Below are 143,598 nucleotides of genomic sequence, written 5' to 3'. Positions count from 1 at the left end.
GATATCCAGTGACTGGAACAGACACTTATAGTACATTGCACTCAACGGCAATGGCACCCAACTCCAGTACTCTTGCCTGGAAAATCCCATGGGTGGAAGAACCTGGTAGGCTGCAGTCCATGGGGCTAAGAGTCAGACACAACTGAGCGACTTCACTTTCATGCATTGGAGAAGGAAATGGAAACCCACTCCAGTGTTCTTGCCTGGAGAATCCCAGGGACAGGGGAGCCTGGTCGGCTGCCGTCTATGGGGTCGCACAGAGTCGGACACGACTGAAGCGACTTAGCAGCAGCAGCAGCACTCAACGGCAGCAAAGTTTTCCTCCTCAAGTATTCATAGAGCATTTCCCAGGATAGATTAAATGTTATACCACAAAAGAAATCTTCAAAAATCTAAGAAGATGGAAATCGTGTCAAGCATCATTTCCTACCCCAACAGTTCGAAGCTGAAACTCAAGAAGAATAATTTAAAAATTCAAGAACACTTAGCAGTTTGAACAACAAGCTCCCGAATAGCTACTGCACACGAGAATAATTAAATAGGGGACATCCCTGGTGGTCCAGTGGCTCCAACTCTGTGCTCCCAACGCAGGGGGCCTGGGCTAGATCCCACACACTGCAACCAAAAATCCTGCATGCTGCAACCAAGACTTCGTACAGTCAGATAAATAAATAATAAATGTTTAAAAAGAAGAAAGCAATAGAGAAAAAATACATATCTTAAAGCAGATAAAATTGGAAACACAAGTATCTAAGCTTGTGGTGCAAAGGTAAAACAATTCAAAGAGTTATGTTTACAGTGTTAAGTGCATTTTTTTTTTTAAAAAAAGCTCTTGAGAGGTGATCAAGAAGATAAGAGTAGGAATATACTGAGCTCACCTCCTCCCACAGATACATCAAAATCACAATTTACCCAGAAATTCTCTGAAATGACCTGAAGACTAGCAGAGAAATTTTCCACAACTGCCAAGTATAAGGAAGGAGAAACCACAGGTGGACAGCAGGGTTGGAATCACAGTCTTAACGGTACCCACACCTCCAGCACAGTGACTCGCGACTGGAAGGTGTCACAACTGTGCAAGGGGGCCAGGGTCTGGGGTATCCAGCAGGCTGCTCAGCCCAGGGTTCCTCCCCCGGGCGGGTGAGGAGAACACAGCACAGCAGGTTTGGCTCTGAGAACCTGCCGGGCTCACGTTCAGGAGAGCTGGAGGCTAAGGGAAACTGAGACTCTGCTCTGAGGACCAACACAAACCCTCCCCTTAGTCCCCGCTCAGAGCCAGCAGTTTCAAAGACACCTGGGTCAGACCTACTTGCTCAACTCAAGAGAGCTTCTTGGGAAGGTGAGAGGCAGCTGGGACTCCCACTAGGGACTGAGACGTTGGCAGGCAACATTTCAGCCTTCCCTCGACCTGGGGTGTATCCTGGCATGCCCCAGCTGCCAGCATGCCTACAGCACTTCTGCACCACAAGGCCTCACACCCAGATGCACTGGGGGCCTAGCCGATCCCCTCTGCACCTGGAGCGCCACACACCACTGCCCATAATGGGGGCACTGCCTTGCCTGCCAGGACACCCATGGTGATCACAAAATGCAGGACCTCCTGTCTGTTTAGGCCAGGGTCCAACGCCTCCTACCAGCCGGTCCACAATAGCTGGCCCCGCCACGCAGCCCACAGAGGGGTGCTGGCCAGGGAATGTGCTGCTGGGCCCTCTAGGCCATCTCCTGGGTAAGGCCACTTCTCCAAAACTGGGGAAATGGAATGAACCGAATTTAATGAAGAGAAACGCACAGAGAATTAGGACAGGTAAGTTGAAATGCACTGGGTTGAGGACCAGAACAGGGATTTGATGAACCAGCTTTGTTCTTATATACATAACCAAATTTTCAGGCTTGTTGCTAGTTAACTCCAAAATTCTCACACAGTTGGGAAAGTTCTATAAAGCAGCTTGCTTTGAAGAGTGGCCTAGGAGAGTGGCAAGCTGAATTCCATCGTTAGCCCACTGGTAACATTATGTGGAATTGTCTTAAAAAACCAACAAATGAGTCCATTTTTAAACACCCACCTCCTTTTTTTTTTCTCGGTTTCTTTTTTTTTTCGGTTTCTTTTTTTTTTTTCCTTTTAGAAAAAAAATTTTTTTTTTTTTATTGGAGGCTAATTACAATATTATATTGGTTGGTTTTGCCATACATTGACATGAATCTGCCCCGGGTGTACATGTGTTCCCCATCTTGAACCCCCCTCCCACCTCCCTCCCCATCCCATCCCTCTGGTTCATCCCAGTGCACCAGCCCCAAGCATCCTGTATCATGCGTCGAGCCTGGACTGGTGATTCGTTTCACATATGATAATATATATGTTTCATCCCAAATCACCCCACCCTCACCTTCTCCCACAGAGTCCCAAAGACTGTTCTATACACCTGTGTCTCTTTTGCTGTCTCCAGTACTCTTGCCTAGAAAATCCCATGGGTGGAGGAGCCTGGTAGGCTGCAGTCCGTGGTGTCACTAAGGGTCGGACACGACTGAGCGACTTCACTTTCACTTTTCACTTATTGGAGAAGGAAATGGCAACCCACTCCAGTGTTCTTGCCTGGAGAATCCTGGGGACGGGGGAGCCTGGTGGGCTTCCGTCTATGGGGTCACACAGAGTCGGACATGACTGAAGTGACAGCAGCAGCAGCATACAGGGTTAAGGTTACCATCTTTCTAAATTCCATATATATGCGTTAGTATACTGTATTGGTGTTTTTCTTTCTGGCGTACTTCACTCTGTATAATAGGCTCCAGTTTCATCCACCTCATTAGAACTGATTCAAATGTATTCTTTTTAATGGCTGAATAATACTCCATTGTGTATATGTACCAAAGCTTTCTTATCCATTCGTCTGCAGATGGACATTTAGGTTGCTTCCATGTCCTTGCTATTATAAACAGCGCTGCAATGAACATTGCAGTACATGTAAACACCTGCCTCCTTAAAAAAAAATAAATAAATTCCAGGGCATTGTAGTATGGTAGTTCAGAGAAAGAATTGTGATCAGCATCAACAAAATGCCATCAGTAAGCTCATAAGGGATTTAAACCTGACTTAAGCTGATCACCTTTGGAGAAGGAAATGGCAACCCACCCCACTATTCTTGCCTGGAGAATCCCATGGGCAGAGGAACCTTGCGGGTTACAGTCCATGGGGTCGCAAGAGTCGGACATGACTGAGTGACTTTCACTACTACTTCACTAAGGAAACAGAGGGATTTGTTACGAATGTGGTAACAAGATACAACATCAGAAAAAGAACTAGATAAAACAGAGATAAGCGTTCTATCAAAAAAAAAAAAAGTGTTCAAGGTAATGATTATAGAGATGCTCATCCAAGTCAGGAGAAGAATAGATGGCCAGAGTGAGAACTTCAGAGAGTAATAAAATATAATAAAGAACCAAACAGCTGGAAAATACGATAACTGAGACAAACACACACACACGCACACACACGAGGGAAGCAACATTAGATGATGTGATACAGAAGAACAAATCAGTGATCTGGACGACAGAGAAGTGAAAATCACCCAAGCTCAATAGCAAGAAGAAAAAAGAAGAAATTTGTATTTGAACAAATCCAAAGTGGGACCTCTGAGACAACATCAGGAAATATCAACATGAGCATTATAGGGATCCCAGAAAGAAGAGAAGAGAGAAAGGGGCAGAGACCTTATCAGAGGGTATAATAACTGATGACTCTCCCAATCTGGGGAAGGAAGCAGACATGCAGGTCCAGGAAACACAGAGTCCCCAACAAGATGAAGACAGACAGGTCCACACCAAGACACGTTAAAGGGTCAAAAATTAAAGATAAAGAGGGACCATGGATGTGGTGAAATAAAAGCAACTAGTTATGTGCAAGGTATTCCCCTAAGACGGTCAATTGACTCATCAGTGGACTTCGCGGACCAGGAGGGAACGATAGGATATATTCGATGTTCTAAAAAGAAAAAGCGGACAATAAGAACACTCTACCAGCAAGATTATGATTCACAATTGAAGGGGAGATCAGGAGTTTCCAGACTAGCAGGAGCCAAATGAGTTCATCACTCATAAAGCAGCCTTATAAGAAAGACACTTCTTCGGCTTAAAAGAAGTGTCAGTTGGTAACAATTATTTAGTGTCAATTAGTAACAATTAATTAGTAACAAAAAAACACACAAAAGTAAAAAATCTCCCTGGAAAAGGTATATATATAGTAAGGGTAGTAGGTTAAACACTTATTAAGCTTCTGTAAAGAATAAAAGACAAAAATATATTTTTTTTAAAAGGGTCCAAGTAAATTAGAAATGAAAGAGATGAAGTTATAAGACAGCATAGAAATACGAAATACCAGAAGAGATTACTACAAACGGTTATATATCAACAAATTGGACAACCCAGAAGGAGTGGATAAATTCCTGGACACATAAATCTTCTAAGATTGAATCAGGAATAAATAAAAATAGAAACAGAGCACTTACTAGAAATGAAATTGAATGAGTAATCAAAAAATTCCCAATAAACTAAAGCCCAGGACTGGGTGACGTCACTGATAAATTTCTATCAAACATTTAAAGGAAAGTTAACATCTATCCTTTTCAAACTATTCCCCCCAAGCTGAGGAGTGTTTTCAAACTTGTTTTCTGAGGGCAGTATCACCCATAGATGAAAACCAGAGAAGGATACTACCAAAAAAAAGTAAATTACAGGTCAATATGAGTCATGAACATAGATGCAAAAACCCTTAACAAAATAGAAGTTAACTGAATTCAACAATACATTAAAAGAACTATATACCACGATCAAATGGGATTTAGCTCACCAATGCAGGAATGATTCAATATATGCAAATCAACAAGTGACACACTAGATTAGCAGAACAAAGGATAAAAGTCATATGATCTTCCTTCAGCAAAAGTATTTGGCAAACTTTTGTATCAACAAAATTCAAAATATGATTTATGATAAAAACTCTTGGTGTGGGTACAAAGGCAACACAGCTTTTATACAAAAGGGCATGTATTACAAATCAGAGCTACTATCATGCTCAGTGGTGAAAAGCTGAAGGAAAGTCCTCTAAGAACAGGAGCAAGACAAGGATGCCTACTCTCAGCACTTTTATTCAACACAGTATTAACAGTGCTAGTCACAGCGAAAAAATAAAAACTTGGATCTAATTTCTAAAGGAGGTAAAACCGTCACCGTTTGCAGATGACATGATAATATGGACAGAAAACCCTGAAGATTTCACCAGCAAATAATTAGCATAAATACATTCAGTAAGTTTGAAATATACACAATGAATACACAGAAATAAGTTGTTTTTCTCTGTACTAATAACAAACTATCAGAAAACTTAAGAAAAAAAAATGTGATTGTATCAAAAATAATAAAATACTTTGGAATAAATTTAACCACAGATGTGAAAGATTTATACACTACAAGTATAAGACATTGATAAAGGAAATTTAAGGTGACATAAATAAATGAAAAGATATCATATCCTATGCTCTTGGATTGGAAAAATTAGTCTTTTTAAAATAGCCTTATTACTCAAAGCAATGTACAGATTTAAAGCAATCCCAATTAAAATACCCATGACATTTTTCACAGAACTAGGACAAATGATCCTAAAATAAATACAGAACCACAAAATACCCACATTGCCAAAGCAATCCTGAGGAAAAAGACCCAAGCTGGGGACAGCATGCTCCCAACTGTGTGAATGTAGCCAAGCAGGCCTCTTGCTTTCTTGCCCCATCCAGCGTGCTGAATTATGAGTTAGTTTCATGACTGTGGGCTGGGAAGAAGATGCATAGGATTCTCCTAAGACACTAATGTGGCCAGATGCTACTATCAGGAAGCCCATCCACGAGTCAACAGGGATGCTTCACTCATACAGCCCCCAAACTGGACAGAGGGCACCCTCGGTGTTCCGCACAGCTCACCACCACCAATCTTCACAGTTTTGTGGTCAGTTCACCGTGTGCGTGCCCCACTAAGGCCCTGAGAGCAAGCTTTGGGCAACAGCTTGAGAACACACACAGAAAGCTGGGTCACATCTGCAGGCAGAGACAGACCACAAATTCCTGCAGTAGCACCATCCTTAGGAGAAGGAAAGAGGGGCTGTCAGCACCCAGCCTGTTGTGCTGCAAGATCAGAAGATGGTTTGTAAGCGCAGGAGTTCTGCCAAAAGATGTAAGAAGAACTGTGGAACAGGCTTATCCATAAAGGCCTGAGAAAGCCGAGAAAGCCTCTCTAATGCTAGAGGCTGACAGAGGGCCGTTTCTTTCCTGAAGACAATTAGTAAACCCTGGAGCAGGGGGCTGCTACTTGGCAAGTGAATATAGTAGCACAACCCCCCCAGGAACATTAAAAATAAAATAGTAATCTAACAATACTAAATGATTTCACAAGTCTTCCAGTTATCAACCCCAAAGACTTAGAAATCTTCAATCTACCTAATTAATAACTTTAAAAAGCTGTTATAAGAAATCTCAGTAAGCTACAAGGAAAGACAGAGAGTTCAATGAAATCAGAAAAAAAAAAAAAAAGGAAGAAAAGAGCAGAAAAACATAACAAAGACTGTAAAAAAGAACCAGAAAACATTCTGGAACTAAAATGAATGAAATGAAAAATGCCAGAGAAAAGTGGGTACTTATGATAGCATTTTAACAAATAAGCAGGTAAAATGAAGTATGTTGTGAAATAGAAAACATAAAAGGAGAAGAATAAAAGAATGGAACACTTTCAGGCATGCAAAGATAAGTTTCTGTCGGCATAAAATGGACTGTTTTAACTATGGGATGTTTTCTGTATGCCCTACAGTAGCCACAAAGCAAAGCTCTTTAGTAGAATCATAAACAGTAAAAATAAAAAAGCAAGCATAGCATACCAACTTGGTAAACCCCTGATTTACAGAGACAGATAGGCACAGAGGGGGAAAAGAGACAATGGAGTAACAAAACAGAAAGCAATTAATAACATGTCAGTCATGAGTCCTTACAGGTCAAAAATCACTCTAAATGTAAACAGATTGAATTCACAAATCAAAGCGATAGAGTGGCTGGCTGGATAAAAAAAAAATAAGGCCTAATTATAGTCTGCATGTAAGACACTCATTTCAGCTCTAAGAACACAAATAGGCTCAAAGTAAAAGGATGGATGACTATATTTCATGCGAGTGGAAGCCAAATAATGTGGAGGTAGCCATACTTAAATCAGATAAAACAGACTTTAAGTCAAAACCAACAGTAAGACACAAAGAAGCTACTTTTATAATGATACAAGGATTAATACATTGAGAAGATATAAATGAAAAGTCAGCCCTCAGGATGGGAGAGAATATTTGCAAATGAAGCAACTGACAAGGGATTAATCTCCAAAATACACAAACAGCTCATGCAGCTCAATTAAAAAAAAATCCAATCAAAAATTGGGTGGAAGATCTAAATAGACATTTCTCCAAAGACATATGGATAGCTAAAAAGCACGTGAAAAGATGCTCAACATTATTAATTATTAAATAAATACTAGTCAAAACTATTCAGTACAATGAGGTATCACTTCATACCAGTCAGAATGCCCAGCATCAAAAAATCTACAAACAGTAAATGCTGGGTAGGGTGTGGAGAAAAGGGAGCCCTCCTACACTGTTGGTGGGAATGTAAACTGGTACAGCCACTTCTGAGAACAGTATGGAGGTTCCTTAAAAAATGAAAAATGAAGCTACTATCAGTTCAGTTGCTTGGTCATGTCTGACTCTTTGTGACCCCATGGACGGCAGCATGCCAGGCCTCCCTGTCCATTACCAACTCCCGGAGTTTACCCAAATTCATGTCCATTGAGTCGGTGATGCCATCCAACCATCTCATCTTCTGTCACCCCCTTCTCCTCCCGCTTTCTATCTTTCCTAGCATCAGAGCTACCATATAATCCAGCAATTCCACTCCTGGGTATTTATCCAGGGAAAATCATAACTTAAAGAGATACATGCACCCCAACGTTCATAGCAGCACTATTTCCAATAGCTGGCACATGGAGGCAACCTAAATGTCCATCAGTAGGGTAATGGATAAAGAAGATTTGGTACATACTGTGGAGTCCCATATTGAGGTCACAGGTATGAGGCCTTGAACAAAGGCCCCAGATGCGGAGCCCAGCACTGTTATCTCTGGAACTGACTGAACTCTATAGCAACCACTGCTAAGCACTCCCCCCATCATACTTACTGACCAGTTCCCCGACCCCATATCAGGTAAAAATACCCACCCCGGTACTCACCCAAAAGTGCCCTAACCAATCACCTCATGCCACCCTTTCAGCAAGAATTTTCTGTTTCGAGGCTATAATACTTGGCTGCTGCTGCTGCTGCTCAGTCACTTCAGTAGTGTCCGACTCTGTGTGACCCCATAGACGGAAGCCCACCAGGCTCCCCCGTCCCTGGGATTCTCTAGGCAAGAACACTGGAGTGGGTTGCCATTTCCTTGGCCCACAAAAGGGCTTCCCTGGTGGCTCAGATGGTAAAGAATCTGCCTGCAATGTGGAAGACCAAGGTTCAATCCCTAGGTTGGGAAGATCCCCTGGAGAAGGGAATGGCAATCCACTCCAGTATTCTTGCCTGGAGAATTCCACGGACAGAGGATCCTGGCGGGCTATAGTCCATGGGGTTGAAAAGAATCAGACACAACTGAGTGTCTTTCACCCAAGTTTAAGCCCACGACAGCGTCGGCTCGTCTTTGAGCCTGCCGACTTTTCTAATCCCTTCTCCCTCTCTTTTCTCCCTTCAGTTGGCGCTCCCTGATCTGGCAGGAAGTCGGCCTGACTGTGCTTGCAGTGCCCACATTTCTCTGCTATTTGTTCTTAATAAACACACTCCTTTCTGAAATACTCCATGTCTGGAGATTCTTTTCCAACCCTCGCGCAGACCACAACAACATAAATACAATGGAAGATTACTTAGCCATAAAAAAGAATGAAATAATGCCATTTGTAGCAAAGTGGATAAAACTAGAGACTATCATTCTGAGTGAAGTCAGAGAAAGGCAGATATCATATTACATTGCTTATGTGTGGAATCTAAAAAAAACGGTATAAACGAACCTATCTACAAAACAGAAATAGAATTACAGATGTAGAAATCAAACATCGTTACTGGGATTAGGGTGGGGGAGGGATAAATCAGGAAATTGGGAATGACCTATACACACTACTAATAGATGACTAATAGTATCTATTATACGCACACTAAATATAGTAATAATAATATTATACACACTAAATAGTATCTAATATACACACTAAAATAGATGACTAATAAGGACCAACTGCAGAGCATGGGGAAATATATTCAGTAGTCTGTAATGGCCTAGAAGAGAAAGAATCCAAAAAAGAACGGATACATGCAGATGTATAATTGATTACTGTACACCTGAAACGAATACAACATTGTAAATCAACTAGATTAGAAAAAAATATATACGATCAAACTATATGCTGCCTATCAGAGACTGACTTCAGTGTTAAAAACACAAATTAGGCTCAAAGTGAAGCTTTAGAACAAGACATGCCATCCAAGTAGAAACTAAAAGAAAGCAGCGGAAGCAAGAGTTATCCCAGACAAAACAGACTAAGCCAAAAGCTGCAACAAGAAAAAAAAATTAAGGTCATATGATAGAAGGGCAAGACAGCAGAGCCGAAGGATGTGCGTTCATCTCCTGCAAGAACTCCAAAATTACAACTCGCTGCTGAACAACCATCGACAGGAGCATGCTGGATCCCACCAAAAAGAGATACCCCACATCCAAGGGCAAAGGAGAAGCCCCAGCAAGAAGGTAGGAGGGGCAAAATTGCATTTAGACTCAAACCCCATACCCACCAGAGATGCTCAGAGGGCTCAGACAAAATCTTGTCTGCACCAGCATCCAGAGACCCCACAGAGACTAAGCCAGACCTGTATTTGAGTCTACTACCGTGGGGAAGAATCCCTTAGAAGAAATGGAGTAAACGCAGTACTTGGATGCAATCTCAAAAATGACAGAATGATCTCTGTTCGTTTCCCAGGCAAACCATTCAATATCACAGGAATGCAAGCCTGTGCTCCAACCACTTATGCCAAAGAAGCTGAATGGTTCAATGAAGACATAGAAGACCTTCTAGAAGTAATACCCAAAAAAGATGTTCTTTTCATCATAGGGGACTGGAATGCAAAAGTAGGCAGTCAAGAGGTACCTGGAGTAGCAGGCAAATTCGGCCTTGGAGTACAGAATGAAGAAGGCTAAGGCTAAGAGTTCTGCCAAGAGAACGGACTGGTCATAGCAAATACCCTCCTCCAACAACACAAGATAAGACTCTACACATGGACATCACCAGATGGTCAATGCTGAAATCAGATTGATTATATTCTTTGCAGTCAAAGATGGAGAAGTTCTATACAGTCAGCAAAAACAAGACCAGCAGCTGAATATGGCTCAGATCATTAACTCCTTATTGCCAGATTCAGACTTAAATTGAAGAAAGTAGGGAAAACCACTAGACCATTCAGGTATGACCTAAATCAAATCCCCTATGATTATACAGTGAAAGTAACACCTAGATTCAAGGGATTACATCTGACAGAGTGCCTGAAGAACTATGGATGGAGGTTCGTGACATTGTACAGGAAGCAGTGATCAAGACCATCCCCAAAGAAAAGAAATGCAAAAAGGCAAAATGGTTGTCTGAGGAGCCCTCACAAATAGCTGAGAAGAGAAGTGAAAGGCAAAGGAGAAAAGGAAAGATATACCCATCTGAATGCAGAGTTCCAAAGAAAAGCAAGGAGAGATAAGAAAGCCTTCCTCAGCGATCAATGCAAAGAAATAGAGGAAAACAACAGAATGGGAAAGACTAGAGATCACTTCAAGAAACTTAGAGATATCAAGGGAACATTTCATGCAAAGATGGGCACAATGAAGGACAGAAATGGTGTGGACCTAACAGAAGTAGAAGATATTAAGAAGAGGTGGCAAGAATACACAGAAGAACTGTACAAAAAAGATCTTCATGACCCAGGTAACCACGAGGGTGTGATCACTCACCTAGAGAAAGACATCCTGGAATGCAAAGTGAAGTGGACCTTAGGAAGCATCATTATAAACAAAGCTAGTGGAGGTGATGGAATTTCAGTTAAGCTATTTCAAATCCTAAAAGATAATGCTGTGAAAGTGCTGTACTCAATATGCCAGCAAATTTGAAAAACTCAGCAGTGGCCACAGGACTGGAAAAGGTCAGTTTTCATTCCAAACCCAAAGAAGGGCAATGCCAAAGAATGTTCAAACAACCGCACAGTTGGACTCATCTCACATGCTAGCAAAGTAATGCTCAAAATTCTCCAAGCCAGGCTTCAACAGTATGTTGACCGTGAACTTCCAGATGTTCAAGCTGGTTTTAGAAAAGGCAGAGGAACCAGAGATCAAATTGCCAACATCCTCTGGATCATTGTAAAATTATGAGAATACCAGAAAAACATCTACTTCTGCTTTATTGATTATGCCAAAGCCTTTGACTGTGTAGCTCACAACAAACTGGAAAATTCATTTTAAGAGATGGGGATACCAGACCACTTGACTTGCCTCCTGAGAAATCTCTATGCAGGTCAAGAAGCAACAGTTAGAACCGGTCATGGAACAACAGGCTGGTTCCGCATTGGGAAAGGAGTACGTTAAGGCTGTGTATTGTCACCCTGCTTATTTACCTTATATGCAGAGTACATCATGCGAAATGCCAGGCTGGATGAAACACAAGCTAGAATCAAGATTGCCAGGAGAAATATCAATAACCTCAGATATGCAGATGACACCACCCTTATGGCAGAAAGTGAAGAGGAACTCAAAGGCCTCTTGATGAAAGTGAAAGAGGAGAGTGAAAAGGTTGGCTTAAAACTCAACATTCAGAAAACTAAGATCATGGCATCTGGTCCCATCACTTCATGGCAAATAGATGGGGTAACAATGGAAACAGTGACAGACTTTATTTTCTTGGGCTCCAAAATCACTGCAGATGGTGACTGCAGCCATGAAATTAAAACACTTGTTCCTTGGAAGGAAAGCTATGACAAACCAAGACAGCATATTAAAAAGCAGAGACATTACTTTGCTGACAAAGGTCTGTTTAGTCAAAGCCATGGTTTTTCCAGTGGTCATGTATGGTTGTGAGAGTTGGACCATAAAGAAAGCTGAACGTTGAAGAATTGATGCTTTTGGACTGTGGTGTTGGAGAAGACTCTTGAGAATCCTTTGGACTGCAAGGAGATCAAACCAGTCCATCCTAAAGGAAATCAGTCCTGGGTGTTCATTGGAAGGACTGATGCTGAATGAAGTTTGGCCACCTGATGCGAAGAGCTGACTCACTAGAAAAGACCCTGATGCTGGGAAAGATCGAAGGCAGGAGGAGAAGGGGACGACAGAGGATGAGATGGCTGGATGGCATCACCGACTCAATGGACATGAGTTTGAGCAAGCTCCAGGAGTTGGTGATGGACAGGGAAGCCTGGCGTGCTGCAGTCCATGGGGTCGCAGAGAGCCAGAAGTGACTAATAATGTTGTCAATTCATCAAGATGACAAACAAATAAATATGCACTCACCAGTGTTACTGTGTTAAGCAAATACTAACAGATTTGAAGAGAGACATAGAGAATAGAAAAAAAGTGTTCGGATCTTAATACCCAACTTTCCACAGTGAACAGATCATTCAGAAAGTACGTCAGCAAGGAAGTACTAAACTTGAACTATACATTAGACCAAATGGACTCAACAGGCAAAAATATAGCAGTTCATCCAATAGCAGTAAAATTCTTCTCAACTGCTCATTGAACATTCTCCAGGACAGATCAAGTAATGGTTCACTAAACAAATCTTCAGTTCAGTTCAGTCGCTCAGTCGTGTCCGACTCTCCACGACCCCATGAATCACAGAACGCCAGGCCTCCCTGTCCATCACCAACTCCCGGAGTTCACTCAAACTCATGTCCATCGAGTCGGTGATGCCATCCAGCCATCTCATTCTCCATCGTCCCCGTCTCCTCCCACCCCCAATACTTCCCAGCATCAGACTCTTCTCCAGTGAGTCAACTCGTCGCATGAGGTGGCCAAAGTATTGCAGTTTCAGCTTTAGCATCAGTCCTTCCAATGAACACCCAGGATTGATCTCCTTTAGAATGGACTGGTTGGATCTCCTTGCAGTACAAGGGACTCTCAAGAGTCTTCTCCAGCACCACAGTTCAAAAGCATCAATTCTTTGGCGATCAGCTTTCTTCACAGTCCAACTCTCACATCCATACATGACCACGGGAAAAACCATAGCCTTGACTAGACGGACCTTCATTGGCAAAGTAATGTCTCTGCTTTTTAATATGCTCTCTAGGTTGGTCATAACTTTCCTTCCAAGGAGTAAGCGTCTTTTAATTTCATGGCTGCAATCAGCATCTGCAGTGATTTTGGAGCCCAAAAAAATAAAGTCTGACACTGTTTCCACTGTTTTTCCATCTATTTCCCATGAAGTGATGGGACTAGATGCCATGATCTTCGTTTTCTGAATGTTGAGCTTCAAGCCAACCTTTTCACTCTCCTCTTTCATCAAGAGGCTTTTGAGTTCCTCTTCACTTTCTGCCATAAGGGTGGTGTCATCTGCATTTCTGAGGTTATTGATATTTCTCCCGGCAATCTTGATTTCAGCTTGTGCTTCTTCCAGCCCAGCGTTCCTCATGATGTACTCTGCATAGAAGTTAAATAAGCAGGGTGACAATATACAACCTTGACGTACTCCTTTTCCTATTTGGAACCAGTCTGTTGTTCCATGTCAAGTTCTAACTGTTGCTTCCTGACCTGCATACAGGTTTCTCAAGAGGCAGGTCAGGTGGTCTGGTATTCCCATCTCTTTCAGAATGTTCCACAATTTATTGTGATCCACACAGTCAAAGACTTTGGCATAGTCAATGAAGCAGAAATAAATGTTTTTCTGGAACTCTCTTGCTTTCTCCATGATCCAGTGGATGTTGGCAATTTGATCTCTGGTTCCTCTGCTTTTTCTAAAACCTGCTTGAACATCTGGAAGTTCACGGTTCACATATTGCTGAAGCCTGGCTTGGAGAATTTTGAGCATGACTTTACATCTTACTAATTATTAGTGAGTCTGTTTTATACACACACACACACACACACACACATTTTTTCCATTGTGGTTTATCACAGGATATTGAATATAATTCTCTGTACTGTACAGTACAACCTTGCTGTTTATCCATTCCATACATAAAAGCTTACATTTGCTAACCCCAGCCTCCCGCTCCATCCTGCCCTGAACCCCTCCTCCTTGGCAACCACCAGTCAGTTCTTCTCGTCCAGGATTCTGTTTCTGGTTCATACATAGGTTCATTTGTGTCGTATTTTTAGACCTCACATGTAAGTGATATCATATAGTGTTTGCCTTCCTCTTTCTGACCTGCTAACCACAATGGTAAGAAACCAGAAATGAACAACAGGGCAGAGACCAGAAAGTTTACAGAGATGCAAAAATTAAACAACATGATCCTAAAAAATCTATAGGCCAAATAAAAAATTAGAAAATAAAAAGATTGAATCATGAAGGAAAACAATCTGAACAGATCAAATTACTATTACGGCCACTGAAACAGTGCTCAAAAATCTCCCAGCAAATAATCCCAGGGCTATATGGCTTCACTGGTGATTTCTACCAAGCTTTTCCCCCTCTATCAAACGTTTACAGAAGAATTCACACTAATTATTGTCACCTGGGTGAATCTTGTCACTGCGGATGATACACTTCCCATTTTACAAATACACTAGGGGACACATATGCACAATATCAAAAATGTTAGAGCCTTGGTTCTGAATCTTTGAGGTCTTTGAACATATTTATCAGTTGAGTTGAAACGTATTTCAGAAATTTAACATGACTGAGCATACATTAAAAACATGATTCTGGTAAACTGTTTAGAAGTACAAAGAAGTAATAAGGAAGAACATCACTGTCTGTTACGAGAGTGTGGAGAGTAATGGAAACCTACAAGAACAAGCCTGGACTGATTGTCACCTCCACTTGAAAAGCCGGTATCCTTAATAAACAGAGTGACGGTTCATCTTGTTTGCAGTGAAGTTGTTTGCTTTGCAGTTTTGGTTGAAAATAAACCGATGGCAACAATGGAGGGTGGATTAGCATTTTGTGCTGGGAAGGGACAGAAGCCTTTAAAAATGATGTCATGAATACATATTGATGATTCACAAAGGAAACTGTGATCTATGTCAATAAAGCATATTATAACTGAATCAGTAGATCAGCATTTTTTGTTTATTGAGTGTCTATGTGTGTGTTATGAATTGTGGTGCAACTTACATATTTATATTTTCACAAGTCTCTGAAGTACACAGATTAAGAGAAAAATTAGACAAAAGCATATCTACTTTTTCAAGTATTCTTTGAGAATACAGAATCTTTAAACACTTTTTTATTTTTAAAAATTAAAAAAATGTAATACAATTTTAAAGGTTACTTCCCATAAACGGTTATAAAATATTGCTATTTGCCCCATGTTGTATACTATGCCCTTGAGCCTATCTCTTTTTTTTTGGCTGTGCCAGGGGTTAGTTGCAGCATGTGGGATCTAGTTTCCTACCAGGGATCACACTTAGGCTTCCTGAATTGGAAGCAGGGGAGTCTTAGCCACGGAATAACCGGGCAAGTCCCCCTTGAGCCTGTCTTACAGCCAACAGTGTGTGCCTCCCACTCCGCAACCCCTATGCTGCCCCTCCCACCTCCCTACTGATCACCACTGCTTTCTTCTCTGTATCTGTGAGTTTGCTAGAATTTTTTCTAGCTATAGTCACTCATTTGTTATATTTTTTAAGCAGTATTTGCCTTTCTCTGACTTACTTCACTTAGCACAATGCCCTCCAAGGCCATCCATGTTGCTGCAAATGGCAAAATTTCATTTTTTTCACTGTTAGGTAGTATTGCATTGTGTGTGTGTGTGTGTGAATACACATCTTCTTTATCCAGTCATCTGTTGATGGACACTTAGTTTGCTTATCAGTTCAGTTCAGTTCAGTTCAGTCGCTCAGTCGTGTCCGACTCTCCGCGACCCCATGAATCACAGCACGCCAGGCCTCCCTGTCCATCACCAACTCCCCGAGTACACTCAAACTCATGTCCACAGAGTCGGTGATGCCATCCAGCCATCTCATTCTCCGTCGTCCCCTTCTCCTCCCGCCCCCAACCTTTCCCAGCATCAGAGTCTTTTCCAGTGAGTCAACTCGTCTCATGAGGTGGCCAAAGTATTGGAGTTTCAGCTTTAGCATCAGTCCCTCCAATGAACATCCAGGATTGATCTCCTTTAGAATGGACTGGTTGGATCTCCTTGCAGTATAAGGGACTCTCAAGAGTCTTCTCCAACACCACAGTTCAAAAGCATCGATTCTTCGGCGATCAGCTTTCTTCACAGTCCAACTCTCACATCCATACATGACCACGGGAAAAACCATTGCCTTGACTAGACGGACCTTGGTTGGCAAAGTAATGTCTCTGCTTTTTAATATACTATCAAGGTTGGTCATAACTTTCCTTCCAAGGAGCAAGCGTCTTTTAATTTCATGGCTGCAATCAGCATCTGCAGTGATTTTGGATCCCAAAAAAACAAGGTCTGACACTGTTTCCACTGTTTTTCCATCTATTTCCCATGAAGTGATGGGACCAGATGCCATGATCTTTGTTTTCTGAATGTTGAGCTTCAAGCCAACCTTTTCACTCTCCTCTTTCACTTTCATCAAGAGGCTTTTGAGTTCCTCTTCACTTTCTGCCATAAGGGTAGTGTCATCTGCATATCTGAGGTTATTGATATTTCTCCCAGCAATCTTAGTTTGCTTATATATCTTGGCAATTGTAAATACTGCTACTATAAACATTGGGGTACATATATCTTTTTGAAATAGTGTTTTGGCTTTTTCTTCAATATATATTCAGGAGTGGAATCACTAGGTCATACAGTAGTTCTATTTTTAACTTTTTTGAAACTTTAGTATATTCCAATAAGTCTCTCATACTCCACATGCCAGCATATTTAAATTTTTAAGTGATTTTTAAAACAGCCTTTTAAAAAAATGCGTTTTGGCTGCTTGGGTTGCAGGACCTTAATACCCCGCCAGGGACTGAACCTGGTTCCAGGCAGTGAAAGCGCTGAGTCCTAATCACTGGACAGCCAGGAAATTCCCAGACCAATTAGACTTTAAGGACTTTTAAAAGAGACAAAGGAGGACACTACATAATGATCAAAGGATCAATCCAAGAAGAAAATACCACAATTTTAAGTATTTATGCACCCAAGACAGGAGCACCAAAATACATAAAGCAAGTATTAACTAACATAAGGGAGAAATTGACAGTAACAATAAAAGTAGGGACCTTTGACACCTTGACCTTTGACACATTGGACAGGTCATCCAGACAGAAAATCAATGAGGAAACACCGGCCTTAAATGGCACATTACACCAGATGGATATACACTCTGTCTATCTATATAGACACAGATACGCATACATCAGTCGCTCAGTTGAGTCCAATTCTTTGCAACCCCATGGACCATAGCCCACCAGGCTCCTCTGTCCATGGAATTTCCCAGCAAGAATACTAGAGTGGGTTGCCATTTTCCTCCTCCGGGGGATTTTCCCTACCCAGCAATTGAACCTGTGTCTCCTGCATTGCAGGCAGATTCTTTACCTGCTAAGCCATCAGAGAATACCATATATAGATGAGCTATTTAAAAAGGCTTCCAAAAAATGAAAGTTCAGGAGCAGATGGCTTCACAAGTGAATTCTGCCAAATATTTAGAAAAGAGTTAACATCTATTCTTCTCAAACCATTCCCCAAAATTGCAGAGGAAATCGCAGAGTCAGGAATTATAGGGTATAATGCCCCATAGGAATTATGGGGGAAATGGCGCAGGACACTTGGTAACTGAAGACTGGAACATCTGAGGGCATCAGACACACAAGACATGAGAAATGGGCTGAAGTGCCTAGAATGACCGGAGGGCAAAGGAGGAGGAGGAAGCAAAGGATAAAAGGCTTGGGAGAGCAGACGGGGAGGAGGGCTGGGCTGCGAGTTTGGGATCAGGGGGTAGAGGTTTCACGGAGAGGAAGGTCTGAAATGAGTAAAGAGGCCGAGAAGGGGAAGCGTTAGTTCTAGAGATATCTAAAGGTCACAGGCAGAAAGAGGGAGGTCTCAGTGAGGAGCAGAGAATGGAGGAGAAGAGGATGGAGGTGGGTGATGGCAGTTGCAGCGGGTAGACTGGGGGTCACTAAGTTTTTCTATTCACTACTCCCCTGACTTGTGTTTAAATCATAACCTAAGTGTGAATAGTTTCTAATTTTAGATCTTGAGGTGATAACCTTACTGACATAAAATACTTGTGATGATCCTTTCAACTGAATACACTGTAAAAGATCAGAGAAAAAATGAGTCCACAATGACACAGTTTCTTCTCTCCTTCAGGGCCATCAGGTGCAAGGTGTGATCATGGAGGGGTGATAGACACCACCAAAAGGAAATGGACTCTGCTTGGCACCTGAATGGTCCTGAAGTGGATTCTCGCTTGTAAGTTGCAGACAAGAGCCTGTGCCTCATGAGCCCCGCCTCACTGACCTTCTAAGACCTTAAACAGAAAGCCCAGCCAGGACTGCTAGATTTCTAACTTATGAACTGTGGAATTTTCTCTAAACTGCAAAATGTGCGGTCATATATTAAGGCAGTGATAGAAAATGACTACACAGGGGAACAGATTTAATTGTAACGTAATACACATTACGAACCTATATATGCAGAGTACATCATGAGGAATGCTGGGCTGGAAGAAGCACAAGCTGGAATCAAGATTGCCGGGAGAAATATCAATAACCTCAGATATGCAGATGACACTACCCTTATGGCAGAAAGTGAAGAGGAACTCAAAAGCCTCTTGATGAAAGTGAAAGAGGAGAGTGAAAAGGTTGGCTTGAAGCTCAACATTCAGAAAACAAAGATCATGGCATCTGGTCCCATCACTTCTTGGGAAATAGATGGAAAAACAGTGGAAACAGTGTCAGACTTTATTTTTTTGGGCTCCAAAATCACTGCAGATGCTGATTGCAGCCATGAAATTAAAAGACGCTTACTCTTTGGAAGGAAAGTTATGACCAACCTAGAGAGCATATTAAAAAGCAGAGACATTACTTTGCCAACCAAGGTCCGTCTAGTCAAGGCTATGGTTTTTCCCGTGGTCATGTATGGATGTGAGAGTTGGACTGTGAAGAAAGCTGATCGCCGAAGAATTGATGCTTTTGAACTGTGGTGTTGGAGAAGACTCTTGAGAGTCCCTTATACTGCAAGGAGATCCAACCAGTCCATTCTAAAGGAGATCAGTCCTGGATGTTCATTGGAGGGACTGATGCTAAAGCTGAAACTGCAATACTTTGGCCACCTCATGCGACGAGTTGACTCACTGGAAAAGACTCTGATGCTGGGAAATGTTGGGGGCGGGAGGAGAAGGGGACGACGGAGAATGAGATGGCTGGATGGCATCACCGACTCTGTGGACATGAGTTTGAGTGAACTCCGGGAGTTGGTGATGGACAGGGAGGCCTGGTGTGCTGTGATTCATGGGGTCGCGGAGAGTCGGACATGACTGAGCGACTGAACTGAACTGAACACATTACGAAATATTTAATAAAATCAAGTAAAAATGTCCATGAATTAACCCCCCCCAGAAATAGTAAAATGTTATCTCCAGATGTTCTAGTCACTTCTAAGTGTATCCTCCTCGCTATGCAATTTCCGTGTGTCACAAACTCCTTCTGAATTTGTATGGTACACATCCACACATACACCACCGCTAAAATAATGTTACATGGTTCACCACTGACGCATATATTGTCAAATCAAACTTTCTGTCAATGAAACTGCTTCCCTTTACCAATGATACTTGAAGGTGATACTTTCACACCAGTAGAAATGGATCTTCTGCATTCCCAAACACAGTGTCTTATTCCATGGTAAGTATGAATAAAATGACTTAACCAAAACACTCCGTAGTTACGCATTTACATAGTTGCACATGTTCTTTTTCCTGCTGTCACAGACGTGGATCTTTGGTTTCTACACATGTGGCTTATCTGGTGAAACTGTTGCACCAACATGCCTGTGCATTTCTGCTAAATTGCCTTGCAAATGGATGAGAAGTGTAATATTCTGCCTACCGAGTTTCCACTGTTGAGCGTGACTAAACAAGGAGGCCACTAGGCTGAGGTCACTCTCGCGCTTTGGTAGCCTATTTAAGCACACAAAACTTAACATCGAGTCAAGGGAGCAAATAAATTAAGAACAGCCAATCACACCCAGCCAAGGAGGCTTTCCAAGACCAAGGTAACTGGGTAAGATACAATCAAATAATATCCTTGCTTTCATTTAGCATCTTCTCTAGAAAAACCAGACTTCCCTGGTGGCTCAGATGGTAAAGCGTCCGCCTACATTGCGGGAGACCAGGGTTCATTCCCTGGGTCAGGAAGCTCTCCTGGAGAAGGCAATGGCAACCCACTCCAATATTCTTGCCTAGAAAATCCCATGGCCAGAGGAGCCTGGTAGGTTACAGTCCATGGGGTCGCAAAGAGTTGGACATAACTGAGCGACTTCACTTTCCACTTTCCTTTCCTAGAAAAACCTGTCCCCTAGTTCCTGCAGATAAAGTGCTCCTAACCACCTTTGATTTGAGGCTGCTGGAACCGAAAAGAGGTAGGTTCAGATTAACTCTTGAAAACCTGAAATGGGCAGAAATTAATATTCTCACACAGTGACGCATTTCACATGGGGCACACTGCTCTTCTAGTCCCTGAACACCTCGCTCAGGTACACGGGGGCTGAGGACTCTCAGAGCAGTCTCCTCCCACTCCCCTCACTCATGCCAACCTCTCCCCAGCACCTCTGTGCCCTACTATCAAAGACTGCGCCCTTGATACCAACATCACTCCGCCTGCCTTATCCATCTCCCACCACACACTGAACAGCGCACGAAGGACTCCTGGCACACGCCAGCCCCTCCCAGGGCCACGAAATCCAGCCCTTGGCACAAGACCACCAGTCCTGAATCCCATTTTAATGAAGCCCACACACCTCAGCCTGCAGGTCAGGCGAGCTGGTATTGCAGTGTGTAGCACAGACCACTTCCTCTGATCCGTGGTTACCCCACCTAGGGTTTTCGACAGCCTTTCCCTTTTTGCCTTTTCTTTATCTTAGACCTCCACACAGGCACACACAGGGAATCCAGGTGAAACTCATGGTGACTTGAATCTAGTGACTCTAACAATGCATCTGACCCAAGAGCAGACTGGAATCAGGGGTGCTGGTCACCCAGGATCAGTCCCACCTCGTGAGTAGCCCATCTGATGCCCCAGATTCCTGTTTCTCATTTGAGGCTTAACATTGCAGGCACAGCTCTGCTGCCAAGAATATAGTCCCTCTTCCAAAATCAGACTTGCAGTGCCTAATAGGAAATGTCAGTTCAGATTCTGTTTAAAATGATTACTTACACAACCAAAAAAGGAAAAAATGTCCTGCCATGGCTCCACCCCCATTCCTTGGTCACCGTTCTCAGAGAAGCTCAGAGACCAGAACTCCTGGCAACTCTGCCACTTTTGTGAATGGATCTGGAATTTCCAGTTTTTGATGCTCAGATTCAGACAGGTTAAGGAGAGCAAACGACTTGAAATTTGGTGGGTGGGTTTTATCTTTATTATCCATGATATGGAAAGAGAAGAAACAAAGATAATCTCTACTCCCACGAAGGCAAGCCTGACATCTAAATCCTCCTGGTAAAGGTGAACACAGAACACCGAGTTCCCAACACTGAATACTCCATCCCCAGCACTGAAGACCCCATCCCCAACACTGAAGCCTCCATCCCCAGAAGAGTACAACAATCAACTCTCATAATGTGTGCATCTTAGCACAGTGTCTTTAACACACACATGTGAGCACACAGTAGATCCTCACGAAACATTCCTTTCTGAATGAATACATGTTGTTCCCCCGCTGTTCAGACTCCACTGCTTTCTCCAGTCCCTACTCACTTAGCAAGTGGTGAGCAGAGAATGTCATCTCTTCAGACAGTGGTGGTCTTCACTGGGAGCAGCAGTATTTGTGTTCAGACAGGGTGGTTGTGCAGAGAAGGCAATGGCAAGCCACTCCAGTACTCTTGCCTAGAAAATCCCATGGATGGAGGAGCCTGGTTGGCTATAGTCTGTGGGGTCGCTAAGGGTCGGACACGACTGAGCGACTTCACTTTCACTTTTCACTTTCACACATTGGAGAAGGAAATGGCAACCCACTCCAGTGTTCTTGCCTGGAGAATCCCAGGGATGAGGGAGCCTGGTGGGTTTCCGTCTATGGGGTCATGCAGAGTCGGAGACGACTGAAGTGACTTAGCAGCAGCAGGGTGGTTGTGTGTAAGGCACGCAGGCACTGTTCTTGATTTCTCTAGATTAATGCTGCTGGGAATGAGGTCTGGGGGAGGTAATTTCATTGATTGCTCAAATTGCAAATTAATGACCCAGACTTGGAGAGTTATAACCTGAGTGTTAGGCCCCCAGTATCTGTTATCATGGGATCCAAAAGTGATTCACATAGACGGGAAATTCTGATGAGCAACATTCACCAAAGTTGTTTTCAACTTTGACTCTCCATTGGGATCATTTCTGTTATTTTTTAGAACTCTACCATCCTCGGTGTTGCCCCCCAGAGCTTCTGTCAATTAGTCTTAGGCAGGGCCCAGGATCAATGATATCTAATGAAGCGGCCCAGGTTACTCTGTTTTGACGCTGGGTAGACACTGGGAGGCTCCCAGGTTCATTTCTGAGGACCCAGTGGAGGGTCTGGGCCCCGGGGAAGCCTGCTCCGCACAGACGTGAATGGGGGACCGTCAGTCTGCCTCACGTTCCCCGTGTCGTAGAGGGATGTGCAGGTGTCCCTAGGAGACTAGTGAGGAGAAACTCACACAAACTCCATAAAGGAATCCGGTAAAAGCACAGATTGTCCCAGGTCCCAAAAAGCAATGGAAGAAGAGTTAGAACATACCTCGCTGGGTGTGGGGAAGCCTTTGATTCTCACTCCGATTGCCATAGAAGATCACTAGAGCAAAAGGAAAACCCTTAGAGGATTTAGGAACATGATACGGGTGGAGCAGGAGAGGTACCTCTGTGACGGCAGGACACAGAAACCTGGACTTCTCAAAGTAATTCCCATTGAAGCAGAGTTTCCCAAGCAACATTTTAAGGCCTTGCTTCCTCCTTCGCCTTTGGACATCACCTCTTGCGATCTGCTTTATTCATCCCCACCTACCTGGGTGCATGACTGTTGTCTCCTTTTCTTCACATCCCAGGGCTCTTTGCTCAAAAAAGGTGACCAGGTTCAACTTAGAGACAGCAAGACCTGCTTATTTAAAAAAAAAAAGAAGGAACATATTACTCATCCTGGGGTTTCTACAATTTCCAACGCAGTAGTGTTCAGTAGCGGAGAAGGCAATGGAGACCCACTCCATTACTCTTGCCTGGGAAATCCCATGGATGGAGGAGCCTGGTAGGCTGCAGTCCATGGGGTCGTTAGGAGTCGGACACGACTGAGCGACTTCACTTTCACTTTTCACTTTCACACATTGGAGAAGGAAATGGCAACCCACTCCAGTCTTCTTGCCTGGAGAGTCCCAGGGATGGGGGAGCCTGGTGGGCTGCCATCTATGGGGTCGCACAGAGTTGGACATGACTGAAGCGACTTAGCAGCAGCAGAAGAGTTCAGTAGAGATGACACTGTGTAACCAGCAAGAGTTAATTTTAAACTTACACTGGATCTGCTTCAGTGACTTTAACCCCTTTTTTATTATAAAGGTAAATAGGCTTGCTTCAGGGAGATAACCTGAGCTGCCCACCCGTGAAGGACTGTAAGGAAACTAACATTCCCCTGCCTGAGGCTTGCCATTCTAGGAGACACTGGCAAGGATTTAATAGTCTTTTTACTTGGTTTCCTCACCTCCCCCCATCTCCAATCTGTAAATAACCTGGCAACCAGGCCCTGAGAAGATGGTTATTACAAGGCACTAGCCTGCCATCTTCTCCGTCAGCCAGCTCCAGAATGAAGTCCCTTCTTGATCGCAACACCTCTGAGCAGAGTGAGCTTGGACTCTGGTAACAGCTATAAGTTATACAAAATGACTTCACCAAACTGTGTTTCCTGACAGCCTCTTTAAAACACTTAGGAAGCATTTCTCATTTGCAGAGCCTTAACTCTACTTCCAAGTACTACTCAATCAAAAGTAAGGAATCGTTATCCAACTTTAAGATGTGGGCAACAGTATCTTATTCTCTTTTAAAGATCTAGAATGACCACTCATCTAGATTGAAAGATGCAGATGGACTCAAGACATGAGGACAAGATGAAACATCATGAAGATTTTATTCCATCAATAAATCATTATTTTCTTGAAAGGATTTCATTTTTCATTTGTGCTGATTATATTGCAGCATTTTAAGATACTTGAATATACACTACAGAATTCTTTTTTTTTTTTCCTGGAGAAACAAAAAGTAAGAAACAAGAAAATAACTGTGGAATGATAATGGAATTGAAGGAAATTTACAGGGACTTCCCTGGTGGTCCAGGGGCAGAGATCCTGCTCTCCCAATACAGGGGATGCACGTACAATCCCTGGTCAGGCAACTAGATTCCATATGTAATTCAGTGTTCGCCACAACTAAAGATTCCGCGTGGTGCAAGGAAGATCCAGCACAGCCCAAATAAAAAAACACATAAATGTATAAATAAATACAAATTTTTAAATTAGGAAAAGGAAATTTACAGAATACTAACAAAAGCCTGAACAAAGATGAGCGGCTTCATTTTCCAAAGAAATCTCCAGGCAAGGGAAATGAAGTAGACAAGGACAATTCACATGAAACGTGATGGTTCATGCACAGTTCTCAGTAGACCACTCCAAGACCCTATTAATGATAATTGGAAAATTATCATCTTTTCAGTCGAGGAATCTGGCCAACTGCCCCTGATTCAAGTGAACAAAATTAACATCAGCTGTGCTGGGACAAATTGCTATCAGCTGCCTGCACACAGGACTCATCGCCATTGTTGGGACAGTTTTGCAAAAAAAATAAAGTGAGTGAAAACATTAACCCCTGAAATATTAATCTGATTATGAGAACAGGGTTAAGCACAGCTCATTTAAAATCACATATAACTCTCATGTCCTGTACTGTTGTGTATTTTGAATAGAAAGTCTTTCCTTGAGGCAACTGAGAGCTTTCTTCTTTAGACGTCTGTGTTATTTCTAGGTCATATAGCAATCAGCTTTGTTGGAGCATTTTCGTTATCCTTGTCTATATAGACCAGGAGTCCCCAACCTCCAGGATCTGATGCCTAATTATTTGAGGTGGAACTGATAGAACAATAGTAGAAATAAAGTGCACAATAAACGTAATGCACTCGAATCATCCGGAAACCATCCCCTGTCCCCAGTCCATGGAACAATGGTCTTCCATGAAATCAGTTCCTGGTGCCAAAAAAAAAAAGGTTGGGAACCAATGACATAGACTGCTGAATCCAAACAGGACCTAGATATTACACATTCTCCTTCTTCACTGATATCCCACGGCCTTATGTTCAGCAGGCATCTTCCGTATCAATGCATCCCCAAGTTAATAAGAAAACAGGGAACATTTTCAACATTTGCACATCAGTAACTCATGGCAGGAATCCATCATGCTCTAAAGGGAGCCTGGATGGAGAAAATGGAGAGAAGGCAGTAGGATATCCTAGAGACCTAACCTTGGCTATCATTAGGAGGGAAAAAAGTATTAAAAATAAATTGGTTAGGCAGGACCACCAGAGATACAGAAGTAAATGTTTACAAGGTCTGAATACATGGGACTTCAGCAAGAAAAGAGGACACGCTGCTGACCTGAATCACAAATTTTACCTGAGAACCTACCATTTCTGCCTCTTTTGCCTCCATTTCCAAGTTTCTTTCTCAGACGCCATCATATAGAGAAATCACACCTGTACATCTTTGAAGGCATTATTAGCACAGCATTTTCACCTGCTACCTATACACTCAGGAGGCCCGTGAAATGCAAAGGACCACACTGCCCTGTCCTTTGCCACGTGGCATATTCAGGAAGACATGGAATTCTATATGGAGACCACAGCGTACTATTCTCCTCCCCATTTTCATATGCCCTCCGTCTCAGTCAGCCGCTAATCCCGCCACAGCAATGGGGAGGGCGGGGCGCGCTGACCTGACGCACCCACACAGACTCTGCTGCCCTGAATCAAAGGTTGCTAATCAAAGGTTACTCGAGTCTCACACCACAAAAATACGACAGCCCTCTTGCATAATCCTGGTTTCATCCAGGAATTGCCTGGAAGACATAATTAAATTTGTATTCCATATAAATTATGTTGGTCACCTAAAACTGTGTTATACAATACTGTGAATCAAATACAATATTGAACGTCAACTATGTGTGTTAGTCATATAAATTGTGTCCGACTCTGTGACCCTGAGGACTGTAGCCGGCCAGGCTCCTATGTCCCTGGGGTTCTCCAGTCAAGAAGACTGGAATGGGTTGCCATTTCCTTCTCCAGGGGTTCTTCCTGACCCACATTTGAACCTGTGCCTCCTGTATGGCAGAGAGAGTCTTTACCACCGAGTCACAAGGGAAGACGAATGTCAACTGTATTTCTTAAAAAATGTACTCTCGCCCAGACCAATAGAATCTGAGAGGGGTGACAGGTGATAGTGGTAATTAAAACTCACCTAGTCACCTTTACTAGTAAGCCTAGGGTGAAAAGCACTTAGGTAAATCTTGCCTCTCAAACTTTAATATGCATACGGAGCATTCCGCATCCAAGGAAGAAACTGTGATTCCGCAGGTTTGGAGTGGGCCCATTGACTTTCATTTTTAATATCTGCATACAATAGAGACTACCTATAGGTGGCTGGAGGAAGACAGAAAGGAAGGCTATCTTAGAAGTTCAGAGAGTTGTTTTTAGAAATTTATTATTTTGTGTTTACTCTTTTCTAATAGTGAAGGAGGAAACAGAACAGGGCCGGACTGTGGACTTTGAGCTATATGCCCAGTATCTATGGAAGCAACATACCAACTGGGAAACCAGACACCCACCCCCATGGAAGAGCCCCAGGGCTTGTACCTAGACTCTCTGCCACTTAAAAGAATACCCTAAGTACCGAAGAGAATCATACATTCTATTATGCTTACTGGGGTATGACCACAGGCCTATTGATAATTGTCCACTGTTATTAATTGACCACCTAGGCTTAAGGCATACGAATCACAGGTGAACTTTGTATCTTTCTTTTCCTTTCTTCAGACTAGTTTCAGGGAATTTGGGGAGGTGGGTTTGGGCACGTACACTTTTTTTTTTTTCATAAAAACTGGTCAGGGTCCTTGGCTAAGAGACTCTGCCTTGGGCCTGCCTGTGTAATAAACTGCACTCCACTATCTGCATTGTTCTTCTGAGTGAGTTTGTTTCCCGGAACACGTGGCTACAACAATAGGGTACAAGATTTAAGTTTTTAAGTAAAAGCCAATCAGCTTTCCTGACTAGATGCGTTTTTTATACTCCCATAACTCAAAGGACATGAGTTTGAGCAAGTTCCAGGAGCTGGTGATGGAAAGGGAAGCCTGGTGTGCTTCAGTCCACGGGGACGCAAAGAGAGACACGGGACATGACTGAGCGACTGAACTGAAGCTATACAGGGTAATTTTTATTCCTTTATGTTCTCACTAAAATCTGGTGTGACCCATTTTTGTTTTATTTTTTTAATTTAGGCACCCAGAAATTTGAGGTGCCATCTTTTTATTGTGTCCCTGGTGTCTAGCATAAAGAAAATGTGACATATTTACACACACACACACACACACACACACATATATTTTACTCAGTCTTACAAAAAGAGACATCCTTCCACTTCAGACAACGTGAATGAAACGGAAAAACATTAAGTTGAAAAAGCGAACGCAGAAAGGAAAATAGTGTGTCATCTCAATGTTGTGTAGAATCGACTAAAGTCCAATTCACAGAACAGCAGGCTGTCTGGCCACTGAGGCACTTGCCAGGCTGGAAATGCCCCCAACACATGCTGTAGTCAGACCTCTGCCCACTTTGTGAGGCGTGGCAATTTGGGGCCGAGAATCAGAGCCGCCTGGTAACCAGCCATCACTACGGGCATCACCTTGTTCCACCAACCCCATCTCATTCACGCCCCATCTCAGAGCCTGCAAGTCTCACCTGGGCGCCGCAGTTGCGTTCCGCCGGTGCTCCTGCGCCCTCTTGCGGCCATCCTCTCTAACGACCACTCCCATCCCTTCCTCCGGACGGCCCAGCCCCAGGGGCTTGCTTGGCCTTGGGCACCTTCCAGCCTGATTTCGTTCCTCCTCTCCCTCTAAGTGCAATGAAGTCTCTACAAAGGGGCGTATTTCTCTCTCAGTCTCCCGGAGCACTCACTCACCTCTCCCTTCTCCACCACACTACTCCGTTCACCCTTCCGCCTCCACCGCTGGAACCCACGGGGCAGCACTTCTTAAGTTGCAGCCCCCAGCCTCCCTCCAGCCTGAATTCTTCCCGGAGCCTGGAAAGTCCTGGGACTGGAAGCCAGGCTTCCAGGTCGCTGGTTGCGGGATCATACCGAGAAGGCGAGGAAAGGATGGGGAATAGGAACTTTCACGCCCATCCACCTCCTTCCAGGGGAAGGCATCGTTTTAACAGTACTTCTCAGGGGTCAGCCTGCTCCCCCACGCTACGGCGATCAATACTCACTCGAGGCGGCAGGGACGACCTCCTAACTGTCCCCCTCGAGTCCGCCAGAAGGGTCCAGGGGCGTCTGATACAGCAGGTCCCGACCTCTTTTCTGGGCGGAGGCCAGCGCTCCAGGGGTCCCTTCAGTCCAATCCCACCTCCCGTGCCCTCGGTACTTGCATCTCGGAGAGGAAAGAGCGCAGAGAGATTTGGCTGAAACCAGGGACCTGCTAGCCTAGGGATGAATTTTAAGCCAGAACACCCTAAGACGCAATTGGAGTGAAGTGAAGTGAAAGTCGCTCAGTCGTGTCTGACTCTTTGCGACCCCATGGAGAGTCCATGGAATTCTCCAGGACAGAATACTGGAGTGGGTAGCCGTTCCCTTCTCCAGCGGATCTTCCCAACCCAAGGATCGAACCCAGGTCTCCCTACTGCAGGCTGATTTTTGACCAGCTGAGCCACAAGTGAAGCCAAGACGCAGTTAAACCTTATTAGAACCTCCTGTAAGAGGGGCAGGGGGTTCAGGAGGCTGAGGCCCGCCGCAGCGAGTCCAGCCTCGGGGGGACCCCGCACAGCCTCCCCCGACCCCCAGCTTGCCCGGCTTCAGGAGGAGGGGCGCTGCGACTTCAGCCCGGACCCCGCAGCTGCCGCTCCCCGGCCCCCGCCGCACCCCGGGAAGCCCGAGTCGGCCGGCCGGAGGGCTCCGGCGACAGGAGGGCCCGAGGTTCGCCCGCGCGGGGGCGCTGCGCGCAGCTCTTCCAGGACCGCGGCGGCTACTGCGAGCGAAGCCCGCGCCGCAGCCGGGGGCGCGCCGCAGGCCCGGACCCCTTACCCGGCGCGCGGCCCCGAGGGCAGGCGGGTTTTCGCGGGAGCGGTGAGGCTTTGGCGCGGCTCGGGGTCGGGGCGGGCTGAGACCCCGAAGCGACGAGAAGCCGAGGCGCGAACCGAGGCTGCGTGCGGACCCGGGGGCGGGCCGCGGGGCCCTCGCTCCGACGCCGGCCTCGGGTCCGGCGCCCACGCTTAACTGGCTTCGGGTGTCCCGGCTGCTGGCTGGCCGCGGGGTCCTGGGATTTAGGCATCGCTCCCTCCTGGAGGGCGCTTACGGTGCGAAAGAGTATGAGCGGCTCCGAAGCGGGTTGAGATTCCTATCACAATAGGTAGGACTGGGGGCGGGATAATAGACGGCTTGGGTTCCTTGGAAACGTCTCGTCGGCTTTAATTTTTTAGACGTTGGAAAGTCATCGGTTTTGAAAGCATCGGTGGCTTGACTTGCCGGTTTTGCCATTCCGGCAGCACTGTGCAGAGTCGTCGGTGAGGAAGCTGGAGTTTGCAGGACAGGTCTGAGGCAGGGAGGTGCCCTGAGACGCGAGTGCAGGAGTCCACGTGAGGACCCACGCGGGACTGAACCCAGGCACGTGGAGTGCGGGGCGGCCGAGGAGAGAGGAAGCATGGATTCCGTTTTGGGGTGAGGAAGAGGAGAAAATTTAGGAGGGCATCCCGATTGCACTTAGTTGATTAAATGGGAGGGAAAGCTTTTCTTTTAGACGCTTGGATTTTTTTTTTTTTAAGGTGAAGTTTTTTACATGCAAGATATTTGAGATCTTTAAGGACCAATGGAAAGGGAAATAGATGAAGAACACGGGAGAATAGTTGGTGGTGTGGAACTGTGGACAGCTCCTATTGATGTCTAAGATTGAGGATTCTGCCAATCTAAGTTGATGTACTGTGGGAAAGAAAGACTTTCTGGACAGTCCAAGAGGAGGTGTATTGGGCGGGGGGCGGGGGGGGCGCGGAATACCTAATAGATACTTAGTAAATGCTGCTTAGGTTACATGGTTACTTAACAGGATCTGTGATAAGATGGAATGACCTGAGAAACAGAGTTAGAAAAACAGAAACAATTTTAGGGTATATTCTGTCGCACTTGACTGGCTTTTTATCAGCCTGTTTGGCTCTGATGAGCAGTGATGTGTAAGTCTCCAAGGTGTTCACGGGGTACTCACACCCTCAGAGCATTCCAGGCGTTTTTGTAGGAGTGAGAAAGTGGTAAGAGAGTTAGTATTCTAAGCAGATTAATCTCTCTCCTCTGATCAACTTGCAGATTTTAGTATGTTTTGTAATATTAGAAGAAAAATGGCTGAAAGCTCCCTAGACTCACTTATTTTTCAAATACTGATTATTCTTGAGCTTTGGTAAATCCTCTTTACTCTTACCTTTGGAAAATAGGCTCTCCCAGCTTTCACTTCTACACCTTAGTGAGCAAATTACAATTTTGTGTGTGTTTTGTTTTCATAAAATTTGTATGACTAGCTTCCTGTGTAGTAGAAGCGAAACATATACAAAGTTTAAAAGGGAAAATTAACCCGTAATTAAGAGCATTTCATAAAACAGCTTTTTGTGTGTGTGTAAATATTTCTCTTAAATGTGTTTTGACCAAATGCTGTCATGGAAAGTGTGTTGTTTTTCTTAACCTGGCTATAATTTGTGTGATCTATCTGCTGAAAGGGCCTAGAAGCAGTGATATGCTATTAGCAATGAGTGTACCTTGAGATAAGATCTTGGTTTCTAAAAAAAAACATCTCCTGCTGAAAGAACCTGGCACTTGCAGAAATGGCTGATTCCAGGGCTGGTGAGGGAAAGTACATGCTGGAACATCTTGTGCCAGAAAGCAAGAAAGTGGTCAGACAAATGGCGAGGGCATGTCAAAGGGATGCAGGAATCAGGTTTATGGAGTTCTAATTTAGTTCTAGTTTACGTCTGGAACTAATGGATATCAAAATGGATTATAGGCCTCTTAAACCAGAATCCATATTTTAATATGTAAGTCAACACATGGGTATGAGGAGAAGTTTCTCTTACTGTCAACTAATAAGTTTGTTAGCATGAAAGAGAAAAGTCATTTTGTAGCCATTAATGGCAGTAAGTGTTTTAGACAGTCATCAGTTCAGTTCAGTTCAGTCGCTCAGTCATGTCTGACTCTTTGCAACCCCATGAATCACAGCACGCCAGGCCTCCCTGTCCATCACCAACTCCCGGAGTTCACTCAAACTCACATCCATAGAGTCGGTGATGCCATCCAGCCATCTCATTCTCTGTCGTCCCCGTCTCCTCCCACCCCCAATCCTTCCCAGCATCAGTCTTTTCCAGTGAGTCAACTCGTCACATGAGGTGGCCAAAGAATTGGAGTTTCAGCTTTAGCATCAGTCCTTCCAATGGATCAGGGGTAGTTAAAGCTGGAGAGGAAAGTTTTATGAGGAATAGGACATTTACATAGTCCAAAAGATTTCCTCCACAAATTACCTATTGATAACAAAGCAAGAAATTATAACGTCACAGTAGAGAAACCGCCCTTTAATAGGGTGATCAAGGTTACTATTACATGTGTGGGACTTCCTGATCAAGTATACCTCCTGGTGTGATGCATTAAAGTGAAGTGAAACTCGCTCAGTTGTGTCCAACTCTTTGTGACCCCATGGACTATACGGTCTGTAGAATTCTCCAGGCCAAAATACTGGAGTGGGTAGCCTATCCCTTCTCCAGGGGATCTTCTTGAACCCAGGAATTGAACTGGGGTCTCCTACATTGCAGGTGGATTCTTTACCAAGTGAACTATCAGGGAAGCCCATGATGCATTAAGGAGAATACAATATTATTTCTATGATATTTCTGCCCCAGATGCATCATGTTGAGTCTCATCATGCAGAAGTATTAGGCAGACCTCAACTGAGGGATATTCCATGAAATAGCTGACTTAGAGCCTTCAAAAATGTCAGTGTCCTCAGAGGCCGAGAAATCAACTGTTCCACATTAATGAAGACTTAAAAACTAAAGACTCAAATACATGAAAATAAAATGCCTTGTGTTATCTTAGGTCAGATCCTGGATCAGGAATACAAAAGTTGCTATGTAAGACTTTATTTGGACAGCTGGTAACATTTGAGGTCTATAGATAACTATATTTTATCAGTGTTAAATTTCCTGGTTTTGATCATTGTACTGTGATTATACAAGTGAATGTCTCTGCTCTTTGGAAACAGATCCTGAAAGTTATCTTACGACTTATTTTTAAAAGGTTTAGAGAGAGAGAGAAAGCAATAAAGTGGATTGGGCAAAGTATTAAGAGTTGGTGAATCTGGGTGAAGGGTATGCAGGTGTTCAGTGCCATCCGTACACATTTTAAATTTGCAATTAATTCAGAATAAAACATGTATATTTGTACCTTTCAGTGTATCTTGTCTATGCCAGAATTCTTATTACACTGGAATGTATAAAACTAACCATTAAAAAGTCTTAACCTTGCTTCTCCTGAAGAGTCGATCAGTGAATGCTATTCAGGCATGTTCAAGTAGCCTTGAAGTGAGTTTCAAAACAGACCTGTCAGCTCTTCTCTGTGTAATTCGTGTCACGACGATGAATGTGTGAGGGCGGTCAAGAAAAGCTTCCTGAGGAGTATACTTTGAGTAACAGTCCTTTTTTTATTTTAAAGCATTGTCAGTCTTTTATTTCACATTCTGAGCCTCTGAACCTATGTTGTTAGTTTTCCATATCTATATTAATTGATAGGACCTATTCATGTTCGGGCTTCCCTGGTGACTCAGTGGCAAAGAATCCACCTGCAGTGCAGGAGACACAAGAGACACAGGTTCGATCCCTGAGTCGGGAAGTTCCCCTGAGGAGGGCATGACAACGCACTCCAGTGTTCTTGCCTGGAGAATCCCATGGACAGAGGAGCCTGGCGGGCTACAGTCCATGGGGTCGGACGCGACTGAGGTGACTGAGCACACGTTCATGCTCACACTGGCAAATCTTTAATTCAACCAGTCTTTAAGTACTTGTCACATGGGAGGAATAAATGACATGCTTCAAGCTACGTTCTTGGTTCCCTTTCCCTTCTTCCCTCTATTTCACACTGTGGGAGTCATCTCTCTCTCTCTCAATTTCTTTGAATCAGCAGCTTTTTATCAATTCTTTTACTTAATAACTTGTACTCAGATTTTGCTGAAGCTCTGAACACTTGCAATATTGCTGAGGACTCCGCTACATTTCTCTGCACTTCCTGCTTTCTGGTATGATGGGATGTTCCAGACTCAACTTTTGCAAACTCTGGAATCAGCCATTTCTCTTGGCTCCTTTTAACTAGGATTGGTGTTTAGAAACCAAGATCTGGACAAGTTGATTCTTGAGTACTTGGTCTGCCGTATGGGTTGTCACGTGTGTTTAACCACATTTATTTTTAGCCTTTTATAGTGAGTGGAGAGAGCCCCCAAGAACATAGTATGTGAATTTTATTGCCTTTAGTGACTTACTGTTCAGAAGACCTTTTTTCTCCACCTTCAATATTCCTGTGCTTTTTGAGAAGGAGATTATAGACCTTGGTTGTAAAGGAAGCAGATAGCTCTGTGTGTTATGTATGAGGACATAAAGTTGAATGTTGATAGGAATATATATCTACAACGGGTATGTAGTTTTTCATCTTTCTTAGAATCATATCAGAGGGACATCAACTTTTATATGCATATTTATATTTTTCACTCACAATTTCTATTATAGCTTTTGTTAGATTTGGCAACATTTTTCAGATCAGACTTGACTTCAGGTGGAATTTTGAATTTAAAAATCTTTAGCATATCTATTAGCATGAAAGCAAAATAAAAAGCTATTTTAATAAGTTAAATTGGAAAAAAAGGTCTTAGAACTTGCCAGTTGAAGAATTTAGTTGGGTAAAAATATTATATGTATATGTACAAATATATACATGTAGAAACATAGGTGAATTTGGTTAAGGAAAACAGACGTGGGAGGCAAAGGCAGGCAAGGGGAAGAGGCAGGACGTGTGCAGAGAAACAGTGAGCCCCACAGACAGTTGGATTAGAGCACTTGTAAATGGAAGGAGGCGAGAAGAAAAGAAAAGGATAAACAATAAGGACCTACTATGTGGCACTCGGAGCTGTACCACGTGTTTTGTAATAACCATAATGTAAGATAATCTGAAAAAGAATATATATGTGTATATATAAAGCTAAATGACTTTCCATACGCCTGAAATGAATACAACATTCAAAGTCAACTATGCTTCAATAAAAAGTTGCTTTGAAAAAAGGGGGGGAAGGTTTGCACCAGATGGTAGAAACCTTGAATGCACCGCTAAAAATTCAGGTTATTTTCTAGCAATTCATAATAAAATCGTTGTGAGTAAAATCATGTCCATTAGTGATGCTGAGAAAGGGGACATGGCATCGCCAGACCCAAGGTGGGTCTGTTCCTCTCAAGGAATGAATTTGTATTTGAATCATGAATTCCTGTTTCCAAGGGGATGCATGTAATTACATGTGGCAATTCAGAGAGCCTGAGAAGTGTTTGTGTTCTGTTTTCTTAAATCCATCCATTTAGTATTTACTTCTTGTTTACAACTATGCTTTGAACCTTACTTTAGGAGAATGTGGCTAATAAAAATAAGGTATTTATTACCTTTTCTATTTAGGTAATGAAGCATATATGTGTGTACTTTGGAGGAAGTGGAGCACATGAACTGGGATTTATCGAGGACCTTGTATACCCCCCAGTACGTTTGTGGCTTTGTTCCTGCTATCCTGGTCAGTCCTCACAAACAGCTCTTACAAACAGGTAGTGATTATCTTCTTTTATAGGAAGGAAATTGAGGTTTTGAGGGGTCATGTTCAAGTGACGTTGCTAGTAATTGTCAAGGGGGAAATCTAAATGTGGGTCTTTCTCCTTGTATGAGAATTGCCCGTCATTCATAGCATTGTTCTTTAAGCTCTCATAATCTCCAGTGAAGGGATGGTTATGCTCTTCATATGTAGAAGCTTAAGGCCAGGAGATAAAACATGGTGTGGATGGAGGGCAGTTACAAGTGATAGTTGCTGGCGTGCAAGCATAAGAGCAGAAAATGGGCCAAGAGGAGGATTCCTTCTAGCCAGGCAGAAATGTCTGCTGGAATATGTAGGAAAGAACCGCAGCGTCATAGGACCAGAGTGAGCATGAGCCCGCGGGAAGATGAGAGGCAGTGATTTTATCAGAAGTGAGTCATCTGACAGCTCCAATCACAGTCACCCCCTTTATTATAGCTTAGGTCAGCCATGTGCCTGTTTCAAGGAGAGAGAGAATCCAGGCAAATGAAACATACCTGAAGATTCCAGCCCATAGATTATAATTGTCCTGGCAAGAAAGTGAGCTTCAGATTTGACGGCTCAGCAGTGGGGGTGGTGGTCCTATTACAGTGCTTACCTGTCTGTGTTTTCCTTCTACGGCATTATTTTCCAAACTTCCACTAATTCCAGGAGGGGGAGGAAAGGGATCTTGAGGCTTCAGCTGAAGAGATCAGGAATTTTTTTTTTTGAAATCTTGTGTTTTATCTTTAGGCAGTCTTCATTTCCATATCCGTTTCAATTGAAATCCATTGTTTTATTGGTTAAACATTTCCTTACCCCCATCCTAAATCACTCAGTGGAAGTGACCCTCTGGGAAAATGTGCTTGTTTCACCGGTGTGGCATCTCCCGCGCCCTGCCAGGGCGGGTGCCCAGTGTGAGAAGGACGGTCTCCCGGGGTCTGAGTGTCCGTGGCAGCCACGCCCCTGCTGACTCCCCACCCCTGTGACTCCCTCACTTCTTGTCCCTCTGGCCACTCAGGTGGGGATTCCCCATTTATCACACCGTCACTGCCTCTCTCTTTCACTTGATTGGCATGAGTTTATTTTAAGGGCTTCATCTCTTGCTGTGTCCAATCGCTTTATTTTTGGAGTGTCTTTTTTATGTCTTGCTGGAGGAACATAACCATACATAACCATACCTAACCATAACATAACCATACATAACCATACCTAACTGAGCCTTGCAGGTACCTATTTTAGCCTCAGCCTCTGTTGTTGTGGCCAGCGTCTCTGGCGCTGCATCAGCATGAAGGCCCAGCTATATTGTGTGTGGAGCTGGGGGCGAGACGGGGGAGCAAATTGTCATCTCTGTCTCTTGGGTGGGAAGAAACAAGCTCAGGCCCTCACGTACAAAACCTAATTTCAGGTCGTAAGCAAGTGCCAGCTTTCTGATTGTTATATATATTGTATTTTCTAGTCACTCCTGGTTGTTTTCCAGTTTTTGTTACAGCCTTGACAAGAGTTCAGTGCTTTTTGGTAATTTGACAGCAGCAAGGATTTCCTTTGTAAAGTATTTTTATACCTAAATATTATATAAAAAGGATTATTGCTGATTTACTGATACTAAAGACTTGGTTCATGTTAAGCCCATGGGTCCTTTGTTGAGGGCATCATTTGTGTCCAACTTGTTTTCTTCTAAAACCCTTTCATCCACCTTGAACTGGTCTCACCTTGCTTGATTCCGTGTTTTCCCACAGGAAACTGTCCCTCTGCAGAACTATCTTTTGTACCAAATGCAATTGCATTCCTGTCTTTTGAATGACATTTGCTACAAAAATAGCTCTTCACATAGGCCTTGCAGATTTCTAAATTTTTTTTTTTTAAACTAACGGGTCTTTGTGTCTTCAGAATTATTCTATGAGATGGACAATTTGGGGATTGTTATTACCCATTTTATGAATGAAAAACAAGATACTGGTGGCTGTGATTTGCAACTTAGTGCAAAGCCTCAGGTCTCTGGGGTTTCAATCTGGTGAACCATTCTGCTTCAGTACCCTAGTTTCTAGAAACATTTTCTGAAAGTCTTCCAATTTTCCTGAAAGTGGGAAGAATTTGTTATGTAGATTGAGTTATCTGCAGAGAAGAGAGCTCTAAAATATTTCAGTTTTTTTGGTAAGTTTTAAAACCAGGGAGGAAAAAGAGTTTTCTGAATTTTCAAGTAGGACTGGTTCCTACATTAGATAGATTAAAGATGTTTACTTCCTGTGATAGTGAGTGATTAAGTGTTCATTTTCTCTTTATTTCTGGGAAGAGTATTTTACCCCCGTTAACTGAAATATTGTGAGAAGGTCATGGGTGGAAGAGTCACACATTATGATTCCTGGTAGGAATTTCTATGTCCACGAGATTCCTCAAAAGCAGTATTAGAGGTCCTTTAGCTATGTTGCTGCTGCTGCTAAGTCGCTTCAGTCGTGTCTGACTCTGTGCGACCCCATAGACAGCAGCCCACTAGGCTCCTCTGTCCCTGGGATTCTTCAGGCAAGAACACTGGAGTGGGTTGCCATTTCCCTCTCCAATTTAGCTATGTTGCTGCTGCTGCTGCTGCTATGTCACTTCAGTCGTGTCCGACTCTGTGTGACCCCATAGACGGAAGCCCACCAGGCTCCCCTGTCCCTGGGATTCTCCAGGCAAGAACACTGGAGTGGGTTGCCATTTCCTTCTCCAATGTGTGAAAGTGGAAAGTGAAAAGTGAAAGTGAAGTCGCTCAGTCGTGTCCAACCCTTAGCGACCCCACGGACTGCAGCCTACCAGGCTCCTCCACCCATGGGATTTCCTAGGCAATAGTACTGGAGTGGCTTGCCATTGCCTTCTCCGTTAGCTATGTTAACAGCTTTAAAAAAACCTAATAGAAATGGTGCATTTCCATGAACTAAAGCAATGAATCTTGAGATGGCAAGCTTCTTTACTTTGGGGTGGAATTTAATGAACCTGATTAGAAGCCCTGTTTGGCAACACATGGATATGACCAGTTAATTATTTTTGAGAATTGTCATTTGTAGACGAAGAGTCCGTGAGCAGAGAAAACATTCAAGGGACTGGTCTCAAAGCTTCCAGAATAGAAGGGGGGGTCCGAGGTCTGTGCTGCAGTGACGGAGATGTCCACCAGGTGGCACCAAGGATTTGCCTAACCGTTGGCTCCCAGCTGGTTAACGCCTGGAGCACCTGAAGCCCGTTTCAACTCCCTGCTCCCCGCGCCCCCCACGCCCCCCAGTTGTGACCCGCGGCGCAGCTGCTGCCGTGCCCTCAGCTCTGGTTCCTGACTCCTCTGCACCCGCGCCCTCCGCGCAGGCGTTGATGCTCAATATTGACATCTCACCACACTCTGCCTGCAGTGAAAACTGCAGGTGTTGCCTTCTCCCCGCACAGGACGCTTCTTGAGAGCAGCGCGAGCTGTGTTTGCTTTCAGCCGTGTTCCTTTCAGTGTTTCCAGCATGCCGGGCACGGCACCCCTGAGATGCGTTCTGGAGTGAACATCTCTTGGTGATCCGTGGGCTGGTTGTGCACTCCATCGGGTTCACGTGGGTGTGTTTTTTGGTCTGTGAGGAACACGCATACATGACTTGTTGGAGGGGGTTACGTAGGTTGTGCTGTTCCGTAAACCTTACTCTAAGCTGCACCCTGACCAGCCGCTTGTACTAACTTCCAGGACAGCTGGTTGCAGAGGCCACTCCTTTGGGTGGGTCTTCTCCGCGCCCCTGCGGTGGGTCATGGTGCCGGGGCCTCCCTGCGTGTCAGACGGCAGATGGCCTCAGAGTCCGGCTGTGCCGTGTGGGTAGGAGCTGGGAAAGGCAGAAGCGAATCCCCTACAGCTCTCCTTCCTCTGTCTTATCCGGGCTCCCGGCTTCTTGTTGTGGGATTTGTCATTTTATTGGAGGCCATTAAGGAAGCAGATGTTCACGTTTTCTTCTTCAGAAAGCAGATAATGGCTCTTAGGCCAATTGGAAGGAAATTTGAACAGGTTTCATAACAGTGTTATTTCATTATTGCAGCCAGCCTACACAAGCACCCAAGTTGTCTCCAGGCCTGACCTGGGCTCTGGCTGCTTCATTGTGTAGAGAGCTTTCCAAAGTGTTAGATTTGATGACACATTCAGGAGTTGTGTGTTTGATGGCAGATGCGAGTGTGCAGAGCTCTGAGCAGACGGCGTTTACATTTACCTAATGTAATTTTAAAAATGAGCCGCAGTCTAGGTGACACTGGAGATAGCGACCCTGATGTGGTATGTCTGGCTGCTTCTTGAAAGGCTATTTGTTTAGCTCCCTAGTGAATTTGATAAACTAAGGCCATATTTTTATTTCTAGTGATGGGAGTTCCCAAGCTGGCGGTTTTGACCTTTGACTGTTTAGAGCACCAGGAGTTCTGACTGTGAGACAGAGAAGGCCCTGGCTTTTCTTGTCCATTAAAAAACCCAGGGGACTTACCTGGCGGGCCAGTGGTTAAGACTGTGCTTCCAGTGCCGGGGACACAGGTTCGACGCTTGATCATGGAACCCACATGCCTTGTAGTGTGGCAAAAACAAACCAACCCAGGGCTCCCTCCTGGCATTCCTTTGTCCTACAAACAGAGCGGAGGATGGGACCCCTTCTCTTTGGGGTGACCTTACTTTAAAGACAATAAGAATCTATATGTTAATGCCATCTTCTCTGGGAATCCGTGTTTTGGTTTCTTATTACCTTTGGCAGGTGAATTTAAATCCGTTGGGATGCATGTCTTAAAAATCTTCCCTGATATAGAGGCTTTTGGCTCAGAAAGACATACTTCCATGGGTGTCTGTGATCCTGGGGCCCGCTTGGTAAGAGGTTCTGGTTTCTTGTCTGCCATCCAGCCAAAGAGACTTGAATATCCTCTGACTTGAACTTAGTTCTTTGGGAAGAAACAGTCACAGGGGGACTTTCCTGGTGGTCCAGTGGTTAAGAATCTGCCTGCTAGTGAAGGGGACGTGGGTTCGATCCCTGGTCCAGGAGGATTCCGCAGACCTAGGAGCAACTAAGCCTGTGAGCCATAACTATTGATCTTGCGTGCTGCAGCTACTGAGCCTGTGCCCCAGAGCCCGCGCCCCACAGCAAGAGAGGCCACTGCACCGCAGCGGAGAGAAGCAGCTGCGCACCGCAGCCAGAGAGTAGCCCCCACTCGCTCCAGCTAGAGAGCCCGCACAGCAGCAGAGACCCGGTGCAGCAAAAATAAAAAAGAAATGGTCATTGAAGGTGAGAGGTCAGTGCTTTCCGGGGTTGATCAGAGTCCCTACTTGCCTTCAGCAATGTGGCTCTTCTAGTGACTGGCTGGTGCCAAATCCATGTATGTCACTTGCTTTCCAGTGGGGCCTTTTGCTGCAGAGGTTGGGGAACCTAAGAAGGGCCTGTGCCCGCAGAGTCACCAGCCCTCACCTTGTGCCTGTCTGTCTACCTGGGTGGCACAGGATGGCTGGTTGGAAAGATCCCAACACTGTTAGCTCTGAGGGAAGCAGTGGCTGTGTTTCTGAGCTAGGTCTCTAGTTTGGGTTTGCGGGGACTCCTTTCATGGGCTGTCATCAGGGTAGGAAGTGAACATACCTTCAACTAGGATGTGGGGCATAGGAGCTTGTCCGTGTCCCATCACTGCTGCCGTTCCAGGTGGTGTCACTGGGACAGTTTCCATGGTGTCTGTTTGTCGCTAACAGAAATGCCAGGGCTTGAGATAAAGGTAAGATGCTAATGACTGGCCTGATTCTGCCAGTCGTTAAAAAAGAAGGAAGTTGGTGGGATCAGAACACTGCAGCCTGATGATACCGGCCTCTCTTATTACACTGTTCCCCATTAGCTTATGCCAGTCTCTTTCTTCTCAGGGAGAAACAGCCAAAATGTCACTGTGACCAAAAAAACCCCCAAAGCACCTGTTACTTTCTCTCCTTGTTGGAGAGGGGACAGAGGGGTCTGGGTGTTTCTCCAGGAGCCCGAGGGTGGCTCAGGGGGGAGGTCTTACTGCCCATCTTCAGAGGCAAGCCCCCAGCTGCAGTCCCCTGACCTGAATTGCCAGCAAATGTGGAGTTATTCCCATACTGTTTCCACTCCTGCATCTTCACTTGGATGGTTGAGAATCTTGATTTTTAAATCAGCAAATTACAGCTGCTGTTGCTGCTGCTAAGTTGCTTCAGTCATGTCCAACTCTGTGCGACGCCATAGACGGCAGCCCACCAGGCTCCGCCGTCCCTGGGATTCTCCAGGCAAGAACACTGGAGTGGGTTGCCATTTCCTTCTCCAATGGATGAAAGTGAAAAGTGAAAGTGAAGTCGCTCAGTCATGTCTGACTCTTAGTGACCCCATGGACTGCAGCCCACCAGGTTCCTCCGCCCATGGGATTTTCCAGGCCAGAGTACCAGAGTGGGTTGCCATCACCTTCTCCAGTAAATTATAGAGTCTTTTTCAAAATTTTTTTTTTATGATGTGGACTATTTTTAGTCTTTATTGAATTTGTTAGAATATTGTTTCTGTTTTCTGTTTTAGTATTTTGGCCACGAGGCACATGGAATCTTAGCTCCTGACCAGGGATTGAACACACACTTGCTGCCTTGGAAAGCGACTTCTTAACCACTGGGCCACCAGGGAAGTTGGTAAAGGGTCTTAACATGTTTTTAGTTCCTGTAAAAATGCGACAGGTCATTGTGAAAAATGGAGATAACTACTTATAATTTAATGCGATCTCCCAATCCTCATTTTTATATGGAAAAGTTTTGTTGGTGTATGACAGGGGATGCTTGAATTTTTATCTCAGCACTTCTGTTAAGGGTCAGAGGGTGAAGAATCTGCCTGCCATGTAGGAGACCCAGGTTCAATCCCTGGGTCAGGAAGATCCCCTGGAGTAGGAAATGGCAACCCACTCCAGTATTCTTGCCTGGAGAATCCCATGGACAGAGGAGCCTGGTTAGCTCAATGGAATCCGTGGAGTCACAAAGAGTTGGACACAGCTGAGCTAACACCAAGACACACTTTCCACGTAAACACTGCATAGAGCTCAGGACTTTCCTCTGAATCAGACCACTTCTGCCTCCCTTGTGAGACATCTGAGAACTGGAGCTCAGTCGCAGCAGAGCCCTAGGCCAGGCGTATCCACCTCACCACTGCCCTGAGCCGATCACTGTCCAGCCCTCCTTGGTCCTGTGAGGGCTCCTGTATCTGGGACTCTGCCTTCTGCCCCGATACACCCAGGGAGCCCCTGGTGCTGCCAGGGGAAAAGGACCAGGCTGGGGTCTCTCCTGCTGAGAGCCCCACCGGGGGTGAGGGACTCCCTAATCTCTCTCCACTCAGAGTGACATCTTTATTTCGAGGCTTCAGGCTCTTTGGTCTGTGGATTGAGACTGTTTCTCCAGTATCGTGTGTGACAAGGGGGACCTTACACAAGTGGCCAAGGCAGGATGGGCGTGCAAGCCCCTTAAATACCTGCCAGCGCTTCTGGCCTTGGGCCTCCATCTCCAAACTGAAAACCTCCGTCCGTCCTTCAGGACTTCGACTGGAGCCCGGCAGGAGAGGCAGGCTGATCTTGAGGGAGTGGCTTCCTAGGGGCCGCGCTCAGCCTGCAGCCCTGCTCTAGGAGGGACCGTGAGCATCCCACGTGCTCCTGGCCTCATCCTCCTGAGCCCACGTCTGTCCCTGGCGTCAGCATGACGCTTCTCGAATTTCCCATCAGCAGCCTGTCCCGACCCAGGGCCTGCTGTGGTGTTGCCTGCTCACGGCCACGTCCACCTTGTCTGCCCTTCCCCTTTATGGGCCCTCGGTCTCCTCCTTGATTGGCTCTCTAGTTCATTCTGGTGGAGCTGGTGAGGGGTGGCCTCCTATCGGCTGTGGAACTCCCGCTCTTGCCTGTCTCCAGCCTCTCCATCCGGCCTGCTGGGCTGGCTGTTGTCATGGAGACGACCTATCACGGGATAGCATAGGCCCCCACCTCTAGGGACCAACCCTTAGGTCAGAGGGGTGACTGGATGCCCTGCACTCTATAATTTGGGCAGGGGAGATGGGGGAGTTGGATGGGCTTTTCTTCTGTGTCATGAACTTGACAGTTTGGCCAAGGGCCAGTCTACCCTGAGCGCACAGCACCTCCAGGGTCACTGAGGTAGTGCCACGCTGCTGGGACCCGGCCCCAGCACGGAGCTCAGTCAGCAGGCTTGGATGGGACAGGAGGCGTCCTGTTGTCCAGGGCGCCTTGTTTTTGGCTCACATCAGAGTAGCCTAGGAGGCTTAGCTTTTCCTCCCAGTTTTATTTTGAGTAATTTCAAGCCCTCAGAAAAGTTGAAAGTGCGTCGAAAGCCCTCCCTCGATATTACGTCTCGTGTGTGTTCTTCTTTTCTTGAACTACCTAAAATTAACTCACTGTCTAAAAAAACGTTAGTTGTAGACACAGCCCTTCACTTTTGTTGTTGATTTTTGTTTTTTAATTGAAGTATAGTTGATTTACAATGTTGTGTTAGTTTCTGCTGTACGGCAAAGTGATTCAGTTATACATACATATAAAATATTCCTTTCCGTCATGGTTTATCATGGGATATTGCATGGAGCTCTCTGTGCTATACAGTAGGACCTTGCTGTTTATCCACTCTCCACATAAAAGCTTGCATCTGCTACGTCTTACGTCCCACTCCACCCCTCCCCCAAAACCCTCTTCCTGGGAAACCACAGGTCTGGACTCACTCCGTGAGTCTGTTTCTGTTTCGTAGGTTCATTTGTGCCGTATTTTAGATCCCCATGGGAGTAATATCACATGCCATTTGTCTTTCCCTGACTTCGCTTAGTATGATAATCTCTAATGACATCCGTGTTGCTGCAAGTGGCATTGTTTCATTCTTTCCTGCGGCTGAATAATATTACACTGGGTATATGGACCACGTCTTCTTTATCCATTCCGCTGTCGATGGACATTTATGTTGTTTCTGTGCCTTGGTTATTGTGAATAATGCACAGCACTTCATTTTTTATACTTCAGCCTGAATTACCCAGAGGAAAAAAGCCCCTATACCCAAAATAACTGTTATCCCATCTAAGAACATTATCAAGAACTCAATATCATCTAATAACAATCTCAATGAGAGATTTTCCTGCATGTTCCCCAAATGTTTTTTATACTTTTTGAAGCATTAATTTCAATCAAGGTTCATATATTTTGTTATGTTTAGTCTCCCAATCTTGAGTAGTCCACCTGGTGAGCTTCAAAAAATATAGTAGATTCTCCAAATCCACGCTTGAAGAAGATTTTGATTCAGTATCTGATGTGAAGCTAAAGGTCTTCCCTGGTGGCTCAGTGGTAGAGAATCTGCCTGCAATGCAGGAGAGCCAGATTCGTTACCTAGGTCAGGAAGATCCCCTGGAGGAGGGCACAGGGACCCACTCCAATATTCTTGCCTGGAGAAGTCCATGGACAGAGGAGCCTGGCGGGCTGTAGTCCAGGGGGTCTCAAAGAGTCAGACACGACTGAAGCGACTTAGCACACATGCTCGCACTCTGAAGCAGGGAGGTGGCCCACTCACCTCTGGGTGTGCACAGCATAGCTGGGTCAGTGCTTTGGACACAGGGAGGCACCGTTGGCTGCCCAACCATCTTCCTGCTCACCCATCTAACATTTGACCTCCACCCGCTAAGGCCGTTGCAGTTATTTCACTCTGCTTCATAATCCAGTCATTCATCATTGACTCGCCTTAGCTCTCCAAGGCCTGCTAACTTCCTGGAGGCAGGCCGATTGTGGAGGTGGCTCTTTTCTGGGCCTCTAGAGGGTTCTGTAAATAGCACGTGCCTGGGACTTGTTGTGGGGTTACCAGCAAGTTATCCTGCTTGAGTGCCGGCGTGCTCCCTGTCCCTGGGAAGGAACCCAGGAGGGCTGGGGAATAGGACCTGGCTGGTGGGCCGATCCCCCTGCAGGGACCAGTTCAACCAGCTGACCGTGAGACCAGCCATGATGGGGGCCTCTCAGAGGGGACAACAAAGCGCGTGCATTGGCCTTTAGGCTCCAGCCAGGGCCTAGGCTGTGTGCTGGCGGGTGGGCTGCTATGTGCAGAACAGAGCAGCACCCTGTGTCTGGGATGTCTGGGTGCCCAGCATGGCTTCCGGCCGGCTGCAGTTCTCAGGGCGCTTTCCCCGCTCACTCTTCATCAGGCTCCGCCAGGTCTGGTCCTGAAGCTGCTCTCCCCAGCGGGAGTAGGGGAGCAAGGGGGTGCCAGTGGGAGTGCGCTGAGCAGGGTTTTTGTGTGTTTGGCCCAGGGAGAAGCTGAGTTAAATTTAAGTCTTCCAGCTGTGTGCAGGTGTGGAGCCCCGCCCTCTCCCCTGCCCCCAGCCAGGATCTTGGGATTATTTCCAACCTCTCCCTCGCCCGGCCTCAGTTCCTTGAAAGGCACAAGATGGACCACCCTCCTGCTGCTGATGCCAGGGCTCCTTTCTGTACAAATGTCTCCTAAGGCTGTGGGGGTAGGGACAGTGGCAGACAGGGGCCTTGAATTTGCCAGGCCTCCCCCGCACCTGCGGGACCTTAGCCCCGTCAGGGGCCCACCTTAGCCCATCAGGTGAAGTGAAAGTCACTCAGTTGTGTCCGACTCTTTGCAACCCCCAGACTTCTCTGTCCATGAGGATTCTCCAGGCGAGAAAACTGGTGTGGGTAGCCTTTCCCTTCTCCAGGGGATCTCCCCACCCAGGGATTAAACCCAGATCTCCCACATTGCAGGCGGGTTCTTTACCATCTGAGCCACCAGGGAAGGCCATCAGGTAGGACACAGGTTTTCGTTCCCACCACCTTTCCTGATGGGCCCCTGACTTCTCCCCTGGCCTCCTGATTTCTGGGCAGGGGGCCCCTCTCGCCTCTCTGAAGCCCCCAGCCCCCCATTGCCATTCAGACACAGGCTGAGACCTTGGATCTTCTGCAAGGTCATTGGAGACTAGGACAGTCCCAGGCGGAGGCTTGAACCCTCACCTACCCTGGCCCAGGGTCAGAGCTTAGCTGTGCTCCTTTGCCTGCTTGCAGTATGATTTCAGGTGAGTAAGATCTGCCTGGTCCCCTAGGTGTAACGAGGGCCAGAAACCCTCGAGGGTCACTCGGCGGCCAGTGTTCTGACTGTCCAGGTCAGGGCTCTGCTTCTCAAGGGCAGCCTGCAGAGGGGCTTGCGGGGAGGTGGGCAGGGGCCACCTGGAGGCCGCGGGGATGCGCGGCTGAGGGGCCCCAAAGGAGGTGCGAATGAGGGGGGCCGAGCAGGCCGGTGCGGACAGCTCTGTCCCAGCGCTATCTCCCGTCCGCGACACCCTCTCCACACCCGGGCGCGATAAGCGGGTGCGAGCCGCGGCCGCCATGTGACAGGCCCTTCGGTGGGGAGGGGATGGGTGTCCATCCACTGCTGAGCCTGGACGCCAGCGGCCTCCTCCTCCTCCCTTGGCCCGGGCGGGCTGGACAGGCCTGGGCAGCCCCTCCCGTGCCGGCCTGGAGACTTTGTCCTGGGCAGGGAGGCCCAGCCTGCTCAGGGTGCAGGGAGCAGACCTCCCTCCGTCCTTTCTGGCAGAGAGCCCAGGAGGACGGCCGCCCCTGCCAAGCTGCTCCTGCAGGGACCTCATCCCCTCGCCCCATCTCCTGCAGTCTGCGTGGCCACCAGCTTTCTGTCATCCCCCCGACCCCACCAGCTCTGACTTTGGGGCCACTGTTCCAAAGGGGCCTCCTTCTTTCCTCCACAGCCCCAGGCAGTGATCATCACCAGCAGGCCAAGGCCAGAAACCCATCACTTCTGGGTGGTGGGCCGGGGGTCAGGGAGGAAGAGAACCGGAGCTTGGAGCTCTCGGGATGGGAAGGGAAAGGCCAACCGTCTGGGCTAGTCTGCAGGGACCCTCTGGGAAGGGGGTCTTTCTCCCCAACGCTGAAGGCACTCCACTGGGAGCTTCCTTCTGCTTTCTCAGAGGCTTGCTGATGTGTTCAGAGCTGGAGGTTGTTTTGATTCTCAGGCTGCAGCCCACTGCATCAGGCAGCCCGTCCATGTGCATTCGGGCAGAAGAGTGTGGGTCCTCTGTGCTCCCGTCCCTGGGTTCTGTTCTCAGCCTCTGCACGGCTTGTGTGTCTTCAGGGCCCACGGTCTAAGGGCGCAAACTTGAGCCTGGCGTCACATCCCAGCTCTGCCATCCTAACTGCTCTGGTCCTGTTTCCCCATCTCCATGACAACAGGGATGATAGTACCGCATACATTGTAGGACTCTTGCAAGTATCAGATGAGTTACTACATGTAAAGTATTTGGACAGGGCCTGGCACACAGCACGCACCGTGGAGTTTTGGCCATTATTGTCATTTGTGTAAATTTTACTTTAATTTTGCTTATATCCTTTATGCAGAGTCACCAGTTATTTATGTTTTGCTCATTTATTTTATAATTCTCTCTCTATATATGTGTCTATAATATATTGTATATATGTGTATATATACAATGTATTACATATAGTATATGTATTTAATATATTTTATACAGTATATATACTACATATATAATATATTATGTATATAATATACTATAAATAGTGTATATTTATACTGTATATATTCTATATATATAGTATATATTCTATATTGTAATATACTATGCACAGTATACACATTTCTTTCTCTGAATCACTTCAGAGTAAGTTGAAGACATGATGCCTTTTTACTCCTAAATACTTGAGAGTATATTGATGAGGACAAGGATATTCTTTTACAAAACCACAACACAGTTAACAAAATTAGAAAATGTGTTATCTAATCGTTAGGCTATTGTTCAAATTTCGTTCCTTGTCTCAATGCTGTCTTCTGTTTATTTTTTTCCTTTTCCAGAGTCACCTGTTGCATTTAGCTGCCATGTCCCTTTGATCTCCTTTAATCTGGAAGAATTCCTCAGCCTTTCCTTGTATTACTTGAACTCGACATTTCTGAAGGGTTGAGGCCAGTTATTCTGTAGAATGATGCTGCTCAAATTCTGTTTGCTGTTTCCTCATGATTACTTTCAGGTTATGCATTTTTGGTAAGATTACCACATAGGGTATGATGTGTCTCTGAGAATCACATGGGGAGGCATGCAGTGTACATTTTCTCATTTGTTAGAAATGTCTTCGATCACGTGGTTTAGGAGGTGAGCACCAAATTTCCCCTCTCCACTGTTAAATTAAGAAAGTTATAAAAAGTAATTGTGGGAGGATACTTTGAGACTATGTTGCTCATCAAACTTTTACCTTAATTTTCACCCATTGATGAATTTTTACTCCCTTCCTCCTTCTAAACTTACTAACTGGCCCATCCAGACTGCCTCCTGTGTGTTTTCATGTGTATCTATCAGCCTAAGTACTCTCTTACTTTCCAGGATGGTCCAGGGCTCATCTTGTATTTTTTCTCTGCTCCAACAATGAATCAGCCGTTTCACCAAGGAATCCTGTTTCCTTTGAATGGAGAATGGTATTTATAATCTTTTAAAAAAATATTTGTTTATGTGGCTGTGCTGGGTCTTACTTGAAGCATGCGAGCTCTTAGTTGTGGCATGTGGGACCTAGTTTCCTGACCAGGGATCAAACCCAGGCCCCCTGCATTGGGAGTTCGGCGTCTTAGCCTCTGGACCACCAGGGAAGTCCCCAGAATAGTATTTGGAAAGCAAGACTCAGGTGTTCCGTGTGCTCTTTGATAGCAGTGTATTATTGTTCCTAGTTGAGCATTTTATCCTCTGTTTATTTGGATGCGGTGGTGGGAGCAACGCCGAAGAAATGGCAGCTGGAGATGGGAGGGGCAAGGGGGCTGGATAGAGCCCTCTCCCCTCTAGCTGTTGGAGTCCACCCGCCTTCTCTCCCTCTTCCTCGTGACCTCATGTCCCCTTTCTTGGTCAGAATTCCTCTGGAGATTCCAGCTGTGGGAACCTCTGAAAGCAACTCCCTGGCTTCATGTGTGATACCAGAGGCAGACAACTATGCGACCTTTGTGTGTGAACGGTCAAAGGCAAAGATAATTTACGAGAAAGTTTTTGCTTAGAACGGTCTGGTGACAGGGTGATTGGGGAAGACGCATTTGGAAGATTTCCACCTGGAAACATTCCTTTTTCCTGCATGAAAAGCACACAGCCTGTGCTGAGGTTAGGGCTAGGGGGCTGTTGGAGGTCTGCTCTCCAGATAAGCCTCCGCAAGGCTCGACGGCCCAGCAGGAATGGTTACACGCCTAGCACAGCCCGCTCGCCATGTCCACAGGGAGCAGGCACAGGTGTGGCTTCAAAAGAAAGTCGCTGGCGTCCAGCGAAGGCCACTTGGCTGGCTTTGTTAGTTATGCAAACGTCGGGTGAGTGGGTATCCCCAACTTCAGTCCCCCACTTGAAGTTAGTTAACTATTTCGAGATAAGATCCAAGGCTTCCTGTCTCTGAAATCTGAGGTATGCAAAGCTGGCTTCTGGCAGAACTGCATCAGTTCACAGAAGGACCCAGTATCCACCCGCTGCTTCCTGAGGTGGGAAGGGAAGGAGGTTGTGGTGCAGTGGAGCAGCCACAGGAAAGGCCCTGGGCCAGGGGCCTCTGAAATGAAAGGATTGGGGAAACAGAAGTCAGTGGTGGTGGCACCACTTCCCTGTGTTTCATGGGGGGAAGGCTGGCTTCAGTGTGGAGTGAGGCCACTTTTGGGAGGTGCTGAACTGGGCTTGTGCTCTTGACTGGAGACTGAGGTTATTTATCCACAGAACTGTGCCCTAGAGAAGAGTCAAAGGAGGGCTCACCCCTTCGGCTCTCCATGTCTTTGAGGACTGGTGCTGCCTTCGGGTGGGCTTCCCAGGTGGCTCAGCGGTAGAGAATCTGCCGACAATGCAGGAGACGTGGGTTACATGGGTTCAATCCCTGGGTCGGGAAGATCCCCTGGAGAAGGAAATGGCAACCCACTCCAGTATTCTTGCCTGGGAAATCCCAGGGACAGAGGAACTGGTGGGCTACAGTCTATGGGGTTGCAAAGAGCCAGACAGGACTTAGTGACTAAACAACATCAACTGCCTTTTGGTAGCCGGGACCCTGCAAGGTATCCAGTTGTCCTCAACAGTGAAATGGCAGTGTCGTCAGACCTCAGCCCCTATTTCATTTTGTAAACAATTCAAGCAGAGAGTGAAGATCCCTCAAAAAAAAAAAAAAGTAAAAAAGAGAGGAACTGGATATGTCAGTAAATTCTTGACTAGTTGATAGAAAACAGTAAGTCTGTTCTCTGAGTGAGCTGGGGGCCACTGGGGTTCTGTGTGAAGCAGCAGCCTGAGCCAACAGCATCACTTTTAATAGAGCCCACTGGCTGCTGTGTTGAGAATGGTCTGGGTCCAGGACTAAACAAGAGGCCTTTGGGAGATTCCAGGCGAGAGGCAATGGTGGCTCAGACCAGCAATGGCGGCTGTGGAGGTGCTGAGAAGTGGTCAGACTTGGGATGCATTCTGAAGGCAGAGCCAACAGGATTTCCTGCGGGATTGGATGTGGGGTGTGAGAGAGAGAGGTGGCGGGGAGGACGCCAGCTGGAACTGAGTAGCTGGATCTCCAGCTGGACACCCCCATGGAGGCTGTTGACTGGCTTTGCCTGTCCCCTGGGGGCCTGTGGCTGAAGTCAGGACAGAGACCGATGGTGGGGGTGGGTAGGGAGGGGAGTGGAGGGGCTCGGCCTGCTCCTGGCTCTGGGGCTCAGGGCTGCACATACTGTTTATTCCATTACCCTTCATTTATTGGCCTTATTGGCTTTTGTCATTTCCTGGTTGTCTCCTGTCTGGAGGGAAGACTATAAACGTGATGGATTGATACAGGATACAGGAGGCCCAGTTATCTCCATTGAGCCGGTCTCTCCTCTTGGTCAAGCCCTCTCTGCCCTCTTGTCCTTGCAGAACCTCCCTCAGCCCCGCACGCAGAAGCAGCCTGGCCCCTGGCTGTCCAGGAAGTGCAGCCCGAGAGGGTGAGTGGCAGACAGATGGTCCCCAGGAGACATGGCTCCAAGAGCAAATCCTGGAGGCAGACTCAGCCCATGGCGGCCAGGCACAGAGGTTGGTGGGGTGGGAGGATGGGATGGACCGCCACTGCTCGCCTGCATCCGGGGAAGGGGGCTCTGCTGCAACTTACATGCCTCTCTGGAACCCGAGCCGGCTCATGCCGCCACGGAGGCTGGGGTGATGGGCCTTTTCTCTCCGGCAGCAGGTGCCTGGCAGCTGACCATGGATGCCAGCCCCGTGAGCTGGCATGGGAGGAAGTGCTTGTCAGGGTGGTGATTGTACGTGCTGGGCTTGGGCTGGCCCAGCCCCCTCCCCTGCCATTTATGCTGACTTGGGACACCCACAGGAGAGACATGCCTCAGGTGGGGGCCTCTTGGGGTTCCCCCCAGACAGAGTTTGGCAGCTGCCAGGCTTTGAGTGTCATTTCTAAACCAAGTCCCTTGCCCCCCACCTCTGGTCTGTCTGCGTCCCTCTATCCCAAGGTCCGTGGTCCAGGGTGGTTGGGACAGGAAGCCTGAGGTTCAGTCTTAGGATTTCAGGCATCTCCTTGTGGGCACACCTGCCCCCTCCTCAACACAGACACCGGCTACTGTGCCTTAAATGTACTCTGTGTGTGAATCTGCCCAAGCCCCTCCATGTAGGTGACCTCCTTCCAGAAGAACAAAGAATGGAAGGGAGAAATGTGGCTGAGAAACGGGGCCAGGGGTCTCATGGGACAGAAAGGCAGGAAGGGTTCACACGGAGGAGAGGGTCCAGGTGAACGCCATGGACACTGAACAGCTGGGTTGACAGGGTGTCTCTTGTTTTAACGTTCCTGGGCTCCTATCTGTGTCGGGCACGGGCAGGGCTGGAGAGGGTGATAGGGGGTGCTGGCTTGGCCTGCCCCAGCCCTTAGGGAGCATAGACACAGGACAGTGTGCTGGAGGGGTGTACCGTCCCGTGGCACCCCCAGCCCATGAGAGGTGGCCTTTGGCGTCTCCTGGCTCTCAGCCACTGCCTGCTCCATCTCCACCTGTAGGAGTGTGAGTGCCTGACTGTCTCCCTGCCCCTCCCAGCCTCCGGGCACCAAGTCCCGTGGTCATCAGGGCTGAGGCGGAAGAGCCGCCGGCACGGGGCAGGGAGCTGCCAGGGCTGCGGCCCCAGGGTGAGAGCTGACGTCTGTCCAGGAGCATCTCTGTCCCTGCCAAGGGCTGAGATCCCGGGCCGCATGCCTTCCCTCTGACACAGGAGCCGGCGTCCATCCCTCATGGAGCCTGGACCCCTGCCTTGGCCCAGGGCGGCCGGGTGACAGCTGCGGTGGTGCGGTGACCGCAAGGCCCCTCTTCTACCCTCTGGATCAGCCTGCCACCTCCCCGGCCAGTGTCTTCTGCTGGAGGGATAGGTGATTTACAGCGTTGCGTTAGTTTATTGTTAGGTCAGGTGTACAGCAAAGTGATTCAGTTATAATGGACATACATCCATTCTTTTTCAGATTCTTTGCTTATAGGTTAATAATATAGAGTAGCGAGTGGAGTTCCCTGTGCTCTATAGCAGGTCCCTGTGGATGATCTATTTTAGATATAGCAGTGTGCTGTCCTGAGTCGCTCAGTCATGCCTGACTCTTAGTGACCCTATGGACTGTAGCCCACCAGGTTCCTCCGTCCATGGGGATTCTCCAGGCAAGGATACTGGAGTGGGTTGCCATGCCCTCCTCCAGGGGATCTTCCCAACCCAAGGATCGAACCCGGGTTCCCCACATTGCCACCTCTGAGCAATTCTTTCCCCTCTGAGCCACCAGGGAAGCCCAGCAGTGTGTATAGGTTAATCCTCAATTCTTAATTTATCCCTCCACACCCCCACCTTTCCCCTTTGGTGACTATAAGTTTGTTTTCCAAGAGAGGACTGGGCCCCCCGGGGCTGAGAAAACTCAGGTGGACCAGTGACAGGGATCTGACTGCAGCTCTGGGATCTGGGTGGAGGGTTGTGGGCCAGCTGCCCTGGTGGTGGCTGTGGAGCGCAGCGCTGCCAGGGCCAGGCTGCAGGCCAGTGTGGGTGGGGCAGGGGCACGGAGTGCTTCCTGTGGAGCAGAGGCAGCAGGCGGAGAGGGCCTGTGTGAGCCACCACAGCAGGGCTACTGGGGGAGCCCAGGGGCTTGGCAGGAAGAGGCTGAACGGACCCACGGGTACCCATGAGCAAACAAGGGGTCATGGGGCACCCGGAAGAGTGCATCCCCAGGGCTGGAGACCACCGGGAGACGGCCCCGCAAGCCTGAAGATGCCCGCGTGGTGCCTGTCCAGCCACCCCATCTCTGTCACGGGACTGGACATGCTCAGAAGGAAGCTAAGGTGGTATTTACAACCCAGGGTGGCTGAAGGCTGCTGTTTCACCAAGACTTGAGTGGGAGGCCCCAGGGCTGGCCTGGTTTTCACCTGGGGCCAAGGAAGTTTATCTCCACTGAATCAAGTTGAAGGGGACAGGGAGAGGCAGAAACCAAGGCTGGATCTGATGACACTGGGGTCATGTCTCTTCACACACCAACTTTACAGGTATCTGTTCCCCCAAATATACGTGTGTGTGCATGTGCAACGGAATCATTTTTCTGTACACCAGAAACAAACACAATAGTATCAATTTGTAAATCAACTACACGTAAAGAATGGACAGAGTCCAGGCCAGGTCATGTAAGCCATTTATTGGTTTGTTTTAAAAATATGTATCTTATTTATGCACGATGTTTGGTGAGAAGTGCTTGGGTGGTCCAGACAACGGCTGGCACTTGGTGCTTGCCCCTCCCTCCTGTGTCCTCCCCTCCTTCTCCCATCCTGCTGGTCACTGTGCAGTTCTGGAAAAAAAGCAATGAGAGACACGTTCAAAGCTAAGGAGTTGGCTTAGCTCGGCCCTGCCCTCGGCCACGGTCTGCCGTCGGTGGCTGGCCCCGGCACCTGCCTCAGGCTCCTGGGCTGTCCCCACACACAAAACCCCGGTCTCCTTCTGGTCAGCTGGGCCTGCAGCCCGGGTGGCCTCCACGCTGCCTCCCTGCCCATGCAGGGTGCCAGGTGTCGCGGAGGGCATACACCTCTCCAAGCCTTGAAAGCATAGCACAGAGAGCTACAAAAATAAGATTTCCACTCAGAGAAGTGGTGCTGGGACAGTTAAAACCACATCCCACGCCAGACTTCAAGGGAACATGAGAGAAGAGAAATCACTGGGGGCGGCGGGCGGCTGGGGCTGCCACCAAGGGAACTCAAGTGACAAGAAGGAACGTTAATACTTGACTCGCCGCTGGCGGTTCCCCCTCAGCTCCCCACGGCCAGCCCCCCGACGGCTCGGCGAGGTAGGTTAGGACAGCCAGCTTCTGGCTTCCGGGGCTGCCCCGAGAGGCGGCCTGTGAGGTGGCCGCCGGGTGGAGGGCGACTTTGCTGGAGAGTGGACTTGGGCAGCCGAGCCCCTGCCTGCACAGCCTCCACCAGCCGCCACTGTCACTCTTGGGGCGACAGTTCTCTACATTGAAAGATTTGCATATGCTCAGTAGGATTGTCAGCAGCTGAAGAGGCCCTGTGGCAGGGTGGGGGTGGGGAGGGTGGTGGTAATTGGACTAGAAAAAAGTATTTTTCCCTGAAAAGGCCTGCTCACAAGACCCATGGGCAGCCTGGACCCTGCCCCAGGAGGTCCTGTGTGCGGTGTCCCCGGGACCCTGGGCTGAGCAGGGGGTGCTAGTCCAGGGTCACTCGACTCCCTTTCCCAGGAGACCTGGGGTTCATTCCCCTCCAAGGGCCCCGGGACTGGGCTGAGCTTCCTGCAGCCCCTTCCGTGCACGGGGCCTGGGCAGCCTTCCCCACTCCCGTGCTTTTGCAGCTGGAGAGGAGCTGGGGTCCACACGGGCACCCCCTCAGCCCTGGGCAGACGTATAAAGGTCTGGAGAGAGCGCCCAGGTGATGACAACGGATTCCATTCTCCAGGCGGGCTGGGGGCACCATGCTGGGTGCTGTGGAGTGGGTTCTTCGCCCCAACCCCATGGGCTCAGCCTTCTCTTCCTGGCCTGTGGGGCAGGGCCAGCCAGGCTGGGCAGCACGGACAAGCTAGGTGGCAGATGTATGTGCCTCCCTCAGGCCCTTCCCTTAATACTCTAACAGAGGCCAAGCTCTACAGGGAGGAAAGGCAACATCAGTGCTGAGGACAAGCCCTGGGAGCTGGGCCACTCTCTTCTGGAAGCTTGCTGTATTTATAGGCCTGACTCCAGGGTGGCCTGCATAAACATACAGGGGGAAATGGGGCAGTGAGTGAGCCCCGGCTGACAAGAATCCCACCTTGGGGGGCCAGGAGGAAAGGCCGGTAACCTTGCTCGCCTAGGGGAGTCCAGGCCACATGTGGACTTTTGTCTGGCTTCTGTGAGTGTGAGAGTGTGTGCACGTGTGTACGGGAAGGGGTTCAGCCCTCCTGGCACCTCAGCCCAAGCGGCGGGGGACCCCCCTTTCTGCCCCTAGGCAGTGACAGCCTGTGGGACCCACACGGGATCTCACTTTTGCATTGACAGCAGAGCCCCAGCAGCTCCACAGACACTCTTGTTCAGAGTTAGGAAAAGGCAGTGTGAATCGCTGCCGATCCATCCATGGAAAAAAAAAGTTAGTTCTTTGCTCAAGTAAAAAAATATCAAATATAATAAATTTATGAAAGCCCATTCACAACATACACAGTCTTGGTTTCGCGTTTTGTCTCAGCAGCTGGGATGGAGGTGGTGGTCAGAGCCCCAGGGCGTTGCCGGACCAGACCCGGCCCCCAGGACTGGTAACCCCAAAGGGACAGCTCGGCCAAGTGCTTCCAGCCATCAGCGCGGTGCACAGGACTCTGCCTTGTCGGTCCATGGGGCCGAGGCTCCTCTCTCACTCCCGGAGTCCAAAGCAAAGGTCGTATGGCCCAGCCGCTGCTGGGCTGGGGCTGCCTTTGGGTTTGCCGCGATGCTCTGCGCTGGCGCCCCAATCCCCGGGCTGCGCTCACACGACTGATTCGCGGTCCCTGTCGGGGGTTGGCGGGAAGTCGGCGAGATCCTCGCTTGGGCTGTAGTCAGACGCCCGCACCTGGGGGTTGTCGCTGGTGGCCCTGGTGACGCTGTCGTAGGAGGGCGGGAAGGACGTGGAGGAGACGGAGGAGCTGGAGGGCGGGCCGAGGCGGCGGGAGAAGTTCTCGTTCATCGTGTAGGCGATGAGGCCCTCCCGCTCGGGGGCGTCCTCCTCCGAGAGGCCGCTGCTGCCCGCCTGCTGGCGGTAGAGGAAGGAGGCGTGCTTGACGGAGCGCTGCAGCAGGTGCCGGCGAAAGGCCCGCTGGATGACCGTGGCCGACACCTCCTCGTGCTTCCGCCGCAGCGTGGTGGTGATGGGCTCGTAGGAGATCTTGGACGGGTTGGCCGCCATGAACTTCTCCTCCATCTGGATCTTCAGGGCGTCCATCTCCCCAGATTCGCCCAGCACCCTCTTGGTGAAGGCAAAGAGGATGTCCATGCAGTGGATGCGGTCCCCGCTCACCATGGGCAGGTCCATGTTGATGAGGCTTATCTGGTTGGGCTTGGGGATCCGCAGCGGCTCCGACAGGGCGTCGGCGAAGTCGGACAGGGCCGAATACTCGATGAACTGGGTGGCCTCCGGGTCGAACTTCTCCCAGATCTCGTAGAACATGTCGAAGTCGTCCTCACTCAGGGGCTCCGTGCTCTCCTCCGTGGCCACGCTGAAGTTCTCCAGGATGATGGCGATGTACATGTTGACCACGATGAGGAAGGAGATGATGATGTAGGTGGTGAAGAAGAGGATGCCCACCGCGGGGCTCCCGCAGTTGCCCCGGGAGCCGTTGCTGTTGGGCAGGTTGGGGTCGCAGGAGGGGGGCCCCGTGTTGAGGATGGGGCTGAGGAGCCCGTCCCAGCCCGCCGACGTGGTGATCTGGAAGAGGCACAGCATGCTGTTGGCGAAGGTCTGGAAGTTGAACATGTCGTCAATGCCGGCCTCCCACTTGACGTAGGCGAAGTTGGCCATGCCGAAGATGGAGTAGATGAACATGACAAGGAAGAGCAGCAGCCCGATGTTGAAGAGGGCGGGCAGGGACATCATGAGGGCGAAGAGCAGCGTGCGGATGCCCTTGGCCCCGCGGATCAGCCTGAGGATGCGGCCGATGCGGGCCAGGCGGATGACGCGGAAGAGCGTGGGGGAGAAGAAGTACTTCTGGATGATGTCTGAGAGCACAGTGCCTGTGGGAAACAACGGAGACTGTGGCTGCCGGTGGCATCACTGTCCTCAGCCCAGCCTCGCTGGGGTGGGGTCTCTGCACAGCACAGAGCCTGGGAGTGGAGGCCTGGGTCACCGGGGCCTGTAAGGACCCTGCCTCCACCCACCTGAGTCTCCATTTCTGCCTTTATGGTCCAGAAAAGGACCCACAGTTCCTGCATCCTTTGCAGAGTGCCTTCTCAGCCCTCCGCTCCTCAGTCTTCTGAGCCTACCTGCACAGTAGAGCCACACGAGGCCCATTATCCAGATTATGGTTCGGGGGCCTTAGCGGATGGACTTGCTCAGCATCCCTGGTGGCCTAGCTTGGACCAGAACTCTAGAACGTTTAGCTCCTTGCTGCTCAAGTGTGTCTGAGGACCAACAGCCTTGGGTTTCCTGGGCACTTACCAGAAATGCAGACTCTCGGCTCCGCCCCAGAGCCCTTGTGTTTTAACAAGTCCGGGTGGTTTGTGTCCACACTGAAATACAGGAGGCACTGGCCGGGCAGTTGGCACACTCCTCACGGCTCACCGGTCACAGCCCAGCCTCTCCCAGGTGCTTCCTAGGCCCTTCCCGCCCCTGCTAGCTGCCAGGCCTGCCCACCCCGTCTCTACTGACTACTCTGAGTTTGGAGCTTCAAGGAGAATGGATTAAGTTATAGAAGAAAGAATGGAATATATTTGCCTCGTATTGACCCGAGTGAACTTTCCAGACTTCTCATCTATTAGGTTGGTGCAAAAGAAATTGTGGTTTTTGTATTGTTGAAATTTGCCGTTTGATATTGGAATACATTTTAAATAAATGTAGCTAGGTTCTATATCATTTTAATGTGCATTTCTCGTTTTGTGTTTTTTTTTTTTTGCTAGTGACTTATTACTTGCTGTTTATTTTATATTTATTTTAGACCATGGAGATGATGTTAGACAAAAAACAAGTTTGAGCAATTTTCTTTTTTGAGTTCAAAATGGGTTGTAAAACAGCACAGATAACTTGCAACATCAACAACACATTTGGCCCAGGAGCTGCTAACAAATGCACAGTTTTGCAAAGGACACGATAGCCTTGAAGCTGAGGAGCACAGTGGCCGGCTATCGGAAGTTGACAATGACCAATTGAGGGGATCATGGAAGCTGATCCTCTTACATGAGAAGTTGCTAAAACTCAACGTTGACCATTCTACAGTCTTTCAGCATTAGAAGCAAATTGGAAAGGTGAAAAAGCTTGATAAGTGGGTACCTCTTAAGCTGACCACAAATCAAAAAAAATCATCCTTTTGAAAAATCATTTTCTCTTATTGTATGCAACAACAACGAACCATTTCTCAATCGGACTGTGACATGTGATGAAAACTGGATTATATACCACAACCAGTGATAACTAGCTCAGTGGCTGGAAAAAGAAGAAACTCCAAAGCACTCCTCAAATCCAAACTTATACCAAAAAAGGTCATAGTCACTGTTTGGAGGTCTGCTGCCCATCTGATCCACTACAGCTTTCGGAATCCCTGTGAAACCATTACATATGAGAAGTATGCTCAGCAAATCGATGAGATACACTGAAAACTGCAACACCTACAGCCAGCATTGGTCAACAGAAAGGGCCCAGTTCTTCCCCATGATAGCACTCGACCACACGTTGAACAACCAACGCCTCAAAAGTTGAATGAACTGGGCTACGAAGGTTTGCCTCATCTGCCATATTCACCTGACCTCTCGCCAACCCACCATCACTTCTTCAAGCATCTCGACAACTTTTTGCAGGGAAAACGCTTCCACAACCAGCAGGAGGCAGAAAATGCTTTCCAAGAGTTTGTCGAATCCCAAGGCATGGATTTTTGTGCTATAGGAATAAACACTTATTTCTCATTGGCAAAAATGTTTTGATTGTAATGGCTCCTATTGTGATGAATAAAGATGTGTTTGAGCCTAGTTATAATGGTTTAGAATTCACAGTCCAAAACCACAATTACTTTTGTATCAACCTAATAATAATGTCACTCACGAATATGTGTCAAGTGTTCACTGTCAATAAAGCACTGGGCTGAGCAATTCACACATCCACTTACCCCTTCCAGTTACCCTAGGAGGTAAGCTGATACGATCATCCTCATTTTCCAGAAGAGGAAACTGAGGTAACTTATCCAAGTTGCCACCTAGTCGGTGAGAAGTGGGGATTTGACTCAGACACTCTGGCTCCGAGTTGAGCTGTTAACCATGCCTCTAAGGTACACAAGCTCTGGGACCAGTAGTTCCTGAGTAGAGTCTACACTTCCTGGAATCTTTGAGACTGTCTTTCAGGGCTCCGTTCCAGCTCCTGACACCTGCTTTAGAGAAACGCTCCTCTCTAGTCCCACCAGGCATGGTCTCACCCTCATCCCAGCTGGGACCTCCTGGAGCATTTCCTGACCCCACTTCTAGATTCTAAGCATTTGCGCATCACTGCAGCCACACCAGCCCCTCTCTTGGCCCTTGCCTTTCCCTCTGAGTCACTGAAGGGGCTGTACATGGCAGAAAGACGAGAGCCAGCCATCCCATGGCAGAGGTCTGTGGGGCTCCAGTCTGGGCTCTGAACACAAGTGACAGAAGAAAGTACTGATAAACTGGACTTAAAGTTAAAACCTCTGTGCTGGGTGACAACCAAGAAAGTGAAAAGACAACCTACAGAATGGGAGAAAACATCTGCAAATCTTGTATCTGATAAGGGACTGGCCTCTGGAATATATAAAGAATTCTTACAACTCAGTAAAAACACAAAAAATCAAGCAAAGGATTGGAACAGACATTCCTCCAAGACACTTCACCTGTTATATACCAAGACATACCAAGGAAAATGACCAATAAACACCTGAAAAGATGTTCATTATCACTAGTCATCAGGGAAATGCAAACCAAAACCTCAGTGAGATGTCACTCCATACCAATTAGCAAGGCTGTAATTAAAATATACAGACAGGAATTATAAGTGTTGGTGAGGATACGGAGTAACTGGAACCCTCCTACATTGAATTTGGGATTGTAACATGTGCTTACTCCTTGGAAAGAAAGTTATGACCAACCTTGATAGTATATAAAAAAAAAGCAGAGACATTACTTTGCCAACCAAGGTCCGTCTAGTCAAGGCTATGGTTTTTCCCGTGGTCATATATGGATGTGAGAGTTGGACTGTGAAGAAAGCTGATCGCCGAAGAATTGATGCTTTTGAACTGTGGTGTTGGAGAAGACCCTGGGACTGCAAGGAGATCCAACCAGTCCATTCTAAAGGAGATCAATCCTGAGTGTTCATTGGAAAGACTGATGCTAAAGCGGAAACTGCAATACTTTGGCCACCTCATGCGACGAGTTGACTCACTGGAAAAGACTCTGATGCTAGGAAAGGTTGGGGGCGGGAGGAGAAGGGGACGACAGAGAATGAGATGGCTGGATGGCATCACTGACTCTGTGGACATGAGTTTGAGTGAACTCCGGGAGTTGGTGATGGACAGGGAGGCCTGGCGTGCTGTGATTCATGGGGTCGCAAAGAGTCGGATACAACTGAGCGACTGAACTGAACTGAACTGAACATGCTGCAGTCACTTTGGAAAATAGTTTGGCAGTCCCTCAAAATTTTAGGTTAGTGGCTGCCAGGGGGTGGCTGGTTGTGACTGTGAAAGTTGCTCAGTCATGTCCAGCTCTTTCTGGAGTGGGTAGCCTTTCCCTTCTCCAGGGCATCTTAACAACCCAGGGATCGAACCCAGGTCTCCTGCATTGTGGGCAGATTCTTTACCAGCTGAGCCACAAGGGAAGTCCAAGAATACTGGAGTGGGTAGCCTATCCCTTCTCCAGGGGATCTACCCAACCCAGGAATCAAACCAGGGTCTCCTGAAATGCAGGCAGATTCTTTACCAATTGAGCTGCCAGAGGGTAGGGAGAGGGAAAATGGTGAGCTCAGTGGGTACAGAGTCTCTTTTGAGGGTAAGGAAAATATTCTAAAATTAGAGCATAATGATGGTTGCACAGGCATGTGAATATACTTAAAAGTACTGAATTGTACGCTTGAAAGGGTGGGTTTTGTGTTATGTAAAGTATATCTTAATAAAACTGTTCTTTAAAGAAGGAATTTGGGCTCTGAGGTCAAACAGATACTGGCGTGTGCTCTGTTCTCAATGTTTCTGCCTCCCCCTAAATTCGTATGTTGAAATTCCCCCTCTCAAAGATGATGGTATTGGGAGGTGGGGCCTGCTTAATTTCATGAGGGTGGAGCCTGAATGAATGGGCTTAGTGCCCCGATAGAAGAGGCTCAGGGAGCTCCCTAGCCCCTTCCAGTTTGTGAGGACACAGCAAGAAGGTGCGGGTTATGAACCAGGAAAAGGACCCTGAGCAGAAAACCTGATGACGCTGGTGCTTTCCTCTTGGACTTTCAGCATCCAGATCTGTGGGAAGGAGATTTCTGTTTATTTTTGTTGTATCAGCCTGAGTAGACTATGTGTGATTCCTATCTTGGCTTCTCCCTAGTTGAATGATTTCCCTGCCTTGGTGCTGATTTTAGATGGTGAATTGCATGAGGCAAGTGATGTCTGAAGAAGCCTAGCACACACCAGGGTGGCCAGGTGGCAATTCTCAACTCCAGAAGGTCCATCTCCAGGGTTAACTTCTACTTTAGAGGGCCATCTGCCTCCCAACTCTGGAGACTCTTCCTTGGGCTTGAAGGCTTTCCCTTGGGAAGGCAGGGAACCCCCACAGGCCCCATTCCCTTTCCTAGACTCACCCTTGAAGTTCTCCAAACAGAGAGCTGTGTTCCAGGGTCTCAGGGAGGGTGGGACCAGGAGGGGGTGTTGGGTCCTCTACCAAGCTGGCCCCTTGGCCTGAGTGGCCTTCCCAGATGTGTGTGTGTGATTGTTGGGGGTGGGGGTAGGAAGGACTGCAGGAAGCAAAGAATGCAGGAAGCTGGTGTACTTGGCATTGAGTACAGATCAGGGGCTGGAGGAGAGGGAGACGCCTGGCCTGGGGAGGCCTTCTCTGCCCAGCTGACTTGCATACCCACCCACGATGGAGAGGATGACAACCACGAAGTCGAAGATGTTCCAGCTGTTGGTGAAGTAATAGTGGCGCAGGGCAATCATCTTGAAGATACACTCGCCTGTGAAGATGCCTACGAACAGCAGGTTGATCTTGGCCAAGATGTTGACCTTCTCAGGGCTCTGGTCGTCTGTCTCCACCATCATGGTCACCATGTTTAAGCAGATGAGAAACATGATGGTGACGTCGAAGGCCTGCTTGGTCACAATGTCGAATATGAAGCCCTGGTACTTGTTCTGAAAGGAAGGGCAAAGGAAGGGCTCAGCAGGGGCCTCGGGCTCCTCTGCTGCCCCTCAGCCCAGACCACCCACCCTCCTACTCCACCCTCTGGGGAGGGGTGTCCAATGTTCACAGACTGTCACGGGGAGTGGAAAAAATCAGGATGCTGGACAGCCTGGCTCCCTGCTGAAAGCTCCCTAGGCTTCCAGACCCAGCCCCGGGCTCCTTGTCCCAGACACCACCTTTCATGGTGCTTCAGGAAAGGACTTCTCTTACCCCAAGTTTCCGCAGCCCATTGTTCATCAAGCTTCTCTTTTTGTTCCCACTGCCTGAAGGCTCAAGGTCAGATCTAAAGTTCAGCTCTAGAAACGGTCTCAGCCCTCAGGTTAACAAAATTTCTCCATTCTTTCTATGGAATTTGTTTTATTTATTCCACTGAAACTGTATTTATATGTGTCTTGAACTGTAAGATTATTTTGGGGAAAGTGTAAGTCGCTCAATCATGTCTGACTCTTTGCAACCTCAAGAACAGTAGCCTGCCAGGCTCCTCCGTCCATGGGATTCTCCAGGCAAGACTACTGGAGTGAGTCAGCCTAGCAGAGAACCCAGCAGCTCCCCCAGGCCCCACCCACCTGGGGACTCTACGGCTCAGGGAGTTACAAGGATGAGGTTACACAGGGGGCTGCCCAACCCTCCCTGGGGAAAGCCTGCAGAGCTGTAGGGGAGGAGGGGCCTCACTCAGAAGTTCCTGTGGGAGGGGATCATCCCTGGGCTCCCACAGCTGTCTCTTGCCTTCCCCTGTACCTCCATGAGACTGAGGCCCCTGTGTGTGATTGGAGGTCCCTCCTTCCCTGGACAGGCCAAGGGCCCCAGGTTGCACCAAAAGACGGTGAAGAGGCCCCAATAGCTGGTCTTGTGGTGTGGGGGCTTCCCAGGGCCCCCTTCAGGTAGATCTTCCCCATTCCCACCAAATTGAGAGCCTGACTCACCAGGGGCCGTGGAATGGGCTTCTGGGGCTTCTTGGAGCCCAGTTTCTTCATGGCATTGTAGTACTTCTTCTGCTCCTCTGTCATGAAGATGTCCTGGCCCCCTAAGTGCAGAGACATAGGCACCAGCCTCATTTGGGGGTTCTCAGGGATCTAGCCTCCTTGGTGAGGGTGCCAGGGTGGCCCTCCTCCTCACTGCCCCTCCTGGGGGAGAAAAGTATGCCTTATCCTACATCAGAGATTCCCCCTCAACCACCACCCCAGACCTGCTTCTCCAAGTCCCCTTTCCCCATTCACCTTAAGCTCTCTCTGACTTTGGGACTTGCAAATGCAGCCCCGACCTCCATCCTCTCCCTTGCCCAGCTCAGCCACCTTGGAAGTTCCCTCTGCCCACTTGGCTTGCCTGCCCCCCGATCGTACATTCTATGATGGAACTCTGGGAAGACCCAGGCTTCTGTGCAGTGGCTCCCCCAACTACCACCCCCATGATCCCTGATCATGGGCCAGGTGAATAGTCCCAACTCTCACCCCAGCTTCTCTCAGGAGCCTCATCTCTCAGACTAGGGCAGGCGTGAGGCCCCTGGTTACACACTGACAGGCCTAAGCAGGTCACATCATGGATACACCCCTCTCCCACCCCATCCCAATGGGAGCTTAGTCCCCAACAGGAAGGAGGAACGGGGCCAGGAGCCAGAGAGGCTGCCAGGTGCCTGACACCCAGCCCTGCCCTGCAGCCTGGCGAGCCCGTGCTCTACGTATCTTTTTCTTCTGTTGGTTGAAGTTGTCAATGATGACACCGATGAACAGGTTCAGGGTGAAGAAAGACCCAAAGATGATGAAGACGACAAAGTAGATATACATGTAGAGGTTGTATTCCCACTGGGGCTGCTCCTCATACTAGAGGGGAGGAAGCAGATAGCAGGTCAGGCGGGTGCGGGGATGGGCTGGCCGGGTGTGTCAGAGGAAGGTCAGCACTCGGGGTGTGTGTCTGCGAGCGTGTGAGGGGCGGGAGGGGATGGAGTTCAGGAGGGTGGGTGGTGGCAGGTAAGGAGGGCAGGCGCGCTGGGTTCGGAGCTGGCACTGTGTCCCTGCGTGGCTCCTGTGCCTGGGCCCCTGGGAGGTCTGATTATATGGGGGTGTCTCGCAGCCTTCAGCTGTCAGTGTGATATGGTGGCTGGTGTATGTATGTGGGGCAGGGACAGGACCACAGAGAAACTTGATTTGTATCTCTGCTGCTCCCACCCCATCCTCCAGAGGTAGGATTTTGGTTCAACTAAATTACAGTGAATGCAATTCACAAGATATCTGAGAATCTGGGGAGTCCCTGGGAGACCATACAACCATGTCCCAGGGGCAGCCAGGGGCATTCTAGACAGGCTCAACTCTGGGCTGACACAAGAGACCTGGCCCTTATGGGATGCAGACCCTGTTTCCATGGTGCTAAGCAGCTGGGAACCTTGGGTGCTTGGAACCTTGACTGATTCTAGGAGAGAGACCAGCATGACAACCTACCCCCCTGGAGTCTACAGCTGCATACATGATGTCCATCCAGCCTTTAAATGTCGCCTGGAAGGAAGAGACGAGAGTAAGGAAATTTAATTCCGGATCTATGGAGTTACTTCTGGAGAGATGGGACCAGGAAGGAACCTCCCACTAGAAGCAGGCAGCCTGTTCTTCCCTTTCAGCGATGTCCAAGTGGCTGGGCAGTCGGGGAAAGGCCTTCTTGGACAGGGCTGAGGGGGAAGGGAAGCCAGCCAAGTAGACACTCTAGGAAGGTCATTTAGTGGGGGAATAAGCATTTTGATGTTGGCCAAGAGACGACCCTTCAGGTCTGCAGTCATTTCAGATTCTAAAATGACACGGAGGCCTACAGGGGGTGTCAGGAACAGAGAGAGGGCACCAGGGTTCTCTGCTCTGGTTTAAGGTGGACCTCAGCGCTGACCTGGTCCTCTCTGTCATCAGCCTTGGGGCTTCTGCTCCACAGATTTCCAAGGACGTCCCTCAAGAATCCGAATGTTTCCTCATACTTAAGGGGGTCCTTTTGCTAGTGGTGTGTTGGCAAATGACTAACAACAAATGGCTTTCCAGAAGGAAAAATAAAAGCCCTGATTGGGCTGCTTCCCTGGTGGCTCAGTGGTGAAGAATTCACCTGCCAATGCAGGAGACATGGGTCCGATTCCTGACCCAGGAAGATCCCATATGCTGAGGAGCAACTAAGCCCATTTGCCACAGCTACTGAACCTGTGCTCTGGAGCCCAGGAGCCACAACTCCAGAGGCCCTTGAACCTGAGAGGTTGTGCTCCGCAACAGGAGAAGCCAGTGAGAAGCCCACACACGGCAACTAGAGAATAGCTACCGCTTGCTGCAACTGGAGAAAAACCCGGGCGGCAATGAAGACCCAGCACAGCCAAAAATAAATACCATAAAATTATACATAAAAAAAAAGCCCTGACTGTTGTGTTTGCCAACTTCTCTGAGTAAACATTCCCATCATGGCCAACCTCAAGTTGCCAAAGTGTCGTTACTGAACTCAGTGCTGGGAAGAGATGCACAGGACCACAGCACTGTAGTGTTTCCATGGTATGACTATAATAGGCGTGAGTAACCCCAAGAGCATAGATGATAATAAGCGGTAATGGTAAGTTTTTATTTTGTTTCAATATCGCTGAGTTAATTACAAGTTTATAAATCTCAGTTTTAATAATGGCTCACCAAATATCGGAAAATATAACAACTGGCTCTTGAGAGTCCACACTTGCTGCTTCTGGCATGGCAGGAAAGAGGAGGCCGAACAGGACAGCGTCCTGTCGCCGGTTGCATGGACGGCCCCAGTCTGGGCTGCTAGGATGATTCAGAGCTGAGGGACATGCTTGGTGGTGAGGCTGACTACCTAGCGGATCTCATTTGTGTCCTCAGCATAATCCTATCGTGTCCTGAGCCTCTTTTCAGGGTGTAAGCTGGTCTACACAGATTTCCCACATCTGAGAGTTTTATGAGTCAGGGAGGGTGGATGGGGAAACCAAAGCAGCCATAGAGAAGGCAACTGCTTCGGCTTCCTGTGCCATGGGGCCTCACCCGCACAGAGAGGCCTGGAGATGCGGTGGGACCTGCTGGGGACCACCCAAGGTTACAAGGTGCCCATGACCAAATTCTTTCTAGCCACTGTGTGGTTGTGTCTGCAACGGCAGGCAGCTCTCAGACTACAACAGGCGGCTTTCCTTCTAAGTGTTGACATTCAGAAGGGAAGGCTCTCTGGGTTGGGCTCTAATCCTGTTCCCCATGAAGTATTTCAGGGACTCTGGAGAAAGCTACTCCTGGGATTTAAGAGATGGGTGGGGTTGCTTCCCTGGTGGCTCAGCAGGAAAGAACCCACCTGCCAATGCAGAAAATGTGCAGGAGGCTAAGATTTGATCCCTGGGTTAGGAAGACCCCCTGATGAAGGAAATGGCAACCTGCTCCAGTAATCTGCCTAGGAAATCCCATGGACAGAGGAGCCTGGTGGGCTAGAGCCCCTGGGGTCACAAAGAGTCGGACACCCTGAGCGACTAAACAATGCCAACAGCAATGGAGGAGTGAGGGGACGTGCTGAGTCCCCTCTGCTCAGCACTAGAGGCAGGCGTCTGGGCTTCGCGCTGGGGCAAGAAGAAAACGCTACAGCTTTGCGTGTCACAGTTCTGTTTGCATTTCTGCTGTCAAGGCTCTCTGTGTGCTGTGGATTATGGTCACTGAAGCCATCGTCCTCACAAATCAATAGAAACTTTGGTAGGGCCGTGAGTGTTTGAACATCTTGCACATTAGAGATGAAAGTAAATATATTCTTTTAAACAATGCAGGAGGAACCACTACCTTGTATAACAGAGGGGTGGCCAGAGTCACAATTTTGCTACCAGTTCAGTCCCCGGGTGTCTATGGTCATTCATTTGCAACCTGTGCTATCGCACCGCCGAACTGCCAGTATGAGGAGTCAACCTGACTGCTGGCTGGAGGGCTGGGTAAAATGCCGCAGCACTGGAGTCCCACGCCATATTTGGGAAATGTAGTATCTTCCTTAGAAAGGAACATCTGGCGCCTTCCCAGACAGACAAGAAGTCTCTGGAGAATCCTGACCCTCCTTTGGGCGACACAACCCTATGGTGAGGATCCAGAGCGGCCCCGCTGTCCCCCTCCTGCCCACAGCACAGGGGAAGGTGCCTGTTTCTGGGCAACCAGTGAGAGGAAGGCAGTCCCCGCACCGCCCGCCACAGGACTCACCACCTGCAGAAGGGCCAGGTACCCGGCCCCCACGTTGTCAAAGTTGACTTTCACCTTGGTCCAGTACAGTTCGCCAGTCACGTTGAAAGACTCACAGTCGCTCTTGTTGTTCACGATGGTATAGTTCAAGGGCAGGTCTCCCTCAGTCTGATTGATGCACCTCCCAAACTTCCCCGCAAAGAGGTTCACACCCATGATGCTGAAGATGAGCCAGAAGATGAGGCAGACGAGGAGGACGTTCATGATGGATGGGATGGCGCCCACCAGGGCGTTGACCACAACCTCAAGTGGGCAGAGAACAGACTCAGTTTCTGGGGGTGCTCAGAATGCACACCCTTTGTAAGATGCCCCACCCAAACCTACTGAACCCTCGGGTATAGGACCCCGTGGGGGTAGGGGTGGGGAACATTTCCTGTCACCAAGGAAGGACAGCCCAGGCTGGAAGCTCTGGTGGGCAGTGAGAGAGCACACATATGCCTTCTGCTCTGCACCCCACACTCTGACACAGCTCAGCACCTCCGTTTCATCCTTCATAGCCCTGCCTGGAACCCATGACCTTCAAACTTAACTTTCAGCATGGTCTCTGCTAGATAGTACGCCAGAAATCTGATGAGGAAGAAAGGGCCTCTGGAGACACATTCCCTGAGCTGAGTTTCTGGTTTATTCTGGGGCTGCTGCTCCTGAGACGGATGGATGTTCTCCTGCAAAGTGTACCCAGGGGATCTCCGGGTGGTACGTGTGGAGGGTGCTCTGACAGCCTTCCGAAGCTGTGATGGGATCAGGGCTGGCAGGGCGGTGTGTGTGCACTTTGTGTCTCTGCCCTCTCCAGGGAGTGGCCCTCTGACCCCATGGAACCACGGCCCCATGCTCTCTTCATTTAAACTCACAGCACCCAGGAGACGCATCCTTGGCAAAAAGAACTGGGGACTCCACTCCAGGGAGGGACCTAGTCCCCAGCTGTCTGTGAGCCAGGAACATGTTTGCCATACAAACTGGAAGCAGAGCTGGCATGGGGCTGTGTGGTGGGTATGGTGCCAGGATGGGTAATGCTGACACATGCAAAGGAAGTGGGAGGGGGGTGTCCCTGGCCCAGCATGCGATGAACATGGGAACAGGGTGGGAAACCAACTCTCACACTTGCCTTTGGCTGGCTCCGTGGCCAACAGCCACAGCAGAGGCGTTCCTGGTAACCAGTGTCTCCCCCACGTCCCCATGCCCCAAGTGTTTTTCCTCCCATTGGGCATTTGGGAGCATTTAGCTTAGGTGGGATTATTCACTTGTGAATGGCTTCCCACCAGAAATAAGCAGTTTGTTTCTCCATGGACTGGGGATGTGGGCGAAGTTCAAAACCATCAACCGAATGGGGCTGCATAGTGGTTTCTTCGGGCTCAGTGAGAGACACACAGAGGTGTCTGCTACAGTCACAACAGAACCATGCACGTTTTGTAAAAACAATAAAAAACAAAGAACATACACAAACATACAGGCTTGTTTTCTTGCTATATATCATGGGTAATGCTTTTTCTTGGTGGGCTTTTAAATTTGCCTTAAATGTGCACATTCTTTGGTAAAACTTAGTGACTGGAAAAAAGGCAGAGCTCTCTGCACTTAGAAAATAGTGCCAAAGAGTTTACTAAGCAAATCAAAGTGCTCTCTGATGGTAGGACTACAACTGGCTCCTTCCTTGTCTGCTTGATCCTCACTAGCCCTGCCCTACTGCCCATCCCAGCTAGAGGGGAGGCAACCTGTGTCTGCCAGGAGGCAGGGGACAGACGGGCACATGGAGCCAGGGCACACACAGACACGAGGCCCCACGGGAGAGCCGAAACTGGAGGGCCCCCAGGCTGCAGCTGAGACCCGCGGTCTAGCCCTTGCTTCCTTTCCATTGTCCACTGCTCTCTGGCCCTCGTGGAGCCCACAGGACTGGGGCATCAGGCCTGGGGGAGGTTCTCACAGCTCTCCACCTCCGGGCACCTCTAAGCCCAGCTGTGCCTCCTGGAGCTCGCACAGATGCTTGCAGCAGGCCAGCAAATGAGTCTGGGGGTCCCCTTTACGGAGCCACTGCCCACTGCTCCCATGGGGAGAGCCACCCCTCTTACCCTCATGCCCTCAAATCGCGACAGGGCTCGCAGGGGTCGGAGTGCACGCAAGGTCCGCAGTGACTTGATGGGACCCATCTCAGCAAAGCCCAGGGCGTTGGCCACCAGGCTGATCAGCGAGACCTGTGGGAGGCAGGGGGGTGAGGCCATGAGGCCAGCTCGAGACCAGTGGCAGGGCTCTTGACCCACCGAACTCAGGCTGGGTTCGGTGAGAGAGCCAGCAGGCCTCCCCGTGTCCAGGCTTTATGATTTCCGGCTGGATCGTCTTCACCGGCTGTCCTGTGCTGGGCCAGCCTTCCCCGGGCCCAAGAGGCTGGGGACAAGGCCAGGCGTGTCCCAGTTTTCAGGCCTTCACCAAGGGCCTGCTGTGTGCACTTCACACACACGTCTGTGATAGCTCCACTCACCCCAAGCCTTGGAATGCATCTCCCCATTCTACAGATGAGAAAACGGAGTTCCAAAGCCACCTGCTAGCATGGAAGAGCAGGGCCACAAAACCTGGGTGTCTTTAGATCCTTCAAATCAGATTCTTGGGCTGGCCCCTCCCCTCCCCCAGAGTAGACTCTTTGGGGGAAGAAGGACTATCCTCAGTTGAACATGAGCAGACAGACCATCCTGGGGCAGTTCCTCAAGGCTGAACCTTGCAACATTCTATCATCTGCAGGAAGAGAGGCTCAGGTGGAGCCCCTGTGAACTGCTCTCTGCTTCCTCGGCCCTGCCCCCACCAGGACATTTCTACCCTTCAGACTTTATCCTTCTAAAGCTCCATGGGCATCCAATCCCTTCTTATGTCACTGCTGGCCAGTGATCACAGGTTGGAAGTGGCCTCCTGCCTGACCTCACCGGCTATCACCATTACTGCCACCCGGGCTCTGAGGGCAGCCTGGGGGTGGTGAGGGGCCATGGGGAGTGGGGGGTAGGTGTGACGTCCATAGCCTGCTCTCAGGCTTGGAAGCGCAGGTTGGGAGAAGGCTGGACAGAAGAGCTTGGAGGAGCTGCCTCCTCCAAGGACTCCCAGGATGGACTTCTGTGCTGACCCCGACTCACCCCTTGAGGATGCTTGGTCCCCACTCTGGAGAGGACAAGGGGCATCTCTCAGGGACCTGCTGCTGAGGCCAGGGTCCCAGGGACCAGGTCTGGCCAGGCTCCCCAGCTAGTCCCCAGCAGGCCGCCCTTGTCTGTTCCTTCCCAAGCTTGCCCCGCCTTTCCATCTGATCTCAGCTGATGGCAGCTCCATCCTTCCAGTTGCCCAGGCCACAAGCCTTGGCATCATCCCTGCCTTCTCTCTGTCTCACATACCCGACATCCAACCCATCAGGATTTCCTGTTGGCTCTGTCTTCAAAATACGTCAGAAGTCCAAATATTTCTCACCGCTTCCACTGCCGCCATCCTGGCCAGGCCACCGTCAATTCTCCCCTGGATTACTGCCATGGCCGCCCAACCTTCCCCCTGCTTCCACTTCCCCTCCCCTGGACAGGGTGATCCTTTCATAATGAGTCAGATGATGTCACTCTTCTGTCCAAAGCCCTCCAACGACTCCCATTTCATTCTAAATAAAGGCCCATGGTTTTTCAAGGGCTGCACGCGTTCTACCCATGCAGTCTGGCCTCAACTCCTGCACTTCCCGTCCCCTCTGCTCTCCTTGTGGTTCCTCAAGTGTCCCAGGCACTCTCCCACCACAGAACCTTTGCACTGCTGCTCCAACCTCTGCCTGGAATGTTCTGCAGACATCTGCCTGGCTAGCCCCAACTTCCTTCACAATCGCCACAGTAGGCCTACTTTCAGCCAGCTTGTTTAAAGTTGTAATCCTGGTCTTCCCTTCTCCCTGAGTCTGGGCCCTCCTAATCCCCTTCCCTTTCCACCTCTTTTTCTCCATGTGGGCATCACCAGTGTAATATTATATAAAGCTGCTCATGCATTATGTTTCTGGTTCCCAGTCACCATCCTCCACACAGGCAGTGACTTTGTCTATTTTGTTCCTTGAGATCCCCAGCATCTCCTATAGCACCTGCATATAGTAGATGCTCAGTAGTTTTTAAAAACTGCATGAATTGAACATGGAAACACCTTTCTCCAGATCTTGAGGCCTGAAGTCCACCATTTCCATGGGGTGTAGGGATGGGGGTGGGGGGTATGACCAGTGTCAGGAAAGCTGGATTCCAGCACCACTTCCTTCTCTTTTTTCTTGGGCCAGGCCCTTCTCTGCTGCGACCCTCAGTTTTCCTCTCTACATGCTGATTCTCTAATCTTGGGAATTTCAGGCCCTGAGGCCTGGCCTCAGCTAAGTTCTCCAAAGTGGCAGAGGGTGGGAGGGGGATGGGCTTCAACAGACATCTTTGCAGACTCTATCTGGCCTGCCCTGGGGGAGTCAGTCCCACGAAGCTGCAGGAACAGGTGGGTGAGGGGGCCATGGCAGAGCTGCCAGGCTCCCAGGGCTTCCCACAGCCCCTTAGCAGGGAGGCCTTAAGGTCCTTTCCATCATCTCAGGGAGGCTCTGAGGGCCCCAGGCTATGAGCGTACCCAGAGCCCCTCCCTGACTGCCACCCGGCATCCCTTACCCCAGCATTAGCATCTTTTCAGTCACTTGTGGTGGCTTGGAGTCACCTGTGAGGAGGCCCACCCAGGAGGCTCTGTGTCTGCACGCATGCTCTAGCTCAGGGGGCCACTCAAGCTTGACCTTCCGCTGAGGCCTGATCCTCGCCAGGTTCACTGGCCGTCGAGCCCCTCCTTTGGGCCTCTGGGGCTGCTGTAAGGACTGACCACAGGCCTAAGCTAGAACTCTAGGAAGGATAGCCCCTGCAGGTGGGCAGAGCCTGATGCCAAGCCCAGAAACCATGGGCGTCTTCTGGAAAGCTTTTCCCAGCTTGCACATCCTGACCCACGTTCTGTTGTGGGAGAAGCACCACAGCCAGATGGTGAGCCCTCACTTGGGCCCTTCGCTGTGTTCCCTCTGCCCTCAGGGAGCACAGATCCAAGGCTGCCCCGCACCCTGAGCCTCAATTCTCCCCCCATCACCCTCTGGTTACTCCCCCTCTTGACTATACCCAGGAGCCCCACAAGACCCTGAACTCACGCTGCTTGCACCCAACAAGGGTCTAGGGCCTGGGGAGCCATGGGGAAGGGGCTGCATTCCATCTGCCCACTGGGTGCCCAGAGGACATGCCAACCTCCTACCCCAGGCCCTTCTGGACACATCAGAGACTGGCATGGCCTGCCAGCTACCAGATGACCCAGGGCAACTGGATAGAACCCCTCACCCAGCCCACGGCTGGGTTCATGGCTTTCCTCTTTTTCATAGATGACTCCACCCCGACTCATCCTCCCCATTGTGGTACCTTCTACCTGAGCCACGACAATCTCCCACTTGCCCAGCACCTCTTCCCCAACCCCATGCCCTCTGGCCTTTGGTTCACCCCATCTCCTATACAGACGGCCCCCTCTTGTGTGTAGACTTGTAGGCTCTTAACTGGCCATGTGTGTAGTGGTCCTGATGGACACTTCACAAGGTGCCGTGGTGAGGGCTATAATTAATACAGGCTTGTCAGCGCCCTGCTTCTGGCGGTCCTGAGAGGGTGAGAACTCACTCCTGCCCTGGCTTACAGCCCTGCCAGGACTGTATGCACTCACCCTCATGGTGAGTCCAGTTTCTCCCAGGAGCAGGGCCTAGATTTCCCTGTGTCCCCGGCTGGAGGTTCTGATTGCCTTCCCTCCGTGACCTCAGACTCGCATCTCCTGCCCCTCCGCCTGCCTTGCAGCACAGCCAAGAGCCTCCACTTCAGCCTGCCGAACTCCTGCCACCCTGCCTTTCTGTCCTCCCATCCCTCAGCCTCAGCTCCCTCTCGCACTGGCAAAGGGCGCCCCCTCCCCTCTGTTCCCTTCAGGGGCCACACTTACGTCCACGATGAGGAAATCAAGCCAGCACCAGGCATTGGTGAAGTACTTCTTGAAGCCGTAGGCCACCCACTTGAGCAGCATCTCCAGCACGAAGATGTAGGTGAACATCTTGTCGGCGTACTCCAGGAGGACCTTGATGGTCTTCCGCTCCTCCAGGTAGATGTCCTCAAAGGCCTGCAGACCAGGGTGGACAAGGCAGACACGGTGTCCTGACCCAGCTGGTGCCAGCCCGCATGAGCCTTCATCCCTGACAGCATCCCGCCCCCGGGAGGGTGGGGCGGAGGTGTCCGCACAGTGGAGGGGCTTCCTCGGCATGCTCTTTGAGCCCTGTGGGCACCGCTGCTGGGCCAGGAAATGATGTCACGTGGTGTGTGGGCAAGGAAGAATGTGTAGTGAGACTGCTTCTGCCTTCGCTTTGAAGAGCAAGTCTCGGTTCAGTGCAAGCGCATCCATCGTTAAGATCTCTCTAACACGGCTCACAGCCTATTGTCGGAAACAGCATACATCTGTCTCCCCCCTACCCCTTCCACTGTGTTTTTACTCTTTACTTTTGGTACTTATCTACTTTTCATAGGAAACAATATTGGTTTCCAATGATGACAATCATTCAAAGTTGCCCTTTACATTTCTTTAAACAAACAAAAAACCAGTGAGTGTTTATATCTAAAGCAAAATTTCACAGAAGTGATAGTGAAGGCAGTCTATAGATATGAATATTAGGAAACACGGGACTAGCTGAAGTCAAAGCTTCTGCACTCCTCAGAATCTGGAAGTCAGTGCATCTAACAAGCTAGCTGCTGGTCTTTCTCCACCTCCTCACTCCTGCCTCAGCCCAAATCCCTGGGCCAAGAGAGACTCGGATGGCCTCCGCTGCCCTCTTGCGACTCCAGGCTTCAGATGTGTACCTGCCCCTCCCCCAGGATGTGCCCTGAGGCTCCCAGTCTAGGCAGCTGAACACGTCACTGAGGGCCCTGGGGAGAGCCTCCAACTTTCGCTCTGGGCCTCCCTGTGTGGCTGCAGGGCCTCTGTGAGCTAGTGATCCAGGGGCCCAGTGCTGTCAGCTGTGCCCACGGACGCACTGCCCAGGCAACACGGGTTAACCTGGTCTGTGTAGGTGGGACAAAAGGATAATTCAGGTCCCCAGATGGGGTTTGGGGATTCTTCAAGATAAAAAGTAGGCTTTTTTTTTCTGATTATAAAAATATATATCTTTTATAAAAAAAATGAAATAATACAGAAATTATAAAAAAGAGAATAAACAATGATAATAACAACGTCCCCCCCACAAACAACCCAATTGAAAAATGGGCAGAAGACATAAATAGACATTTCCCCAAAGAAGACATACAGATGGCTAACAAATACATGAAAAGATGCTCAACATGGCTCATCATTAGAGAAATGCAAATTAAAACTACAGTGAGGTACCACCTCACACCAGTCCGAATGGCTATCATTAAAAGTGTACCAATAACAAATGCTGGAGAGAGTATGGAGAAAAGGAAACTCTCCTACACCCTTGGTGGGACTGTAAGTTGGTGCAGCCACTGTGGAAAACAATGCAGAGGTTCCTCAGAAAACTAAAAATAGAACTGTCATATGATCCAGCAATCCCACTCCTGGGCAAATATCCAGACAAAACTCTAATTCAAAAAGATAAATGAACCCTCTATGTTTATAGCAGCACTATTTACAACAGCCAAGACATGGAAACAACCTAAATGTCCATCAACAGATGAATGGATAAAAAAGATGCGGTACATATACACAATGTAATATTAGTCAGAAAAAGGAATGGAATTGGGTCGTTTGTAGTGATGTGGATGGACCTTGAGTCTGTCATAAAGAATGAAGTAAATTAGAAAAACAAATATCATGTGTTAACGATATATATGGAATCTAGAAAAATGGTGCAGGGCAGTGCTATTTGTAGGGCAGTAACACAAATGCAGATGTAGAGAATGGACATGTGGACAAGGTGGCGGTGGGGATAAGGGAAGGGTGGAACAAATTGGGAATCATATACGTAAACAGCATATATGGGAGATATATATACATATATAGCACTGGCATATATACACTACCATGTGTAAAACAGATGGCCAAAGCAATCTTAAGAAAGAAAAACAGCTAGTGCAATCAAACTCCCTGACCTCAGGCTACATTAAAAAGCTACAGTAATCAAAACAGTATGGTACTAGCACAAAAATAGGAATGTAGGTCAATAGAACAAGATAGCCCAGAAATAAGCTCACACACCTGTGGTCAATTAATCTATGACAAAAGAGGCAATACTATACAATGGAGAAAAGATAGTCTCTTCCATAAGTGATGCGGGGAAAACCGGACAGCTACATGTCAAAGAATGAAATTTAGGACATTCTCTAACACCATACACAAAGATAAACTAAAAATGAATTAAATACCTAAATGTAAGATCAGATATGTTAAAACTCTTAGAGGAAAACATAGGCAGAACACTCTTTGACATAAATCGTGGCAATATATTTTTGGATCCACCTTTTAGAGTAATGAAAATAAAACAAAAATAAACAAATGGGACCTTATTATACACAAAAGGATTTGCACAGAAAAGGAAATCATAAACAAAGCAAAAAGGCAACCCACAGGATGGGGGAAAATATTTGCAAACAAAGTGACCAACAAGGGATTCATCTCCAAAATACACAAACAGCTCATTCAACTCAATACCCACCTAAATAGCCAAACACCCCAAAGGAAAACGGGTGGAAGACTGAACTAGACACTTCCAAACAAAGCACACAGAGGACCAAAACGCACATGAAAGGGTGCTCCACATCACTAATTATTAGAGTAATGCAAATAGAAACCACAACGAGGTATCACCTCACACTGGTTAGAATGGCCATTACCAAAAAGTTTACAAACAATGAATGCTGGAGAGGGTGTGGAAAAAAGGGAACCCTCCTACACTGTTGGTGGGAATATAAATTGGTACAACTATGTATTCAGTATTGAGGTTACTTAAAAAGTCAAAGCAGAACTACTATATAATCCAGCAATTCCACTCTCGGGCATGTAGCTGAAGAAAACTATAATTTGAAAAGATGCAAGCACCCCAACGTGCACTGAAGCACTATTTACAATAGCCAAGACATAGGAAATATCCTAAATGTTAATTGACAGAGGAATATGTATATACAATGGAATATTACTCAGCCATAAAAAAGAATAAAAATTCCATTTGCATTATGGATGGACCATGGAGATTATCACTGTAGGTTAAGGCAGAGAAGGACAAATATCATATGATATCACTTAAATGTGGAATCTAAAAAAAAAAACCCAAAATGATACAAAGGAATTATTTACAAAACAGAAACAGATTCAGACACACACAAAAAAACTTATGGTTGCCAAAGGGAAAGGTAGGGGGATGGATAAATTAGGAGTTTGGGATTAACATGTACATACTATTCTATATAAAACAGATAATCAACAAGAACCAGTTGTATAGCACAGGGAACTCTACTCAATATTCTGTAATAAGCTATATGAGAAGAGACTCTGAAAAAGAATATGGATATATGTATATTTAGAGCTGAATCACTTTGCTGTACATCTGAAACTAACACAACATTGTAAATGAACTATATTCCAATAAAAATAAAAATTTAATTTAAAAAAGACTACAAAAAGTTAAAAACAAAAATAATGAGGTACACATGTAACAGAAAGTAAAAGAAAAAAGAAAGCCCTTGCCTATTGCAAAGGCTAGAAAACAATGACCTTTCTTTTCTATTTCTTTCCTTCTTGTTTCATTGTTTTATATCGTAATTTAAATAACCTATTTTGGTAAGGAGTAAATATCTATTTTAATATTTTTTCCAGAGTGACTTGTCAAGTGTCCTAACACTTTATTAAAGAACCCACTCTAAGTCCACAGAGTAGAAGTCAACACTATAGCCTACTACCCTTCTATATCTGCTTACGACTTCTGTGTGGCTCTATTGCTCTCCTGGTCTGTTCCTGAATTAGTGTCACTCGAATTTTCCTGGTCACTTTTCATAATTTTCAAGATACATTTAAACAATGTTTCGGAGAAGGCAATGGCAAGCCACTCCAGTACTTTTGCCTAGAAAATCCCATGGATGGAGGAACCTGGTAGGCTGCAGTCCGTGGGGTCGCTCAGGGTCGGACACGACTGAGCGACTTCACTTTCCCTTTTCACTTTCACACATTGGAGAAGGAAATGGCAACCCACTCCAGTGTTCTTGCCTGGAGAATCCCAGGGACGGGGTAGCCTGGTCGGCTTCCATCTATGGGGTCACACAGAGTCGGACACGACTGAAGTGACTTGGCAGCAGCAGCAGCAAACAATGTTTAGTCAAACTCCCTTTAAGGCATTAGAAATTTATTACTGCATTGAGTTGATCAACTGTTTTAGGAACTAATAGTCTTTCTGCTCAAGGCTGGAGTATATTTGTAGTATGTTTATCTGTTTGTCTTCCTTTACACTCCAAAGGAAAGTTTAACGTTTTTTTCATGTATCTATTGTACATTTCATGTTATATTTATTCTCAGTCATTTTATGGTTACGATGCCTGGTATCTAAGGACTATTGGAGAAATGTTACTTGTGACTAAATATTTCTATCACAACAGCAACAATTATTTGTACATTTGTTTTATAATGAGCCATATAATGTTTTTAATGAGTTTTAAATGTTTCTCTAAGCAATCATTATCTACAAGTAATGATATACTTGTATTATTTTAAACTCATTTTATACTTGATTATATTAACTTCAATTCTTCTATTTTCCTATTTTTATGCTGCATGTTTAGTTTTATTGATTAACTGCATTGGCTAGTACTACAAAGTTATTATTAAATAATGAAAAACAGCCAAAAGGTTGTCAAATTATCCTTTTCTTATTCTTGACTTTAATAAAATGTTTCTGGTCCTTTACTACTAATGACGATGTAGAAGTTAACTTGAAATTAAGTTTTTCATTAAGTAAAGGAAATCTATTTTATTTCTATTCTTACCAAAGTTTTAAAAAATCAAACATTCACTGAGATAATTATATGGCTTTTCATCTTTGCCTGATTCATATAAATAGATTTCCTAACAGGGTGTCCTTCTGACTTTTTAGGATATACCTCACTGTGACTCATTTAATCTTTTAAATATTTTACTGAATCCTATTTGCATGTATTTTAATATTTTTGCATCACAACTCACAAGTATAGAGTATGAAAACTAGTGTGTTGTTTTACTTTTGGTATACTTAAGGTTTTAAAAATCAGCACTGTTAGCTTTCATAAAAATAATTTATAGATTTTCCATCTTTTTTCATACTCCAGAAGATTTTTAAATAGAATTTAAATTATTTTCTTCCTTGAAAATATGAAAGAATCCACTCTTGGAGCTGTAAGAGATTAGATTAGCTAGTGGTTTATTGATCACTTTAATTTTTCAAGGAATCAGCTTTGGAATTTTATCAATTTTACTATTTATTTTCTAATTCATTAATTTGTGTTTTTATTTTATTGATTATATCCTTTGCTTTCTTTACAATTATTTTGTTGTTATATTTCTAATATCTTGAGTTAATAAATTTATCCTTTCTATTTAACAAAGAAAATGTTTAAGTCTATGACTTTTAGTCATTACAGCTTTGGCTACATCCCACATAAAGTATTAGCAATGTTATTACTTTCTAGTTTCTTCCCCTGCCCCAAGTCAAAGTTTTTTCTCTACCTCTATTTTTCCTTTCTTATTTTTCTAGATAACAGGAGGACAAAACTGGTTGAATCGTAATCTTTGATTTATGACACACTCCCATATTTGAATAGTTTCTTTACTTGTTTACTTCTTCTTAATAATATAATGAACACCCATGAACCTTCCATGAAACTATTTTGTTTAATACAAAGTTTAAGAATACGTTTTATGTTTCTACAGGTTTATTTTTAATCTTTCTATTTTTGCTACATCTAGCAGTTTTCTTATCTGTAATATAGTACCTAACTCACAGGGCTATCATGTGAACTAAATGTATTCATGCTTGTAAAATGTTACAACAGAGCCTAGTACATCAGTCAGTTCAGTTCAGTCGCTCAGTCGTGTCCGACTCTCCGCGACCCCATGAATCACAGCACGCCAGGCCTCCCTGTCCATCACCAACTCCCGGAGTACACTCAAACTCATGTCCACAGAGTCGGTGATGCCATCCAGCCATCTCATTCTCCGTCGTCCCCTTCTCCTCCCGCCCCCAACCTTTCCCAGCATCAGAGTCTTTTCCAGTGAGTCAACTCGTCTCATGAGGTGGCCAAAGTATTGGAGTTTCAGCTTTAGCATCAGTCCCTCCAATGAACATCCAGGATTGATCTCCTTTAGAATGGACTGGTTGGATCTCCTTGCAGTATAAGGGACTCTCAAGAGTCTTCTCCAACACCACAGTTCAAAAGCATCGATTCTTCGGCGATCAGCTTTCTTCACAGTCCAACTCTCACATCCATACATGACCACGGGAAAAACCATTGCCTTGACTAGACGGACCTTGGTCGGCAAAGTAATGTCTCTGCTTTTTAATATACTATCAAGGTTGGTCATAACTTTCCTTCCAAGGAGCAAGCGTCTTTTAATTTCATGGCTGCAATCAGCATCTGCAGTGATTTTGGAGCCCAAAAAAACAAAGTCTGACACTGTTTCCACTGTTTTTCCATCTATTTCCCATGAAGTGATGGGACCAGATGCCATGATCTTTGTTTTCTGAATGTTGAGCTTCAAGCCAACCTTTTCACTCTCCTCTTTCACTTTCATCAAGAGGCTTTTGAGTTCCTCTTCACTTTCTGCCATAAGGGTAGTGTCATCTGCATATCTGAGGTTATTGATATTTCTCCCAGCAATCTTGATTCCAGCTTGTGCTTCTTCCAGCTCAGCGTTCCTCATGATGTACTCTGCATATAAGTTAAATAAGCAAGGTGACAATATACAACCTTGACGCACTCCTTTTCCTATTTGGAACCAGTCTGTTGTTCCATGACCGGTTCTAACTGTTGCTTCCTGACCTGCATACAGGTTTCTCAAGAGGCAGGTCAGGTGGTCTGGGATTCCCATCTCTTTCAGAATGTTCCACAGTTTATTGTGATCCACACAGTCAAAGGCTTTGGCATAGTCAATGAAGCAGAAATAGATGTTTTTCTGAAACTCTCTTGCTTTCTCCATGATCCAGCGGATGTTGGCAATTTGATCTCTGGTGCCTCTGCCTTTTCTAAAACCTGCTTGAACATCTGGGAGTTCACGGTTTACATACTGCTGAAGCCTGGCTTGGAGAATTTTGAGCATGACTTTACTAGCGTGTGAGATGAGTGCAATTGTGCGGTAGTTTGAGCATTCTTTGGCATTGCCTTTCTTTGGGATTGGAATGAAGACTGACCTCTTCCAGTCCTGTGGCCACTGCTGAGTTTTCCAAATCTGCTGGCATATTGAGTGCAGCACTTTCACAGCATCATCTTTCAAGACTTGAAATAGCTCAACTGGAATTCCATCACCACCACTAGCTTTGTTCGTAGTGATGCTTTCTAAGGCCCACTTAACTTCACATTCCAAGATGTCTGGCTCTAGGTCAGTGATCACATTATCGTGACTATCTTGGTCGTGAAGATCTTTTTTGTACAGTTCTTCTGTGTATTCCTGCCACCTCTTCTTAATATCTTCTGCTTCTGTTAGGTCCATACCATTTCTGTCCTTTATCGAGCCCATCTTTGCATGAAAAGTTCCCTTGGAATCTCTAATTTTCTTGAAGAGGTCTCTTGTTTTTCCTATTCTGTTGTTTTCCTCTATTTCTTTGCATTGATCACTGAGGAAGGCTTTCTTATCTCTCCTTGCTATTCTTTGGAACTCTGCATTCAGATGCTTATATCTTTCCTTTTCTCCTTTGCTTTTCGCTTCTCTTCTTTTTACAGCTATTTGTAAGGCCTCCTCAGACAGCCATTTCGCTCTTTTGCATTTCTTTTCCATGGGGATGGTCTTGGTCCCTGTCTCCTGTACAATGTCACGAACCTCCGTCCAGAGTTCATCAGGCACTCTATCAATCAGATCTAGTCCCTTAAATCTATTTCTCACTTCCACTGCATAATCATAAGGGATTTGATTGAGGTCATATCTGAATGGTCTAGTGGTTTTCCCTACTTTCTTCAATTTAAGTCTGAACTTCGCAATAAGGAGTTCATGATCTGAGCCACAGTCAGCTCCTGGTCTTGTTTTCGCTAACTGTATACAGCTTCTCCATCTTTGGTTGCAAAGAATATAATCAATCTGATTTCGGTGTTGACCATCTGGTGATGTCCATGTGTAGAGTCTTCTCTTGTGTTGTTGGAAGAGGGTGTTTGCTATGACCAGTGCATTCTCTTGACAAAACTCTATTAGCCTTTGCCCTGCTTCATTCCGTGCTCCAAGGCCAAATTTGCCAGTTACTCCAGGTGTTTCTTGACTTCCTACTTTTGCATTCCAGTCCCCTATAATGAAAAGGACATCTTTTTTGGGTGTTAGTTCTAAAAGGTCTTGTAGGTCTTCATAGAACCGATTAACTTCGGCTTCTTCAGCATTACTGGTTGGGGCATAGGCCTGGATTACTGTAATATTGAATGGTTTGCCTTGGAAACGAACAGAAATCATCCTGTCATTTTTAAGATTGCATCCAAGTACTATAGCCTGTACTATTTAAGTGTTAGCCATTATTGTTATTCAGTTCAGCTCAGTTCAGTTGCTCAGTTGTGTCCAACTCTTTGTGACCCCATGGACTGAAGCATGCTGGGCCTCCCTGTCCATATTAGGTTAGGTCAAATTTATTAACTATATCTTTTAAGATATCTCATTGTCTTGTTCTTTCTATTAATACTTGATTCAGTTCAGTTCAGTCCAGTCGCTCAGTTGTGTCCGACTCTCCACAACCCCATGAATCACAGCACGCCAGGCCTCCCTGTCCATCACCAACTCCCGGAGTTCACTCAAACTCATGTCCACAGAGTTGGTGATGCCATCCAGCCATCTCATTCTCTGTCGTCCCCTTCTCCTCCCGCCCCCAATCCCTCTCAGCATCAGAGTCTTTTCCAGTGAGTCAACTCGTCGCATGAGGTGGCCAAAGTATTGCAGTTTCAGCTTTAGCATCAGTCCTTCCAATGAACACCCAGGATTGATCTCCTTTAGAATGGACTGGTTAGATCTCCTTGCAGTCCAAGGGACTCTCAAGAGTCTTCTCCAACACCACAGTTGATTAGCCAAGTACTAAACAAATGAGGTAAAATCTCACTGTATTACTGTACTGTTGCCACTTCTTTTCTGATTTTACTTTATATAAGTACCCCAAATAAATATATTCAAAATAGTTGTGGTTTTATTATAGGTTGGACCTTCTTTTTTTATCTCAAGATTTTTACCTTGAGTTCAACCTTGTTTAACATTAACAAACAAAAGCACTCTGATTTTTGTTGTCATTGTTTACACTTTCCTGCTATATCTTATTATTTCACTTTTACTATTTCTGAGTCACAGAGTTTCAGGGTTGTACTTTGAGAACACACAGCTGTAGTTTTTTGTTTTTTTCTGATCCACTTAGAATCCTTTCCTTTTAAAACGATGAATTTTATCCAATTACATTTATTAGTAAAACACATGACTGATCTTGTCTCTGCCATATTATTTTGTTTCCTGATTTAATGCTTCCTGGTTCCTTCTTTTCTCCCTATCTTTTGCTGTAAAATTTGTGTTCTCAAAAGAAATTTTTTTCCCTTCAGCAATTTCAAAGCGATACATAGTCTGCTTTCTGTTAAACAAGTTTATAACTTTAAATAACACACTCTGACTTATTTTTCTCAATATATCATTGATGTGGTTTTTTTTTTTTTTTTGAACAGTGCTTGGCTGTCTACCCTGATGAGATTCACCATTTGCTTGCCAAAACACCTCCTCACTTATGCCAGGCTGAGCTTTTCCTCCACAGCCCAGACTAAATGGCTCTGGCTGCCCTTGTTTGTGGCTGTTTAAAAACAAAACTCGTTAACATATTGTCAAATCCTCCTTCTCTGAAGCCTACAGAGATTTGGCTCTAGCCGATGGTAAAACAGCATGTAGCCTGCAAGCGGCGGCTCCAGGCCCACTCTGGAACGGCGGCAGGATAGTACAGGGTGGGTGGGAGGCCCGGAGGTTTAGAAGTGACAGCTGCAGTGTCTCCCCATGGCCTGGCCCCATAGAAGGCAGCATGTGGACTGTGTTAGTCGCTTGGTCATGTCCGACTTTTTGCAACCTCATGGGCTGTAGCCCGCCAGGCTTCTCTGTCCATGGAATTCTCCAGGCAAGAATACTGAAGTGGGTAGCCATTCCCTTCTCCAGGGGAACTTCCCAATCCAGGGACTGAACCCTGGTCTCCTGCGTCGCAGGCAGATTCTTAGCCATTTGAGCTACAGGGAAGACTCGGAGGCAGCAGCAGCATGAGCTGGAGGCAAACAGCCTGGGATCAGAGCTGCCCTCTCTCTCTCCCGATCTAAAGTCCAAAGCACTCGTTAGCTGCTCATTCATGGGGCTCTCATCTCCCCAACAATACTGGGTTCTTGCTCCTTCTGGGCAAGTGAAGTTTCTGTTTCCTCTGCCTTCTTGATCACCCCTCTCCCTGTTCACAAGTACCTTTCACAACTCTCTCCAGGGCTGTTTCATCTCCTTCTAGAAGGGCTCCGAGAGATGCGTAGGGTGCTTGGGAACCAGTTGGGGCATCTCCAGAGGGCCTCGCTGTTCCTCCTGGTCTCACCAAACCTCCCGGTTTTCCATAGCCCAGCTCCATCTGCTTCCTCTAGGGAGTCTTCCTGATTGTTCTAGTTCCCCCTGACCTTCCATTACTCTGAGTCATCTACTCCATTCTTGTTCCCCTCTCTCTGGAGCTGATCTCTGACTCTCTCAAACCTGCTGAATCTGGTTTCCCCAACTAGACTAGGAGTCCCTGAGGCCAGAGCCGGGGTCTGTTCCTCCTATTGCCCCTCCATGCATCACAGGACCAGTAGACACAAGGAGAGCTTGGTAAAGATCTATTGAACAAATGGAAAGACAAGACAAAGGGCTTGGAATCTGATTCTCTGGGCTCAAATGCCACATCTGCTGCTTGTGAGTGGTGGGGCTTTGGGCAAGTTACTTAATGTTTCTACAAAGGGTTGCTATGGGGATTAAATGTGATAATGTGTGAACTACATAGCTTGGCCTCTAGCCCTAGAAGACATGGAATGAGTGGAGCAACCAGTGTACTATCAGCCTGCATGGTTAACTGCACTGAACCAATCTGACGGAGTGTCTGATGCTGTGTGCAGGTGGCTATGTCACCAGGGCTTAGGTATAGGTGGCTGGTGACCCGAGACCTATGCCAGCTGTGCACTGGGATCTGGGAAAATCACTTCCCTTTGTGGAACAAGGAGGCCTGGAAAGATGACCTCTGCCATAATCCCCTTCTGCCCTGACCTCCGCATGTGCTGTGGCTGTTGACCGTTTGTGAGCTGGTCCTCATCTGGGGCCCTGGGAGGGAGTTCATTTTCAGCAGAGGGCTCTGCCCCAGCTTCTATCCTGGCTTTCCAGCTGGAGATGTCCTTTCTTGGCCTACCACTTCTCCTTCATGCCTCCCTGCCCACCCTCTGCACCCAGGAGGGTACCAGCGCGCCGCTGCTGAGCAGGATCATGAAGATGATGAACGTCTCAAACCAGCTGTGCTCCACGATGCGGTAGCAGGTCTTGCGCAGCCTCCACCAGACCTTCCCAGGGGCCTGTGTGGTGTCCACGGTGCAGCAGGGACAGCGTCGGACACAGCCTGTCGGGGAGGGAGAGGGCTCAGACCCAGCCCAGCACCTGCAAATGCCCACCTCTGACAGCAGGAAGTGGGACACTTGAAAGAATGACTGAAAGTGGTTACAATGATAGATAATGAACTGGACCACGTGGTGGGCGGGGCCATGGTGGGGGGTGATGACGGTGGGAACTGCCCTCAGGAGGCTGCACGCAGCAGCTACTCCATGGAGAGGGTGGATGGACTAGGCTACCAGAAGTGGATGAAGGGCCTGGCAGGTCTGGGCCAGGGCAAGGCTGGGGTTGGGTTGGGCTCCAGCTTGTCCCATGCTCACCTGGGCAACTCACCCCCTGGGGGAATGTTCCAGAATCCCCTGGGGTGCTTGGTCCCTGGACTTCATGTCTGCAGTTTCTGAGCCTTGGGAAGGGCAGATTTCTCACTGACAGTCCCAAAGCGTGTGCCACATGGAAGGCAAACCCTCATTTTATCCCCAGCTGCCCTCCAAATATACCATGGATTCATAAAAGCTCCAGATGCTGTCACCAACATGGCCACATGTCACCTACCTTGAATGTTTACAGAGGGCCTACTACGTGCCAAGCACTGTGCTACAGCCTGAGGGATGGGGGAAGTAGACCAGTCCCTGCCGCTATGGGGGCCCCCAGTCATACTGCTGCTGCTAAGTTGCTTCAGTCGTGTCTGACTCTGTGCGACCCCATAGATGATAGCCCACCAGGCTCCCCCGTCCCTGGGATTCTCCAGGCAAGAACACTGGAGTGGGTTGCCATTTCCTTCTCCACCCAGTCATACTACCACTCCACAAATGCAGCCGACCCACAGTGGTCCAGCCAAACACATCTGAAGGCACACCTGCCACAACTCACGTCACGGGCAGGTGGGGAGGCCCCCAGGGTCTTGAGGAATGGGGAAAGGATAACAGGCATCTGGGTCAGAGCGGGATGTGACACAGGAGCTGTGGGTCCTCCTGCCCCTCTGCGCAGGGCTGAGGCTGGGCCGTAGTGCCAGCTGGGGCCGTACCTTCAGTGAAGCAGTCCTCTGGATCTTTGACATCCTCTCCAAGGTCAGGGATCTGCTCCAGGAGGTCAGCAGTGTTGGTCATATCTGCTGTGCTCCCCTCAGAGTAACTGTCTTCGGGCTGCAGGCAGGATCGTGAGGTGGGGTGGGTGAGCACGTGCGTGTGGGCTCTGTAGCAGCCTCCAGCCTGGGGCTCCCAGAGTGGAGGTGCCTAGGCCATCTCCACGGCACACCTGGGGAATCTGAGCCCAGGAGGATGGGAACCTACCACGAAGGTCACCGAGGCTGGACCTTAGGGCCCCTGAGACTGTGATTCTGGGCTGCTGGTGTCTAGGGCAGGGGTGCGGGGGTGGGACAAGGGTTCTGGGAAAACCCCAGGAATGGGGAAGGCAACCAGGTGGAAGTGAAACAGGCATGAGGTGCAATAGGGACACACACTGGGATGCGGACACACAGTGGCAGCGCAGCACACGCGGAGGAAACAGGCAGGCCACACCCAGAACAGAGTCAGTGCCAGGGTCAGAGGCACACACAGGCAGCGGGTCAGACATGCAAAGAGCAGGCCAGCGACCTCAGCCCACACTTCTCTTCAATTCATACGGGTGCTGGTGTGAGGCATACAGCCTAGAGCAAGAAGGTGCTGGAAGCTTCCCTGCCTGGTCATGCAGGTTTCTGCTGCCCTGATCCCACACAATCTGATTGTGACGGGTGTGTGCAGGTGCCCTCATGAGCATCCCTGAGTGTCATGTGTGGGCACCAGTGTATGGGTGTGCTGCAGTTCTGCCCAGTTCCCCTCTTTGGGCCAGGGCACCTGTCTCCAGCTGCTGCAAATACTGTTTAGCCAACCCCATCTCCAGAAAAATGCCTTTAGCCAGGGACCTGCCATCCTTGGAAACAGCTTGGGGGTTACAACACAAGTCCAGGGCGGCTGACACCCAGTGACTGACTGATATGGAAGAGACCCAGCTAAGGCTGGAGTCCAGCCAGCATAACATCTGGAGCTGTTTCTTTTACCTTATCCTTTTCTCACTGCCTTATGGGTCTCTCCTGAGGGCTCCCTCTCAATGAATCGTTTGCAAAGGAAGCCGGGCTCTGGCTCTGCCTCTGGGAATCCACCTTAATGACAAGTATGGCAGGGCAGAGGGTTCTGGGGAGGAGGGCGGCCTTCATTGGCTTCATATCACATCTACAACACCCAGCTCAGTTGTCCACCTCACACTGCTCAGGCTCCGCTCCACTTTGGGGAGAGCTGGTTTGAGTTCTTGAGCAGCCTTGGCTCTCAAAACTGCCTTTTCTCTTCCTTCCACAACTCAGTCCACTGCTGTCTCAAAGTCCTCTTTAACCTTGAGACTGACCATAAGGAGTGACTGGATCTTGGTGAAAATGCAGAGACTGCTCCTGGGTGCCGGGCAGTTTCTGAGGCTTGGAGGGTCACGTCCTTACTCCAGCTTCACTGTGCGGTGTTGAGCTGGGAAAGGCACAGTCAAGGGGCTTTGTGAACCTTTTCTTTCCAGACACTAGCGCTTTCACGTGGGACGACAAGTTCTCAGGATTCCCAGGCAAGTGAGATGAGGGGTCCTTCTCCTAGGAAAGTCCCAGCCCACCTGGCTGTCTCCTCATTTCCACTGTGACTTGATCTGAAGAGGTGATGAAGGTACCAGACTTGCTCAAAGGTCAGCATTTCAGTACGGGAGCCCCATTTGTCTGTGACCTCCTATTCTTCCCGTGTCTTCCTGTTCTCCCCACTTTGGTGTGTCAGACCCTCCAGGAGGACAAGTGTGACCTGCACAGTCAGGGCGATGATTCCATTAGGCCCTTGTACTCCCAAGCTGGCCATGAAAAAAAAGCTTCCCATGGGCCCATCCCATGAAAGGAACAAGACAAAGGAGAAATGTCACCTTGGAGCAAGTCACAGCTGCCAGACTGAGGCTGAGGTCAGGCTGCAGGACAAGGGCCCTGGGCACGGTCTCTGAATAACCTCCAGCTTCCTGGGTGCTTGGCAGAGCAGGGGTGGGGTGTGGCCAGTAGTGCCACAGTCCAGTTAGCTCAGGGGCTGCAAACCCAAATGCTTATGGGGCCAGGCAGGTGATGGAATGAAGGCAGGGAGGTGCAATCTGGCCAATCGCAGTGCTCTGGCTGGTCAAGGAGGTGGTTACACTCTTCAGCAGGGAGGCTCTTCTTCCAATGTTTTTTTCAAGACAAGCCAGAATGCAGACTTTTTACAGAAAAGCTTCTGGGTTTTAAATGTTGATCGTCGTTGTTTTGTTGTTCAGTAGCTCAGCTGTGTCTGACTCTGCGACCCCATGGACTGCAGCACGTCAGGCTTCCCTGTCCTTCACCATCTCCTGGAGCTTGCTCAAACTCATACCCATTGAGTCAGTGATGCCATCCAACCATCTCATCCTCTGTCTTCCCCTTCTCCTGCCTTCAGTCTTTCCCAGCATCAGGGTCTTTTCCAATGAGTCAGCTCTTCGTATCAGGTGGCCAAAGTATCGGTAATGAGCTCAAATTAAAACTCTTGTGTGTCCAAAACAAACTCCTCTGACAGGCCTTGTATTCACCGCCTCAGCTTCTGTCCAGGTGAGAAGCGGCTAGTGGCTCATGTGTTGAGAGTCTGTGCTCAGAGCTCCCCAAGTCCCCCAGGATGGGCTGACTCACAGGACAGACGTTTGCCAACAGGACCAAAGCACAGGAACCCAGTGAGGAAGGGGTGAACACGCAGGGGTTTGGGGTTAGTCCTGTGGCGTGCTTCTGGGGGGCTGCTTCCTGAATTCTCACGTGGCTCTGGGCCCCAAGCCATCCCTCCCCTGGCAGGATGGGGCCACTTCGCAAATGGGTCTCCCACCCTGGCTGTGACAGCGACTGTGGCTCCCACTGGCACAAGGAGGTTGGAGTCTGGGGGCCTCTCACAGCCTCCAGCCCCAGCGGCAGTGCCCCAGTGGCTTCGGGGACAAAGGTGTGTGTTACCTCACTGCACCCTGGGGCCGGGGCCTCTGCTCGCTGCTGCTGCCGCAAGTCTGCCTGAGCCTCACTGGCCTCAGCCCCGGAGGAGGTGGTCTCCGACACCTGGCTCCAGACCCTCGACTCCGGGAGGGCCTCTGGGCTGCCAGACGCAGGCTGGGATTCCTGCTGAAGAGACCCCCCAGCCCATGAGCTACCCAGCAGTGTTTCCAGGATCCTGGCTCTGCTTCACTACTCTGTTCGTGAGGCATCATCTCACTGAAGACCCCTCCCTCAGGCATTCTCATCCCCTTCCTTAGGCTGACGGAAGCTCCTGAGAGGACCAGGTGAAGGACCTAAAGCTCAACAAAGCCCCTGGCCTGGCTGGCGCAAATCGCCCCCTCTTCTCACTTCTTGAAGGGTGTCAGTGGGCTGTGATGTTCAGCTCCCAGGTGCTGGCAGCTCCACTTAGGAAGGACAGGCTTTCCCCAGGAGTTCCCATGGCAGCTCAGCTTGCTTGCTTGCTTACACACACACACACACACAGGTCTCAGGGCCAACAGGCTCAAGAGAAGGAAAGGAGGAGGAAAAGGAGGGGCAGCCGGAATTCCACTCCTATGCTGGAAGCGTCCTGGAGCTAATTCTAAGCCACGGTTCTGGCAACACCAACCCTTCCCCTCCCCCAGCCGACACTGTGGCTGTCCCGCTGCCTGCCTGAAAGGGCAGGAGCTGGCCCCTGGGACCACAGGAAGGCAGGAGTTTGTGGAATCAAGCCTGGAGCCACAGATCAAATTGCGTGCAGGGGAGCAGCTGCTCTTCTCAGCCAGACCCACCCAACGCAGGCCCCAAGGAGGTGGCCAGCGTGGGCCCAGTCCTCACTGTCTGACCAAGGACCCTGGGAGACGCCACCTGAGCCAGGCTCAGGCTGTAAGAACATGGAGGGAGCCAGGGTGGGGGTGGGGTGCACTGTCCCTTTTGTTCAGACTCCAGTCCTAAGTGTTAAAAATACCAGGTTGGGAGATAAGATAGTGCTGTCTCTGACACCTGCCATCTTAGGGATGCTTATTTTTAAACCTCAGAATGAGCCCTGGGCCTGGGGGGAGGGGAAGGGGTAGTGGCGAGGTCAGGAGGCCGCACTCCCCCACTCACCAAGACATTTTGCCTTGTTGGTCTTGGAGGGGATAAGGTCAGGGTTGGGTCTGGGAGCCAGGGTTCCTGGCTCTGTCCTAGACCAGTGAGGAACTCCTAGCAAGTCTGTCTCTCTTGTCGTGCCTCAGTTTCCCTCCTGAACAACTGGCTGCCCGTGACCAGCCAGGGGATGAATGATAGACAGCAGTCCCTTGAAGATGCCCTCCTGGGCTGGGCTGGGGAGAGAGGGTTGAGGGCTGGTCTCTGCATGCCTCCATGAGGCTGATGGCCTCTGTTCTCCCTCCAGGCCATCCCTACTGGGGCAACTGCTCCGAGTGAAGCTGGGTCCCTGGATAGGAGGTGGCGCTCACGCACACGAGGGGCAGGGTTTGGGGGCTCACCTGCTTGCTGGACTCTCCCTCGGTGCTCAGGCTGTTCTCCTCATCCTCCTCGGGGTCTTCCGTGTCTGACTCGGCCACGGCGATGGGCACGCACACAGGCTCGGCATCCCCGGGTGTGCCCTGACCTGGCCGCTGGCCTTCCTCAAACCGCGTCTCCTTGCGGGCTGGGGGTGCCTTCTCGGTCTCTGGTGGGGGCGGGGGGCTGGAGGTGGCGATACAGCCTGGCAGCTGGCCCTGGGAGGCGAGGGTCGCGGGCTTCTGAGGCGGCCGCTGCAAGCGCCCACAGCAGAAGTCCCAGGTGGTCCGCTTGATGAAGCGCAGGCCCCGCTGGATGCGGGCCAGGGCCAGCTGGAGGTTGTTCATCTCCCCATCCTCGTCGGGGGCTGTGAGGTTGTCCGCGCTGAAGGAGCTGAGCAGTAAAGCCAGGAAGAGGTTCAGGACCTGTAGAGACAATGCCAAGCCCTGGGCACTCAGGATGGAGAACCCCTGAGGAGGTCCAGAAGCAAAGACTGCAAAGGCTCGGACCCTGGGGCCTCATTCTAAGCACGCACTCCCTTCAAATATAAAGAGTTTGGTTCTAAAAGGAAAGACGAGTTCTCATCCTGAGGTAGGAGATACAAAGGCCCTGGACTGAGCAGCTGCAGCTGGTCTCCTGCTGATGCTTCGAGATGGGAGGCCAGCGGGAGCACTGGGTCCTGATTGGGTGTGTTCTCATGGGTTTCCCGGCCCAACACATGTGCAGAGAAGGCCCTCAATCTAAGGGAAGGACAAAAGGAGTGAGAATAGGCCAGCTAGAATCCATCTTGGCTGAGAGATGCGTGTCCACACTAGGAGCACATATGAAGATGACTGACTAGAAAAAAATACAATGGAAATCTGCCCAATTGAAGCAACCTAAGCTGCTCCCTCCTAACTTGCCTGTTTGCTCTTCCACACATACTTTGCTTCTAATAATCGCTTTTATCTTTTTCACAGTCTTGATCTCTTTGCTGAATCCTTTATTAAAGAAGAACCGTGGTCCTTCAAGCTTCTCACCACCAGAATCAACCCCTCCGCCCAAGGGCTCAGATACAGTCTGAACTGAGGGCGTGCTGATGCACATTCAGTGGGAGAACCGTGGGTTCCTCTGACACCACAGCCTGCAGATACTGCCACGCTGTCTTGGGAGTAATGGGGGGCCATGTAGTCATGGTGAAGGCTTCCCTAGTGGCTCAGCAGTAAAGAACTTGCCTGCGGTGCAGGAGACAGGGGTTCGATCCCTGGGTTGGGAAGATCCCCTAGAGGAGGGCATTGCAACCCACTCCAGTATTCTTGCCTGGAGAATCCCATGGACAGAGGAGCCTGGTGGGCTACTTCATGGGGTCGCAAAGAGTCAGACACGACTGAAGCAACTTGGCATGTACACATGCAGCCATGGTGAGCACAGGACTGCTCCCTGGGAAGTGGGATCCAAGCTGGGATTACCAGGGAAAAGGGAGACTCCCACCCAGAAGCAACCCAGAGCATCCATTCATCCGCCCACCCATCCATCGCTCAGCTGCTCCTGGGGGCCTCCCAGGAAGGGGCCTGAGCATCTGTTGGCATCTGATGTGCCTCTAAGTTCTCCACTGAAGCTGGTTCCGCACTCAAATGTCTGGGGGCTCCTGCTGAGGAGCACACTCCACCGGTGTCCCCAGATCGTACTATGCTCCCCAGGTGAAGGACATGGGATACTGAGCACAGAAGAGGGAGATGGCAGGAGAAGAGGCCAGGTGGCAGCTCTTGGGACTAACTGCAGGGTCAAGCCACTGAGAGGGCTTGTTGTGTCCAGGCGATGGAGGGTGCTCAGGTGGGTGCTGTGTAACACTAGACAGCTGGGATGGAGTGGAGAGACCTGGGCTGGTGCCAGGGGCCAGCTTTGGCTCCACTGCCCATATGCTGCAGGGAGTCAGGGGAGGGGATGAGGCCTCAGAGGTGCCAGAAGACACAGATTTACTATTATGGATCTGAGACCCCTCAGGAGGGGTTGCAAAATCCCCCTCACTTTGGATGGTTCTTGACTACTGCTTGTTGTTAAACCATCCTGCAAGTCCGAAGCTTTAGTTTTGGTTAAACAAGCGGACTTCTGTTGAGTGACAAGGGACTGGGCTTGGGTCTTGAGGAAGGTAACTGAAGATGGCAGCGGGCTTGTTCGGGGGGCAGACTGGCTCCCGGGCACCACCAGGCCGATGGGCTAGAGAAACAACCTCCCCCACCTGGGGCTTGTTCTTCCCCCACAGCCACTCCCAGAAGAGAGTCCAGTCGAATGGGGGCCTCTACAGCAGGGTGGTGTGTGAAGGTGGATACCCAATCTGAATCCTTCCTGCCCTGGCTTCTTACAAGCCCCTGAGACTCGTCTGTCCGCAAGCTGGGAAGGAGAATTCTGACGAAGGCAATTGGCAAGATTGAAGTGCCAGGCCTCAGAAACCTGCCTTTGGTTTCAAAAGTAACACTCATTCATGTGGACAGTATGGAAAGGTTAAGAAGTGGGTTCTCCTGTCCTATATCCACAGAGAGATGATCGCTTGTGACACCTGGCAGCCTTTTTTTTTTTTTTATGTCGTCACTGGAGGGGTGAGGCATGTGATGGGATTCAGAGCTGCTGTCTATGCTGACCCCTGGCCAGGCCCTCTGGCCTCTGTCCACACTGGTCCAGGCCTGACCTGCCTCTGTTCCTGGTAGCCCACCCTGGACATGCCCACCACAGCCCTCGCTCATGCCTGGCTTAACATCTGATCACCACGCATCTAGGGCCAGGCTGGGGGTGGGCAGAGGGTGCCTGAGCAGCCTCGTCTGCCCAGAGTGTGCCAGGGCCTTCCTTGCCGCCGGCTTTGGAAGTTCGGTGGCTTCCAGTGCTTTCCCCGTCAATCACACGCTGCTGCTCCCTGGCCGCTGCCTGATCATCACTTCCCATTTCAATGGCAATCTTGCTTCCACCCACGCCCGGCAGCGGCCCAATTCCTGAGGCGGCCAGGGAGGGGGCGGCGTGGGCTGCGTTTGCTTCCCTCCTCCAGCAGCCTCTAATCTTCTCATCCCCAGGCAGATCTGCTTGGAAGTCGCAGGCTGTGTGTGCGTGAGAGCAGCTCAGCCTGGCCCTGGGCTGAGCGCTCTGTGCACTCACATCCTCCTCGGAACACACAAGAGTCTGGCGCCCTGGGGCTGGGCCGCGCGCTGAGTGAGGGGCACCCTGAGTGGCGGCGGCAGGTTTGAAGGGATGGGAGAGGGCTGCGGGGCCAGCCAAAGAAAGAGCAGGACTCATGGGCACTGAGCACCCTGCTTCCTCTCTGGGCTCCACCCATGGACCTCAACTCAGCCTGAGCCCACCCTGGCCTGTTTAACGCACGTGGGAGGAGAAAGCAGACAAGCCTGAGAAGGGCTTTGGAATCTGCAGCCCATGGTACTCACATCACCCAAAACCTCTTTGTGAGTTGCTGTGGAGCCTGCGCTGCCCACACCATGGGCAGTGGGAGCCAGACCCTGCAGCTGTGACAGTGGAATGTGTGCGGTCCCCCTGTACACCCAGGAAGAAGGCTGCATGCCCACAGCAGACACTGACTTCTCCCTGAACCACTGACCCCTCTCAACCTTGCTTCTTTCAAACGCTCCTTCTCTGGCATTTAGATTTTGATCTCTCTCAACTCCAAAAATTTCCCACATTGTAAAGACACAAGGCAAGATGCACTCGCCCTGGGACAGACAGGTGACCAAGAGGGCAAAGACCTGGGCTCCTTATGACAGGACAGCAGGGCCTCTCACCACAGCTACCCAGGGTGACATATAAGGCTCCCTCAGGCCCCATCTCACCTGAACTACCAACTGCCTGCACCTGTGCTTTGCTTAACCTGCTTCTTCCCTCTCTAGCAGCACTTGTCTATCAGGTCAGCAACAAGTCCCCTCTACCAGAAAGGCCTCCTTGATTTCCCTAGCTGAAAGGGATCAGTACCCATGGTCTCCCCCTTAATGGCTCTGATCATTCTGACCAGCTTCATTCAGGCCTGTTTGAACTCTCCACCTGCTCACTCTCTCAAGGTGGCAAGCAAACTCAGGGCCACATTCACCTCTGTATACCCAACAGCATCTGGCACAATATTTTGCATGCACCAGGGGCTCAGCAAATGTTTGTTAAAGCTGAATTGAATCAGGTGATAAATCAGACAGTGACTAGCTAATAAAGTAATGAGTAGCTGAGCAAATAATTAATTAATGGATATAAACTGAATACATAAAGAATAAATAGGTAAATAGATGGGTAAATGAATGAATGAGCAAATAAAGACAGATGTCGATGAATGGATAGCTTAATGAGTGATAACTGGCTGGATAAATGAGTAGATGGATGGGGTTGACGAATGACTAGATGAGCGGACTGATAGATGGATGCAGAGATGGATGAATGAGCAGAGGGATAGCTGAGAGACTGGAAAGATGAGTGACGGATGAATGAGTGGATGGACTCATGGGTGAGCGAATGGATATGCAGACAGATGGACAGATGGTGTGTGTGAATGAATGGGGATTGATAGATGGGTAGTTGATGGATAGATGAATGGATGGGTGAGTGAATAAGTAGATGGGGTTGATGGGTGGATGGCTGGGTGGGGGATGGATAAATGGATTGGCAGATTGGTAACTTAATAGATTGATAGAGAGGTAGACAGATGGACGGGTGGGTTATTGATGAGTATATAGATAGCTGGATAGGCAGAGTAGATGGACGAGTAGAGAGATGAAAAGAATGATTGGGTGATAGATAGATGAATGGATGGGTAAATGGGTGAGTGAATGAATATTGCTGTTGTTTAGGTGCTAAGTCATGTCTGACTCTTTTGTGATCACACGGACCATAGCCCACCAGGCTCTCTGTCCGTGGGATTTCCCAGGCAAGAATACTGGAGTGGGTTGCCATTTCCATCTCCAGGGGATCTTCCTAATCCAGGGATTGATTGTGTGTCTTCTGCATTCCAGGCAGATTCTTTACCACTGAGCCACCAAGGAAGCCCATGAATGAACGAATAGGTGGAAGGATGGGTAAAGGAGTAGATGGATGGATGAGATTGATGGGTGGATGGGCGGTTTGATAGATGGCTGACAGAGGGAGTGGGTGGATGGATGGCAGGAAGGGTAAGTGAATGAACAGATGGATGATTGGGTGGATGGGTAGCTAGGTGGATGAACGGACGGGTAGGTGCGTGAGTATGAGAGAGGCCTCTGGCCAACTTACCACGAGGTTACCAATGACCATAACAAGCAGGAAGACCAGCAGGCATAGTGACTGCCCAGACACCTCCATGCAGTCCCACATGGTCTCGATCCACTCTCCACAGAGAATGCGGAAGATGATGAGGAAGGCATGGAAGAAGTCCATCATGTGCCAGCGGGGCAGGAGGCCTGAGTCACTGATGTGGTGCCTCAGCTCTGAGTAGTTCTTGCCGAAGAGCTGCATGCCCACCACAGCGAAGATGAACACAATGATGGCCAGCACCAGCGTCAGGTTGCCCAGTGCTCCCACTGAGTTCCCAATGATCTTGATGAGTGTGTTCAGGGTGGGCCAGGATTTCGCCAGCTTGAAGACCCGAAGCTAGGGAGGGAGGGGTTCTTATGAGGGCCTCTGGCTCCCACTGCCCGTGGACACCCTCATGCCCCCAGCTACTGCCTGAAAACCCAGGGCTCCCCTGGAGGTCACCAACACGTTTCTTCCCTTTCCCCAAGGGCACACACTACTGTTCCTCTCCAGAGCCTGAGGGCAGTTTCACTGGGCTCTGACCTGGGGGTCAGGCCAACAGCTCCAGACTCCTCCCCAACCACCCCTTCTATCTATCCCCACATCAGCCTCCTACCCACGTTGGTCTCACTTATAGGAACCCTCATCATGGAATGTCCCTCTTCCAGAACTTTCCTCATCAGGGGTCCTTCCAGGCAAGCTCAAACCATCCCTGACTTGCACAGTCAGCTCCATCTTTCCCTCCTCAGTCATCATAGAGAAAGGTAGCCAGTGCTTAGCATTTATTGAACACCTACTTTGCCAGGCCTTGTTCTTAGATCAGCTAATTAGGAACTCCAAATAATTACATGAGGGTGGCACTATTATTATCTTATTTGACAGAGGAAGAAGAGGTGGAGTAACTTGTTTAAATCCCTTGGATCTTGGTAGTGGAGATGGGATTAGAATCCAAAGCCTGGGCTTTCTCTTTTGCCCCAACCATTCTGCTTTCCTAGCCCAAGTTGAAGCTACCTCCTCCAGGAAGCCTTCCCTGACCCACTTCCAAACCCATGCCTGGACCTCTTAGTGCAAACTCAGAGCAGGGCCCACAGACTCATAGCTTTGACATTATCTGAGACCTGCTGAATCCGCACTGGAACTTTAGCAAGATCTCCAGACAATTTGTGTGCACAGTTAAGTTTCAAAAATGCAGATTCTAAAACCAGCAGGTAGAGCCCCAGGTGAGCTGTCAGGAGACTTGGTTCCACCTGTTTCCTGCCATGTGGCTTTGGAAAACTGTTTCACCTCTTTCAGTCTTAGTCTGCTCCTGTGTAGAATGGGGATGCAGTAACACTAAGCTCCTCTCCTGGGATACCATGAGGACTAAAGGGAGCATGGTGAACCATAAAGGGCTTTGCAAATCATCAGGATGGATGCCACCCCAAATGCCCCTCTGGAGGGAGGGATAGCTCCCTTGCCCACCTCTGTGTCCCCCACATTGCCCATAGTAGCCTATGCTGTCCCTAGCGAACAGCCTCTGGGTGAAGGTAAGTCAGAGCAGGGGTGACTGAGTGATGGCCTCAGAGAGGGCATGCCTCAGTGGCCCCAAGGCCCCACCCACCCATCCCTGCCAGGCCCGGCCGGGTACCAGGCGGAAGGAGCGAAGCACCGACAGGTTGCCCATGCGGGACAGGCCGAGCTCCATGAGGCTGAGGATGACGATGATGCTGTCGAAGATGTTCCAGCCCTGCTGGAAGTAGTAGTAGGGGTCCAAGGCAATGATCTTGAAGGTCATCTCTGCTGTGAAGATCCCTGTGAAGACCTGGGAAGGAGTGGGGATGAGGAGTTCCCAACATTTAGACTGGAAAGAGCCTCTGGCAGCAGAGTCTCCCTACCTCCTGACTCTTGCTCCAGTAGGGTCCCCCTCCAGGGCTGCCAGCTCTGACTGTGCCCAGAATCCTAGTGGGTGCTTGCTTGGCCCTGGCCTACTTCCTTGGGGACACCTCCAACCCGATGCTTCCAGCCAACTCTGCTGTTTCCCAGACATGACCCACCAGCCTCGGCCTCAAAAACAACTGAGCCCACTGCAGGCTGACGGTTCTGGGAGGCACCTGGGATCAGGAGAGGCTGGGGTGGACCTCGACACCACCCAGCTCCAGACTTGTTCAACCCCATGTTGCCACAGGAAACTTTCCCTGCTTCACACACACCAAATTCACACATTTCCACAAACACTCATGCTTCCATGGCTCAGCACCTTCGACCATGCCGTTCCCACTTCCTCCCTGTCCATGTGATGACTTTTCTCACTGTAACAACAATCAGCTATCATTTCTTGAGGCTTGACTATGTGCCTAGAGCTGGGCTAGAATGCTTAGAATAAATCATTTCTTTTAACCTGCCTAACAACCCGGCAAGAAAAGTAGCATTAATCCCATTTTATAGGTAAGGAAATTAAGACACTGAGAGCAAACTCATGTCCGTTGAATCAGTGATGCCATCCCACCATCTCATTCTCTGTCATCTGCTTCTCTTCCTGCCTTCAATCTTTCCCAGCATCAGGGTCTTTTTCAGTGAGTCAGTTCTTTGCATCAGGTAGTCAAAGTATTGGAGCTTCTGCTTCAGCATCAGTCCTTCTAATGAACATTCAGGGTTGATTTCCTTTAGGGTTGACTGCTTTGATCTCCTTGCAGTCCAAGGGACTCTCAAGAGTCTTCTCCAGCACCACAGTTTGAAGGCTTCAATTCTTCAGCACTCAGTCTTTTTTACTGTCCAGCTCTCACATCCTTACATGACTACTGGAAAAACCATAACTTTGACTAGACAGACCTTTGTAGGCAAAATCTTCCCACTTCCTGGGAAGCCACTATTAGCACTCAGGGCTCTGTGAACCATCTGCTGGGAGTCAGGGGAGGTGGGTGCCCACGCTCATAGCCTGTCTGCCAGATCCCAGTGAGCTTACAAAACATGAAGAGCTGTTTGTATCTGAAGCCCCTGCTGGGGCTGGAGATCTCTGCAGTCATAATAAATGAGGCCAAAGAGAACAGTAACCACCCTCTCACAGGTAGCATCCACTTGACATCCTTGAACTCTAACTCTTATAAACAGCCTATGGGGTTATTATTCTCCCCATTTTACATATGAGGACACTCAAGGCTCAGAAAGATGCAGAAACTGGCCCCAGATTCTCCCATGGCAGACCCTGCTCTGGAACCTACGTCTGGCTGCTGTTCTCTGCACATCTTAAACTATCCAGCTTTGCTCTCATGCCCTTACAATGCCAGTGATGATCCTTGGTCCAATTCATTTCTTATTATACATTTCTGGAAACGGAATTGCACAGTCAACAACCATTTTTAGAGATTCTGACACATAGGTGTTAAATGATCCTCAGAGATAGGTTTTAACCAATTCCATGAACCACATGGGAAAACTGTTTTCCTCATAAAGATGCTAATTCCTGTCTCACTCACCTCTCCAATCCAACAGGACAAAGGCCATTTTTTATTGTTGTTTTGTTGGACATTTCTTCAATTTTTTTTTAATTTCTCCTTTTGTAAAGTTGCCTCTTCGTATCATTTACCTATTTTCCTGTGAGAGTGTCTGCCTTTTTTGGGTGTTGTTCGTAAATAAATGTACTTTATGCCTTGCAATAAATGCACTGTATCAGTTCAGTTCAGTTCAGTCGCTCAGTCGTGTCCGACTCTCCGCGACCCCATGAATCACAGCACGCCAGGCCTCCCTGTCCATCACCAACTCCCGGAGTTCACTCAAACTCATGTCCACAGAGTCGGTGATGCCATCCAGCCATCTCATTCTCCGTCGTCCCCTTCTCCTCCCGCCCCCAACCTTTCCCAGCATCAGAGTCTTTTCCAGTGAGTCAACTCGTCGTATGAGGTGGCCAAAGTATTGCAGTTTCAGTTTTAGCATCAGTCCCTCCAATGAACATCCAGGATTGATCTCCTCTAGAATGGACTGGTTGGATCTCCTTGCAGTATAAGGGACTCTCAAGAGTCTTCTCCAACACCACAGTTCAAAAGCATTGATTCTTCGGCGGTCAGCCTTCTTCACAGTCCAACTCTCACATCCATACATGACCACGGGAAAAACCATTGCCTTGACTAGACGGACCTTGGTTGGCAAAGTAATGTCTCTGCTTTTTAATATACTATCAAGGTTGGTCATAACTTTCCTTCCAAGGAGCAAGCGTCTTTTAATTTCATGGCTGCAATCAGCATCTGCAGTGATTTTGGAGCCCAAAAAAACAAAGTCTGACACTGTTTCCACTGTTTTTCCATCTATTTCCCATGAAGTGATGGGACCAGATGCCATGATCTTAGTTTTCTGAATGTTGAGCTTCAAGCCAACCTTTTCACTCTCCTCTTTCACTTTCATCAAGAGGCTTTTGAGTTCCTCTTCACTTTCTGCCATAAGGGTAGTATTATCTGCATATCTGAGGTTATTGATATTTCTCCCGGCTATCTTGATTCCAGCTTGTGCTTCTTCCAGCCCAGCGTTCCTCATGATGTACTCTGCATATAAGTTAAATAAGCAAGGTGACAATATACAACCTTGACGTACACCTTTTCCTATTTGGAACCAGTCTGTTGTTCCATGTCCAGTTCTAACAGTTGCTTCCTGACCTGCATACAGGTTTCTCAAGAGGCAGGTCAGGTGGTCTGGGATTCCCATCTCTTTCAGAATGTTCCACAGTTTATTGTGATCGACACAGTCAAAGGCTTTGGCATAGTCAATAAAGCAGAAATAGATGTTTTTCTGAAACTCTCTTGCTTTCTCCATGATCCAGCGGATGTTGGCAATTTGATCTCTGGTGCCTCTGCCTTTTCTAAAACCTGCTTGAACATCTGGGAGTTCACGGTTTATATACTGCTGAAGCCTGGCTTGGAGAATTTTGAGCATGACTTTACTAGCGTGTGAGATGAGTGCAATTGTGCGGTAGTTTGAGCATTCTTTGTATACATTGCGATTTTCTTATAATATTGGTGCGAATATAGAAAAACAGACTAGAGCTACAGAATTAAGAACTCAGAAATAGGAAATGCATATTTGGAGACTGGATAAATAACAGAGATGGCATTTTAAATCAGTAAGAAAAGGACAGACTATTCAGTAAACAATGCTGAGAATAATGGTTGCCTCTATGGAAGAAAATAAGTTTAGATTCCTACCCCATACTATATTCATTAATTAGTTGCAGGGAAATGGATTCAATACCTAAATACAATAAAATTTTAAACTTTATAGAATAAAAATGGGGGGAAATATTTAAAATTTGGAGGTTGGGAAGGCTTTCTCTAACAACACTGAAAGTTGGTACCATGAAAGAAAAGACTGCTAAATTTACATACATTAAAATTTATATCTGTATAATAAATGATAGGGTAAACAAAGTGAAATCAGTACCACAAACTGGAAATTGAAGTTATGAAAAGTATTTAACTGGAAAGACATGGAATCCAGAATATATATTGAATGCTGACACATCAGTAAGGAGAAGAAGGACAAGTCAGTGGTAAAAACACAACCGCAAGAATGGATGGGGAAATGACAGAAGAGGAAATTCAGATGGTTAGAAACAAATAAGACACAGAAGGATGCAGATTAAATCAACACTGGGGTACTACTTCTCACCCATAAGAGAGTCAAAAATAAACTTCTGTGTGTTGGCAACGATAGGAAGCAGTGGGAACTCACACTCTGTAAGAGCGTGGATTTGGCACAACCCTTTCAGGGAACGGTTGTACAGTATCTGGTAAGTCACAGCTATGCATACCCTAAGCTGTAACAATATCAGATATGTATATTCTTAAGAAAGTCTCACATGTCTGTACAAGGAGGCATGTCCAAGGGAGCTCTCTTTGCTGCATCATTAGTCACGGGAAGGGCTGCCCTGGTGGCTCAGATGGTACAGTCTATGGGGTCGTAAAGAGTCGGACACGACTGAGTGACCTCACTTCACTTCCAGAGGAACATAGCCAAATGCCTAACTGAGTCTTGCAGGTGCCTATTTGGGCTTCCCTGGTAGCTTAGATGGTAAAGCGAGTTCAATCCCTGGGTCGGGAAGATCTCCTGGAGAAGGAAATGGCCACCCACTCCACAGAACTACATTGACTCCAAGGTAATTGCTATCATGCATGTTTCTACGGTTTTGATATACAGTATTTTTGCCTGGTTTTAAGGTTTATATAAAGGGGCCATGCCATATGTGTTCCTTTATTGCAAGTTCCTTTTATTCTTCACATTACGTTTATGAGATTTATCCATATTGAAAGATATATATGCATTCCTCTTAGTTGTGCATAATGTTTCACCGCATGAAAATACCACAACATATTTTATACACGGGAGGGTAAGCTCCGGCTTCCCCGGGAGCTCAGTCATAAAGAATCCTCCTGCAATGTGGGCGACGCGGGTGTCATACCTGGGTCGGGAAGATCCCCTGGAGGACAGCACGGCAACCCGCTCTAGTCTTCTTACCTGGAGAATCCCCATGGACAGAGGAGCCTAGCAGGCTACAGTCCATAGGGTTGCAGAAGAGTCGGATACTACTGAAGCAACTTAGCATGCATGCATGCAGGGTAAGCTCCTCACCTAATTCCTTAATTTGTCTTGACAGACTTTACTTTTCCATATGAATTATAGGATTGCCTTGTCAAATCCCATGGGTAAAAAGTATGTTAGGATTTTTATCAGAATTACACCAAGCATCTAGGTGTAATTTGGTAAGAATTGATATTTCTACAATATTCAGACTTTCATCCATGAAAATGGCATATTGCTGCACTAAATCAACTGTTTTTCAATGGTTTTATAATTTTCCATATCAAATTTATAATCTTCTGCTATGCTTATTCCTATATTCCTCAGTTTTTTATTGCTATTGTGTTAACTTATAAATTCCTCTCTCCAAATGATCACTCTTGGTGGCTTAGAGCAGAATTAATTTTAATATATTGAGCCTGTACCTACCAGCATTGCTGAACTCTCTTCCTAGTTCTAATTTTCTTTCTGTAGATTTTCTTGGATTATTTCTCTAGACAACAACATAATCTAGAAAATAACACTGGATCTGTTTTCCTTCCTTCTTTCTTATTTTTCTTCTCTTACTACACTGATAAGGACTTCAGTATAATTTGGACTGGAAGCAGAGAGACGGAAACAAAGCTAGAGCTGTGGCACAGCCGTGTAAGCTACTAGGGAAGAACATGGGCTCTAGAAACAAATGACTTGGATTTTAATCTTGGGTCTTTCACTTCCTGGCTGTGTGACCACTCTGTGTCTCTGTTACCTTATCAGTAAAATGTTGTTTTTGTTTAGTCACTGAGTTGTGTCCGATTCTTTTGTGACCCCGTGGATTGTATCCTGCCAGGCCCCTCTGTCCATGGAATCTCCCAGGCAAGAATACTGGAGTGGGTAGCCTTTTCTTCTCCTGGGCGTCTTCCTGACTCGGGGATTGAACCCGTGTCTCCTGCACTGGCAGGCAGGGTCTTTGCCACTGAGCCACTTGGGAAGCCCCATCAGTAAAATAGGGGTAATAATAGTATTTCCCTTACTGGTTGTTATAAAAAATTAGGTGTTCAACAAGTGTTAACTATGCTTATTAGAATCTCTGTGTGTGTTAACTTTTTAAACAGGTTCCAGGAACAGTCAGGTATAAATTCGAACTCCAAATCTGCATAAAGCCAAATTCATAGTCACAAGCTTCCAAGGGTTACTTTTTTTCAGCCCCTCTCTCCGGCCCTGACTGAAACTGACAACCTTCCTTCTTTATCATTTCCCAGGGCCAGCGTGTGAATTTTTTTTTAGTTCACCACTGTATTGAATATAGGGTCATATTCTCATGAAGCTACTTGGTTCTAAACCCTACTTGCACTGTCCCAAACACAAGTCTTGCCTCTGCATGATCACTGAAATCCAAGCCCCCAAAATTACTCGATCAGCACCTGTCCCACCCCCTAAAGCAACTACAGAACGATTTCCCGTGTTTACTGCTACGGTTTTTAAGTCCCTCTTTGTTTTTGGCACTTGGGGATTTTTGTTTCTTTCTCATGAACTTTGCTATGCGTGTCAAAGAATATTTGCTATATTTTTAATTGTTTTGTAGTTGGAGACATCTCAGGTTTTCTTGTCCAGAGTATTGCTAAAAACAGATGTTTCATTTACCTTTTACCTTTGTTTATATAATGGGCTAGTTAAATCTATCAATCTACTCCTTTATGGAATTTGTCTTTAGCGACATGCTTAGAAAGGCTTTTTTCACACCAAGATTACTTACCCATGCTTATTTTTGTGGTTTTGTTTCTTTACATTGAATATTTAAACCATCTAGAATATATTAACTGCAAGACAATTAAAACCTTACATACTAACAATAAAGCTATCCAAACAGGAAAGAATATCTGTAATCCAACGACATGACCTGTTACTAAAAATCATACCACAAGTTTAACACAATCGCAATTCAATCACAACTTAGTGGTCCAGGGAAGCCACCTGTGTTCTTCATCACCTTGACTTATGGCTCAGTCCAACCCAATGGTCACATTCCATTAAAACTGCATTCAGCTGAAACCCTACATAACCACCACTTGGAGACCAGCCAGCACAAGGCAGGCACAATTGTGCAACGAGACTCCTACAGACTGAGATCTAGCTTTTCCTTCTGTTTGTATACAGAAGAAGGAAAGAAAAGTAGAACCACAGCAAAACAGACTCACATTTGTGGAAAAATGTGAATAGACCCTGTCGAGAATTACCTGGGTATGGAAAGTAATAAGGGAAAACAATCCTCACACTCTACAGCGTAGAAGACCTGCCTGCCTGTGGGGGCCACTGTGGAGCTGGGACTGAGACAGACTGGGCTGGGTCTGCAAGAGGAGGGAGCTTGGACTGAATGAGCCCTCTGCCCACTCAACCTCAGCAATGACCCCAGGAGCTCCTTCCAGAAGCCAGTGGGCTCTCTGCAGCCCTGCCCTGGGATCTACTGCAGAAGGGCCAACCCTTCATTTACCTGGACAGAGCCAGCAGGACCCTGTCCCCTAGGGTCAGGAGACAATAGCCACATGCCCAGCCCTGCCACCAGTATATCACCTCTCTGGCCTCAGTTTTCCATGTTTAGAGTGAAGAGCTAGGACTTGATTTGATGTCAAGAAAAAAAAAAATCAGAATTAGAACTGACACATTCTGACTTCCAGGGATAGTCTCTTCAATAACAACAACAAAGATAATAACCACAGCTATCATTTATTTCAAGTGCTTATTGTTTATCAAACTCTGAGCCAAGCACATTACACACATTATCTTATTCAATCCTCATTAGCTTCCTGAGTTTGATATTGTCATACTAATTTTACATTTATTACATTCAACAAATACTTACTGTACCAATTACTGAGACTAAGTAATTTGCTTGAGGTCATATAGTAAGACTGAATCAGAATTCAGATCTGTCTCTGCCTGATTTAGTCACTCACTCCATTCGCCCAGTCATCCATCCATCCATCCCTGCATCCTTCCCTTCCTCCTTTCGCTCCAACCTACCATCCATCCATCCTTTCCCTATAAGAACTGCCTCTTTTTGGCATATTCTCCTCCTCCATTACTTCCAGGCCCCATGTCCCCACACATTTCAGGCTCCCCTCAACTCCCTTTTGTTTTCTAGCTTTTGAGCATCTTTATCCCTAACCTCTCTCTCCCAACTGCATCGCCCAGCTTGTTGAAAGCTGATCCTGAGGCTCCTACCAGAACGCCTTCCATAAAGATGTCTATCTTCAGAAGCCCCTTTTGTGATCTGAGTCCCCCCTCCCTCACGCACAGAGGCCGTGCCAGCTGGCCAAGAGCCCTCCGCACCACGATGCCCACTTGAGAGTGAGCTGCCAGTGGCACTTACCAGGTTTCCGACCTGCAGCATCTCCTCAAATTCGGCTGTCATGTTGTAGTGCTCCAGGGCCATGAAGAGCGTGTTAAGCACGATGCACATGGTGATGGTGAGGTCAGCAAATGGGTCCATGACCATGAACTTCACTTTCTGCTTAATGGACATCCACAGCGGGCAGCACTCCCAGATCAGGTAGTGCTGGGCGAAACGGATCCAGCACGGTGGACACTTGCGCTGGGACTCCTCCAACTCTGGGGGCGGGGGGCGGGGAGAGCCAGTGAACTGCCTTGTTTCTGTCGACTGCATCACATAGCTTTCCAGAAAAGCTGTGTGACTTACCCCGCAGATGACGGGGCTGCTACATGACAGGGGGACAGAAGGCGGGCCAGGGAAGGCTAAGGGGAAGAGGGGCCTGTGTCCTGACTTCTTACTCCTGGAATGTGGGAGAACAGGGCCACAGGGACAGAAAGCAGGATGGGGATGGGGAAAATGGGGACAAGACGGACTAGGAGAGGTGTGGGCTCTCTGGAGACAACACTCCCATATAGATGCGGGGCCCCTCGGGGGAGGACAGGCAAGTGCAGATATAAGGACACTCAGGACCCAAGAGGCAGGAATAGATGTGGATATCTGGGACGTGTCAGGAGAGACGTGGGGGTGGGGGTGGTGCCTGGGACAGGAGGGAGCAAATCAGGGGGCTGGCACCAAGCTTAGGATGAATGAGATGTGGGTTGCCTCAAGTGGGGCTAGCTGAGACAGATGTGGGATGCTTGGACTAGCCTGAGCTAGATGGGGAATGATGGGGAATAGGCTAGAACAGGCCTGCTTGGGGTGGGACGGCCCCAGCAGCCCTGGGGATACTTGGCAGAGGGCAGGATGAGACCAGTGATCACCTGGGATGGGGCAGGGCGGCTGCAAGGACGTTTGGAAGAAACACAGGCATGACTCCTGAGGATGCCCAGGACAGAACAAGCTGGCACAGATGAAAAGACACTCAGGACAGGAGACAGAAACTGAAAAGTCTGGGACAGCCGTGGGGATGTCCAAGGCAGGCTCAGCAGCTAGGGCGAGCCTGGCTCAGGTCCGGATAATGGCTCAGACCAGAAGCGGGGGGCAGGGGAGGTGTTTGGATGACGCCAGGGTGCTGACCTTCCAGCGCACTGGTGAGGACGCTCACTGCGCTGAGGGCTCGCTGCCGCTCTCCTGGCTCCTCGAAGCCGTCCACACACGGAGCCTGGGGCGTCAGCGTCTGGGGCCTGCCTGGCTCCTCCGATGGTGTGGTCTGGGTGTAACCGGGAGATCTGCATCAGCCTGGGGATGGATGGGGGGCCACCTGGACCTGGGGCAGTTGCCCCAGACTCAGGCTGGGGAGGTCCCAGGGGGCCACCATATGGGTCTGGATGTGACACTGGGCACTGGGCTTCTCTGCTCCCAGCTCCCTCCCAGTTAACACTTCCCCTCTCACCAATCATTAGCTCCTTTGTTTTCTTTTCCTGCACCATCTCTCATTAGTGGTGATTGCTGGGTGGGAAACTACACGTACTGAGTTCTTTAACCAGATGCTGTCATATACATTAGTACATATGAAAACGATCTGGGAATCTTAATTGATCCCAAGCTCCCTAGAGTCAAGAGCATACACAAGCTGAAAAAAAAATATGTACCACGCTCTAAGGTGACATTAATAGAAGCATAAAGTACAATGCTTTGACATAGCTGGTCAGAGCTTTTGTGGCGGTAACTTACTTATATCTACTAAGAAAATTATCAATTGGTTCTGAGTTCCTTGCCTAATAATCGAACTTCATAAATAATTATACACGTGCAACCAAAAATACGCATGCAATGCTGCTCACTGCAGCATTGTTCCTAATACCATAAAAACAAAACAACTGATCAATAGGAAGAATATTGAAATCAGTCATGGATACAATCCAAGTCTGGACTCTGACACAGACAATAAGGAGAGCAAGGCTGTTGCACGTGTGTTCCCATGGGAGCACTTCCAGGACAGTCTGATGAGAAAACAGGAAAAAGATCTGGAAGACAACACACTAAATTGTTGAAGTGGCTATATCCGGGGAATGGGATTGTGTGGCGAGGGCGGGGACTTTGACTTCTGCACTGTTAGATTTGTTTTCAACAAGCTCGCACCAATTTTGTAAATAAAAGAACCCGGCCTGTGAATGGAGATGGCGTGTGTCCTGATGAAAAGAGGGACAACATACATCCCCTGGGCTTACTCAGAGCCTCCCACAGAACCAAGCGGGGCCCACAAAGGCCTCGTGTCAGCATGGCCACACATGGCCACAGTCTGTGAGCCCAAGGTGGGGCTGATGAAGGCACTGGGCTATTCAGCGCGCAAGAGTAAGGCACTATAATCTCAGTGGGTCAGAGGGAAGATGGGCCTAGGCAACGCAGGGTGGGAGGGTCAGGGCCTGGGGTGGGGTAACAAACTGATCTGGGCTTGAGTTAAGGTCAGCTTTTGTGACCTGTGGAATTGCCCTAAAGTGTTGCCTAGGGAGGTAGTGAGCTCCCAGTCATGGAAGTCTTCAAGCAGAGGTGCCCGAGAGGGTTGACACAGCTGGTGGAACAGTAGTACCCTGGGTCCAGTGCATCCACAAATCTGGCCAGCTTAACTCACAAACATGTCTTAAATTTTCCCAACTTCTCTCCTCTACCATCTGTGATAGTTTGGGTTTTCATTCAGCAAATTGTACTCTTTCCTCTCCCACTGTGACCGAAGCAAAATTCCCTGTCCTGTTGGTGACACGCTTGCCATTGGCCAGGGGAATGTCAGTGGACATGATGTGAACAGAAGCTTTCACTGTCCTGGTGCCATTCACCTTGCTCTTGTGTTCCAGTAACCCTTCAGGAAAAGAGTTTCCCCAAGTAGCTGCCACCCTTTCAGCTCAGGACAAACACAAGGGGAGCACCCCTGAGCCTAGCCTATAGTATGGAGCCAGGCCATGTGCAGTCTGAGGCACAGCTGCCTGGCCAAGGTCAACCTAGAGCAGGCAAACCATGATCAACCTGCAAAGGAGTGAGTGGGAATTCTCACTTGTTAGCCATTGACTTTGGGGGCAGTTTGTTACACAGCAGTACTGTGGAAATAACTTGACTAATACACTGTTCTAGTGCATGCTATCATCTCTTTCCCAAAAATACTACAACAGCCTCCTAACTGGCCTCTTCTTGCTCCTCTATTCTCTCCACAGCTGAAAAAAGATACCCTTAAAAAGTAAATCAGTTCATGATAATCCTTTGAATAACAACTTTCCCCCATCTTATTCATAGCAAATCCAAACTTCTCTATGGCTTACAAGGCCATGCACAGTCTAGACCCTAACTGCTCCAACTCATTTTATATTCCTTTCTGTTTTCACCATACCCAGCCCTGCCCAGCCCTCTCATCCCTTAAACATGTCAAGCTTATTTTCCTTCAATGCCTTTACACCTTCTGTTCCCTCTGCCTAAAACACTATTCTTCGACCTATCTGTGGCTGGCTCCCTAAAATCTTCTACTGGCCAATTTTAATGATACCTTCACGGGAAGGACTTCCCTGTGTATTCTAACCAATAGCTCCCCATTCCCAGCCCTCCCCCTAGAAACTTTCTCTCACATGACCCTTATTGGTCCCTAGAAATATTGATCAGTTTACTGTCTTCCTGACTATGATGCCAACTCCACGAGGTCAGCGCGCTTGTCTGTTCTGTTCATATCCTTGGTGCCTTAAACACTGGCTGGCACTCAACACAGAGGGCTGCTCCTGGGGAGGTGTTGGATGGATGGATGAACACTTGGCAGCCAGGGGCCTGGGTTAAATTCTAGCTCTGTCCTTAAGATGGGGGTGGGGGCGGGGGAGGGAGGAGGGAGAAGAATTTCCCGCCTCTAACATCCCCTCTGCCTTTGGGGTCAGGCACACATTCAGATAGCAAGCAAAGCAAACCTTCACCCTCTGCTCCCAGTTAAAGCCAGCTGTCAGTCGGGTCAGCTCTCTCCCTGTTGATGAAGCACCCACTATGTGCCTGACACCGTGCCTTTTTTTCAGACTAGAACTGGGCGGGAGTGTCACTAGGGGCCCAGCAGACACAGGGAAGGCCTCCTCAGGGGCCTGCAGCCCGCTAATCTCTTTAACTTTGCAAATAACCCCCTTGGCCTGCTAATCCCTTTAAGGTTACAAATGGGCCCCACAGAAGCAAGAATGGGCGAAGGCAGAGTTCCTGGTAATGAAGTGTTTGAACTTGGATTCCTCCCGACATGTGCAGTACAATGAGATGATTTTCTCTCTAATGAGATTAGGAAATTCTATTAGCACTCCAGCTGCTGACCTGATTCCACAAGGCTGACGCTCCAGGGCCTGACCTGCGACCCTGGAAATCCGTGTTCCTGGGAAGTCGGACACCCCACCCTCCAGGTGATGGCCAGGGGCCTCCCCAGACCCACCCAGAAGCTATGGTCTCCCTCAGTGTGTTCCCAGGAGCCTCTCCTTAACTCCCCACTCCAGAGCAGTGTGAGGGCCCCAGGCATTCGTGAGGTGCTCCTGGAGTCTTCACTCCTTCCTGCTCTCTAATAACAATAATAGCTAATGATAATAATTACTTGAACATGAGGCAAGTACTGGTCTGAGCACCAGACAGGTTTTAACTCTTTCAGTCCTTGCCACATTTTTTTCTTTAATGCTCTATGATTCCATTTATATAACATACAAAAAACAGGCCAAATGAAATTCTGGTGTTAGAAGTTGGGAGAATGGCTAACTTTGGGTGGGAAGGTGGGAAGAGGGATGCTGGGGGAGCATCTGAGGTGCTGGCAAAGTTTTTATTTCTTCATCTGGATGGTACATGCTTGGCTCACCACAACCTGCTGATGTGGATGTTAATTTTATTTCTACTTAACAGGTGAGGAGGCTTCCCTCACAGCTCAGTCAGTAAAGAATCTGCCTGCAGTGCAGGAGACCGGGTTTGATTCCTGGGTTGGGAAGATTCCCTGGAAAAGGAAACGGCAACCTACTCCAGTATTCTTGCCTGGACAATACCATGGACAGAGGAACCTGGTGGGCTATAGTCCATGGGGTCACAAGAGTCGGACACGACTTAGCGACTAAACCATCACCAGCAGTAGGTGAGGACGCGGAGGCACAGAGAAATTCGTTAACCCACGCAAAGCCCCACAGCTGCAGCGCCTGTCTGAGCTGGAGCAACACAGTCTCTCTCCAGCCTGCCTCCACCTTCCTGCTCAGGTTTCTCTGTCTTGTCCTGCTTCCTCAGAAAGCCTGCCCTTCTCCACCTCCTGCCGGCCTCAGGGTCTGAGCCGCACATTTGCCCTTTTCCCAGGTGGGCTGCTACGAGGCCTTTGTTGGGGGGCAGTGGTCAGCAAGGGCACTCGATGACTGGCTGGGCGGTCACCAGCCTGTCATGGGATCGGCTGACTGAGTGATCAAAGCTCTGACTAGCCTCTCACTATCTGGCACCTCCCTCCCCGTCACCTTTCTGACAGTCGCTCCAACACCTCTCCGCTTTACTCCCTGGTTTCCAGTACACTGCCCTCACGGCGGGTCCTCCCATACACTGGGCATGCTTCTGCCTCAGGGCCTTGGTACTTGCCTAGAACATGCTTCCCCCAGATGATGCAAAGACAGCCCGTTACTATGTCGTTATCACCACATAACATATGTGTGCATGTCCTGAGGACTTTATGCATATTAGCCCTTCATCCTGACGTCGACCCTGAGGTGAGTATTTTATTTATTTTTGGCCAAACTGTGCAGCATGAGGACCTTGGTCGCCCAGCAGGAATGAAACTCATTCCCCCCTGCAATGGAAGCCTGGAGTCTTAACCACTGGACCACCAGGGAAGTCCCTGAGGTGAATGTTTTAAATCCATTTTACAGGCAAGTGATCTGAGGCACATAGATATAAAATAACTTGCTCACAGCCATCCAGCTGGTAAGCGATGAGGCGAGATTCAAACCCAGTTTGTCTCCAGAATCTGAGTGCTAACCTGTCTGCCATAACACCCCCTCCACTTGCCTCCTTCAGGTTGTTGTTTGAACACCCTGCAGTAAGGAGGTTTCCCTTTCTCTCTTTCCTACTTTTGTTTTCTCATAGTACTTAGAGTTTGGGCTAGTATTCCCCGATATTTACCGGTTTCTAAAGTGCTGAAGTATTTCAAACTTGATGAGGTTTTTGTTGCCCAGAACCTCAGAAATGTTCCCTTGCCACTCTGGCCCTTCTCCAGATTGTCCAAGATCCACAACCTTCCAGGGCCCAGACCGGGCCCACACAGGGCCTCCAGAGCCCTGGTCCTGTACCACTAGAGTGTCTCAGCTAGTTGCTAAATATTTAACTGTCAGCCCTGTTTATCACCATTATATGCATATATTCTTTCGGTTGTTGTTTAGTCGCTCAGTAGTGTCCAACTCTTTCGTGACCCCACGGACTGTAGCCCACCAGGCTCCTCTGTCCATGGGATTGTCCAGGCAAGAATACTGGAGTGGGTTGCCATTTCCTCCTCCAAGGGATCTTCCCGACCCAGGGATTGAACCCAGGTCTCCTGCTTTGGCAGGCTGATTCTTTACCACTGAGCCATCAGGGAAGCCCTGATATGCATATAAATATATATATATATATATTTTTTTTTTTCTTCTTCTTTCTTTGATTTGTGTCTGTCTGGAAAGTCTAGGAAGGAGAGATTTTTTTTTTGGTAGGCTTCTTTATCCCCGAGCCCAGGACACAGTAGGTGCTCAGTAAATACTTGGCAAGTGGCTCTAGACCTGGCTGTGGTTAGCAGTCTGGGAGATGGGATGTGCCTGGTGCTGTGTCGTGGGGTGGGCTCACCGTGTCCAGGGGGCACTCCAGCTTCATAGGGTGGAGGAGGTGACTGCCTGGGGAGGTGGCCTCGGGGTCGCCTGCCCCCAGCAAGGAGACCACCCCGTTACAGTCCACAGTGCTGTTCCTTTTGCCATTGAGCACATGACCGGGAGTTGAGGTTCCAGGACTGGGCTGTCCCTGGGTACTAGGCCGCCGCAGGGGCCAAGGCACCAGCAGCGATGTGCGGTGGCTCTCACTGTCCCCGGCGGTGCTGTTTTCATCGTCCGCAAAATCCGTCTCGGAGCCCAGGTCCCGTCGGCGGAAGGTGAAAATGCTCCCATGGCTGGAGCGTGGCTTCATGGAGGCCCTGCTGAGGCCATGGGTGATGCTGAAACGGTTCTGAAGGCACGGAGAGAGGACATGACTGGGACAGCGTTTCACATGCTCCTGGCCTGTCACTCACAGTATCGCCTCGGCTCAACTCGGAGCACTGAAGGCTTCAGCCTGCCACATAGGAACTGAGTGGGCTGAACTAGGGGTGCTCCAAGGAGGGGAACAGGATTACAGGCAATCCTGCATTTTCTGAGATCTCTGCTCACCTGAGGCCTGTGCTCCTGGGGCTCTGAGATTGAAGCTTATATGGGAAAGAAGCAGGCAGAAGGCTCCTGATGGTATAGACAGGCCTGGCCTGAGCAGGACCTCGGCAATCAGCCATGTCCCTTGCTCATCTGGGCATGTCTTTGAGCTCCTACCAATCCACACGATGGGGGTGCCCCCCCAGCTCCAGTGCTAGGGACTTAGCTGAGGTTGGGGATACGCTAACACCCAAACCTACCCTATCCCTCTGCCCAGGGCTTCTCCACTCTAAGAATGTCCATGGGAAACAGGAGGGACTGGGAAGGGGCTCAAGGAATATTTTCCTTGGGGAGCAACCGTGGGGGCTCTGACAGCACCAGGCTTAGCATGATGGCTTTTTGATGCCAGATCCATCCTGAAAGGGGCAGAGCCGCAGCTGGGGGTTACCACTGCTCGGGGACCATCCTCCGAGTCGGACTTGGGGAACTTGTCGTCCCCACACTCCTCCGTCCCTGAAGACATTCGTTTTCTTCTCTTGCTCCTTCTCTTATGGTTGGTTACTGGGGCTGATGGGGACATCTCCAAGGAGCTGCGGGACATGGTGTCCACACCCCTGATGGCGAGGGCCTGAAAAATGGTGGAAGAAGGGATGTTGTGGTCATGGAGACAGGGTGCAGACTCAGGCCAAGGTCGGCCAGGCAACTATCAGCACCTTGATTTTCCCCAACAGTAAGTGGACTTTCCCACTCACCCCAAAAGGAGGGCATTATGGAGAGGTATGCACAGACAGACCCAGGATGTTTTGAGAAAGATCCAGATCCAGGGAGGAGGATAGTGGCAAAAGTGGACAGCTCATGAAAGAGTAGAGTGTTGGGCAGTTGCGACTGGGGGTGTTGATGAGCAGAAGTGATAGAACTAGAGGGCAGGGGACCTTCTAGAAGGTTTGGCTGGCCAAAATGGGTGCTGAAGGAGGTGGCATAGGGCAGCGAGAAGGAAGTGGATGTCCCTGGCCTGGCTTCTCAAAGGTTTGTTCTGCAGTTAGCTGCCAGCACCCATGTGTGGGACTGTGGGGACAGCCACGGCAGCACTACCAGTCCTCATTTGCTGAGCCTGAGCCTTTGACCTTGGATTTTCCTATCCCAACAGAAGGGATCCCTTGACCAGGATAACCTATGTCTATGGACACAAGATTCCCTTTTACCCAGCATGCACTGGGCTCACAGTGACCGCTTTTAGCCAGGAGCCACCATCTTTATCCACCTGGCACCACCATCACCCAGCAGATACCATGGTCATTGGGAAGAGATTTCCCCCAGCAGGCACCATCCTCACAAGGCCCACCCTTACTCAGCAGGCACCACTTTTACCCCCCTCATGAACAGTCTCTGTCTTCACCCAGCAGCTAACAAATTTTTATTCAGCAGACACCACATTCACAGGAAATACCCAGGCAATTGCTTTATCCAGCAGGAACCAGCTTTACCCAGCATGCATCATACCTCCAGACACTGGTTTCACACAGCAGGAACCAGCTGTACCCAGCATGCATCACTCACAGCCACCAGATGTACCCAACATGCACCACACCCCAGATACCCATATGACCCAGCAGGTATGTTGGGTTGTAGGTACCCATGGTCAGGTGAAGGCTTGTTCTGGAGGCTCCTTGGCTGAACTGCTCACTCACCTCCTGCTCTTTCTTGAGCAACTCCATAGCTTCTTGGAATCGCTTTTCCTTCTCCTCTGTCTCTGCGATGGTGGCTTGGTTTTGCTCCTCGTAGGCCATGGCAACCACAGCCAGGATCAAGTTCACCAAGTAGAAGGAGCCCAGGAAGATGACCAGCATGAAGAAAATCATGTAGATCTTTCCTGCAGACCTCAGGGTCTGGAGGAGCAAGGGGGCAGAGGTCAGTTTCACTGGGGCTCCTTCTGGGTCATGGTTGTAAATTCCAAGTTGCCCAGCCTGGCTGTGCCAGGGGTTCAAACGGCCACCATGTGGGGAGGCAGTAGAACATGTCCTGCCCATAGACAGAAGCATCTTAACCTACAGAAGAGAGAGACCTACATGCACGGGGCGGTGCCCCAATCGTGGGAGGAGGCAGAATGCTCCAGTTGACAGAGAAAGTGTTGCATCACATAGGGTGAACTAGCATCCCACTCACAGAGCACAGTGTCTTCTATAGAGGGCTGGGTCTTTGGTCACCAACAAAAGGAGAGTTTCTTTGCTTGCTGAGCCCCCGCCCCTCAGAGCCCTCTGTCCCTACTCTGTTCTGGCCAGTGGGGAAGCTGTTGGGGCTGCCTGTGGCTAGTCACTTGTACAGCCTGGGCCCTGGTGCTGGGCTCTCAGCCCATCCTGGGGGCCTTGTGCACCCACCACGTACCTGCTGGTAGAGGCGCTCCCAGCAGTCCTGCGTCATCAGTCGGAAGAGTGCAAGGAAGGCCCAGGCGAAGGAGTCAAAGCTGGTGTAGCCGTAGTCAGGGTTCTTGCCTGCCTTCAGGCACCTGTAGCCCTCGGGACATGTCCTGTGGCCAGACACACCGGCTCTGTTCCACGCTGTGAGGGGTCCTCTGTCCCCGAGACTCTAGTGCCACACAGCGGGGTCCTGCCTTCCTGATTTTGCATGCTGTGCCTCCCACCTGGGACACAGTCTTCTCCTTTTCTCTTCATATGTCTGCTGCGAGGCCTAATTCCAGCCCCCTCTGTCCACACGACATGCCATCCCAGCGGGTGTCTGCCTTGCCTCTCCCCTCCCAGAGGAAGTGTCAAGGGCCTGCTCAGGTTTCTTCCCTGCTGCCGACCCCAGGGGAGCTGGGCACAGGGCAGACACGTGGTGGGAGCACTGAGGCTGAGCTGGAGAGGATGACCTGGGCAAAGGCCAGACCATGGGGTTGCAGGACGATTCTGGGGTGGACAGGCTGGGGCCGGCCATGTCTGGAAGGGACAGTCTCTCTCCTAAAAGGGAGCACTGGGCTGGAGCCATGAGTGGACTGTGAGACAGAGGATGGGGACAAGGGAAACTTGGCAATTAGGAGGATACAAGCAAGGGGTCTCTGTGCCTTGCTACTGTGCTACATTAAGAAAAGAAGCCTTTCTCTTTGGCAACAAGAAGGGCTCTGGAACTTCACAGTCAGACATGCAGGCCTACTGCCCCACAGAGCACCTCCCCTCGGTGAGCCTGTCCGACCCTGCAGAACAGTTACACTGACCCACGTGCAGGCGTACCCAGGGCCTCGGAAGATGCACGTGGCTACTGGGCATCTCTGGGAACCACACTCTTCTTGCCCTGGTGGACAGTCTAGGCTGCTGGGGAGGCCATACTTACTCTTAACCTGATGGACAGTTCAAGACGGAGAAAGCAAAGACTGGAAGGGGAGGGTGCCACCCTGGGGGGCTTTGGGAAGGGAATGGAGCCAGGGCTGGACAGGTGGGGGGCCCTGCAGTGCTTCCCAGGGCCTCTCTTCAGCATTCTGTCTGCCCTCCCTGCAGAGGTGAGTCCCCTTCTCTTTCTTTACCTCTCCCTGCTGTCTCCCTGTGGGGGTGGGGGTGGGGGATCTTCCAGAGACCTGGCAGGGGAGAGAGCCAGGGAAAGGTCTTGCTGTCCCTGGCATCAAGGGCATAAACAGAAAGCACTGGAAGGAGAGTCCCCTGGCTGGGTGAAGTGGCCCTGCGGGGTGGGTGGTACGTACCCAGCATCGGAGCTGTTCCCACACAGTAGCACGTCAGAGGTGCCATTCTTGAGTAGGTAATTTTCTGGAAGAGAAGCATCTGATAATGAGGGGCATGTGGGGTCCAGACTCCTGGGGTTTCTAACTTACATCCTGGGCATGGGGAGGGGTATAGAGGCACTGCTGGGTGTCTTCTGTCTGCTTCTCTGCTCTGGCCCTGACCTCTGCCCTCTGCTTGGCTAGGTTTGAGGCAATGCTGGCTGCTTCTCTGGCCTTCCGCTTGCTCCTCCTCAGACAGTCAGCTGTCAGTGTCCCCAGTGGACTCAGGAAGTCCCCACAGGGAACTTCTACACCTGCTCCAATCACTCAGGGGCCAACCTGGGTCATGAGAGGCCACCAACTAGGAGGCAGGGGTCTGTTCAGACAGAGCTAGGGTTGGACCAGGTGAGACACGGGACACCACTCCCGCCGCCTCCACTCTGTGGCCATCTATCAGTCCCCCTCCCACCCCACTACCTTCCTCAGTCTTAGGCAGCAGTTTTCTAAGACCAGCAGCATCTAGCACCAACTGGGAGCTGATTAGAAAGGCAACTTCCAAGAGATACCGACTCAGAAACTCGGGAGGTGGGGCTCAGCAGTCTGTGTTTCCTGGAACCTTCCAGATGACTCTTGCATGCATGAAAGTTTTGGAACTGAGGCTACATGGCCACAGCTGAATCACAAGCAGATTCACTCACAGAGTTTCCATCTATTTCATTTTTCCAAAGTGGACTACTGGTGTAGGTTAGAGGCCTTGATTTCAGAATGGCCCTTGGGGTCCTTGTAGACTAGCACGTGGCCTTGTACCAGCATTTACCATCAACCTTTGGTCCAGACTGATGGCTCTAGACAAGGGGGGTGCTGGCCATCAGCCTGGAGGATGGAAGTGTAACCCACAGGGCAGTGAGACAACCTGAGGGGCCCGCATGGCTTTGTACCATCACGGAGCTTGTCCTGGGCTGCACGCAGACGGAATTAACATCCTGACAAGGATCACTGACCTCAAGTGACAAAGCCCATGCCAAGCAGATGGGGTCTCCACTCTGAAGCCTCCAATACTGTCCCAGCTCTGTTCCCTGACCCCTTTGGAATATCCCTCCCCCTGCAGGCAGGCTGGTTTCTTCACTATTCCCGACCCCGCAAACATCGTAACTGCTGTTCTTCTATCTGCCTCTCCATCCTCCTGCTCTTCAAGGGTCATCTCCCCGTACAGCCTGAGAACTCGGTGCTAAGACTGCTCCTCTCCTGTCTTCTCTCCCAGAGCCCCAGAGGGCAGGGGCAGGGATCCCGGACACCCAGCCAGGTCTCTAGGGGAGCAGGTAGGGCTTGGATGTCCCCGGAAGGAGGCTTGTATGGGAGATGCCTGGCCCTGCGTGGGAGATGCCCAGCCCTGGCGGGGGTGTCAGAACCCTGCCAGGGGGCCACAGAGCCAAGTTGGCACCTGGGTCATTGAGGTAGAGGTCCAGCGATTTCCAGATCAGGCCGTCGGCCTCCACAGAGCCGTTCGTGCTGTTGGTGCCATTGAGCACCGTGAAGTTGCGAACGCACTTGTGCCTCAGGTTGCCCATGAAGAGCTGCAGGCCGATGAGGGCGAAGACGCTGAGGCAGAAGACCGTGAGGACCATCACGTCGGCCAGCTTCTTCACAGACTGGATCAGGGCCCCCACGATGGTCTTCAGGCCTGGGGGAGGCGAGGCGGAGCGCGGGGTCACCCACAGCACCACATCCCCTGCTCCAGTGAGCAGGGGCTGGGCCTGAGGGGTGCTGGGCCGGGTGGGCGATCATGAGGTGGGGGCAGGGGAGGGAGGCCTCTCTTGGGTTTTTTCAGATCAAAGCTGCCCCTTTCCTCTGTGGCCGAGATTCTGTCCTGATCCCCTGCAGCGGAAGTCCAGCCTGCAGTGCCTCTGTGTATTTTCAGAGGGACCTCGTTCTCTTTGCTCTCCCATATCCAAATACCTAATATAAGTATGGAAAGTGCTGTTTCCTTGAGGGAGAAAACAGTCAAGGCCTGTCCCTCTCTCACTGGTCCCTTTAAATGTAATCCCTGGGAAGGAGACAGAGGGCCAGGCCCACTCCAGGGCAGTGGAGAGCTTTGGCCTTGATCCTGAGATGGGAAGACACAGCCATTCTCAGTAGGGGAATGTGTATGCCAGGGAGGTGTGTGTGTGGGGGGGTAGGATCTGGCAAGGGCGTGGTGGGGGATGTCCCAAGGAGCCTGTTCTGCCTCAGGTCACACTTCTTGGGAAAGGCTCAGGGGCACCTGTTTTGTGTTTTCCTCCTCTGCCCTGCGCCCTGGGGACTCATCCCCGTCCATCCTGCTCCCCAAAGCTGAGAGGCTGTGATGTGTTAGTTGCACGGCTCCGCTCCCTGCAGAAGCCAGCACCACACAGAACAGCACGTGTAGACGCCTTTGGTGTGACACTTGGCTGCAGTCCTGTGACAAGTTCACAAGTTCGAGCAGAGCACAGGGAGCGAGGGAGCTTCTCTGCCAGCAGTGGGGACTCACCCCCCCCCATCCTCCCCAGCCCTCCTCCCTCCATCAAAGCGGCCAGATCTCAGATTAAGCCCCATCCATCCATCGTCCAGCCGGTTAATGTGTTAGGAGCACCCGTGTGGCAGTGCCCATGACTCAGAGACAAGGAGGCAGCGATGGGCAAACACGGGAGAGGGGAGAAGTCCTCCCCATGGTGCCAGCAACGCTGCTGCCTGCCCGGGGCTCGGAGGCACTCAGCATCCTCTGTGAAATCGTCCTGGCAGATGTTGGCAACTGCCTGGGCAGTGAGCGGACCTCGCAGGGGTCTGGGCCTGGAGTGGTGGCGGTAATGGGACTCATGAGCCCTCTGCAGTCCAGGACTAGGTTTCATCTCTAGCAGAGCTTCTGTGACTCTGCGGTGGGCATCTGGTTCTCCTCGCCATGCCCACTGAAAGAGGCATGGGGAAGGGGGCAAAGTGAGGGGCAGTGGGCAGCAGCTCACATTTCCAAACTGGACTCTGCCTCCACAGCATCTGTGGCCTAAAGCACTCAGTTCAAGGCTCTGAACATCTCCTAGTCTATGGAGATAGTGTTCTCGGGAGCAATCAGTTGGTAACCCATCCCTTTAACCATTTCTCAGACTGATGACAGAGTCCACTTCTGGCCAGGAGGATTCCAACCAGGGGGAGGGGTTCTCTCTGAAAAGACCCAGGAAGGGATGGGTCCTGGCGGATCAAATGGGAAAGTCTCCCTCCACTGAAGCTCTAACAGGCTGGCTAAAGAGCCTTAGGAAACCAACCATTCCGATTCCTTCCCATTTTAAAGGAAAGGAGACTGAGGTCTGGAGAGAGCTATGGCTATTAAGCCTCAGTGCAGGGGACACCTCCTCCAGGGAGACTTCCATAATGCTGACCACAGCAATTTCCTGATGCTCACTCTTAGGAGCTGCTGTCTGGCAGCTTTGAAGAGATCCAGTGGGGCTGGGTTGGGAATGGCAGGCTCCCTCTCCTTTAACCCCAGGTGGAGAAACAGTTTCTTGTCAGCCTTTTTCTAATAAACTGGGGCATGCCTTTTCTTAATGGCTCTAGTCAGTGTGCTTTCCTACCTTTGCCGGGTGTGTGCTGTGAAGTCCCCGGGGCCCTGGAGGACAGACCCCGAGGTATCCGAGGATGTGTGTGCCCCAAGGCCAACGACACCTATTACGACGGTGGGGTGGGGGAGGCTTCATGGGAATTGGAGCAGCCTGTCCCACTCACTGTGACCTCTTAGCATGCCTGGGCCACTTGTGGGAAGTGGGGGCAAGTGGCTCCTGTGCTCAGCCCATGGTGGGATCAGAGCCAGAAGGAGCATTCTGAGGCTCAGTGTGAAGTCAGTATGAATGGGGGCTCCCCTTATATGATAAATGAGCCCCACCAGGGGAGACTGAATTTCAGGGAGCTCAGAGCAGGGCCCCTGGCTCCCTGGAGGCAGCAACAGCCAAAAGCAGGCCAAGGGCCCAGGACCCATCCGCTTTCCAAATCAGGAGTGGATACCACCATCTGATTCTGCCATCTCTCCAGATCGGTGGCGTACAACCTGTTTCCAGCTGCCTGCTCAAAAGAAGCACCTGCTCCGGTTCTGCGTGTGGATGTGCTGGGAGGTGCCTCTGGGCTCTGACATCGTCAGAAGTCTTAGAGAACTTTCCTAGATAGATGGGATTGACTGGCTCTCTAGAGAGGCCACCTGGGCCTCAGCAGGTTTCCCGGGGACAATTGCCAACATGTTGTCAAGGAGAATTTCTTCCCGAGGCTACCATGCACGGTTTGCTAAATGTCTACCGCACATGCAGCGAGGGCTGTTAGACGCCAAGGCCCGGCGACACCTGTCCACAGAGTACGCTCTGTATCACAGAATAGGGTGGGAGTGCCAGCTGTGCGTGTACCACCCAGGGGGCTCAAGCCAGGGACGGGGCACTCAGCCATGAAAGGCCATGCCCGAGCTGTCTTTCTGGGCTCTGGGTGTGGTTTCCTTACAAACAGTTCTCTTAGTTTCCTGATCGCAGGATGATGCTTCAAGTGGAAGCAACACACATATAAGCTTTTACCTCTTCTGACAATCGCTGTCCTGGGGAGAATGTGGGTTCAACCCAGGACCTTCCCTGGTGTACTCTGGGCCCCCTGGGGTCTGTGGTGGTGGGCTTTGCTGGGGTGGGTCTGGAGCCCCTTCAAGGCACTGAGGGGACAACCGTGTGCACTGCCAATAGCCCCCACATCCGAGCTCTGGGAAAGGTACTCTGGGGACAGGCACATTCGGGGGGACCTTCCCGAGGGTCGCCTTGGCCCCCAGGTGGCTGGAAAGGCCCAAGCGTGTCCCTCCAGCCTTGGCGTTTAACCTGATTTTCACCTGAAATGACTGATATAGTTTTCAGGGCCCGGAGGACTCGGAAGGTACGTAAAGCTGAGACATTGCCCAGGTCCACAAATTCAGTGGTGTATCTGTAACAAGGGAAATTCACACACAAGACAGCGACAACACACCAGGAGGACGCACGGTCAGAGGAGGGGGTGGGGAAACAGAGAGAGAGTCACTTGCAGCTGAGATCTGGGCGGCAAACCTGAGCATCTTACCTGGGATAACTGAAATAGTTTTTAGAGCTCTCAGGACTCTGAAAGTTCGAAGAGCCGACAAATTGCCTAGTTTTATATTTTCTGATACATACCTGCAGAATCAAACCACAGTTATTGGGAATTACAAAGCGGCACCTCAGCCCACCCTCCCCGACCAGCCCGCTCTCTTCTCCCGCTCCCATGAGAAGGGCTGGGCATGACCCGCGGCCTCCCCCAGGTCTTCTTCCTGCTCTCATCCCTCCTGCCATGGGGACCTCAGCGAGGACGCCTTAAGAGTGTCCACAGAGAAAGCTCCCAGGCAACTCTCTTGGTGATGATCCTGTGAACAACCCACGCCAGGAGGTGGCTACTCTGCCACATTCTCCATGCCACTGGAGACTGTGACGCACGGCCACATGGTGGGGCCTGGGGCTGGGGACATGGCCAAGAGGGAAACTCCATTTTCCAGGGGAAAGTGATAAAGGAAGCGAGCGGCTGTCTGGTCCTAGCTGTGCCCTGTGTCTTCTGCAGTGTCATGGGCTCATGCCTTGAAGCTCTGACCTGTGGGACTCAGAAGCCACAGAGACCACTGTGGAGGCATGGCTGGGTGTCCAAAGGCAGCCAGCTTGCTCCTTCCAACCACAGATCTCTGCGCAAGGGCTGGTTCAGGAGTCCCTGAAGTCAGAAGGTGGCAGTGATCTGAGAACTCAGAGGGAGAAGACTTCCTAAGAGGATGCTTTGGAAGGCAAGATGGGAGGTTGCCCAGATAGTGAGCTCTTTGACTTCAGGCAATGACCAACACAAGGAGAGGAAAAAAGCAGGCTGTGGAGTCCTAGAGATGTGTCAACCCCTCTCCCATGAGTCCACCTCTGTCTTGGTGTCCCCTTACGATAGGTCTCCATGGGAGGAGTCACCTTGGGAAGTGAGCAGCCCTCCTGGGGATAGGTCCTGCTCGGGCCCGAGTGGTGCTTAGCTGGGCTGAGTGGCGCAACTTGGGCGAAACTTGGACAACAGATTCCACAGGCCCAGAAGGAAGGTGCCAGTCTCTGGGGGGCTGGGCCCACCCAAGCAGAACACAGGGACACGCGTGGATGGGTCCCATGACCAGGATGTCCGAGCATGGATGGACAGTGTGTGCCCGGGGCCGTTGGGAGAGTGGCAAGTGACTGGTGATATTTAATCAAAGGTTTCACATCCAGGGTGTCTGACATTTAACCGAAGGTGTCTGATGTTTGACAAAGAACAGCGGACTCTGGATGGCTCATGTGTAACCAAGTGTGTCCGACCTGGTGTCTGAGTGATGTCAGCCCAGTGACACTGGGTGAGTGTCGAGGGTGGGTTGACAGGGCTGATGGACTCACTCTGCCAGTCAATGTGGCCCTCCAGGCCCTTCCACTCTGCTTAGAGCTTCTGAATCTGTCTTCAAGTTCTGGGGGTCTGCAGGGAGGGACCTGGCAGGCTGTGCCAAGGGACTCAGTGTCCTGAGGTTGGTCGGATCCAGCCTGGTCCAGTGCTGATGCCAGCTTCCTCTCTGTCCACTCATGGGGCTCCTCCATCCTCGTGGGGCTCTGTGGACCAAGCCTGCTCCCTCCTAACTCTTCATATCCCTTCAGGGATGGGAAGTCAGCAGACTCATTCTCAGCAGAGCTTTCCTTCTGTCGATACCAGGTCCCTTCTATGGCGTGGTTTTCACTTCTTCCACTGGACTCACAGCCGCCTGCAAATCTTTCTTGGGTGCAATAGTCAGATACAGCCCTGGCTCCCGACGGGAGGTAAACATCACCTCATGTGTTGATGAGTTTGAAGCTCCTTCTCAACTTTGGATGGCTAGTCCACTTTCTGCGAGGGCTCTGACCCTCAGGCCTCTGAGGGTCGCACATTCTCCTCTCAGGCTTGGACTCTGTCCTGATGAGGTGTGGCCATGGGACTGTCAGGATGAACCTGGACCATTGCCAACGTCGCTGTTACATGGAAGCCACAGCTCCGGCCTGCAGGTGGCTCTGGGTCCACTTTCTGTGGCTACTCCAATGGGTGTGCCCCAGAACTGAGTTTTCTTGCTGAGGACACTGGTTTCAAGGCTGTGTCTCCTGGGTATAGGGAATGGGCAGAGAGCTGTGCCAGAGAGGGATCCAACTACTTCAGTCTCTTGTCCCTTCCAGATCCTGCCTGTCCCCTCGGGTCTCCAGTGAAGGCCTGCGCATCTCCTGCTCGGATTTAGCCAGTCTGTGCCCCTCTCAATGTAGACCCTGCCTCCCCCATCCCCTAAGGTTCCCTAGAACCAACAGTGCCTGCCTTCTAGTCAACACCTGCTGGGCACAGGGAAGCCAAGACCCCAAGGGGTATGCTCCCCATAGCCTTCAAGGCCAGTGGGGTGACTGAAAATGGGGTGGCGCCAGCGGTCAAAATCCTGAGGAGGAAGAAGCCTGGAAGGTGGGGTGCAGGGCAGGGTGAGGGCAGGGTGAGTCTGTGAGCACGTCTGTGACATGGGGGCTACCCTCTTTTACTCGACCCAGAACCTGGCGCCCAACTGCTTCCCATCTCGGGGCCCTAGACCCTCACCGAAGCCTCTCCTGGGGCCCTGGATTATGGCAAGGCAGGAGAGACCCTATGTCTAGCAAAGGCGCAGCTTCAACAGTGGCCCAGAGCAGGGTGGAGCAGAGATCCATGCTGCCCAGATGCTCCATCAAGTCATTCCACTCTTTCTGTGGGGGCCAAGCCTCAGGGCAGGGGCAGACAGCTGGGGTGGGATCGTGGGCCCTGACACAGAAAGAGCAGATGGTGGTGGGTGAGAGTTCTACCCCATCACACCAGCCCCAGTGTGAGAGGAAGGCTTTTGGAGGTTGAGGAGCCACAAGGAAGGCAGAGCCCAGCCTTGCTCCTGCTCAGCCCCCATCCGGTCAGGCAGCCTTCCCATTCAGGCAGACGGCCCCTCCTGGGCTGTGAGGCAGAGGTACGGCCAGTGCGTCAGCTACTGCGGTGATTGCCACCCTCTCCTCTCTGCCCTCCCTCCCTTCCCCTCCAGGTTTGGTTTCCATAACAACCCCAGAAGGTGGGAGGCAGCTGGTAATGCCCAGCTGAAAGGGGGGCCACAGGAAGAGCTCTGGCTGGAGGGTTGCAAGTGGAGCCTGACAGGCTTCCTGGCACCCTCCTCTGACCCTCCACAATCTCTAACGTGGGTGGGACTGGGGATCAGGTGGAAGCCTAAGTCAGAAACATCAGATTAGGGGTGCTTCTCAAGGATTCGAGTTAGGAGACATGGTTTGAGTCCCTGCGTTGCTGCTGATTTATCCTACAATTTGAGGCAAGGGGTAGGCTCTCTTTGAGCCTCAGTTTCTCCATCGTTAAAATGGAGGGGAGGTGGGGGAATGTCACTGAACAGAATTTTCCTGCCACTTTGATTATTCTAGAAGCCACACATTACTGAATCACTTTGGTTATAACAGAACGCTTTTCACTGCATCACCACAGCAGTAATTCATTGTTTTCACAAAGCAGGGAGCACCGTCAATTGAAGAGCTGGGTCAGTCTAGCCCAGAGAGCAAATCTGGCATTCCAACGGGCCCAGGCAGCCCCACGGGAAGTGAGCGGGCCATTTCTTGTGAGACACTCAGAAACGTGGAAATAGTCTGGTCGCCTTGGAGGTCTCGCTCTGCTTTTTCAGCCCAGGGTCTGTATAGAATGAGGGCAGGAGGCCTTGGTGAGCAAGGCACTCCTGCTCTGCAATTCTGAATGAAGGGAGTAGTTTCCCTGGGATTCCGTGGGGGCGGGGAAGGGGGAGCTGACTGGAATTCTCTCAAGAGACAGGACAGGAGGACTTCCTAAGAGCTAGATGGAGAGGATTCAGAGCACTGCCCAGTCACCGGTTGAAGACAAGTCAAAGCCTGGCTCCTGACATCAGACAAGGGGCCAAGGGTTCTGGGCGTGCTGTTGCAATAACCCAGTTCTCGGCTCAGGCCCCAGGATGGGAAGGCAGGGAAGGCTCAGGCAGACGCGGTATCCTCCTCCTGTGACTTCAGGCCCTCAGGGGTCTGTGGATCACCGCTCACCTCCCGCAGGGCACTTGAGAGCCGGGCCTGGCGATCCTACTCCACTCTCATCAGTCCTGGCTCAGACACAGAGAATGCTACCTCCCTTCTCACACCTTGGACTCACCTCCCAGCTCTGCATTCTCAGTTGATGACCCTGCTTCTCACCACAGAGAAAACAGAAGCAATCCGAAGAGAAATTCCTTCTCTCACCATTGGCTCTACCAATTCACCCCTACTGTCATGGCGAATTCTGTCTTCCCTGCTCTTAGGGCCAACACTACCCCCAGACCCTGGATTCCCAACCCCTCGGGGACAGCTCAAGGGCTTTGCTCCTGCAGTTGGCCTCTTTCCACCATCACCAACTTGCCCTCTCTCCTGGATCGTTCCCATCAACCTGCACAGTCGCTCCCTTCTTTAAGGGTCCTCCCCTCTGATCACCATCCTACCTTGGGTCCTCTTTCAGAGTAAACCCCACAGACCAGATGGGTACACGTGCCCTCTTCCCCTCTCCTCCCACCCTCCCTCAAGCCCCCTCTAATCAGCTGTGTGTCCCCCGTCTTGCCAAGGTCAAGGTCACCCGCCATTTTTAAGTTGTCAGCTCCAACAGTGCACCTCGGTTCTCACGAGCCTCCTTGCGGAGTCGCATTCCCCGTTGGCTTTCAGGACACTGCTCTCTCCTGGTTCTTCTCCTCAGCCCTCTCCGGGGGTTCCTGCCGGTCTCTTTGCTCCATCCTCCTTCTTCCTGACTTCACGATGTCAGAGTGTCCCGGGGTACAGTCCCCAGGCGGCTTCCCTTCCCTGGCGACTCTCCCAGATGATCTCATCCGGTCTCCTGGCTTTAAATACCACCCGTATCCCAATGGCTTCTAAATTTATACCTCCGAGTGGACCTCTTTCCTGAACTCTAGGCTGGAAGATCCAGTTGCTGGCTCGGAATCTCACCCTGGATGCTTTCAGACCTAGTATATTCCAGACTGGATATTCGAGTCTTCTCCTCCCTCTGTTCTCCAGGCCGACACATGGTCACACCAGCCACCCAGCTGCTCGAGCCAAGAGCTGCCTCGAGGTCTCCTGTCAGCCCTACTTTCAAACACCCCCAGAATCTGACCATATCTCACACCTTCTCCACTGGGACCCTGGTCCCAGCCACCATCCTCTCTCTTCTGGCTACCAATACAGCCTCTGCGCTTACCCTTCCCCAGAGTCCTACCCACAGAGCAGCCAGGGCCACCTCCTCAAAGGTAAAGCAGAGTGCGTCCCTCCCTGCTTTTAACCCCCATCAGCTCTCATCACATTTGACTCTTTTCTTGGCCTGTAGGGTTGAAGTCTGTCTCCCACAGCCCAGGGCTCTTGCCCTTGTTTGCTCAGCTCTGTCCAGGCCTAAATCGACACTGGATTCCAGGCGACTGGTAGCCTCTCTCCAAGCCTCGGTTTTCCCACCTGTAAAAGGGTGGGCTGGAGTCAGCTGACCAGTAGGGTGCCTAGAAATGGGGGCTCTGCTGCCTGTTCTGACCGGCAGACAGAGAGCACCCCATCATCAAGGTCCAGCCTCTCTCCTCCACCGCATGACTGAGCTCAGAGCAGCTCACATCCAAGGGCCAATAAAGACTTCATCATGAACAGGCGGATTTAGTCAATATGAGAAACCTAGGAAGTGGCTCAGCAATGGCAAGCCACTCCAGTACTATTGCCTAGAAAATCCCATGGATGGAGGAGCCTGGTAGGCTGCAGTCCGTGGGGTCGCTAGGGGTTGGACACGACTGAGCGATTTCACTTTCACTTTTCACTTTCACACATTGGAGAAGGAAATGGCAACCCACTCCAGTGTTCTTGCCTGGAGAATCCCAGGGACAGGGGAGCCTGGTGGGCTTCCGTCTATGGGGTCACACAGAGTCGGATACGACTGAAGTGACTTAGCAGCAGCAGCAGCAGGAAGTGGCAGCGGAACTGCACCTCGGATAGCACCCAGCTCAACACCACCCCTTCGCCAGTGGGAAAAGCGGGCTCTGAAAGGGCAGGGAGTATAACCCTTACCGGCTCTGCTGTTGCCAAGGTGCAGCGCCCAGCCCTGCACACACTGGGCTCTCCACACACATCAGTCTTTCATAAAGGGTTTGACGGCTAAGCCCCTGACCACGACTCCTGAATGAGAGGCCTGCCCTGATCCCTCAACCCTGCCAGAACCCGTTGTCTGAGCTATCCAGAGTGGCATCCAACCCCTCAGCAAGAGGTCTCCTCCCAGGCAAGGAAGTGGGGCTTCAGCAAGTAGCGCAGCAGGCCTAGGGTCATGTTTGCTCACTGAGTCCCTGGCGTCAGTCTGCTCATCTGTAAAATGGAGATAAGGAACCCCAATACCGTTTGCCTCTCTGGCTGGTGTGAGGACCCAGTGGATCATGTTGGTGACTAGGGGTCTCACAATATGCCAGATGTGGGGTCTGTGAGTGGAGATTGAGCTCCTGGGGATGTCTGGCCACTTCTCTGGGCTCCTGTGCTCTCTCTCCTGCAGTTTAAGTCACCTTGGAATCCAGGTCACTTTTCATGGTGGTCCAGAGATTTCAGGTTGTAACACTGGTTTCCCTTGACGGAAAGTGCAGAGGACGTGAAACCAGAATCTTAATGAAGCCCCCTTTGAGCACAAGGCTGCCATGGAGCCACAGATGAGAGCTGACGTGGCCTCAGCCTGGGGCCAGGAGTGGCGCCCATGCCCCTCAGTGTGGCCTCTCCCAGAACAGCGCAGCGACAAGGTACTTACGCCATGATGATCACACTGAAGTCCAGCCAGTTCCACGGGTCCCGAAGGAAGGTGAATGCATGCAGGCAGAAGCCTCGAGCCAGAATCTTGACCAGAGACTCAAAGGTGTAGATGGCAGTGAAGGTGTACCTGGGGAGGAAAGATTGGCAGGAGGGTGAAGCCTGCAGGCCGGGTTGGCATGAGCCCTATGCATCTTTCCCTCTCAGCGAGGGCCCTCAGACCAGGCTCTCTGCAAATCCCCCATGGCAGGGCTGGAGTTGGGAGCTGGAGCTTTGTTCCAAAAACCTGGTTGGCTAATGCATCATCCTGTTACTCAGCATCATGCACAGGCCTCCCACGTTCCCATGTGAATGCTCTATCTTCTCTCAGTTGTCCTGATGTAAGAAGACCCTTCCCCTATCTCCTCGCCTCAGCCCTGGGGGTTGAGGTACCCGCCATGGTCACTGTAGGACTGTCGGGACACTCAGAGTCACAGCCCCGCACTTTTGTTTGTGGCTTCTCAGCGGATAGCCTGGTCTATCGTCAACCACCTACAGGTGGGTGGGTACAGGTGTCCACCTTGGGCTTTGAAAGTGGGTTGATGTTCTAACACCTGAGACTATAAAAGGTCTGTTCTCTGTGCTCGGGGCCAGCTGAGCAATCCCAGATGCTTGGATGCTGGGACTGCGGCCCGCAGGGCCAGACGAGGAAAGGGCCAGAGCCCTGCTGGTCCCCGAGTCTTAGCAGCTGGATCAGAGCACAGCATCCGTGATGCTGCTGGGTCCTGCGTGAACAGGGCAAGCCACTTAGGGAAGAGAGGCTGTCCCCAGCCTTTTGGTGGTCCCCTGAAAACAAGAGCCAAACACACCAGGAGTGTTGGGTCCTCTTAGAGCCCATAGGTCAGGTACTTTCATTTGGGAAGGAAGAACCAGGCAGGTTTCTAAAACTGGTTATAGAAAGTAGGACTTAGGGAAAAGAGGCAGCAGAGTGTGGTGAGCTTGGGAGAGTCCGGGGCCTTTTCGTGGTGCCCACACCACACAGCTGCACAGTTTGAAGCGGTTACTTCTCCGGTTCTCCCTCATCTGTCAGATGGGCCCAGCGGCTGTGCCTGCCCGACTGGGTTGCCATGGGGGTTACGGGACATGACGCTATAGCTCCAGGACAGCGCCTGGCGTGCACTAAGAGCTCATTTGTTATTAGTTACTATTGTCTCTGAGCCTTCTCCAAAACCATCGGGTGGGTCAGTGAGAAAGCCCTCCTTTTGTCAACCCAGAGAGACTCCTCTCCTGAGGACACAAATCAAAGCACAGATTTGGCAGGAGTGGAAGCAGCAAGAGAGGGAAGGGCTGGGCCTCGGGCGCCCCAGGTGGGCGAGTCCTGGGCCTCTGCTCAGGTGATCTTGAGGCCAAGAGTCTCGAATGGGAAAGGCAGAGCGGGCAGGGCCTGCTGGAGGGGCCCCGGGGATACTCACTCGACATATTTGGTCCAGGGCGGAGGGTCGTGCTGGGCCATGAACACGCAGTTGGTCAGGATGGTACACATGATGAGCATGCTGAAGAGCGTGGCGCAGTGTCAAGGAAAGTGGCCTGCAGGGGGCCAACCGGGCCGCCACCACCAGCGGGCCCCACCCCTGGGCTCCACACCACCAGGCCAAGGCTGCCAGGTTGACGAGACAAGGGCTCCCAGGAGACACACTGGGGCTCCGCCTAGTCCTTGCCAATCCCTCCCCTCTGAGGCCGGACACCTGCCCTGCTCCACAGCCTCTGACAGGGACCAGACCCTTGAATTTGAGCTATTAGCAGAGTCCCTTGTAGGGCCCATCCCAGAGGCATGGATAGGAGGAAGGAACCTCCCAGACCTCAGAGGTTTTTACCTTTATAAACGGCTGCTTGGAGGCCACTGTTGGGGAGAAGGAGGCCACGATGTCAGGGCTCTGAGTGCCCTCCTCCACTTCTGTGGGAGCGGCCCAGGCTGACCTTTGAATCAGGACTTCTGCCAAAACCTATATGCCTTGTCAGGACACACTGACCTGGGGGGAAGCAGGAGACCACTTCTCTGGCTGTCGCTTCTTTTGCACAGGCTCTTCACTCTTGGCCTCTGCTCCACCCAGGACCCTGCTTCTCTCCTTCAAGGAGCTCCTCCTCAGGGCGGCCTGCCCTGACTGACCGGGCACCCCTCTGTTAGAATGTCTGGCCACTGAATGACAGCGTCCCTCTGTTCCCACCAGAAGGGGAGCTCTTTAAATGCCACGACTGTGTCTTGGGCATCCTTGGGGCCCTTGGCCTTGAACCGAACTGCTCCATGCCTTGTCTGATCCCTGACTCCTTGGCTCCAAGTCCCAGCCACTGCTTCAGACTGGATGAAGCTCGGACTGACCGCCATGGCCTCCCTCACCTCAACCAGAAGTGCGGAGGAACAAAGGCCAGACCCTGGGCCTCCTGTGGGGGGGGGGGACACCCCTGAGGGCCCGGCCCAGAACAAGGACACTCTGCTACCCTCAGGAATCCTCTCCCGAGTCCGACTGGGAAAACAGCCTCCCGCCCCCTGCAGCTGATCCCAGGGCCACCATCTTGCCCTGGCCTCAGCCCACGGGGCGATTCACATGGACACCCCAGGTGCTGCAGTAATCGAATTCCGGGGGCCTGCCTTTCCCCTCCCCATCACAGTTCCACCCTTTCCCATGGCCTGCCCAACCTCGGGCCCAATGCAGAGTCCAGTGCAGTCAGACTGGAGAGGGGGCTGAGCTAGGGTTTTGATTTCTGGAGAGGGGCTGGCCCAGCTGGGGAGAGAGGTGGGATGTCTTCCACACCCCAGTGCTTCTTCGAGAGAATCCAGGGAATCAGGCAATAGCATGTCAGATCCAGTCCCCAGTTTTATAGCGAATCCTCCAATTTCTAATCTGAGATGACAGGGGTCAGGTTTGGGGGCCCTCACCCCTAGTCAAAACAGGGTTCAGTTCAGTTCAGTCGCTCAGTTGTGTCCAACTCTTTGTGAACCCATGGACTGTGGCACATCAGGCTTCCCTGTCCATCACCAACTCCTGGAGCTTGCTCAAACTCATGTCCATAAAGTCGGTGAAGCCATCCAACCATCTGTCATCCTCTTCTCCTCCTGCCTTCAATCTTTCCCAGCATCAGGGTCTTTTCCAAGAAGTCAGTTCTTTGCATCAGGTGGCCAAAGTACTGGAGTTTCAGCTTCAGCATCAGTCCTTCTAATGAATATGCTGGACTGATTTCCTTTAGAATGGACTGGTTGTATCTCTTTGCAGTCCAAGGGACTCTCAAGAGTCTTCTCCAACACCACAGTTGAAAAGCATCAATTCTTTGGCACTCAGCTTTCTTTATAGTCCAACTCTCACTGAAAAGTCATATGACTACTGGAAAGCTGGTAGCTCAGCTCAGAGGCCAGGGCTGCAGGGAGCCTTGATTTCTCCCCAGCTAGGGGGCGCCTCCCTAGACACTGGGGTCCTTCCCTCAGCTTGGTATCTATCCCTCCCTCTGCCGGGAGGAGGGTCTCCACCACTGGGCCTAGCTCCTTCTCCAGCATTCAAGGGCAGGGCAGATTAGATAACCATCTCAATAGCCCTTCTCCCCTACACACACACACACACACACACACACACACACACACACACACACACACACACACACACACCCCGGCTCCCTGCCAAGGCTTTCCTCACTGGGCAGGGAGTTAACAAGCCCCTTAACCAGCCTTTATTCATCCCCAAAGATCCATTGCTTAACTGTCTACTGAGGATCAGATGATTCCTGAAATATGAAGGTAATGATGCTAACAGCAAGTATTTATTGAGCCCTTCCTAGGTGCCAGGCTCTGCTCTCTGCATCCATTGACTATTTCTCTTCTCCCAAGAATGCAGGAGGTGGAGACTTCTTGTCCATTCTAGAGATGAGGAGACCGAGGCACAAAGGGGTTGCCTTGAAGGTGCTCCGGCAGGTAGAATAATGCCCCCCAGCAAAGACAACCACGTCCTAATCCCTGGGAACCATAAACGCTCATGTAGATGGCAAAGGGGACTTTGCAGATGTGATTAAATTAAGGATCGGGAGATTATCCTGGATTATCTGGGTGGGCCCAATGTCATCACAGGGTCCTTATAAAAGAGAAAGAGGCAGGCGTCAGCATGATGTTCGTGAGAAAGACTCCACCAGCTGTTGCTGACTTTGGAAATGGAAGGGGGCCAGAGCCAAGGATTTTCCACAGCCCCTGGAAAACAGAAAAACCTAGAAAACGGATTCTCTCTGAGAACCTCCAGAAAGAGCTGCAGCACTGAGGATACCTTGTTTTTAGCCCAGTGAGATCTTTTTTGGACTTCTGACCTCCAGAACCATAAGATGACAAGACTGCATTGTTTCAAACTGCTAAGTCTCTGGTAATTTGTTGTAGCAGCCCCAGAAAATGACTGCGGGTCCGACCCTGGTCAATGGCAGAGCCCAGATCTGAGACCTGGCTGTCCTGATGCAGGCTCCACTTTGAACTCCGCTGCTGCCTCACCATCTCTACATGATGACAGCAAAGTCCCCTGGTCCCTTCCCTCACCTCCAGACTGAAGGGCCTGTGGGAGTCATATTGTTTCAGGCCCTCAGCCGCCAAGTGGGAGTGCTGTCCCACACTTGGACTCTGACACCCACAAGGCACAATGAAAACCACGGGTTGAAGGGCTCTGTAAAGTGTGCGCAGACAGCCACCCAGGAAGACGAACTGAATTATTTGTCATTTTTAAGAACCCACCTCACGTAAGCACATGGGCGTGGCTCTGTGGGGTACAGGGAGACCTCCAAGATATTGAACTGCTCCAAGATAGGAGATTATGAGAAATCAGACTTGTCTCTGGCGAGGCTGGGCAGGAAGGCTTCCTGAAGGAGGCATTCACATAGGCTCTGGAGGCTGGTTAGGGTTCCTCCAGCACACAGTCAGCCCAGCTGGTCCTGGGGAAGCTCAGGACTAGAGAGATGCCTGTCGGAGGAGCCAAGCCTCTCCCCGTTGTGGTCATACCACTCACGGCTCTCATCAGAGTGCAGAAAAGGCTGCTTGGCAGAGAGCAGCAGTTGTGGACAGGCTGCCTTGGACCAGAGGACTTGGCTGGACACAGACGGAGGTGAACTGCAGTCTAACATCAAGACTTAGGGAAGAGCCAGAGCGGACAGCCCTTCTGAGCCCTGCCAGCCACGGCCTGCGCTGCACAGGGGGGAAGGAAAGGTGCCATCTGAATGAACTTTGGCTTCTCCAGACACAGCAGTGCCTTAGCGTGAGTTGCCTAGACTCCAGTCTCTGCCACTTGACTGCTCAAAACTCTGCCTGGCTCTCCAGCTCTTGAGGACAGCCCTTCCATTACTCTCAGTCATTTTTGGGTAGGTGTGTGAGTGTGTGATCTTTTCCTACATAGACTGAGCCTCTAGTCCACGTGACTCTGCCCAAGCTTCCCTGAGTTCCCATGGAGCCACCACATCGCTAATACCAGAGAGAGAAGTCAGGTGTGCTCCTGGCCAGAGCACACCTGTTCACACTGCCTGCTGGTTTCAGGCCAGTGACTGGGCGGGTTTCATGCGTGGGCAGTGGCAGAGGCCAGCTCTCCAGGGCTGAGCTGAGCTGAACATCTTCAATCCTGTCATGTCATTGTCCCTAAACACCCACTCCCAGCCTCATAATTAAAATGCCAGCAAGGACTGCCGGCCTGGGTTGTGAGGAATGCCTGAAACTGGGGCTGCCTGTCTTCAGATGCTAAGGAGTCAAAAAACTCCCAATGAGAAAGGAATTAACAGTCGGCGTATTTTCATATATTTGTTATATTAAACGAACACACTACACACACACACACACACACACACACACATGGTTTGATTGCCCATTTGAATCTAGAAGAACGTGGGAGGTTTTTGTGAACAGATCCTGTGCACGCAGGAAGGCAAAATGCTGCTCGCCATGAACGTGCAGCGTCTCTGAATGTGACTGCGGTGGAATCTGGAGTTCTGTTGGTTTCTTTTATTTAATCCTGGCAGGAACACATTCTGCAGGATTATAACAAAAATACATCGGGAAAAAAAGTTCTCTATGCCCATATTTACTTTTTAGGCAACTTCCCAGGGACGCGCTGTAAGCGTGGAGCCCAGAGCAAAGCTGAACAGAGTTACCGTGCGCTTGCCAGCCTGTCACTGGGAATGCCTGGATTGTCACAAGCGAGAGGAATTTCTTTCTGGAGAGCAGGGCCTGTGTTCCTCCCCTCTTTCAAGTCAGTCTTTGTCCCTACAGCCCTTTCCAAAGGGCCTGGCACAAAGCTGCACATTAGGGGCTGAGATGTTTGAATATCTGTAGAAACGTAAGCAGACAATTAGCTTCAGTTTTGAGCTCTGTGGCACAGCAATGTTAGCATGATTGTTCTGGACACTTAAAAATGGTTAAGATGGTCAATTTTATGTTATATGTTTTATACCACACAAAATGTATGTGTGTGCTCAATCACTTCAGTCCTGTCTGACTCTTTGTGACCCCATGGACTGTAGCCCACCAGGCTCCTCTGTTCATGAGGATTCTCCAGCCAAGAATACTGGAGTGGGTTGCCATTTCTTTCTCCAGGGGATCTTCCCAACCCAGGGATCAATCCCACATCTCCTGAGTCTCTTGCACTGCAGGCAGATTCTTTACTGCTGAGCCGCCAGGGAAGCCGGCCCATGTGTGTGTATACATATGTATATTCTGTGTTATGCTTAGTCACTCAGTCATGTCCGACTCTTTGTGACCCCATGGACTGTAGCCCACCAGGCTCCTCTGTCCTTGGGATTCTCCAGGCAAGAATACTGGAGTGGGTTGCCATGTCCTCCTCCAGGGGATCTTCCCAGCTCAGGATTGAACCCAGGTCCCGCATTGCAGGTGGATTCTTAACCATCTGAGTCACCAGGGAAGCTCAAGAATACTGGAGTGGGTAGCCTATCCCTTCTCTAGAGTATCTTCCCAACCCAGGAATAGAACCCGGGTCTTTGGCATTGCAGGTGGATTCTTTGTTAGCTGAGCTACCAGGGAAGCCTATCTATATATAGTCATATATCTATATCTATCTATCTGTACACACATAGAGAGAGAGGGAAATTTTGTAATTCAAGACCTGAAATCTGTATGCTTTAGAAATGCATGGTGACTGCTGATCGACATGGGACTCCTTCTTGGTGATAAAAATGTTTTGGAATTCAGTTCAGTTCAGTTCAGTTCAGTCGCTCAGTCATGTCCGACTCAGCGACCCCATGAATCACAGCACGCCGGGCCTCCCTGTCCATCACCAACTCCCGGAATTCACTCAAACTCATGTCCATCGAGTCAGTGATGCCATCCAGCCATCTCATTCTCTGTTGTCCCCTTCTCCTCCCGCCCCCAACCTTTCCCAGCATCAGAGTCTTTTCCAGTGAGTCAACTCGTCGCATGAGGTGGCCTACTGAATATAAGTGTACTGATAAATGGTAAATTTTAAGGTATGTGAATTTTATCTTGATTGAAAAATGCATGAAGAACTTGTAGATTTGAGGCCTCACACTGGTGGTTCTGGTCTGGAAGGGGCTAGGAGTCTTCATTTTTAACAAACTTCCCTGGTGCCACTCAGAGTGACATTTAGAAGTGACTGCCTTTGAGCAGTGAGTGCACAAATCATAGTTGTTTATCGCTGTCGTGCCTGACTCTTTGCAAACCCATGGACTGTAGCCCGCCAGGCTCCTCTGTCCATGGGCTTTCCCAAGCAAGAATACTGGAAGTGAGTTGCCACTTCCCTCTCCAGGGGATCTTCCTGATCCAGGGATTGAACCCGCATCTTCTGCAATGACAGGCAGATTCTTTACCACTGAGCCACCAGGGAAGCTACAAATCATGGAGACTTTCCTAAAACACAGGATCCGAGATTCAGCAATTCCTGTAAGAGCCTTGTGAGGCTGCTGCTGCTAATCAGTGTACCACACTTTGAGGGCAAGACCCAAGGACACAGAAGGGCTGCTCCCCAACCCCACAAGCCAGGCCCCTCCTCTCCCTCAGTGCCTCCCAAGCCCGCTAAGGGGCGCTGTGGGAGGCCCGCCGTGCACTTCCCAGGTAGCAGAGCATCAAGGAGCCTCTAAGAGCCCAGCGCAGGGCCTCCCAGATGCTGAGCCACTTCCCTGGGGCAGCTGCCCTGGGAGACAAAGTCCACCTCAGAGCCCTCAGGGCCGGTCCTACCAGGCGGAACCAGCTCCTCACAGCCTGAGAGCCACCACTTGGTGGACCCTCTGGCCAGGCTGGGGACTGTATTGTCCCTGCTGTCCCCCTGGCCCACCTGCCTCCCTGGCCTCAGCCGCCCTGTGGCCCAGCCTTGCAGGAACCCCGTGGCTGCAGGTGCATCCCCAGGGGCTGAGCTGACTGCTAAACAGAGCCGGTTGGTTAGATACCTGGAGGAGAAGCCCCAGGTGGGAGCCAGAGCGTGCTTTCAGTGAGGCCACGCCCTTGCAGTGAGTCCAGAGAGAGGCTCAGAGCAAGAAGAAGGCTGGCCTTTCCTCCCACCACAATGTTCTCACCAGGCTATGCCCACACGCCAGCAAAATGACAGCTCCTCATGTCTAATCACTCTTGGGTGGGGTGGGGGGGGAGTGTGCTGTAAAATTCCCAAGGGGGCAAGGACAGGGACTTATCCAGTTTGATAAGCACCCCAGAGTGCCAGGCAAAGTGTGTAGCACCTACAGGGAGCTTGGGAACGGCTCAAAATTAAATCCAGAGCCACCTATGCCTCACAAAGGAGGATGCAGCTGTGAGCAGTGGGCTGCTCCATGAACACAGTCCCTCCCCACAGTGTCTGCCCACCCTGGAGACCACCCTGCTAATGCCACAGCCATGGCCTAAATGGGGGGGAGTGTCGTTCCCTGGATGTACATGTCTCAGGATCCCCAAGAGAAAGCCCAGAGCAAGCTGGAGGGGGCCAGAGAGCGTCTGCATACAGAAAACGCGCCAGCCCTAAGGCCCTCTGAGTGACCCCTGGGTCTGGGATCGGCGCTGGGGCACAGGTGGGCAGACCGCGGAGCCAGAAATGGGCACCTCCCATCCCTCCCTGGATAGGAAAGGCCCCCTGAGTAGTCAGCGTTTGGTTGCTCAGTTCCCCACTGGACAGCCGTTTCCCCAAGCCTCCTGCCCTGCCCAGAGGCCTTGGTCTTCCAACCAGAAGGGGCACAGAGAGGAGACTTTAGGGAGCTCCTCGGGCCCAACCTGTCAACCCCACAACTAATCACACTGCTGAGCCCAGCGGCGTTGATCAATTAACAGCCAAGCTGCTGCTGCTGCTGCTAAGTCACGTCAGTCGTGTCCGACTCTGTGCGACCCCATAGACGGCAGCCCACCAGGTCCCCCGTCCCTGGGATTCTCCAGGCAAGAACACTGGAGTGGGTTGCCATTGCCTTCTCCAATGTATGAAAGTGAAAAGTGAAAGTGAAGTTGCTCAGTCGTGTCCGACCCTTAGCGATCCCATGGACTACAGCCTACCAGGCTCCTCTGTCCATGGGATTTTCCAGGCAAGAGTACCGGAGTGGGTTGCCATCGCCTTCTCCAGAACAGCCAAGCTAGCTGCAGCCAAAGCAAAGCTGCCCAGGCCCTCACGCTGAAACATAGGTGCCTCTGACTCCATGGCCAGACACCTACCCTCCCCAAGATGCTCTGCATGTGGGATCCCTTTTCTGAAGTCCAAAGAACAGCCATTTCCCTGTTCCATGCTCGGTCTGAATGGGACCCTTCTAGGACCCAAAGACCAGTACTCATCCCTCATCACACCACAGCCCACCCATTGGTCTCCTCCACAGCCTGAAGCTTTTTCAGGCTGTAGTTTATATAATTTAACGCTAACCAGAGTTCTTTGAAATACTCTGAAACTGCAAACATTTTGTCAACACCTAATCAAAAAGCAAGTGTTTCCTCCCTCGAAAGAGGCTCACGTGTGACTAAACCAGAGGCCTCCTGATGGGGAAGCAGTGTCTCCTTGGCTGAGCCCTGGTGACCTGCCAGAGGTCCCTGCCAGTGGGTGGGGAGGTGCAGGGCGTGGCAGGGTTTGGGGGGTGCAACGCGATGGGACATGGGGAGCCAAGACCAGAATCTGGGGACACTGACCGGCTTCATTTCTTCTGGTGGCCTCGGTAGCTCAGCTTCTCGGACGCTTCTCTCCTGAAGAATCAGCTGAATCTCCCAAGCCTTCATGTGACCACTATCCCCCAGGATCTTGTTAAAATGCAGATGCCGAATTGGCAGGTCTGGGGTGGGGTCTGAGAGACTGATGTCCAACTGGCTCCCAGGCGACGACTGTGTGCTTGCTTGCTTGAGGACTGACCAGGAATCAACATCGCCCTCAGTCCTAAATGCCCTGTCCACCCTCTTTCCCCGGGTGGGGCCCACACAGCGGGGATGGATCACAAAGGATATGAATGAACCAAGATCTTCACAGCCGCTCTCCGGATGGGGTGGAAGGGGCTGAGGACGTACAAGGCGCTGGTGGCACTGAACCGGAAGATGGTCTTGCCTTTGTTCAGGACAATGAAGGTCTGTGGACAGAGAGCCGCTTTAGGTGCGGTGGCAGCCCTCGGTCCCTAGGGAGAGGAGCTTCTGGGGGGCAGTTGTGGGTGCAGAGGTCTAGAACTCCGGCAGAGGGGTAGGGTGAGAGGAGGAGGAGAGGGCCTGACAGAGGGGTGGGGGCACCGGCAGCCGGCAGGTGAGTGGATCCTCTTACGGTCACCCACGGCTGGGCGGGGACAAGAGCAAGTTCAGGGGATTGTCAGGTTGGGTAGATTCAGTTTCGTTTCAATGAGAAGGGGCCTTTCAGGATCCTAGCTGAGCTGTCATCATAGCAGAGGCCAGGACCCAGCTGATGCCCCCTGGTTCCCCTCTCCCTCTGACCCCTCTGTGCTTCCCCCCCCCGGGCCCACTGAAGACTGAGGGTGCGATCAGGGAGTTGGGTCAGCAGGGACAACCAAAGGGGGATGAGGACAATGCAGAACTCAGCCCAGGAGACAGAAATTTTCCCTGGGACCCTGTCTCCTGGTCCAGACAGACGGCAGCCCCAGTTGACACCAGAGGCCACGACCTGCTGTCTCCCTTACTCAGGGCATGTGTTTTCCAGGGTAAACCTGCTCTTCACCTTCTGGAAGATTCTGTCTACACAGCACAATGAGGCATGGGAGTGGACAGTGGGTGCTGGAGGCTGAACTGTAGCACATGAAGTGGGCATCTGGGCCCAATGCTGTCTTTGAGGACAGTGGTCCATCCCCGCTGGCTACAGCAGGCACTGCTGAGGTGGCAAGGCCCGGCGCTGAGCTGCTGAGATAAGGTTCTATTTAATCTGGGCTAGGGAGACAAGTTGTCCAGAAAGATTGGGACTGAAAGTTCTGCTGTGGTACCTGCGTCACCCCAAGGGGTTGCAGGCAGTGTGATCAGGGGTCAGCAAGGCAAGACAGGAGGTTAGAGACCAGAATCCTACCTGGGGCCACTGCTCAAGTGTTCCTGGTCACAGGGACAGGAGAGTGTCCCTGACTGCCCCCAGGCTCAGCTGCCACCAGCCCCAAAAGCCCAGCCCAGCTCTGGCCCCTCTCAGTTGGGTCCTTTTGCCATGACTCCAGTCTGCGAACTCCAACCCCATTACCACTCTGATGTACCACTCAAACCATGACTTGTCCCAGCTGTGGCCTTAACCCCAGCCCTGATTCCAGCTCTGACCAGCCAGGATCTAGGCCCACCTACCCTGACTAATCCCAGTGTAGCCAGAGCCCTCGCCTTCACCCAGCGTGAGTCACCTGGACTGGGGGGTGGGGAGTGAGACGACCGTGCAGCACACCCGCCCTCAGACCCCGGCCTCCGGAATGCAGCCTCGGTGCACACTGACGCGCCGCTCAGACGCCTGGGAACACCGACACACAACGCTCACAAACGCCAGGTGCTGGCACTTGCCCTGGGAGCGCCAGCCTGTCTGCCTTCAGTGCGTCCTCAGCCCAGGGGCTGACTGCAGTGATGAGGGCAGGACTCATCTTCCGTGGCACCCAGCCTTCTGGGGAGAGGCCTCCACCAAACTGAAACCCACCTTCCCCTGGCCATGGAGCCCAAAGTGTGGGCAGCTGGGGTGGGGATTCAGGCCTCTGCAGAAGCCCTGTGTGCCCATGGTCTGGCCGGGTGCAGGCCTGGGCACACGGTCCTGAGAGGCGAGGACAGGGCAGAGGCCCCAGATGGGGGAACTTATCTCCTGGGTAGAAATTCATGCTGGAGGATGCTTGAGTTGCGCCATCCAAGCGGACAAAGGGCTTCCCTGGTGGCTCTGATGGTAAATAATCTGCCTGCAATGTGGGAGACCCAGGTTTAATTCCTGGGTGGGGAAGATCCCCTGGAGAAGGGAATGGCAACCCACTCCAGTATTCTTGCCTGAAGAATTCCATGAACAGAGGAACCTGGCAGGCTACAGTCCATGGGGTCGGACACGACTGAGTGACTAAGACACACAAACAGTGGACTGAAGTCCCTTCCTCTTCCTACACTCTGAAGGGACAATGGCAGAGCCGCCGGCTTCCCACTCTCAAATTTCCCATGAGCCATCACAGTCCCATCACCAGCCCACAAGGCCCAGCTGCTGCTGCTGTGGCCCCCAGCCTGAGCTGTGATGGCACAGCCAATGCCCAGCAAATTCTGGGGTGGGGGGGTGGGCGGAGGCTACACGCTGTCCCTGCTTGGGCGAGGGATCCCATCCTGTGCTCTGGGGCCCAAACTCAACTCAGGATAGGACTCAGGGCCCAACTCTGACTGACACACACACCACAGGATCAGGAGTCTTCCAGGGGTGGAAATCTGACCACGGGTTATTCCCTGAGTAGATGCTCCACCAGGAGGCAAGATTTCCAGAGCGGCTGCCTGCTCTTTCCTTCACAGCACCAAACCATCTCAGGCTGCATAATTCTGGGCTTTTTTTCTGGAACTCCAAAGTTAAGGCGATTGGAATATAGATTACTAATGACTCACTTCCCCAAGGCCCAAGGGAGCCAGCCCCAAAGAGAGCCCCGGATGGAGGCGAGACCCTCTCCCTGTTTGCCTGGTTGACTGAGATGCTGCGGGGAGGCGGGGTGGGGGTGGGTGGCAGTCACCTTTTGAGTGCTATAGAAGGGGTCCAGGTCCTCCAGGGGCTCCCCGATGAGCTCTCGGGGTGGGTTGCCGTAGAGATCTGGCAGCTTTTTGGAGGCCTGCAGGTCCAGCTGGGGCCGGGGAGCCTCCTCCTCGGGCAGCCCGTCACGGCTCTCCTGCGAGGCGGCCGAGCTCCGGGCCTGCTTCTCCGCCATGCGCTTCTCGATGGCCGCCAGGGACTCCCGGGTGAACCTGCGGAAGCTGCTGCTGGTGCCCCGAGGTAACAGGAAGTCTGCCATCTTCTCATCCTGCTTCTGGGGCACAGGCTGTCCTCACGCTGCCTGTAGGGAAGCTGAAAGACATACCGACATGGGGCTGAGGCTGCACCCAGGGCCGGGGGGCAGGGTGGTCAGGCCTGGGGGGAGCAGCTGGGCCTGGTGGAGGGAAGGGCCCGCATCCTTGCAGAGATGCCCCCCACCTCTCCACAGGGACGCTCAGCAGATGCCGACCAGGGGAAACCCGGAATCCTCCAGGCTGCGGGGAATGCAAGGGGATCTGCAGGAGGGGCACTAGTCCCTTCCCCATCCCAAGGAGCAACTTTGAAAGCAAGTTCGCATGAGAAACTGGGTCACCAGTGATCCTTCATTCTACCCTATTCAATACAGAAGGAAACCCTCACACCTGTGGGTTTCCTGACCAAGCCCACTTTGACACATTCTCACAACTGGTGCCCACCCCCAGCACTCTGGGTTGAGGGAGACACTCCATGGGAAGGGGCAGGGAAGGGGCTGGTCATCTTTTCATCCTAGATCTCTGGCAGGGCCGGTCCTGAACGAACGAATGCGGGAATGAATGGTGAATAGGTAGGCGAGGGGCAGGCGCATTAGAAGGCACCCGGTGCTGCCCTTCCTCTCAGTCTG

At 49.8% G+C, this 143,598-nt stretch overlaps 1 protein-coding gene across 16 annotated transcripts; it reads right to left on the bottom strand.

The window, feature by feature from the left end:
• Positions 1–54,234: 54,234 nt before the first annotated feature.
• On the bottom strand, positions 54,235–142,977 carry SCN5A (sodium voltage-gated channel alpha subunit 5). 16 transcript variants are annotated; one of them, XM_088831568.1, is made up of 28 exons: positions 142,702–142,977; positions 140,006–140,124; positions 131,052–131,141; positions 129,602–129,730; positions 122,843–122,934; positions 119,205–119,444; positions 117,746–117,809; positions 116,440–116,581; positions 115,746–115,943; positions 114,506–114,685; positions 113,510–113,881; positions 107,819–107,951; positions 106,682–106,920; positions 98,420–98,593; positions 96,793–97,149; positions 91,554–91,994; positions 90,052–90,213; positions 89,049–89,051; positions 87,088–87,205; positions 85,919–86,073; positions 74,238–74,411; positions 70,343–70,465; positions 68,244–68,525; positions 65,505–65,558; positions 64,752–64,889; positions 63,996–64,100; positions 62,753–63,023; positions 54,235–57,717 (listed from the first exon to the last, which is right to left on the bottom strand). In XM_088831568.1, the coding sequence occupies exons 1-28, from the start codon at positions 142,975–142,977 to the stop codon at positions 56,477–56,479; spliced, it is 6,072 nt and encodes a 2,023-aa protein (XP_088687694.1). In that variant the 3' UTR covers positions 54,235–56,476. The 16 variants fall into 16 exon arrangements, with proteins under 16 accessions (XP_088687694.1, XP_088687696.1, XP_088687700.1 ...); XM_088831570.1 differs by having other exon boundaries at positions 90,052–90,210; XM_088831574.1 differs by having other exon boundaries at positions 62,849–63,023; positions 90,052–90,210.
• Between the last annotated feature and the right edge of the window lie 621 nt (positions 142,978–143,598).

Source organism: Moschus berezovskii, chromosome 24 (genome assembly GCF_049115385.1).
Source record: "Moschus berezovskii isolate FMDL1 chromosome 24, NW_MosBer_1.0, whole genome shotgun sequence".
NCBI classification, from domain to species: domain Eukaryota; kingdom Metazoa; phylum Chordata; class Mammalia; order Artiodactyla; family Moschidae; genus Moschus; species Moschus berezovskii.
The sequence above is the reverse complement of the archived record's forward strand: the minus strand, read 5'-3'. Positions and strand labels throughout refer to the sequence as shown.

Bases quoted from the DNA above. Each gene is read 5' to 3' on its own strand.
- SCN5A (XM_088831562.1), bottom strand. From the start codon at position 142,977: ATGGCAGACTTCCTGTTACCTCGGGGCACCAGCAGCAGCTTCCGCAGG. The intron at 86,074-87,087 runs GTACGGCCCCAG...CCTCCCCGACAG, and splicing joins AGAGGACTGCTTCACTGAAG to GCTGTGTCCGACGCTGTCCC. The intron at 70,466-74,237 runs GTAAGTGTGGCC...TGCCTCCCACAG, and splicing joins TTGATTTCCTCATCGTGGAC to GTCTCGCTGATCAGCCTGGT.